The sequence below is a fragment of the Leguminivora glycinivorella genome, chromosome 24 (genome assembly GCF_023078275.1).
Source record: "Leguminivora glycinivorella isolate SPB_JAAS2020 chromosome 24, LegGlyc_1.1, whole genome shotgun sequence".
In the NCBI taxonomy this organism is placed as follows: Eukaryota; Metazoa; Arthropoda; class Insecta; order Lepidoptera; family Tortricidae; genus Leguminivora; species Leguminivora glycinivorella.
The window spans coordinates 7742387-7864275 of record NC_062994.1 but is presented as its reverse complement, the minus strand read 5'-3'; the positions used below and the strand labels follow the sequence as shown (position 1 = coordinate 7864275).

General features: G+C 41.2%; 15 protein-coding genes across 17 annotated transcripts; 6 read left to right on the top strand and 9 right to left on the bottom strand.

Annotated features, from left to right (window-relative positions):
• Positions 1–21341: 21341 nt before the first annotated feature.
• Positions 21342–24033, bottom strand: LOC125238992 (uncharacterized protein K02A2.6-like). Its single transcript, XM_048146493.1, has 3 exons — positions 22814–24033; positions 22089–22648; positions 21342–21533 (listed from the first exon to the last, which is right to left on the bottom strand). Exons 1-3 carry the CDS (start codon positions 23934–23936, stop codon positions 21342–21344), a joined length of 1875 nt encoding a protein of 624 aa, XP_048002450.1. The 5' UTR covers positions 23937–24033.
• Positions 24034–30399: 6366 nt separating this feature from the next.
• LOC125238569 (chorion class high-cysteine HCA protein 12-like) lies at positions 30400–31924 on the bottom strand. Its single transcript, XM_048145909.1, has 2 exons — positions 31805–31924; positions 30400–30734 (listed from the first exon to the last, which is right to left on the bottom strand). Exons 1-2 carry the CDS (start codon positions 31853–31855, stop codon positions 30471–30473), a joined length of 315 nt encoding a protein of 104 aa, XP_048001866.1. The 5' UTR covers positions 31856–31924; the 3' UTR covers positions 30400–30470.
• Positions 31925–32107: 183 nt separating this feature from the next.
• Positions 32108–70355, top strand: LOC125238566 (chorion class high-cysteine HCB protein 12-like). Of its 2 annotated transcripts, none has more exons than XM_048145905.1 (2): positions 32108–32231; positions 69829–70355. In XM_048145905.1, the coding sequence occupies exons 1-2, from the start codon at positions 32184–32186 to the stop codon at positions 70246–70248; spliced, it is 468 nt and encodes a 155-aa protein (XP_048001862.1). In that variant the 5' UTR covers positions 32108–32183; the 3' UTR covers positions 70249–70355. The 2 variants fall into 2 exon arrangements, with proteins under 2 accessions (XP_048001862.1, XP_048001863.1); XM_048145906.1 differs by lacking the exon at positions 69829–70355 and adding an exon at positions 33537–34043 and having other exon boundaries at positions 32127–32231.
• Positions 63606–65466, bottom strand: LOC125238564. Of its 2 annotated transcripts, none has more exons than XM_048145901.1 (2): positions 65111–65466; positions 63606–64736 (listed from the first exon to the last, which is right to left on the bottom strand). In XM_048145901.1, the coding sequence occupies exons 1-2, from the start codon at positions 65207–65209 to the stop codon at positions 64059–64061; spliced, it is 777 nt and encodes a 258-aa protein (XP_048001858.1). In that variant the 5' UTR covers positions 65210–65466; the 3' UTR covers positions 63606–64058. The 2 variants fall into 2 exon arrangements, with proteins under 2 accessions (XP_048001858.1, XP_048001859.1); XM_048145902.1 differs by lacking the exon at positions 65111–65466 and having other exon boundaries at positions 63606–63701; positions 64530–65104.
• LOC125238568 (chorion class high-cysteine HCA protein 12-like) lies at positions 66163–67647 on the bottom strand. Its single transcript, XM_048145908.1, has 2 exons — positions 67552–67647; positions 66163–66500 (listed from the first exon to the last, which is right to left on the bottom strand). The coding sequence occupies exons 1-2, from the start codon at positions 67600–67602 to the stop codon at positions 66237–66239; spliced, it is 315 nt and encodes a 104-aa protein (XP_048001865.1). The 5' UTR covers positions 67603–67647; the 3' UTR covers positions 66163–66236.
• A 2555-nt stretch (positions 70356–72910) lies between the features above and the next one.
• LOC125238570 (chorion class high-cysteine HCA protein 12-like) lies at positions 72911–74412 on the bottom strand. The gene is made up of 2 exons (XM_048145910.1): positions 74299–74412; positions 72911–73247 (listed from the first exon to the last, which is right to left on the bottom strand). Exons 1-2 carry the CDS (start codon positions 74347–74349, stop codon positions 72984–72986), a joined length of 315 nt encoding a protein of 104 aa, XP_048001867.1. The 5' UTR covers positions 74350–74412; the 3' UTR covers positions 72911–72983.
• A 204-nt stretch (positions 74413–74616) lies between these two features.
• Positions 74617–76366, top strand: LOC125238567 (chorion class high-cysteine HCB protein 12-like). The gene is made up of 2 exons (XM_048145907.1): positions 74617–74725; positions 75858–76366. Exons 1-2 carry the CDS (start codon positions 74678–74680, stop codon positions 76257–76259), a joined length of 450 nt encoding a protein of 149 aa, XP_048001864.1. The 5' UTR covers positions 74617–74677; the 3' UTR covers positions 76260–76366.
• A 4085-nt stretch (positions 76367–80451) lies between these two features.
• LOC125238572 (chorion class high-cysteine HCA protein 12-like) lies at positions 80452–81257 on the bottom strand. Its single transcript, XM_048145911.1, has 2 exons — positions 81151–81257; positions 80452–80756 (listed from the first exon to the last, which is right to left on the bottom strand). Exons 1-2 carry the CDS (start codon positions 81199–81201, stop codon positions 80514–80516), a joined length of 294 nt encoding a protein of 97 aa, XP_048001868.1. The 5' UTR covers positions 81202–81257; the 3' UTR covers positions 80452–80513.
• A 238-nt stretch (positions 81258–81495) lies between these two features.
• LOC125238565 (chorion class high-cysteine HCB protein 12-like) lies at positions 81496–82397 on the top strand. Its single transcript, XM_048145904.1, has 2 exons — positions 81496–81605; positions 81846–82397. Exons 1-2 carry the CDS (start codon positions 81558–81560, stop codon positions 82284–82286), a joined length of 489 nt encoding a protein of 162 aa, XP_048001861.1. The 5' UTR covers positions 81496–81557; the 3' UTR covers positions 82287–82397.
• A 3781-nt stretch (positions 82398–86178) lies between these two features.
• On the top strand, positions 86179–91174 carry LOC125238802 (odorant receptor 46a-like). The gene is made up of 5 exons (XM_048146245.1): positions 86179–86499; positions 87778–88220; positions 88977–89175; positions 89745–89900; positions 91084–91174. The coding sequence occupies exons 1-5, from the start codon at positions 86359–86361 to the stop codon at positions 91141–91143; spliced, it is 999 nt and encodes a 332-aa protein (XP_048002202.1). The 5' UTR covers positions 86179–86358; the 3' UTR covers positions 91144–91174.
• A 7800-nt stretch (positions 91175–98974) lies between these two features.
• LOC125238840 (chorion class high-cysteine HCB protein 12-like) lies at positions 98975–100553 on the bottom strand. Its single transcript, XM_048146296.1, has 2 exons — positions 100430–100553; positions 98975–99500 (listed from the first exon to the last, which is right to left on the bottom strand). The coding sequence occupies exons 1-2, from the start codon at positions 100475–100477 to the stop codon at positions 99081–99083; spliced, it is 468 nt and encodes a 155-aa protein (XP_048002253.1). The 5' UTR covers positions 100478–100553; the 3' UTR covers positions 98975–99080.
• Positions 100554–100805: 252 nt separating this feature from the next.
• Positions 100806–102064, top strand: LOC125238991 (chorion class high-cysteine HCA protein 12-like). The gene is made up of 2 exons (XM_048146492.1): positions 100806–100856; positions 101672–102064. The coding sequence occupies exons 1-2, from the start codon at positions 100806–100808 to the stop codon at positions 101969–101971; spliced, it is 351 nt and encodes a 116-aa protein (XP_048002449.1). The 3' UTR covers positions 101972–102064.
• Positions 102065–102165: 101 nt separating this feature from the next.
• LOC125238837 lies at positions 102166–106911 on the bottom strand. The gene is made up of 7 exons (XM_048146293.1): positions 106859–106911; positions 105811–106069; positions 105598–105705; positions 104859–105301; positions 104223–104421; positions 102876–103031; positions 102166–102225 (listed from the first exon to the last, which is right to left on the bottom strand). The coding sequence occupies exons 1-7, from the start codon at positions 106909–106911 to the stop codon at positions 102166–102168; spliced, it is 1278 nt and encodes a 425-aa protein (XP_048002250.1).
• A 3535-nt stretch (positions 106912–110446) lies between these two features.
• On the bottom strand, positions 110447–111322 carry LOC125238839 (chorion class high-cysteine HCB protein 12-like). Its single transcript, XM_048146295.1, has 2 exons — positions 111229–111322; positions 110447–110984 (listed from the first exon to the last, which is right to left on the bottom strand). The coding sequence occupies exons 1-2, from the start codon at positions 111274–111276 to the stop codon at positions 110565–110567; spliced, it is 468 nt and encodes a 155-aa protein (XP_048002252.1). The 5' UTR covers positions 111277–111322; the 3' UTR covers positions 110447–110564.
• A 265-nt stretch (positions 111323–111587) lies between these two features.
• LOC125238841 (chorion class high-cysteine HCA protein 12-like) lies at positions 111588–114288 on the top strand. Its single transcript, XM_048146297.1, has 2 exons — positions 111588–111683; positions 113964–114288. The coding sequence occupies exons 1-2, from the start codon at positions 111633–111635 to the stop codon at positions 114204–114206; spliced, it is 294 nt and encodes a 97-aa protein (XP_048002254.1). The 5' UTR covers positions 111588–111632; the 3' UTR covers positions 114207–114288.
• The last annotated feature ends 7601 nt before the right edge of the window (positions 114289–121889 follow it).

Below are 121889 nucleotides of genomic sequence, written 5' to 3'. Positions count from 1 at the left end.
AGCAAGTGGAAGCCATTTATAGCTAACCGAGTTACGAAAATTACAAAAATCATACCACCGACTTGTTGGAACTACGTCAAGTCCGAAGAAAACCCGGCCGACTGCGCTAGTCGCGGAATCACGGCCCAGCAGTTATTAAAACACCCTCTTTGGTGGAATGGACCAAACTGGCTGTCATCATACAGTGAAAATCAAGAAAGGCCCACGTTCACTACGGATCAAGAGGTTAAAATATCAAAACAAAGCCACGCGGTAACATGTCAACAAACAGACGGCGATATTATCAATGAATTAATATGTAAGCATAGCAACATGACTCATTGCACCCGCGTACTCGCCTGGATACTACGAGTGGCTTCGCGGCGTCAGCAAAGCTCGAGTTACCTAACAGCTGACGAGTTAAACACAGCTAAAAATAGAATCATCAAGTACGTGCAAGAAAGAGAGTTTTCAAATGAAATAATAAATTTGAAAACAAATCAATCAGTGCATTTAAAAAGCAATATTGTGAAATTAAGACCTTTCCTGGATCAAAATGGAATGCTACGCGTTCGAGGACGCCTTCACAACGCACACATCAGCTGGGAAATGAAGCATCCTCTTATCATTCCACATAGAGGTCGTTTGACCGAGTTGCTTATAGATCAAGCACATAAAGCTACTTTGCACGGAACTGCCAAACTCACTCACTCGAAGCTAAGAGAATCAGTCTGGATCATAGGAGGTAATAGAGCTACAAAAAATCGCCTCCGTCGTTGCATAACATGCCTCAAGCAGAAACCCCCAAAGCAATCACAACTCATGGGAGACTTACCTGAGTCGAGATCAAATCCATCAAGGCCGTTTTTTAACACCGGTGTTGACTATACGGGATACGTATCAGTGAAGGCAAGCAAAGGTCGCGGCATCAAAACGACTAAAGGCTACATTGCTGTGTTTGTTTGCATGGCGACAAAGGCAGTGCACTTAGAGCTAGTTTCAGACCTAAGCTCGGAATCATTTCTGGCCGCTCTACGGAGGATGTCCGCCCGGCGTGGAGCACCACGTCACATCTTCAGTGACAATGGCACAAATTTTACTAAAGCCAACAAAGCAATCAGAAGAGAATATGAAGGGATCACTGCTTCGCTTGATGAATCATTCTTCAACGCCATCAGCGATATGAACATCAGCTGGCACTTCAACGCTCCTTCTTGGCCCAGCGCAGGAGGCCTGTGGGAATCAGCGGTGAAGAGTCTCAAACATCATCTTCACCGAGTGCTGGGAGAACAACATCTAACCTTCGAAGAATTTTCGACTCTATTGGCACAGATAGAAGGTTGTTTAAACGCACGTCCCCTGTGCGCATTGACCGAAGACCCTGACGATTTGGATAACATCACGCCGGCACACTTTTTATCGAGCGGGCCGACTCTCCACATCGTTGAAACAGAAAGGGACGAACGCACTCGGTGGCGCCTAACACAGAAAATATTCCAAGATATATGGAAGAAATGGCAAACTGAATACCTGTGTCAGCTACAATCACGCTGTAAATGGACACAACTCAAGCCAAACATTGAGATCGGCGACGTCGTAATCATTCACGACGCAAACTTACCTGCTGGCAAGTGGGCCCTTGGCAGGGTATCAGAAGTCCACGAAGGAAAGGATGGACTTGTCCGTGTCGCCTCAGTGAAGACAAAAAATTCAATAATCAAAAGGCCCATTATCAAACTGTCTAAACTGCCAGTATCAGAAAACGAATCATCACCATCAACCAAAGAAGTACAGAAAGAAGACACGTTGCCCTCGTCTGTCGCGCCCCCAGCAAAACAAACAAAACAAAGGAAAACAAGATCAAAACTCATCAATTACATCTCTATGGCGCTTATGTTGTTTATGTTAATTATATCACCGGCACAATGCAATCATAGCGTGTCACATTTCAAAGAGGGACAAGGCATTTATTTTGATAAAATAACGAACATGAAGCTGGCCCGAGACGAGTGGAAACTTGTAGTTTATTATGATATCAATCCGTACTGGGAAGGATCAGAACTATTTTCCAAATACATCAGACACTTGGAAAATATGTGTCACGCCCTCGAAAATAAACAACAGTGCAACATCGTCCTAACTCAACTGCGCCACGCCTTTTCGGAACTAAAATACTACGACAGCATGCTACTCGGTCAACGCGTCGAGTCCCCACGACAGAGAAGGGCCTTCTTCAACGGCGTCGGTAACGTCGCTCACAGCCTGTTCGGCGTGCTCGATGAACAGTTTGCCGAACAATATCAGAAGGACATCGACCTGACCAGAGCTAATGAGAAACATTTAGCACAATTATGGAGGAATCAAACTTCGGTTATCGAGGCGGAAGCTAACTTACTGAAAAGAGTTGAAACATCAATGCAAAATCAGCACAAAACGTTCAATCAACACATAAACAACATCGAGAAGAGCCTTAACAAGCAGGCAACTGAAATGCAAGAATCAACCCACATAAATGAAATCACCGTATCATCAATCATCGCTAACAACATACTCGTGAACCTGAAGAGCATACAAGACACTTTATTGGACACCATTGCTAACGTAATTTATGGCAAATTTAACGTGCATCTCTTGACACCACAACAGTTGAAAGATGAGCTGAACATCATAGCCGGGCAGATGCCAAAGGATTTGACTCTACCCTGCGAGAACATCAACACAGATCTACCCAAACTATATCAATTAATGAAAGTACGAACAAGAATGACCCGTCAGTACCTTATCTTCGAAATCAAGATTCCCTTAGTTTTTCAAGATGTGTATGAACTCTTCAGATTAATATCAATCCCACGTCAAGTTGGAAAAAATATGATCAAAATACGACCCATAGCAAAACAAGTGGCTATAAACATCAAAAAAGAATCGTATATACCTATGTTGGATGAAACTGTACATAAATGCTCGCACTACGATTCATATACTCTCATTTGTACGCTACAAGGTCCAATTTATCAACTAAAGTCTGACTCACACCTCTGCATCGCCGATCAAATGTCGAACGAGTGTTCAGCTGACTCTGACACTTGTCGAAACATATGGACGGAACTAAGCACTATGAATACATACCTATACTTTTGTTGTGACGAATGTACTGCGAGAATCATATGCGGACAGGAGGTCAAGGCTGAGCATTTGAACAAGGCAGGAATCATAACCCTTCGAACAGAGTGCGTGTTGAATGGAGACGCCTTTACTATATTTCCCCAGAAGAAACTCTCGAACGAAATCAAAACACAATCAAACGTTGTTAAGTTCGACGTGCCTTCCATCAACAACGTTATAAACCTAACAGTACCAGTCTTGCAAGGCGAATCAACAGCTCTTGAAAACAACGACAAATATTTCAAGGTTATCAGAGATCAAATTGAACATATGAAGAACGAGGGAGCCCTATCAGACAGAATCAACTACCACGACATTCATCATTACACAGTAATCTACGTGGTCATGGGCATTGTCGCAGTGTTAGCAGCGCTGTACGTGCGCCGCTACATTCGTCGACGGCAATTCGTCGCGCGCCTCACCCCTCCGTTCGCCGCCGCCGCCGCCCCCCGGGAGAGCGGCCGCCGACCAACCTCGATGTCCATCACATCGCGCAGCTCTATCCCGTCAGCGACCGAGCACCACCACAACGGACAACCCCCGGAGAGACAAGATCATCGCGTCGCGGCGACTGCGCTTAACTCTACAAACATTTCTATGTTTAGGGGATTTACTTCTATCAAATAATTCCCTGCAACTTAAATTCTATTTCATTTGTTTGATTCTATTTCAATACATTTCGCTGTAATGATCAGATTTATATAAGAATAATGTATCAGCATCTTTTATCAATCTCTCATCTCCTGGCCGGGAATATGTAAAATGCAAGCATCGCACATTTCTCGCGTCAGCATTAAAATTAATATAATTATGACTTTATTTTAATTGCTGTATTTGCGATTACGCCATACATCGATTTATGCATTAGTTTACGTTTATACGTGCTCCTAGCTAGTACTCAATATACCTTGGTTATCAATAAATTTATAACTGTATCAAAACCAGTGTTTCTATCAAGACTACAATCAACCATCAAGAATCATATCATCTAAGGTGTACGGCTCGTACACGGGTAATAGACTCAAAACGTCCGGCCAAATATAAATGTAAGTGTTTACGCGATTAAGTCCCGTTTTGTTCTAAAATTATTATAATGTTAAGTTATCGATGAACTAAACATCGGAAGGAAGTCACTAGTGTCACTTCGTTCGTACCAGAAAAATATCTAGGTATAGTTATCTGGGTTGTTTGTTGGGTTTTTCGGGCCGATAACAGTCCAATGACAAACAAGGTGGATAAAACCTGCCTTTTTGACCCAGCCGGGATGCCGAGATAAAGCTTAATTAAAAGTCCTTCCGCCCCAAAGAAGTGAAACTACCTAACATAACCTCAAAACATTTTGTTAAGAAAAAAAAATAAGAAATCATTAAAAAATACATACGTTTAGATCCACAACGCAGGCTTCGTTATATAACAGAGTGTCCATCCACCTAAGGTTTCGTCAAAATAAAACATTACCATAACATACACTATCCGCAACACGCATCGTCAAAACCATCGTTCATCGTTTTTTTTATATTAAAGGAGCTCAATTGGTTAAGAGCCTTGCACGGATTGCAAATGATGCGGGTTCAAGTCCCGCCGGAAGCGTAAATTTTTCCATTTTTTCCTTTAGGTAATATAAAAATGTTTAGAATCGTTAGCAGACGTTTCTGCTTGTTAAAAATAAATTTAGTATGGGTTAGCACATTGTTACTGGTGAATTCTCAATATAACTTGAGACTCCAGTGCCGTTACAAGATGTAATAGTCTGCCGGTAGATGGCGCTAGACGTCACCCCAAGACGTGTGTACATAAGGAAAGGCATGGAAAGATTTGCGATGTCCGGCGTGGCTTCCGTAGCTCAATTGGTTAAGAGCCTTGCACGGATTGCAAATGATGCGGGTTCAAGTCCCGCCGGAAGCGTAAATTTTTCCATTTTTTCCTTTAATATAAAACTGTTTAGAATCGTTAGCAGACGTTTCTGCTTGTTAAAAATAAATAGTTTTTTTTGTTAAGTGGTAATCACGTTTTTGCGTTTAGTTACGTCATTCTTTTTACTGCTTTAAATATACTGTGGGTCTAGTGAAAAAGGGTATAACTCAAATTGACTCGGTGAAAAAGGGCACAAGTCCCACCTCGGACGGGTGACGGGTATCAGCCAATGGGAGCGCAGTGAGAGGGGATATGAGTAGCTGCGAGTTGGCGGAATCGTAGTCGAACAAATTAAATAACATTTCTGCTCTATTAAGGTATGTACTTGATGGGTAAGAACCAGAGTCATCATCATCATCATATCAGCCATTTATCGCCCACCGCTGAGCATAGGCCTCTCTTCTAGTACGCCACTTGTCCCGGTCCTGGGCTAGTCTCATCCCGTTGTGACGCAATTTTCCGAATGTCGTCCACCCAACGAGCTAACGGATGCCAAGCGCTTCTTACATCTGTGAGCGGCCACCATTATGTTAACATTTTATTCAATTGTTATTAAAAAAACGTCAAGACCGGACGTCAAGAGTTTTTGAACACCGGTCTAAGTATCTTTTTTTGTTCCGTCTTAATTTGTTCCGTCTATTGTCCTTTAAGTCGTCGGCAACCCGAACCCTTCTTAGAACTTGTACACTCCTTTTTGCTGTGTACTTAACACATCAAAAGGGAGTGTACAATTTTATAATCGGGTGGCAACGCGCAAGTGACACTCTTTGAGTTGCAGGCGTCTATAGGTTACGGCAACCGTTTTCCATCAGGCGGACCGTATGCTTGTTTGCCACCGACGTAGTATATATATATATATATATATATATATATAAAACTGCAAGTGTGTGTGCCTTTCAATTTCTTACTTTCTGTTTACATCCCAAGTTACCTAGCAATTTTATTGGTGCTACGAGTCAGAAAAGTGTATCAAATTGTTTGTCGTGTGAACAGACAAAACCATTTTTATCTATATTGCGGGTCAAGGGTTACAGTCCCTTATTATCTTTCACTTAGCCTCTATTTATATGTGTTATACTGAGAGACAAATTTAGTTCGATATTTAGCATCGCGTTGAAGCCACGCACCATGAACAGTCTACTGTTAGTGCTTCTGGCTGTGTCGATCTCTGCGTCACCACTCGGTGACCAGAGCTCAAGACGCGAAGACAGTGCTACATCGTTCGTCAGTATAAGCGACACTCCCTTTCTAAAAGTAATAAAAACTAATGATCTGACCAAACGTGACGCTGTATACTCAACACCAGCGCTTGTTTTCATCGGTAGGGATAGCAAGTTGCTTCGCTGTCTGTTTGAAGATCCGGACGAGTGTGAAGTCATGTTCAGCAGTGCCTCCGCTGTATATTCTTTGCTTGTAGCTGGTGAATATCTCTACGCCGGATTAAACTCAGGTCAACTATACAGATGCGACCCAAATCAAAAAGAATCCTGCAAGGTTTTTCAAGCAATAGAATCTTCAGTACAATCTATGGCTGCCGCTGGTAATTATTTTTATGCGGGACTTAGAAACGGTAAAATCGTACGTTGTCAACACGAACCAGAAAGTTGCCGGACTTTCCATACAATGGAATCCGAGGTTTATTCTTTGACTCACGTTAATGATTATCTCTACGCTGGTTTGTTAAACGGTGATGTTATGCGCTGTTCTTTGAGAAATGAGAATAGCTGCATCAAAACAAATAACATGAGCTCATATGTCATGGCCGTCATGGGCGTTACCAGAGATGGAACTGGAATTTCTACCGTGACTTGGGATGGCAAACTGTGGTCCTGTTCTTTAAAACCTAATGATGTGACCGACGACTGCGATTTTGTGGATTTAAAATTTTCGTATCCAATAGGCATAGCTCCCTTTTATGGCGCATTGTATATACCAACTAATGACAATGGTATTTACGCATGCAAAAGTACAAATAACACTGACTGTTTTAAGTTTGGACATTTTCAGGATACCCGCAGTATAGCCTTTGCATACCAAACATATCATCTACAGAGCCGTTACAAGAATGAAGATCTAACCTGTACCTGGCAGAGCGATGATATGTGTCCTCCAACTGTTATATACTACAATGCTAAGCAGAGAGCTCTTCTGGAGATCCATGTCAAAAACGGCAGACTGTTCAACGCGTTTGGTTCTCTCGTGGATACGACGAATGCTGACGAAGGCAAGTCAGGGAAAGTTGCCATCTTTGCAATGGGGCCTGATGGTCGGATACTGATGTCGAATTCTCATAAAGCCGAGCTGCTTCACACCTCTAGCCTCTTCGCCGGGAGCGCCGTTTCTGCTGCTGGAGAAGTTGTCGTCAAAAACGGTGTTGTAGAAAAAATCTTCGCATGTTCTGACCACTACCGACCTGATGTAGCCTTAAATCAGCAAGTGATCGAGTCCTTACATGCACAAGGTTACACAGATGCCATACCTTCTCTAATTTGTGGAGAAAGCGACGAGTTAGATAAATAGTTTGAAAGTGCAATGCATTTTTAAAGTAGATATCATTTTTATTAACTCCTGTTGTAAACGGTTCCCCTTGTTTTGGCATAATTTCAAAAAATCTTTTTGGCATAATCTATATTGGCATAGTTCTCCTTTCGCATAATCTGTTATGGCATAGTATAGTGTTAGTGTTAGTGCAATTATGACACCACCCTATCTAAGAGATATGCCCGGCTAGTGACATACTTATAAATGTGTGACTAAGTGCTAATCCTAAATCTAGAACTGAAATTAATAAAACTGGCAAATGTTGCAATCATGAAATAGGGTTTCAAGAATTCATTTTATGGTTATCAACTTTTGAATAGAAAGGTTTTAAATTAAGATTTTTAACTAAAAAAAACCGGTCAAGTGTGAGTCGGACTCGCTCATCGAGGGTTCCGTACAAACTTTCAATAGTTGAATCATCAAAATGTTATTCATAGAACTCTACAGATTTGACTAAATTCCTCAAGACTCAATTTCCCACATAACAAGTAATATTTTAATATACAATTTTCTTGTTAGACGACGTCCAAATAAAATCAAGACTATTCGCCTTCAATAGTTTACGACTTACGACATGTCGCAAGGACGCTCCTGAACCGACCTCATTATTTCAAGAAAAACGCGATGTAGGAAATGAGCGTTCAACGTACAGCGACATCTATCGGCAAATTGAGTAAACTAATGTGCGCGAGCTAGTATGGAAGATGATTTTTATGGAATAATTGATTATTGCGTGAACCGATTTTAACCATTTTGCCTCTATTTGAAAGCAGGTAATATTATTGTTATTTTGTTAAAAAATACAGGTACAATAAACACCGTAAGGGTATTGAAATTGAAAATGTAAATCTGAAAAGTTTTTTATAAATAAAAAAAAAGTTTTCAAGATACGTGTACGATTATATTTTTCCTGTAATATTCATTATAATAGCCATGTTTGGTGAAAATTTCATAAATTTATGTAGGTAAACCTCGGAGATAAGGAGGGGGGGGGGACGGTATTTTTTTTTAATTTTCCTTATTAATTCTTTTTTTTTCCACAACAAAAAAAATATTAAAAATTGTTTTGATATGTACAATTTGAGTTCTTTCTAACGATACCCCACTTGACCTAGTTACTTGACATTTACAATTTGCCCCCCTTTTATATTGGCCATTTTGTATAGTTAATATTACATACATACATACAATCACGCCTGTGGATAGTGTGGATACAGTTTCATGTGCTCTGCCTATCCCTTAATGGGATCATTAAGGGATAGGCAGAGCACATGAAACTACTCAAGTTTCAGTGCCACTCTTGGCATAAGTATAAGGGGTAGAAAGAAAACGAAACTGTGACTGTGAGTTAATATTAATAGATAAAAAAATAATCCTTTAATTTAGTAGAGGTTAACAATGTTCATAACTATTCCAAATTTCAAGTTGATAGCATAAGTAATTCTCGAGATATTTAGAAATGTGACAGACGGACAGACGGACAGAGTAGCACCATGAGGGTTCCTTTTGTACCTTTTTGGTACGGAACCCTAAAAACAACACAATAGGTACCTGCTACCGCTGAAGTCCCCGATGAAAAACTCCGCTCCCGGCCCCGGATTCATATTCATCAGTGAAGTATGAACTTTCTCCTCCCCTACAATAGAAATAGAATAATAAGAATCACGTTTATAAGCTAAAGAGCTTTAAGTTTAAAAAGAGCCCTACTTCTTCTAAGGATGAACAACGGTAAGACTTACCGGAAAAAACTTCGACAGACCAGCATTAAAATCATTAGGTCTTGGCACAACCACCGAGCGCCAACCCATATCAGCAACAGTTGAAGTCTGCGGAGGACCTATTGCTCCTGTTATCGATATTGGAACTAATTATTTACATTTCCATTATCACTAAATTAAAACTTTTTCTCATTAAACATCTATAAACTTCCTCGAGATGCATACACCAAGAATGATGATTATTATAAAATAAAATTAATTATTCCACAATGACGTCCAGAATTTTTCATTATTTTCCTCCCCTTTCATTTGTTCTTCCAATATTCAAAATTCAAATTCTTCACCATAGAGGTAACTAGCCAAAAAGTTCTGAATAAGCTAGATGAACAAAACCTTTATGCTGTAACTACAAAATCGACTAAAAGTATAGGAATTAAATTTTACTAACTTAACTAGAACATTTTATTCATTAGAAAAATAAAATCATAAAAGTGCAGTTCTAACCTAACCTAACCGAAATTTTTGACAAAATGTTGTATTTGTTAAGGTCGCAGTTCTAACCTAATCAATCCGACTCTTGACAGCATTTAATATGGGTGGATATTTTGATTTTTTTTAAATATGCCAAATACAACTATCATAAACAGAATTATGCGAACTTATTATTTTAGATTTTGACAAATAAGTTTTCTGCCAAATTAACATTCGGCGAAAATCGTTTTTTTTTTTATCCGAAGTCTGTTATGCAAAAATCTTTTCGGACAGTTAAAAATACGCCCCGGAACCCCTTGTAAACATACCGCTGTAGGAGCAGCAAAACTATTTAGCTTATCTTCCTTGCATCATAGATTAAATAAAAGAAGACCATACTCGTACAATCCCGTACATTAATATGCGACTGCCTAAGAACGCGCATAACTACACTGCACCACACATAGATGGCACCAGGTGGACATTTTTTTTCTCCTATAAATATATAAATATGGTTAGAGGACATTCTTACACAGATTGAATGAGGCCCACGGTAAGCTCAAGAAGGCTTGTGTTGTGGGTACTCAGACAACGAAATATAATATATGTAGTATTCGGAATTAGGGATCTAAGTAAAACCACGGAGATAGCTAGATCAAGACTGATTTATTTTTATATCGAGCCTACCCCACTTTACTTGACTACCCACATGTACAATTATGATAGGTATTCAATATATATACAACATCTTCCCCCTTATAAATAAGCACCCGAAATAAATCACTGTTAAATTGCTTACACAAATTTAAAGTACAGCGTTATCTTAATAAATGTATAAAACCGTGCGAAACCTTTTTAGGGTTCCGTAGTCAACTAGGAACCCTTATAGTTTCGCCATGTCTGTCTGTCCGTCCGTCCGTCCGTCCGTCCGTCCGTCCGTCCGTCCGTCCGTCCGTCCGCGGATAATCTCAGTAACCGTTAGCACTATAAAGCTGAAATTTGGTACCAATATGTATATCAATCACGCCAACAAAGTGCAAAAATAAAAAATGGAAAAAAATGTTTTATTAGGGTACCCCCCCTACATGTAAAGTGGGGGCTGATATTTTTTTTCAATCCAACCCCAACGTGTGATATATTGTTGGATAGGTATTTAAAAATGAATAAGGGTTTACTAAGATCGTTTTTTGATAATATTAATATTTTCGGAAATAATCGCTCCTAAAGGAAAAAAAAGTGCGTCCCCCCCCCTCTAACTTTTGAACCATATGTTTAAAAAATATGAAAAAAATCACAAAAGTAGAACTTTATAAATACTTTCTAGGAAAATTGTTTTGAACTTGATAGGTTTAGTAGTTTTTTAGAAAAATACGGAAAACTACGGAACCCTACACTGAGCGTGGCCCGACACGCACTTGGCCGGTTTTTAACACGCTTTTATTAGGTCGTCGTGTATGTAACTATGTATGTAATGGAATCTGCGGAGGCTAATTTAACCATCTTCCAGGAGTCGTAGCGTAATGAAAATTGGCAGCTATATGTAGTTCCGATGACAATACAATAATATGGTACTGTTGAGCTGATCTGATGATGGAGTCGGAAGATATGAACTGGAACTACATGATGGAACCTCGTATCATAGCCGTTTTTGGGTTTCTTAGAAAAGTCTTGTAATGAACTTTGACTACAATTAGGTTTCAAGGTCTGATGATGAAGCCGAAAGATATGAACTGGAACTACATGATGGAACATCGTATCATAGCTGTTTTTGGGTTTCTTAGAAAAGTCTTGTAATGAACTTTGACTACGATTAGGTTTCAAGGTCTGATGATGGAGCCGGAAGATATGAACTGGAACTACATGATAGAACATCGTATCATAGCTGTTTCTGGGCTTCTTAGAAAAGTCTTGTAATGAACTTTGACTACGATTAGGTTTCAAGGTCTGATGATGGAGCCGGAAGATATGAACTGGAACTACATGATGGAACATCGTAATCATCGTATCATAGCTGTTTTTGGGCTTCTTAGAAAAATCTTGTAATGAACTATGACTACGATTAGGTTACAAGGCCTGATGATGGTGCCGGAAGATAAGAACAGAAAAAAAGGGGGGGGGGGCTCGGGGGGCGAAGCCCACCGCATGAAAGAAAGATCAACGTAGTATTTAAGATAAGTTGGGTTAGCGTTTTCTTGTGACATTTAAGAGCAAACAAAGGGGGGCTCGGGGGGCGAAGCCCCCCGCATGAAAGAAAGATCAACGTTGTATTTAAAATAAGTTGGTTTAGGGTTTTCTTGTGATCCTTAAGAGTAAAGAAAAGGGGGGCTCGGGGGGCGAAGCCCCCGCATGAAAGAAAGATCAACGTTGTATTTAAAATAAGTTGAGTTAAGGTTTTCTTGTGATCCTTAAGAGTAAAGAAAAGGCCCCCGCATGAAAGAAAGATCAACGTAGTATTTAGAATAAGTTGGGTTAGCGTTTTCTAGTGACCTTTAAGAGCAAACAAAGGGGGGCTCGGGGGGCGAAGCCCCCCGCATGAAAGAAAGATCAACGTAGTATTTATAATAAGTTGGGTTAGCGTTTTCTTGTGACCTTTAAGAGCAAACAAAGGGGGGCTCGGGGGGCGAAGCCCCCGCATGAAAGAAAGATCAACGTAGTAGTTAAGATAAGTTGGGTTAGCGTTTTCTTGTGATCCTTAAGAGTAAAGAAAAGGCCCCCGCATGAAAGAAAGATCAACGTAGTATTTAGAATAAGTTGGGTTAGCGTTTTCTTGTGACCTTTAAGAGCAAACAAAGGGGGCTCGGGGGCGAAGCCCCCGCATGAAAGAAAGATCAACGTAGTAGTTAAGATAAGTTGGGTTAGCGTTTTCTTGTGATCCTTAAGAGTAAAGAAAAGGCCCCTTTAAGAGCAAACAAAAGGCATGAAAGAAAGATCAACGTAGTATTTAGAATAAGTTGGGTTAGCGTTTTCTTGTGACCTTTAAGAGCAAACAAAGTATTTAAGATAAGGGGCTCGGGGGCGAAGCCCCCATGCATGAAAGAAAGATCAACGTAGTATTTATAATAAGTTGGGTTAGCGTTTTCTTGTGACCTTTAAGAGCAAACAAAGGGGGGCTCGGGGGGCGAAGCCCCCCGCATGAAAGAAAGATCAACGTAGTAGTTAAGATAAGTTGGGTTAGCGTTTTCTTGTGACCTTTAAGAGCAAACAAAGGGGGCTCGGGGGCGAAGCCCCCGCATGAAAGAAAGATCAACGTAGTATTTAAGATAAGTTGGGTTAGCGTTTTCTTGTGACATTTAAGAGCAAACAAAGGGGGCTCGGGGGCGAAGCCCCCATGAAAGAAAGATCAACGTTGTATTTAAAATAAGTTGGTTTAGGGTTTTCTTGTGATCCTTAAGAGCAAAAAAAGGGGGCTCGGGGGCGAAGCCCCCGCATGAAAGAAAGATCAACGTAGTATTTAAGATAAGTTGGGTTAGCGTTTTCTTGTGACATTTAAGAGCAAACAAAGGGGGGGGGCGAAGCCCCTCGCATCGGGGGCGAAGCCCCCCCCGCATGAAAGAAAGATCAACGTTGTATTTAAAATAAGTTGGTTTAGGGTTTTCTTGTGATCCTTAAGAGTAAAGAAAGGGGGGGAAAGATCAACGTTGTATTTAAAATAAGTTGGGTTTTCTTGTGATCCTTAAGAAAAGCCCCCGCATGAAAGAAAGATCAACGTAGTATTTAAAATAAGTTGGGTTAGCGTTTTCTTGTGACCTTTAAGAGCAAACAAAAGGGGGCTCGGGGGCGAAGCCCCCGCATGAAAGAAAGATCAACGTAGTATTTAGAATAAGTTGGGTTAGCGTTTTCTTGTGACCTTTAAGAGCAAACAAAGGGGGCTCGGGGGCGAAGCCCCCGCATGAAAGAAAGATCAACGTAGTATTTAAGATAAGTTGGGTTAGCGTTTTCTTGTGACCTTTAAGAGCAAACAAAGGGGGCGTTTTCTCGGGGGGGGCGAAGCCCCCGCATGAAAGAAAGATCAACGTTGTATTTAAAATAAGTTGGGTTAGCGTTTTCTTGTGACCTTTAAGAGCAAACAAAGGGGGCTCGGGGGGGGCGAAGCCCCCCGCATGAAAGAAAGATCAACGTTGTATTTAAAATAAGTTGGGTTAGCGTTTTCTTGTGACCTTTAAGAGCAAACAAAGGGGGGCTCGGGGGGCGAAGCCCCCCGCATGAAAGAAAGATCAACGTAGTATTTAAGATAAGTTGGGTTAGCGTTTTCTTGTGACATTTAAGAGCAAACAAAGGGGGGCTCGGGGGCGAAGCCCCCGCATGAAAGAAAGATCAACGTTGTATTTAAAATAAGTTGGTTTAGGGTTTTCTTGTGATCCTTAAGAGTAAAGAAAAGGGGGCTCGGAGGGCGAAGCCCCCGCATGAAAGAAAGATCAACGTAGTATTTAAGATAAGTTGGGTTAGGTTTTCTTGTGACCTTTAAGAGTAAAGAAAGGGGGGGCTCGGGGGCGAAGCCCCCGCATAAAAGAAAGATCAACGTAGTATTTAGAACAAGTTGGGTTAGCGTTTTCTTGTGACCTTTAAGAGCAAACAAAGGGGGGCTCGGGGGCGAAGCCCCCGCATGAAAGAAAGATCAACGTAGTATTTATAATAAGTTGGGTTAGCGTTTTCTTGTGACCTTTAAGAGCAAACAAAGGGGGCTCGGGGGCGAAGCCCCCGCATGAAAGAAAGATCAACGTAGTAGTTAAGATAAGTTGGGTTAGCGTTTTCTTGTGACCTTTAAGAGCAAACAAAGGGGGCTCGGGGGCGAAGCCCCCGCATGAAAGAAAGATCAACGTTGTATTTAGAATAAGTTGGGTTAGCGTTTTCTTGTGACCTTTAAGAGCAAACAAAGGGGGGGCTCGGGGGCGAAGCCCCCGCATGAAAGAAAGATCAACGTAGTATTTAAGATAAGTTGGGTTAGCGTTTTCTTGTGACATTTAAGAGCAAACAAAGGGGGGCTCGGGGGGCGAAGCCCCCCGCATGAAAGAAAGATCAACGTTGTATTTAAATTAAGTTGGTTTAGGGTTTTCTTGTGATCCTTAAGAGCAAAGAAAAGGGGGGCTCGGGGGGCGAAGCCCCCGCATGAAAGAAAGATCAACGTAGTATTTAAGATAAGTTGGGTTAGCGTTTTCTTGTGACCTTTAAGAGTAAACAAAGGGGGGCTCGGGGGGCGAAGCCCCCCGCATAAAAGAAAGATTAACGTAGTATTTAAAATAAGTTGGGTTAGCGTTTTCTTGTGACCTTTCAGAGCAAACAAAGGGGGGCTCGGGGGGCGAAGCCCCCGCATAAAACAAAGATCAACGTTGTATTTAAAATAAGTTGTGTTAAGGTTTTCTTGTGATCCTTAAAAGTAAAGAAAAGGCCCCCGCATGAAAGAAAGATCAACGTAGTATTTAGAATAAGTTGGGTTAGCGTTTTCTTGTGACCTTTAAGAGCAAACAAAGGGGGCTCGGGGGCGAAGCCCCCGCATGAAAGAAAGATCAACGTAGTATTTAAGATAAGTTGGGTTAGCGTTTTCTTGTGACCTTTAAGAGCAAACAAAGGGGGGCTCGGGGGGCGAAGCCCCTCGCATGAAAGAAAGATCAACGTTGTATTTAGAATAAGGTGGGTTAGCGTTTTCTTGTGACCTTTAAGAGCAAACAAAGGGGGGCTCGGGGGGCGAAGCCCCCCGCATGAAAGAAAGATCAACGTATTATTTAAGATAAGTTGGGTTAGCGTTTTCTTGTGACATTTAAGAGCAAACAAAGGGGGGCTCGGGGGGCGAAGCCCCCGCATGAAAGAAAGATCAACGTTGTATTTAAAACAAGTTGGTTTAGGGTTTTCTTGTGATCCTTAAGAGCAAACAAAGGGGGCTCGGGGGCGAAGCCCCCGCATGAAAGAAAGATCAACGTAGTATTTAAGATAAGTTGGGTTAGCGTTTTCTTGTGACATTTAAGAGCAAACAAAGGGGGGCTCGGGGGCGAAGCCCCCGCATGAAAGAAAGATCAACGTTGTATTTAAAATAAGTTGGTTTAGGGTTTTCTTGTGTTCCTTAAGAGTAAAGAAAAGGGGGCTCGGAGGGCGAAGCCCCCGCATGAAAGAAAGATCAACGTAGTATTTAAGATAAGTTGGGTTAGCGTTTTCTTGTGACCTTTAAGAGTAAACAAAGGGGGGGCTCGGGGGGCGAAGCCCCCCGCATAAAAGAAAGATTAACGTAGTATTTAAAATAAGTTGGGTTAGCGTTTTCTTGTGACCTTTAAGAGCAAACAAAGGGGGCTCGGGGGCGAAGCCCCCGCATGAAAGAAAGATCAACTTTGTATTTAAAATAAGTTGGTTTAGGGTTTTCTTGTGTTCCTTAAGAGTAAAGAAAAGGGGGCTCGGAGGGCGAAGCCCCCGCATGAAAGAAAGATCAACGTAGTATTTAAGATAAGTTGGGTTAGCGTTTTCTTGTGACCTTTAAGAGTAAATAAAGGGGGGCTCGGGGGCGAAGCCCCCGCATAAAAGAAAGATTAACGTAGTATTTAAAATAAGTTGGGTTAGCGTTTTCTTGTGACCTTTAAGAGCAAACAAAGGGGGCTCGGGGGCGAAGCCCCCGCATGAAAGAAAGATCAACGTAGTATTTATAATAAGTTGGGTTAGCGTTTTCTTGTGACCTTTAAGAGCAAACAAAGGGGGGCTCGGGGGGCGAAGCCCCCCGCATGAAAGAAAGATCAACGTAGTAGTTAAGATAAGTTGGGTTAGCGTTTTCTTGTGACCTTTAAGAGCAAACAAAGGGGGGCTCGGGGGGCGAAGCCCCCGCATGAAAGAAAGATCAACGTTGTATTTAGAATAAGTTGGGTTAGCGTTTTCTTGTGACATTTAAGAGCAAACAAAGGGGGCTCGGGGGCGAAGCCCCCGCATGAAAGAAAGATCAACGTAGTATTTAAGATAAGTTGGGTTAGGGTTTTCTTGTGACCTTTACGAGCAAACAAAGGGGGGCTCGGGGGGCGAAGCCCCCCGCATGAAAGAAAGATCAACGTAGTATTTAAGATAAGTTGGGTTAGTGTTTTCTTGTGACCTTTAAGAGTAAACAAAGGGGGGGCTCGGGGGGCGAAGCCCCCCGCATAAAAGAAAGATTAACGTAGTATTTAAAATAAGTTGGGTTAGCGTTTTCTTGTGACCTTTAAGAGCAAACAAAGGGGGGCTCGGGGGGCGAAGCCCCCGCATGAAAGAAAGATCAACGTTGTATTTAAAATAAGTTGGTTTAGGGTTTTCTTGTGTTCCTTAAGAGTAAAGAAAAGGGGGGCTCGGAGGGCGAAGCCCCCCGCATGAAAGAAAGATCAACGTAGTATTTAAGATAAGTTGGGTTAGCGTTTTCTTGTGACCTTTAAGAGCAAACAAAGGGGGGCTCGGGGGGCGAAGCCCCTCGCATGAAAGAAAGATCAACGTTGTATTTAGAATAAGGTGGGTTAGCGTTTTCTTGTGACCTTTAAGAGCAAACAAAGGGGGGCTCGGGGGGCGAAGCCCCCCGCATGAAAGAAAGATCAACGTATTATTTAAGATAAGTTGGGTTAGCGTTTTCTTGTGACATTTAAGAGCAAACAAAGGGGGGCTCGGGGGGCGAAGCCCCCGCATGAAAGAAAGATCAACGTTGTATTTAAAACAAGTTGGTTTAGGGTTTTCTTGTGATTCTTAAGAGCAAACAAAGGGGGGCTCGGGGGGCGAAGCCCCCCGCATGAAAGAAAGATCAACGTAGTATTTAAGATAAGTTGGGTTAGCGTTTTCTTGTGACATTTAAGAGCAAACAAAGGGGGGCTCGGGGGCGAAGCCCCCGCATGAAAGAAAGATCAACGTTGTATTTAAAATAAGTTGGTTTAGGGTTTTCTTGTGTTCCTTAAGAGTAAAGAAAAGGGGGCTCGGAGGGCGAAGCCCCCATGAAAGAAAGATCAACGTAGTATTTAAGATAAGTTGGGTTAGCGTTTTCTTGTGACCTTTAAGAGTAAACAAAGGGGGGGCTCGGGGGGCGAAGCCCCCCGCATAAAAGAAAGATTAACGTAGTATTTAAAATAAGTTGGGTTAGCGTTTTCTTGTGACCTTTAAGAGCAAACAAAGGGGGGCTCGGGGGGCGAAGCCCCCCGCATGAAAGAAAGATCAACTTTGTATTTAAAATAAGTTGGTTTAGGGTTTTCTTGTGTTCCTTAAGAGTAAAGAAAAGGGGGGCTCGGAGGGCGAAGCCCCCCGCATGAAAGAAAGATCAACGTAGTATTTAAGATAAGTTGGGTTAGCGTTTTCTTGTGACCTTTAAGAGTAAATAAAGGGGGGGCTCGGGGGGCGAAGCCCCCCGCATAAAAGAAAGATTAACGTAGTATTTAAAATAAGTTGGGTTAGCGTTTTCTTGTGACCTTTAAGAGCAAACAAAGGGGGCTCGGGGGGCGAAGCCCCCCGCATGAAAGAAAGATCAACGTAGTATTTATAATAAGTTGGGTTAGCGTTTTCTTGTGACCTTTAAGAGCAAACAAAGGGGGGCTCGGGGGGCGAAGCCCCCGCATGAAAGAAAGATCAACGTAGTAGTTAAGATAAGTTGGGTTAGCGTTTTCTTGTGACCTTTAAGAGCAAACAAAGGGGGGCTCGGGGGGCGAAGCCCCCGCATGAAAGAAAGATCAACGTTGTATTTAGAATAAGTTGGGTTAGCGTTTTCTTGTGACATTTAAGAGCAAACAAAGGGGGGCTCGGGGGGCGAAGCCCCCCGCATGAAAGAAAGATCAACGTAGTATTTAAGATAAGTTGGGTTAGGGTTTTCTTGTGACCTTTACGAGCAAACAAAGGGGGGCTCGGGGGCGAAGCCCCCGCATGAAAGAAAGATCAACGTAGTATTTAAGATAAGTTGGGTTAGTGTTTTCTTGTGACCTTTAAGAGTAAACAAAGGGGGGGGGGCTCGGGGGCGAAGCCCCCGCATAAAAGAAAGATTAACGTAGTATTTAAAATAAGTTGGGTTAGCGTTTTCTTGTGACCTTTAAGAGCAAACAAAGGGGGGCTCGGGGGCGAAGCCCCCGCATGAAAGAAAGATCAACGTTGTATTTAAAATAAGTTGGTTTAGGGTTTTCTTGTGTTCCTTAAGAGTAAAGAAAAGGGGGCTCGGAGGGCGAAGCCCCCGCATGAAAGAAAGATCAACGTAGTATTTAAGATAAGTTGGGTTAGCGTTTTCTTGTGACCTTTAAGAGTAAATAAAGGGGGGCTCGGGGGCGAAGCCCCCGCATAAAAGAAAGATTAACGTAGTATTTAAAATAAGTTGGGTTAGCGTTTTCTTGTGACCTTTAAGAGCAAACAAAGGGGGCTCGGGGGCGAAGCCCCCGCATGAAAGAAAGATCAACGTAGTATTTAAGATAAGTTGGGTTAGGGTTTTCTTGTGACCTTTAAGAGCAAACAAAGGGGGGCTCGGGGGGCGAAGCCCCCCGCATGAAAGAAAGATCAACGTAGTATTTAAGATAAGTTGGGTTAGTGTTTTCTTGTGACCTTTAAGAGCAAACAAAGGGGGGGCTCGGGGGGCGAAGCCCCCCGCATAAAAGAAAGATAAACGTTGTATTTAAAATAAGTTGGGTTAGGGTTTTCTTGTTACCCTTAAGAGTAACGAAAAGGGGGGCTCGGGGGGCGAAGCCCCCCGCATAAAAGAAAGATTAACGTAGTATTTAAAATAAGTTGGGTTAGCGTTTTCTTGTGACCTTTCAGAGCAAACAAAGGGGGCTCGGGGGGCAAAGCCCCCCGCATAAAAGAAAGATCAACGTTGTATTTAAAATAAGTTGGGTAATGGTTTTCCTGTGACCCTTAAGTGCAAATAAAGGGGGCTCGGCAAAAAAGAAATACTTAAATTTTGTTTGAATTAGTTGAAATGTGACAATATTTTCTAATCGAGTCAAACAAAATCCCACTAGCTGAGAGCTTCAAAACAATGTATGGCGAAAGTATGTCTCTCTAATGTCTTCAAAAAGTCCGCGATGGCACATGTCTATATTGTCTATCTTTTACGGATAACTTACTAGGTATAAACATTTTTATGATAATACCGTAATAAGAAGGTAGCCGCTAGTTATTATTAAGTAGCAATTAGCAATAAGTACACGTTAAGCCACAAATGGCATGTAAAATCCGCCTACTTGAAATAATTTTATGTATAAATGTTAAAAGGTATTTATTTCATTATTAATGACTAAAAAGTATAAAATAAATTAATAGTTTAAAAAACACTATAAAACACGCTTTTATAAATGCACGTAAAAGCCAAAAATAAATTATGGATCGTTCAAGTTGTCTCTATTTGTGAGCTGAAGTTTAAAAACTATGTGCTTTTAATTATAATATTTGATTGTAAAAGCGTGGGGCGCTGGAACAGGAAAGACTTTCTTGTAAACAAATACTAATTCGAACTTCCTGGCGAATGAAGTTGCATAAGAACATAACGTTTACATATGCCGCCTAAGGGTTACCAAAGAGAACCAAAGATATCTCGTCCACGAACAAGAACTCTGCATCCTGTCACTGTAGACACTTTCCCCTTTTGTACTTTGATTACCGGAAAAAGCGGCGTTCTAAGTGTCGGTGACTGTCGACTCTCCTCGCTACTAGCGCATATTTTGTCTGAGTTCGACAAACTGGTACCTACTTTGAACACTGACTTTTAATTGATTTGACTGTTTAATGTAGAACCTACTAGTCATGCTGCAACTCCAGTTAGCGCGTCAATCTGTGTAACCTCCTTCCCGTAACATAGCATAATTTGATTTATCAGCAAGTTATACTTATATATTCTGTGGTTATACAAAAAGTCTTTCCTGTTCCAGCGCCCCACGCTTTTACAATCAAATATTATAATTAAAAGCACATAGTTTTTAAACTTCAGCTCACAAATAGAGACAACTTGAACGATCCATAATTTATTTTTGGCTTTTACGTGCATTTATAAAAGCGTGTTTTATAGTGTTTTTTAAACTATTAATTTATTACATTTAAATCTTAAGTTTATTATGCCTATTTTCTTAACCTAAGTTGAATGATGCCTATTTACTTAACAATCATTATAACAACAAGTCACTACTACCCAGTACATACTTACATATAAAGCAGACATATCAAACATTACCTACTTATCAACATTAACATGCGGCGACAAACTATTGCTAACGTTATTACATCGGATTAGAGTTCATTACAAACATAATTAGCTAAAGTGCGCTGAAGATAAGCAAGAAATTACTTATTATATGCATCCTTATATACTAGTTAATAGGTTTACGTGAGTGTAAAATATTATTCTATAATTGCTTACATTAATTACTTACGATAGGTTTTTTTTTTACAAGATTCACCGAAAATACTTATAGATACCTAGTTATGTGTACCTATTATACAATTAAAACCTTTCCGGCGTACGTACTCGCCGGCCTGAACGAGTGTAGCGGAAAGTGGTATGTTGAGCTGTATCCTGGGGTCCTTGTGAACTCTGTGGACCCAGCGGTTGACCTCCGCCACACTCCTCCAAGTCATCATAGTATTTAGGTATAATTAGTCCCTGAGCTGGTACTATTGGCAATAGTACCAGCCGGCGGCGCCGGCGCCGCCGGTATGATCTGCTGCCTGTTGCGGCGGTAGCGGCGGCCGTCCGGCGTGCGTACTGCGTACCCAGTAGGAGCGCGGCTCGGCGGCGGCGCGCTCCACCTGCGCGCGCACCCAGCGCCCTCTGCCGTTTATCTCGGCCGGGTCTCGAATACGCACCTGCTCATTATCCTTTAGTGGCTTTAATGCCCTAGTTCCTCTATTGTAATATTGACACATTTTATCATTTTTAATATTGCGACTGATTGTTATTTCTTTTTTTAAGGGAGTTTTAGGGTTTAATAAGCAACTTTTTACTGGTAACTTTGTGTTTAATCTTCTACCGAACAATAACTGAGCAGGTGAGTATTTCTCTCCCGATATTGGTGTGTTGCGAAAATTCAACAGTGCCACGTAAAAATCAGTTTTAGTCTCTTGTGATTTTATAATCATATTCTTTACCGTTTGCACATTTCGTTCCGAAAAGCCGTTCGAACGCGGATAATGTGGCGAACTAGTGACCTGTTCAAAATCCCAATCTTTAGCAAAGTCTCTAAACTCTTGCGACACGAATTGACAACCGTTACCTGATACTAATCTTTGCGGTATCCCATGACGCGCAAACATAGGTTTCAAAATACCTATCACTGTCGCACTTCTCAAATCTACTAAAGTGGCCACTTCCACATACTTTGAGTAATAGTCAACCACTAGCAAATAGTGTTTGTCCTTTACCTGAAAAATATCAGTAGCGAGCACCTGCCAAGGCCTGTCAGGCACGGCGTGCGGCGCGAGCGGCTCGCGCGGCGGCGCGGCGCGGCGCTGAGCGCACGCCTCGCACTCGCGCACCGCGCGCTCCACTGCGGCCGCCATGCCCGGCCACCACATCACGTCGCGCGCTCGCCTCTTGCACTTCTCGATGAGGAGGTGACCCTCATGTACCTTATTGATCATTTCGGCCCGTAAACTGTTAGGGATGATCACCAAGTTGTTCCGAAACACTACGTCCTCCACGACATGAATCTCATCTCTAACTTCCCAGTACGACTTAGCTTTCTCGGTTACCTGGCTTTTAGTATGCGGCCATCCCTTTCTGTAAAGGTCCATTACTTCGCATAAACTCTGGTCGATCCTCGTAGCCTCTCGAATCGCTTGCATTTTATTGCTACTAAATGGTAGATTAGTCACCAGAGTATTTATGTGTAAACTTACCTGTTCTTGTATTCGCTGATCGCACTTGCCTCCTAAATCCCTGGTCGCCCTTGACAACGTGTCGGCTACGTACATCAGTCGCCCTGGTACATAACAAATATTTAAGGAATATATTTGCAATTTAAGTAGCATCCGTTGTAGTCTTATCGGTGTTTCATTCAGCGGTTTTTTGAAAATAGCCTCCAATGGCTTATGATCTGTCTCCACCGTCACTTGAGAGTGTCCATAAATAAACTGATGAAACTTACTGCAGCCAAACAGGATGGCGAGGAGCTCCTTCTCTATCTGAGCCCACCTGGACTCGGTGGGCGTGAGCGTGCGCGCGGCGTAGGCCACGGGCCGGCCGGCCTGCAGCAGCACCGCGCCCAGCCCGCGCGAGCTCGCGTCCACCGACACCGTCACCGGCTCGTTGGGCGAGTAGTACCTCAGTGTGGGCGCCTGCGCCAGCTGCCGCTTCAGATCATCGAATGCTCGAGTGTGCGCCTCATGCCACTCGAAACTTACGTCCTTTTTCAATAGCTCCCTCAACGGCTCCACCTTATCTGCATAATTATGAATAAAACGAGACACATAGTTAGTCATACCTATAAACCGTTCTAACCCTTTTTTATCTTCCGGAATGGTCATATTCTCTATACATTTAATCCTGTCTGGATCAATCCGAATTCCATTTCTATCTAGTATGTGACCCAAAAACTTGACAGTTTCCTGAGCAAACACACACTTATTTTTATTAAACTTTACCCCAAACTCGGCCGCTATCCGCATTACCTCCCCCAATCTCTGGTCGTGCTCCTCTCGCGTTTTACCATGAACTAATATATCGTCAATAAACACCTCTACTCCCTGTCTTGAAAATAGTTTGTACATTATACTATGAAATACCTCTGACGCGCAATTTATCCCGAACGGTAACCTAAGGAAGCGAAAACGCCCAAAAGGGGTCGCAAATGTGCACAGTTTTGAGCTAGGTTCATCTAATACACACATATAGAACCCCTTGCTCGCATCTAAGACTGAGAAGTACATGGCACCCGAGATATTAGCCGTAATTTCATCAAGAGTGGGGAGTTGGAAATGGCTTCTCTTTATTGCCTTATTTAAATGTTGAGGATCTAGGCATAATCGAATGTTTCCATCAGCTTTTTCTACTATTACAATATTCGAGACCCAGTCAGTGGGTTCAGTAACCGGTACGATTATATTTAAATTCTGAAGCCTTTGCAACTCCTCCTGTAGTTTAGGCCGTAATTTAATTGGTATTTTCCGACAACCCCTAACAACAGGTGGCACAGTGTCATCAATCGTTAATTTATGCAACCCCGGTAACTGGCCAATCCCCTCAAAAATGTGTTTATGCAACGTAATCATTTTACTTAAACAATTCTCATTAATATTATGAACACGCTGTATCAACTTTAATTGTACGCAAGCATCTCGAGATAACAAATTGCCACACTCAATATCTAGTACATATGTAGCGCATCACTACTACGACGCGCACATCACTAGTCGGACCTGCGCGCGCATGCGCGCTCCTGCTCCGCTGGGCCGCCAGACGCAGCCTCCGTGAGCAACAGACCGCTACCAGCTGCCTACCGAGCCACACCTTTCCGTCTCTCCGCCCGAGTCTTGTTTATCCGTTGCTATGACGATTTTCTTGTAAAACAATATAATTAATATATATGAAATATTCTGTTTAAGTGGAGTTCGCATTTGATTTATCATCCGTATAGGAACACCACATTGGTGACCCGATTGTACTGATTTATTTATTTATTTTTTTCGCGTTTTTTGTTCATTATGGCGGACGAGAACGGTGGCGGTGCGATAGCGCCGGCGGCCGCGCCGGGCGCGGCGCCGCCGCGGTCGGCTGAAGATTTCGCCGACGCCCAGGAAGGCGCACCGCTGACAATCAGCCGTGTTGCAGTGCGGCTGCCACCTTTTTGGCCCGACGATCCCGAAGTTTGGTTCGGTCAAGCGGAGGCGCAATTTCATGTGTCAGGTATTAAGGACGACGCCACAAAATTTTATTGCGTCGTCGCGCAACTGGATCACAGGTACGCTAAAGAAATTAAAGGTATTATTAAAAACCCCCCAGCTACTGATAAGTACAAGAAGCTAAAAGCTGAATTAATTAAATGCCTGTGCGTTTCTCGTCAGCAACAGATTACCCAGGTGCTGTCTAATGAGGAACTGGGGGATCGCAAGCCCTCACAATTTCTACACCATTTGCAACATTTGGCTGACGGTGGCATGAATGATGACTTTATGAAAAGCATGTGGATGAAAAGGTTACCGACACACGTTCAACCTATTTTAATTTCACAGGCCTCAGCCAGTATGGAGGAGCTAGCGGACCTAGCCGATAGAATTTGCGAGGCTACGTCACCGTCGCCGCCATTACACGTTGCGGCTGCAACGTCTGATGTGACCGGTTTGTTGAAACGCATCGATGACCTGACAGTTCAGTCCGAGATGACTAAACAACTTGCGCAGATGTCCACGCATGAAGGCCGAAGGCGCTCAACATCTCGTCGAAGAGGCAACGCGAGATCGAAGAGCAGGGGTCGGAGCCATTATAGAACTGCAGGTACGTGCTGGTATCATTCTATTTTTGGTGAAAAAGCGAAGAAATGCACTACGCCCTGCAACTACTCATCGGGAAATGCCAGCGGCTCTCAGTAAATGCGGCGACTGACTGCCGCGCCACAAGCCGCCTCTTCATAACCGACAAAAGGTCAAAATTGCAGTTTTTAATTGATACCGGTTCCGACCTCTGCGTGGTGCCACGTGGAAATTGGCCCGTTGGCAAACCGACTGAGTACCGACTCACCGCTGCCAACGGCTCTCCTATTCAAACGTACGGGACCGTCACGCTGCACCTTGACCTAGGCCTACGGCGAGACTTCGTGTGGAATGTCGTGGTAGCTAGCGTTGGCAAACCAATCATCGGAGCGGATTTCCTTGCACACTATGGACTGCTTGTGGACTGTCAGGATGGTAGACTAGTAGACAAGCTTACCTCTCTTTCCACAGCGGCGATCCGAATGAAATGTGACATCTCTAGTATCAAGACGATTTCCGGCGACAGCGAGTACCACACTCTGCTTTCAAAGTATTCGCAACTTACCAAACCGTCTGGAATTACACGTCAAGTGAAGCATAATACTGTTCATTTCATTCGTACCTCACCAGGGCCTCCAGTATTTGCCAGGCCACGCCGCCTAGCTCCTGATAGACTGAAGGTGGCTAAGGAGCAGTTTGCAGAGATGTTGCGGGATGGCACCGCTCGACCTTCCGATTCACCATGGGCTTCTGCACTCCACCTCGCCCCAAAGAAGGACGGCTGGAGACCTTGTGGGGATTACCGCGCGCTCAATGCGCGAACGATCCCGGACAGGTACCCTATAAGGCATATCGAAGATTACGCTCATAGCCTGGCAGGCTGCAGTATTTTCTCCAAAATTGACTTGGTTAAAGCTTATAATCAGATTCCGGTTTTTCACGAGGATATTGCCAAGACTGCCATAACTACGCCGTTCGGACTATTTGAATTTCCTTTCATGTCTTTTGGCCTCAGGAATGCTGGGAAAACCTTCCAGCGTTTCCTCGACGAGGTTCTCCGTGACTTGGATTTCTGTTTTTCTTACATAGATGACATTTTGATATATTCCAGAAGTCACAGCGAGCACTTAGAGCACCTCGAGCAAGCTTTCAAACGCCTGGCGGAATACGGCCTGCTTATCAACGAGGGGAAGTGCGCGTTCGGTCAACGCGAGGTAACATTCCTGGGTTTTCACATATCGGAGCAAGGCACGCGTCCTTTGGATACCAAGATCGAAGTTATCCGAGATTTCCCTCCTCCGAAGACTGTAAGCGGCCTACGCAGATTCCTAGGCATTTTAAACTTTTATAGGCGTTTCATTCCGCACGCTGCTGAAGAACAAGCACGGCTGCATGACCTGCTGGCCGGTCCTAAGGTGAAGGGATCACATCCCATCAGTTGGACTCCTGAGCTTCTCGAAGTCTTCGCCAACTGCAAAGCAAGTATTATTAGATGTACCCTTCTCGCTCACCCTGTAATGAATGCACCGCTGGCTCTCGTCTGTGACGCTTCGAACTCAGCCTTGGGTTCGGTACTTCAGCAACTTGTGGACGAGGAATGGCAGCCCCTCGCATTTTTCTCAAAGAAAATGAACAAGGCTCAGTCCCGATACAGCGCTTACGACAGGGAACTACTAGCAGTGTACGAAAGCGTCAAACACTTCAGGTTCATGGTTGAAGGCAGACATTTTGTGATCTACACCGACCATAAACCAATCACATACGCTTTCCAGCAGAAGGACCGCCACTGTTCACCTCGTCAGTTAAACCAGCTCGATTTCATCTCGCAATTCACCACCGATATCAGACACATATCTGGTATGGATAACATTACAGCAGATGCCCTTTCTCGTATCGAAGCCATTTCGAAACCACCAGACGTGGAGACCCTGGCTCGCTTGCAGAAAGCAGATCCGGAGACGCGAGAACTGATGAGCTCGAACAACACCTCCATTGTCCTTCGGGAAGTTCCAGTACCAGGGACCCTCATCACGTTAGTCTGTGACGTCTCGCAGCCCAGACCTCGTCCTTTCGTGCTACAGGAACTTCGCCGTCAGATTTTCGACTCTATTCATTGCCTTAGTCATCCAGGTGTGAGGCCTACAACCAAGCTGGTCACGGAAAGGTATATCTGGCCCAACGCACGGAAGGATTGCCGTGCCTGGACCCAAGCCTGCGTCGCGTGCCAAACGTCGAAAGTACAGCGTCACACTTCTTCGCCACTCAGCCACTTCGCGCTTCCTGGCGAGAGATTTAGTCACGTGCACATCGACCTAATAGGACCTCTTCCACCTTCTAACGACTACAGATACTGTTTCACAGCAGTGGACAGGTTCACACGCTGGCCCGAAGTGCTGCCTCTTCACAACATCACCGCCGAGTCAGTGGCAAGGGTACTGTGTGAGACATGGGTTTCGAGATTTGGTTGCCCTCAGGTAGTAACAACTGATCAAGGACGCCAGTTTAACTCCGAACTTTTCCAGGCGTTGACGCGCCTCTGCGGCGTACACCTGCGCCATACAACGGCGTATCATCCGGCGGCTAACGGGATGGTCGAGCGCCTCCATCGGAGCTTGAAGACCGCCATCATGGCGCACGACGCGGAGAGCTGGACCGACGTGCTCCCCGTCGTGCTGCTGGGACTACGGACGGCCTGGAAGGAGGACCTGCGGTGCTCGGCTGCAGAAATGGTTTATGGTGAGCCTCTACGGATCCCGGGTGAGTTTTTCACTTCTAACACACACCCTCATGACATGTTGCAGCCATCTGACTTCGTGTCACGGCTTAGAGAGCACATCGCTCACCTTAAACCGCAGCCAGCATCCCATCATACACCAAAGCCTGTTTTCGTTCATGACGACCTCAAAACAGCAGCATATGTTTTCCTTCGCAAGGACGCCCTCCGCCGTTCCTTGGAAAAACCATATACTGGACCACACAAAGTACTGTCAAGAACCGAAAAAACTATTACGGTCGAGTCTAGTAGAGGGCCTTTGACAGTCTCTATAGACAGGGTGAAGCCAGCTTACACATTAGCCGAGCGAGACGCTCGCCTACAAGTTAATGTCCCATCTTCAGAAGCTAAACAGGAAGACAACGTCAAGAAAACACGTTCTGGTCGCATTGTCAGATTTCCTAATTTGTTTTCCCCAGATGGACCTTAACTCTCCCAGGGGGGTAATGTGGCGCATCACTACTACGACGCGCACATCACTAGTCGGACCTGCGCGCGCATGCGCGCTCCTGCTCCGCTGGGCCGCCAGACGCAGCCTCCGTGAGCAACAGACCGCTACCAGCTGCCTACCGAGCCACACCTTCCCGTCTCTCCGCCCGAGTCTTGTTTATCCGTTGCTATGACGATTTTCTTGTAAAACAATATAATTAATATATATGAAATATTCTGTTTAAGTGGAGTTCGCATTTGATTTATCATCCGTATAGGAACACCACACATATATTGTCTCTTTAATTGTAACATCATTAAAACTCAAATCTGCTTCAAAACAACCTACAACTGGTAAAATATGCTTACTAACCTCTTTCAATATTGAGCTCGACTTACATAATAACCGTTTATCAAATCCGGCAGCCACATAATTGTCTATAGATATAACCGTGACGTCCGCACCACAGTCCAATTTAAACTGCACTTTCGCTCCGTTTACCACTATCCACTCGTACCAGCCCTTACTGTCCACGCTCCCAACTTCAATTCCTCTTATCATAAATTCCTCCTCTTCGCTCACATCCTCCGCCGATTGACATAACTCATGCATCGTATGGTTCACAAATCCTGTAGATCTACAACATCTGGCGAAATGTCCTCGCCTGTTACACTTGAAACATATCACTTGCACAGCTGGGCACCTGTTGTTGTCATGCGCGTAGCTACAATTCCAACACCGCCGCGAGGCCCGACCGGTAGCGCGGGCGGGCGGCGCGGTGGGCGGGCGGGGGCGGGCGGCGGCGGCGCGCGCGCGCGGCGAGCGGCTCCACGGCGGCCGCGGCGCCCGGCGCCGGCGTCGGCGGCTCGGCGGCGCGCACGGCCCCGGCCTGCTCGCTCGCCACCTCGGCCGCCCTACACCACGCCGCGGCTTCTTTTAGCTCCAAATCTGACTTTCTAAGCATCCTTTCTCTCAGCTGGCCGTCTTTTATCCCCCTTATCATTTGAGTCAATATTAAGCTATCCCGTTGATCCCCAAATTTGCACGATTTACTTTTCACTTTCAATGACGCGAAGTACTTATCGAATTTATCACTTCCTTGATAACACTCGAAAAACAGATGTCTCTCGAAGTTAATGTTTTTTGTTGGGTCACACCTCGATTCAAACTTTTGGCACAACACGTCAAAATCGTCCTTTTCTTTATCTTCAAAGTCCAACTCCTCATATATTTCACGCCCACTTTTACCTATTATGTGCAAGAACAGAGCACATTTCTCCTTCCCCGATGCCTCACTGCGCCCCGAAGCTACTAAATACCAATCGAATGCCCTTTTCCAATCACGCCAACTGTCCGCCATGTTCCCGTTACCGCCATCGCATAACGGCGGCGGCTGTTGTAAACTTGCATAGCCACTATTCCGAGCGCCTAAACCTTCAACTTCTTTTCCCGTCATCACTGATAAATATCTACCACGTTCTATTTACGATTATAAACAGAATTTACACCTGACACCATGTAGTATTCGGAATTAGGGATCTAAGTAAAACCACGGAGATAGCTAGATCAAGACTGATTTATTTTTATATCGAGCCTACCCCACTTTACTTGACTACCCACATGTACAATTATGATAGGTATTCAATATATATACAACAATATATAAATGTAATTAAGGATTTATTGTAATTAAGGATTTATTGTATTAACTTTTAATTGATTGAATAAACGTATTAGCAAATTTATATATAAATACTTATATACATAGAAAACATCCAGCATGACTCGGGAACAAATATCTGTGCTCATCACACAAATAAATGCCCTTACCGGGATGCGAACCGGGGACCGCGGCGTAGCAGGCAGGGTCACTACCGACTGCGCCAAACCGGTCGTCCTATCAGGAAAGACCTCGCGATTCTGAGTATGGATCGCGTAAAAAATATACATGTTACAAAAAAACTTTGAAAAAAATGGCCAAAAAATACTATCGATCCTGAAGTAGGTATTAGGTATCCTGTTTTCTGTAGGAATGGTACTCTGCGTAGTAAAAATAACTAAAATTATTATCGAATGCTTTATTCCAAGTCAGGGGTTCAAATGAATGGGATACTAATTGTTGCGAGTAAAGAGTTTAGTTGCATCCGCATCCGCAGCACTGTCCGCAGATGGAGACGGAGCCGCAGGCGGGCGCGCAGCCGCTGAAGCAGACGGAGCCGAGCACGGGCACGCAGCCGTCGACGCAGGTGGTGCCGCACGCTTGGATGGGGCCGTTCACGCCCACCTGCCCGCAGCCCTGCCCACCGTACGAGCCGCAGCCGCCGCCGTAGGAGCCGCTGCTGATGCCGTAAGAACCGGAGCCGGAGCCGCAACAGCCGCGGCTCTGGCTTAACACGGACTGAAATTAAATAGTTTCGGTTGAATTGTATTCTAAGTTATTCGTTTATTCGTAATATCAGACTGTCCCCGTGGTCTCGGAGTAGAGATTATTCGGGGCAGTTACGTTTGCAATTTTAAGCATGCATGCATCAAGTCGTAGAGTATTTATTGTCTTTAGAAAAGATGTGAAATTAAAGTATTAAAATTATTATTGACAAATATTTTTCTTGCTAACGAGTGGTTATCAAATTCTTCATAGAAATAAATTACCTGATGGAATGGAACCGAAGTTACTTCTTCATAATATAAAAGCTAAATATACACGGCTCAGCCGTTTCCCTAATATGCCTAACGATGGCTAACCCATTAATTTTACTAAGCATTACTTTTAGGGTTTACCCTTTAGTGGTAGTGCTTAAACAAAAGGGTAACCCGTTCCTAATTCAACATGTTCACCTGTTCCGTTATCGCGAAAGTCCATTTGAATTTAAACTTTAATACTCACTTATTATATTAGTTTTATGAAGGTACAGTTGAAAAGAAAATATGCGCTTTATATCTTAAAATGAATAATCCTTCAAGGAGAAGTTGCTTCTTCGAAAAGGCATATCTATATTACGAATCAGTCAAAAGCGATTATCAAGCAACGGCTTTGGTAAGCAAGACATTACAAAATACCCCTTTAAAACTGCCGAAGTGGATGCTAGGCCGATCATACTTCTTTTTTTTTGTATGAATAGATAGACGTTTGACCACGATCACACCTGATGGTAAGTGATGATGCGGTCTATGGTGGAGCACGCTTACTTATGAAATACCTATTTACTCTTGCTTTAAAGAGACTTGGATTGTACTCATGCGGAAACACAGACTCAGGCAGGGCATTCCACTCCTTGGCGGTTCGCAAAAGAAATGTTGAACGAAACGCTTAGTGCATATTTTTGGAATACTAACTGTGAAGCGATGTTTCTATTGAGAAACATCGCATATTGGTATTTTAAACATATTCTTGAGGATGAAAAAATATTTAAAGTCAATTTATAAAACAAGCAAATAAATGACAATTTAAAACTAAATTATGATATTTACCTGGATCAGGCAGAGCTGCAGACAGAGGACGAGCACGGTGTAGGGAGACATGGCGCTGTTGCTTAGCTTTCAAACTTACTTGAAACTGTAGGTGCTCATGTAGCTAGTCCAGCTTTTATATGAAAATATTACAAAGGAATGTTAGAAAAAACTGATAAAACGAACACATGGATATAATATCATGTTTTTTTTTCTATTAGAACTACAGGGACAATGGCTCCTGATAATGCTGCACACGTGTTTAATCGAATAATGTATTAATTGTTCCTTTGTTAAAACATAAAATCGAAGGCAAATGAGTGATAAGGAAGCGTTTAAAAACCAGGTTCGTAATTCAAAGAATCATTCTAGTGAAAACTTCCACTAAGAACAAGTCGAAATGGCGTCCAAAGTTGTGGTCATCTTTGCTTTTGCTGTCCTGATTCAGGTAAGTAACTAGATAGTTAATTTTATTTAATATTTCGACATATAATACATATTTTATATTTTTTAATCACACCTAACGTAAAACGTATTGCATAAAGCATTACCCTAAATGATATTAGCTTAATATAATGTTATGGTCACAGTGTTGGCGTTTTTTACTTTCTTAAATTTCTCTGGTGACTTTAGTTGGTAATACAAGTGAAAAGATCAGCCCTCAAGCTTTACCTATTTGCATTAAGAAAGAAACAATTAATAAAATGAGTTTTTCGTTATTAATATTATGTCAAATCGTGATGCCAGGAGCTCCGTGCGCCTCGAACCCGATTGTCTAAGGCTAAAAAGTGCCTCAACTTTATCGGTCCTAAAATATATAATAAAGTGCCCGAGGACATCAAGACCGCTAAAAGTAACAGCTTGTTCGTGTCAAAATTAAAATCCCTCTTAATCTCCGAAGCGTACTATACTTTGCACGATTACTTGGGCAAGTAAAAAAGTAAATAATAGCTGAACCTACTAACCTATTACAACGAATAGACAGAACATTCATACTCGAAATTTAACTTAAAAAAAAAACATGCATGTAAAATACCTACAGACTTTGTGATATGAACAGCAAATTATAAAACTATGGTTAGTACTATTTAATACTAGATTAAGTACCTACTACCTACTATTATTATTTTTACCAATATGAACTATAAATATAATAGAAATGCAAATTGTAATATGATGATGTGACGTGTAAATTATAATTTATGAATAAATGATTGAATTGTATTGAATTGATGCAGTTGAGGCGATAAATCATTTTTTCATTTCTTAATTGCTGAAAATAATCAGCTATTTTACAAGCTGTTATTTAACTTGCAATGTAACCAGCTATGTAGGTATGTACATATGTACGGGTGAAATCCTGTGACTTAATTTTCTAGCAGATATCTCTAAGCGATTGTGCTGAAATTTTGCACACAAAATTATGTAAATGTTGTGACAATGCAATATTATGGTATCATGGAGCTGTACTGATCTGATGATGGAGCAGAAAGGTAGCCATAGGAAATCTGAGATCAAATGTCGTATCCCCATCGAGTAAAAAGTACAATATTTAGAAACGTCTCAGAGAGCAGTAGATAACTGTTGAAAGAAAAGTACAGTCGGCGATGAAAGCTTGTGCCAAAAATGATTTTTTTGCGAAAAAACGTATTACCTATCTAACTCAATATAAGCGTCAACAATCAAATAATATTCTCACCGTTTGATTCTATTAACCGATTTAATAACTTATTTGTGATTCATTTTATTGCAGGCCATCGCCGGTCAGAAGGGTTGCTGCGGGACCGGCCGCTCCGGCAGATACGGCGGCTCTGGCTGTGGCTGCTCATGCGGCGGCTCTGGAAGCTCCGGTAACGTCTACGCTAGCTCCATCAACATCCCCACCAGCGGCGGCGACTTCGTCGTCACCAGCGTCGGCCCCATCTCCCCCTCCGGCATCTACGTCTCCTCCGACCTCAGCCTGGATGGAAACTTGGACGTCTACGGAGAAATGCCCTTCCTGAGCGCCGTGGAGTTCTCTGGCCAGTACGACACCCAAGGTTCTGGCTGCGTGGACTACAGCTGTGGCACCTGCGGGAACGTGGCCATCACCAGCGTGCAGGGCAACTCCGGCTGCGGCTGCGGCTCCAGCTGCGGCTGCGGCTGTCGCTAATACAATACATTACACTCGACCACTTGATAACATTTAGTTATCTTTGGCTCTCCCTACGAACTCGTACATATGTATGAACTGATAAATAAAAGTCCATTATCAGAATAAGCATATTTTTTCTCATTGACCACAAAATGTTACTAACCAAACTAAAATCGGTACTTACTTAATGAGAAATCACAATAGCTTTTCTAAAAAGCACTGAATTCGAAAAGATTAGGTTCACCAATCTCTGGTGTCGGTTCATTATTTTTTTTTTTTTTTCTCTTTATTTTGGCACAAACAGTCATTACAGAAGAGTTACATTGAGTTGTATTACATATGAAAATAGACAAAACAGTGCCGAAATCGTTGTAGAATTATAAATACATACTTTTGTTGCAACGGACCTGAGTTGGTAACTTATCTAACTTAATGTATACGGATATTACGGATAAAGGAAAGAGAGGAAGGACGTCCTAACGCTGACCTTTTTTATCATTTTATGTAGGTATGTCAAGCACTAAGACGTTTACCTCCATGCTGGAAATACATAATGATTAAACTATTTAAACTAAGCTAAGCGTGTTACTGGTACAAATAAAAAATAAAACTAACAGTCGACACCTGTGAACTTATTTTTAACTCTGTTTTTTAAGCCTCGAAGAGTTGTGTTAAAGAGGTCTGTGTCATTAAACTCTTTATTGTAGAGGTACATAGCACGGGGAATAAAACTATTTCTAGTGTAGTTCTTTCGAAGGATGGGTGGTACGAACATATGAAGATTACGGTTGGGGCGAGCGGGAAGTCTGGCTTTAGTGATAAAGTTTAGTTTTGAAAGTAACAAAGGGCAATCAACTTCGTTATTAATAATTTTGAAGAGAAAAGATACATCGAACAGCTTACGTCGGTTTGCAAGACTTGTAATATTAAAGTGTGTCAAAGAGTGGGCATAATGGTTGTTGGGACGATTGAGTCGATAATTCAATATTTTAACAAATTTTCTCTGCACTTTTTCAATACGATCGATGTGGTGTTTATAATAAGGGTTCCAGATTACACATCCGAAGTCCAGGACAGATCTAACAAAAGAGAAATAAAGGATTTTAAGGGTAATAATTTTTTTGAATGGTTTCGTTATTCTATTTATAAATCCTAGATTTCTAAACGCTCTTTTTATTACACTATCAATATGTGATGTAAAGGTCAAACGGTCGTCAATAATAATACCTAGATCACGGATCTGATTGACACGATTTAGGAGATTCCCACAGAGCGTGTAGTTGTGTAGAATAGGAGACTTCTTTCTAGAATATGTTATCACATTACACTTTTCTGGATTAAGAAACAGTTGATTAGTCGAACAATACAAGGATAAAGCATCTAAGTCAGATTGTAATTTGTGACAGTCATCAATGCATTTAATAGTTCTGTATAATTTAGTATCGTCTGCGTACAATAGATGATGACTATACTTAAAGGTGTCTCCTATATCGTTAATATAAAGAGAAAAAAGGACAGGTCCGAGATGGGATCCTTGTGGGACGCCAGATGGAATTTTTAGGTAACTAGAGCAATAACCCTTCATACATACAGCTTGGCTACGATTTCGGATGTATGATTCAATCCACCTTAACAAACTACCATGCACACCGAGCCTGTAAAGCTTCTTGAGCAAGATATCATGGCTGATTTTGTCAAAGGCCTTTGAGAAATCTGTGTAGATAACATCAACTTGACCATTAGCGTCCATGACTTGAAGTAAATAATCAGTAAGAGTTAATAAATGAGTTTCTACACTACGAGACCTTATAAATCCATGCTGATTTTCAATTATGTGATGACGCACGACATATGAAAGTTGGTGAGTAACCATTTTTTCAAGTATTTTGCCAAGGGTACATAACTTAGAAATTGGTCTATATTGGGTTATGTGCTCTTTTTGAGCATTTTTAGGTATAGGTGTGATCAGAGCCTTTTTCCAAATGCTGGGAAAGACACCCGTATTAATAGATAAATAATATATACAGGATATGGGTTTCAGAAGCTCATCAGCACATCGTGAAATTAGCAATGGGTGGATCCCGTCGGGGCCGGCTCCCTTGTTGATGTTAACATTACGTAATTCTTTTAGTATCATATCATCGGTCAAAGTGATGGTATTTATGTCTATTTTAGAAATTTGGAATGACTCGCTAGATTCCTGATTAATACAATTAGGAGTAGGAGTCACAAAAACTGACTGAAAATGTTTATTAAATGTGTCACATATTTCAAAACCATCAGTGAAAGTTTGATCGTTATAAATCATTTTTTGCGGATAACCACCTGTATTCTTTTTTGACTTTACGTATGTCCAAAAATATTTAGGGTTTTCAGTTATTATTGCTTCCGCTTTCATATTATAGGATAAATAACAGTCATGTTCCATCTTTTTAAGTCTTGACCTAAGTTTTGAAAAAATGTGATAGTCTTTTAGGTTACCGTAAGTCTTCCATTTTTTATGATACTTACGTTTTTCGTTACTCAGCTTTATGAGAGGGCGGTTATACCAAGGTGGATACTTATGGCTGTCTATGAGATTTTGCGAAGGTACATACTTATCAATTAATTCATTGAGAATTTTGTAAAAATATGAGACCCTTGTCTCCACGTCATTCATAGAACCAAAATTTGAATCCCAGTCTATAGATTTGAGTCCTAATCGAATATTATCAAAATCAGCTTTAAAAAACATTTTTTTTAAAGACGAATTATTTTTTAAAGGTGCAGGAATACATGTTGGTAGATCGATACAAAGTGCCTTATGATGATCATCTTGTGGCACAAGTGGGTTCAAACAATCCATAACATGACAGTTTTCACTACAAAAAACTAGATCTAATATTCGATTATTAGTATTAAATTCAGCATTGTACTGTGATAATAAGGATAAACTCATGAAATCGCTAGTTAATGAGACTAAGATGTCGTTACATGCAGATAAGTTCATACAAGCAGAGTCCTTGTCATAATACCATTGGGCCCGAGTGACATTAAAGTCGCCCAGTATCAAAAAAATGTCATTAGGATTGGAATGTATAATATCGCTAGTTCTGTCATAGAACGATGACAGTAAGTTCTGATGGCGGGAACCGTGCGGAATGTAAGTACATGCTATGTAAAGATGAGATATTTCTTCAGAAGCGCTAGCGGTATTGGCCGTTAAGCGGTTCAGCGGGCGCGAGCTGGGGTCTCGACTAGGGCTCTGGATACACGTGATTCACGCCGAACCGTAGCTACGTGATCTTAACACCGGCGGTACTAAGATCACGAATTTCACGAACACGGCAAGGTACGTACCTCGTACGCACGTACGTACGTACTTGCCTTAGCGCCCGGATTCACGTGACACGCCGCGGGCCGTGACACGCCGCCGCCCGAACTAAGTTCGTGTGCAGAGTACTTATCGTACGTTTTGTAGATTTAACTCGCCCGGGAGAAAACCAAATCATGACTATTATTGAATTATCACTTAATACCTATACTTAATACTAGACGAAATTTTTTTTACATATGAATTAAACTTATATTTATGTTTTGCTTCGATTTTTATACAATACATATAACTAGCGGCCCTCCCCGGCTACGCACGGGGATTATGATAAAAATTGTTATAATAAGTTATCCGTAAAAGATAGACATATGCCATCGCGGACTTTTTTGTAGACCTATTAGAGAGACACAATTTTCCAATACATTATTTTGATATAGCTCAAACGGTTTCGGCAGCGTTTTCGATTAAAGCTCTCAGCCAGCGGGATTTTGTCCAACTCGATTAGAAAATATCGTCATATTTCAACCAATTCAAACAAAACTTTAACAAATTATATACCTGAACTTTCCTCAAGAATTACTCTATTCATAAGTGAAAACCATATGAAAACCCGTTCAGTTTTTGAGTTTATCACGAACACACAGACAGACGCGGCTCCCCGGGAGTTTATTTTATAAGAGAAGATTAAGTGATTTACGGCGTTATTCTGTTTCCGATTTTATTGAAATTAAAACTAGCAAACTGTCCGATGCCTTACACTATCTATATACCTGTATGGTAAATGTCAACCTGTGTTACGTTACGTCTTAATATTGTTTATTTTTGACATGTGCCGTCAGAATCCTCAAATACTTGACACTAACTTAAAACTGTATGTGGTGACAGTTTAGTATAGTATGGAGTAACTATTGTCCCAGAGCTGTAAGAAGTGTAAGAACCTCTTTTTCACACATGACAGCGTCCACAAAACGTAAAATCCTGTAATAATGGTTAAAAAAATCAAGTACTTAAAATAGTATTTTATACAATCGCGATATAATACAAAGCTTTTCAGTCGAGTACCATGTTTAGGCCACGAAGCTTTGCTGAGTGGCCTAACAGTACGGTACGAGAGTGAAAAACTTAATTATATCACTATTGTATACAATACTTTTTCTACGAGTCATCATCTTCATCATCAATGGACGGAAATATCATCATTCATGCAAGTTTAAATTAATGTTAATAGCGTCGTTCACCGTTGTATCAACATCGAATTACCTAGTAACCAATTGTTTGTAACAACCGTCTCTGATTGGCCGATAACGCCACAAATAAAAAATGTATTTCAGATGCAGAAAAATTTGCCAGGTATCGCAAATTAGTATATAAATTGTATGATGTTCTATTTTTGAAATTATTACAGTTAACTTAAAGTCAACTATAATGAGATTAAGTACATATATTATTATAGTTGAGTCGGAACTGCCATAGAGTATCCAACACTGAAAAGTTAGCACTTATAGTTTAGTCTGTGGTGTCCTAATTGACAGATTACAATCGACGAGTAGAAAAATAATATTTCCCTTACTTTAAACATAATCTAAAACATGTTACATTTTTGCGGATCTTCGTTAGTAAGTATTTTACGATATTAATTTATAACGCAAGATTTACTTATTAAACCATTTATCATTAATTTTTATTTTTAAACTAGTGCTGTGGCAGAGTGTAATTTCGATTCAAATGACATTTCAGTAAGTTGATAGAAATCGTATATTTGTTTAAGCGCCTCCTTGTCCATAGGGCCTAATCGATTCAACCAATTCGAAATTAATCGTTAGATTTGGCAAACGATACGCCTTAGCCACATAGCAACATATGTACTTCAAAACAAATGTGTCAAAAATGTGAACTTACGGATCCGGGACAATAGTTCTGATGAAATTCAGCAACACGACGCTTAGCCATATATTTCTGGTCAAGCATTATTATGTTATTCTTAAGGTTTTCACATTTATTCTTTCATTTATTATGTATGAAAATGAAAACCTACCAAGTGGCTTTAATTAATTAATATTTAAGCTTGCTCTTATGTAAGCATATAACGTAATCTTAAATGTAAACAAGACAAACAGGAGTGTAGGTGAACAAAAGAGCAAGTTTATGATGACTATTATACTCCAGGCAAAAAATATGCACACATGTGCGCGGGGCCACGGCTAAGACAAAAAAAATGACAGCTGCAGTTCTTATCAGTTTCGGTACATTAAATAATACTTTTAGATAGTATATTCCTTTATAGCACTGTATTGTTTGACGAACGAGCTCAGCTATCTTACTGTGGTGGTATTTTGCAAATAATAAGCGCAGTTCCACCACGTGGTAATAAAGACAGTAAAATTTACGAGCAGCCTTTTGTACGTGAAGCTGAGTGAAGTGAGCGATGTGTTATTTTTACATTTTAGGATTTTTATTTAATCTGGATGGGGCAGTTTAGAATTTTAGTTTATTTCAATTAGTCACTTGTAAGATCCCAGTTGATCAACACTTGAAGGCCTTGACATTTTACTTTAGCGGTGAATTTAAAAGTTATTGTCTTGTTGTTTTGTTAATTTTTTGTATTGTTACTGTTAATGTTTGAAACTCTTAACAACGAAGAAAAGTTTGGTGTGGAGATATGCCACCAGAGTCGGAGATTCAACTTTATGTAGTCTCTGCAAGGATCGGACAAACAATGAGTTTCCGTGTCGTCATGGTACTACAGGATCTATCGCGAGGCATTTGACGTCAGTTCATTTGAAATCTGCTGTTACTGTTACGACATCAAACGAGTAAGTCAATTTTTTAAATAGGTGTAATCCATAATAAGTAAATGAAAGCAGCAAAGGTCTAAGTTTAAATACCATGAAAAAATAATTTTAAAGTTATTGCATGTAAATAGTATAACGAAGCTCACTTTATTAAGCAGTGCCTATTTATTATTTTTGAAACAATATATCAGTCATAAAACAGTGTTTACATCTTAATAAAATGATAATCCTGCGCCTTGAACCCTCTTAAAGTAGACTTTTTTTTACTACCATCAATCTTATTACTATATAACGTAATTACACTAATTACCTAATTAAATAGTGGCTATAACAGTTAAGTAAGTTCGCGTAAAATGTATAACATAATTATTAACTAGGTATGTGTTAAAATTACGTTTCCGTGGATGTCATCCTATCGTCACATTCTTAATTTTTATACTAAATTGACAAATTTCTTACTCCTTGCATCAATAATTGAATGGTACCGTGGATACTTATCTTCCTATTAAATCTTATTAATCAGAGGGTAACTAGAGAGTTTTTGTCAACGAACATTGCAGACACATAATAAGCAGATTCAAGGGTATCACGGTGCACGGTTAAGCCCATATTACCACGTTAACGCATGGTATTTTTCAACCACAACCACTCAACAGATAAGCTTAACAAAGGATAAGGTATAGTCATGGTATAGTGCCATTTTAATAAACATAAAAGTAATATTTTAGTGAAAGTATAAGCATTTTTTGAATTTGTACTCGAAGCGTCGGTTGTAGCGTAGAGACAATGCTAACAGTGGTTATTTAATAATAAGTCGAATTTAGAATTATAACTGTTGAAAACCTTTAGATAGAGTAAAAAACTCAAATGACTGGAAGGAAACTTTATCTGAAACGGTTACCAAATCTAGCAGTTACCCTTACAAAAGGTTACCTACCCATATCGTTGGTATTTTTATAACCACTTCTAAATTAAGCCTATCGGAAACCCCGGATCGTTTATTTAGTTATATTTATTTATTACTTACATATTAATATTTGAAAAACCGCAGTATTGAATATAAATTTTAATTCAAAAGTAATTAAGATATAACCTCACGATACCTACATTTTTATTCATAACTTATAGAGACTGCATCCGATCTTATCTTCTCTCATGAAACGCCGCTGGCGGACCGAACGGGCGTGTCACGTGAATTCGTACGTACGTACGGACGGATCTACGAACGTACGTACCCTAATTTCACGTGATTTATTTTCACGTGACGAACGAACCAGAAATCCGTTGCCGTGTATCACGGCAACGTGCGTACGGCTACGTGTTCACGATACACGGTCACGACCGGGAGCCCTAGTCTCGACCGCGCAACGGCACACTTACCCACAGCTCGTCGGCCGGCGGCGGGGCGCACCAGGCCGGCCGCGCGGCCGGGCACAGCCCACGCCGCACCGCCACCAGGACTCCACCGCCCCGCGAGTGCTCGCTGGCAATCGGATCACGATCACACCTATATACCTCGAAGCGGTCATCAAAGTATTCCGAATCAAAAAAGCATTCGTTTAGCCAGGTCTCAGTAATACATATAACGTCGTAATTACTGTTTAATACGTTACATAAAAAATCGTGGGATTTTGTTCGCAAGCCCCTCGCGTTTTGATAGTAAATGGATAAGTTATTGTTACCTATTATTGAGTTTGTAATTAAAATAACAGTCATTCATAATTGTAATTGTATTCATGCCGCCATCCCTCGAAACAAGCACAATATGACAGAGATATAAACACAAGTATTTCCTGTTATAATTCAATAAACACAGACGTTTAAGCTTCATACAGACATGCATCGTAGAGTATTTTAAGTAATTTTCTAAACTAAATAAATTAATAGTTTAAAAAACACTATAAAACACGCTTTTATAAATGCACGTAAAAGCCAAAAATAAATTATGGATCGTTCAAGTTGTCTCTATTTGTGAGCTGAAGTTTAAAAACTATGTGCTTTTAATTATAATATTTGATTGTAAAAGCGTGGGGCGCTGGAACAGGAAAGACTTTTTGTATAACCACAGAATATATAAGTATAACTTGCTGATAAATCAAATTATGCTATGTTACGGGAAGGAGGTTACACAGATTGACGCGCTAACTGGAGTTGCAGCATGACTAGTAGGTTCTACATTAAACAGTCAAATCAATTAAAAGTCAGTGTTCAAAGTAGGTACCAGTTTGTCGAACTCAGACAAAATATGCGCTAGTAGCGAGGAGAGTCGACAGTCACCGACACTTAGAACGCCGCTTTTTCCGGTAATCAAAGTACAAAAGGGGAAAGTGTCTACAGTGACAGGATGCAGAGTTCTTGTTCGTGGACGAGATATCTTTGGTTCTCTTTGGTAACCCTTAGGCGGCATATGTAAACGTTATGTTCTTATGCAACTTCATTCGCCAGGAAGTTCGAATTAGTATTTGTTTACAAGAAAGTCTTTCCTGTTCCAGCGCCCCACGCTTTTACAATCAAATATTATAATTAAAAGCACATAGTTTTTAAACTTCAGCTCACAAATAGAGACAACTTGAACGATCCATAATTTATTTTTGGCTTTTACGTGCATTTATAAAAGCGTGTTTTATAGTGTTTTTTAAACTATTAATTTATTTTATACTTTTTAGTCATTAATAATGAAATAAATACCTTTTAACATTTATACATAAAATTATTTCAAGTAGGCGGATTTTACATGCCATTTGTGGCTTAACGTGTACTTATTGCTAATTGCTACTTAATAATAACTAGCGGCTACCTTCTTATTACGGTATTATCATAAAAATGTTTATACCTAGTAAGTTATCCGTAAAAGATAGACAATATAGACATGTGCCATCGCGGACTTTTTGAAGACATTAGAGAGACATACTTTCGCCATACATTGTTTTGAACCTCTCAGCTAGTGGGATTTTGTTTGACTCGATTAGAAAATATTGTCACATTTCAACTAATTCAAACAAAATTTAAGTATTTCTTTTTTGCCGAGCCCCCCTTTATTTGCACTTAAGGGTCACAGGAAAACCATTACCCAACTTATTTTAAATACAACGTTGATCTTTCTTTTATGCGGGGGGCTTTGCCCCCGAGCCCCCCCTTTGTTTGCTCTGAAAGGTCACAAGAAAACGCTAACCCAACTTATTTTAAATACTACGTTAATCTTTCTTTTATGCGGGGGGCTTCGCCCCCCGAGCCCCCCTTTTCGTTACTCTTAAGGGTAACAAGAAAACCCTAACCCAACTTATTTTAAATACAACGTTTATCTTTCTTTTATGCGGGGGGCTTCGCCCCCGAGCCCCCTTTGTTTGCTCTTAAAGGTCACAAGAAAACACTAACCCAACTTATCTTAAATACTACGTTGATCTTTCTTTCATGCGGGGGCTTCGCCCCCGAGCCCCCTTTGTTTGCTCTTAAAGGTCACAAGAAAACCCTAACCCAACTTATCTTAAATACTACGTTGATCTTTCTTTCATGCGGGGGCTTCGCCCCCGAGCCCCCTTTTGTTTGCTCTTAAAGGTCACAAGAAAACGCTAACCCAACTTATTTTAAATACTACGTTAATCTTTCTTTTATGCGGGGGCTTCGCCCCCGAGCCCCCCCTTTATTTACTCTTAAAGGTCACAAGAAAACGCTAACCCAACTTATCTTAAATACTACGTTGATCTTTCTTTCATGCGGGGGCTTCGCCCTCCGAGCCCCCTTTTCTTTACTCTTAAGGAACACAAGAAAACCCTAAACCAACTTATTTTAAATACAACGTTGATCTTTCTTTCATGCGGGGGCTTCGCCCCCGAGCCCCCCTTTGTTTGCTCTTAAAGGTCACAAGAAAACGCTAACCCAACTTATTTTAAATACTACGTTAATCTTTCTTTTATGCGGGGGCTTCGCCCCGAGCCCCCCTTTGTTTACTCTTAAAGGTCACAAGAAAACACTAACCCAACTTATCTTAAATACTACGTTGATCTTTCTTTCATGCGGGGGCTTCGCCCCCGAGCCCCCTTTGTTTGCTCGTAAAGGTCACAAGAAAACCCTAACCCAACTTATCTTAAATACTACGTTGATCTTTCTTTCATGCGGGGGGCTTCGCCCCCCGAGCCCCCCTTTGTTTGCTCTTAAATGTCACAAGAAAACGCTAACCCAACTTATTCTAAATACAACGTTGATCTTTCTTTCATGCGGGGGCTTCGCCCCCGAGCCCCCCTTTGTTTGCTCTTAAAGGTCACAAGAAAACGCTAACCCAACTTATCTTAACTACTACGTTGATCTTTCTTTCATGCGGGGGCTTCGCCCCCGAGCCCCCTTTGTTTGCTCTTAAAGGTCACAAGAAAACGCTAACCCAACTTATTATAAATACTACGTTGATCTTTCTTTCATGCGGGGGCTTCGCCCCCGAGCCCCTTTGTTTGCTCTTAAAGGTCACAAGAAAACGCTAACCCAACTTATTTTAAATACTACGTTAATCTTTCTTTTATGCGGGGGCTTCGCCCCCGAGCCCCCCCCTTTATTTACTCTTAAAGGTCACAAGAAAACGCTAACCCAACTTATCTTAAATACTACGTTGATCTTTCTTTCATGCGGGGGCTTCGCCCTCCGAGCCCCCTTTTCTTTACTCTTAAGGAACACAAGAAAACCCTAAACCAACTTATTTTAAATACAAAGTTGATCTTTCTTTCATGCGGGGGCTTCGCCCCGAGCCCCCTTTGTTTGCTCTTAAAGGTCACAAGAAAACGCTAACCCAACTTATTTTAAATACTACGTTAATCTTTCTTTTATGCGGGGGGCTTCGCCCCCCGAGCCCCCCCTTTGTTTACTCTTAAAGGTCACAAGAAAACGCTAACCCAACTTATCTTAAATACTACGTTGATCTTTCTTTCATGCGGGGGCTTCGCCCTCCGAGCCCCCTTTTCTTTACTCTTAAGGAACACAAGAAAACCCTAAACCAACTTATTTTAAATACAACGTTGATCTTTCTTTCATGCGGGGGCTTCGCCCCCGAGCCCCCTTTGTTTGCTCTTAAATGTCACAAGAAAACGCTAACCCAACTTATCTTAAATACTACGTTGATCTTTCTTTCATGCGGGGGCTTCGCCCCCGAGCCCCCTTTTTGTTTGCTCTTAAGAATCACAAGAAAACCCTAAACCAACTTGTTTTAAATACAACGTTGATCTTTCTTTCATGCGGGGGCTTCGCCCCCGAGCCCCCTTTGTTTGCTCTTAAATGTCACAAGAAAACGCTAACCCAACTTATCTTAAATAATACGTTGATCTTTCTTTCATGCGGGGGCTTCGCCCCCGAGCCCCCTTTGTTTGCTCTTAAAGGTCACAAGAAAACGCTAACCCACCTTATTCTAAATACAACGTTGATCTTTCTTTCATGCGAGGGCTTCGCCCCCGAGCCCCCTTTGTTTGCTCTTAAAGGTCACAAGAAAACGCTAACCCAACTTATCTTAAATACTACGTTGATCTTTCTTTCATGCGGGGGCTTCGCCCTCCGAGCCCCCTTTTCTTTACTCTTAAGGAACACAAGAAAACCCTAAACCAACTTATTTTAAATACAACGTTGATCTTTCTTTCATGCGGGGGCTTCGCCCCCGAGCCCCTTTGTTTGCTCTTAAAGGTCACAAGAAAACGCTAACCCAACTTATTTTAAATACTACGTTAATCTTTCTTTTATGCGGGGGCTTCGCCCCCGAGCCCCTTTGTTTACTCTTAAAGGTCACAAGAAAACACTAACCCAACTTATCTTAAATACTACGTTGATCTTTCTTTCATGCGGGGGCTTCGCCCCCGAGCCCCCTTTGTTTGCTCGTAAAGGTCACAAGAAAACCCTAACCCAACTTATCTTAAATACTACGTTGATCTTTCTTTCATGCGGGGGCTTCGCCCCCGAGCCCCCCTTTGTTTGCTCTTAAATGTCACAAGAAAACGCTAACCCAACTTATTCTAAATACAACGTTGATCTTTCTTTCATGCGGGGGGCTTCGCCCCCCGAGCCCCCCTTTGTTTGCTCTTAAAGGTCACAAGAAAACGCTAACCCAACTTATCTTAACTACTACGTTGATCTTTCTTTCATGCGGGGGCTTCGCCCCCGAGCCCCCTTTGTTTGCTCTTAAAGGTCACAAGAAAACGCTAACCCAACTTATTATAAATACTACGTTGATCTTTCTTTCATGCGGGGGGCTTCGCCCCCCGAGCCCCCCTTTGTTTGCTCTTAAAGGTCACAAGAAAACGCTAACCCAACTTATTTTAAATACTACGTTAATCTTTCTTTTATGCGGGGGGCTTCGCCCCCGAGCCCCCCCCTTTATTTACTCTTAAAGGTCACAAGAAAACGCTAACCCAACTTATCTTAAATACTACGTTGATCTTTCTTTCATGCGGGGGCTTCGCCCTCCGAGCCCCCTTTTCTTTACTCTTAAGGAACACAAGAAAACCCTAAACCAACTTATTTTAAATACAAAGTTGATCTTTCTTTCATGCGGGGGCTTCGCCCCCGAGCCCCCTTTGTTTGCTCTTAAAGGTCACAAGAAAACGCTAACCCAACTTATTTTAAATACTACGTTAATCTTTCTTTTATGCGGGGGCTTCGCCCCCGAGCCCCTTTGTTTACTCTTAAAGGTCACAAGAAAACGCTAACCCAACTTATCTTAAATACTACGTTGATCTTTCTTTCATGCGGGGGGCTTCGCCCTCCGAGCCCCCCTTTTCTTTACTCTTAAGGAACACAAGAAAACCCTAAACCAACTTATTTTAAATACAACGTTGATCTTTCTTTCATGCGGGGGCTTCGCCCCCGAGCCCCCTTTGTTTGCTCTTAAATGTCACAAGAAAACGCTAACCCAACTTATCTTAAATACTACGTTGATCTTTCTTTCATGCGGGGGGCTTCGCCCCCCGAGCCCCCCTTTGTTTGCTCTTAAGGATCACAAGAAAACCCTAAACCAACTTGTTTTAAATACAACGTTGATCTTTCTTTCATGCGGGGGGCTTCGCCCCCCGAGCCCCCCTTTGTTTGCTCTTAAATGTCACAAGAAAACGCTAACCCAACTTATCTTAAATAATACGTTGATCTTTCTTTCATGCGGGGGCTTCGCCCCCGAGCCCCCTTTGTTTGCTCTTAAAGGTCACAAGAAAACGCTAACCCACCTTATTCTAAATACAACGTTGATCTTTCTTTCATGCGAGGGGCTTCGCCCCCGAGCCCCCTTTGTTTGCTCTTAAAGGTCACAAGAAAACGCTAACCCAACTTATCTTAAATACTACGTTGATCTTTCTTTCATGCGGGGGCTTCGCCCCCGAGCCCCCTTTGTTTGCTCTTAAAGGTCACAAGAAAACGCTAACCCAACTTATTCTAAATACTACGTTGATCTTTCTTTCATGCGGGGGCCTTTTCTTTACTTTTAAGGATCACAAGAAAACCTTAACACAACTTATTTTAAATACAACGTTGATCTTTGTTTTATGCGGGGGCTTCGCCCCCGAGCCCCCTTTGTTTGCTCTGAAAGGTCACAAGAAAACGCTAACCCAACTTATTTTAAATACTACGTTAATCTTTCTTTTATGCGGGGGCTTCGCCCCCGAGCCCCCCTTTTGTTTACTCTTAAAGGTCACAAGAAAACGCTAACCCAACTTATCTTAAATACTACGTTGATCTTTCTTTCATGCGGGGGGCTTCGCCCCCCGAGCCCCCCTTTTCTTTGCTCTTAAGGATCACAAGAAAACCCTAAACCAACTTAATTTAAATACAACGTTGATCTTTCTTTCATGCGGGGGCTTCGCCCCCCGAGCCCCCCTTTGTTTGCTCTTAAATGTCACAAGAAAACGCTAACCCAACTTATCTTAAATACTACGTTGATCTTTCTTTCATGCGGGGGCTTCGCCCCCCGAGCCCCCCTTTGTTTGCTCTTAAAGGTCACAAGAAAACGCTAACCCAACTTATTCTAAATACAACGTTGATCTTTCTTTCATGCGGGGGCTTCGCCCCCGAGCCCCCTTTGTTTGCTCTTAAAGGTCACAAGAAAACGCTAACCCAACTTATCTTAACTACTACGTTGATCTTTCTTTCATGCGGGGGCTTCGCCCCCGAGCCCCCTTTGTTTGCTCTTAAAGGTCACAAGAAAACGCTAACCCAACTTATTATAAATACTACGTTGATCTTTCTTTCATGCGGGGGGCTTCGCCCCCCGAGCCCCCCTTTGTTTGCTCTTAAAGGTCACAAGAAAACGCTAACCCAACTTGTTCTAAATACTACGTTAATCTTTCTTTTATGCGGGGGCTTCGCCCCCCGAGCCCCCCCTTTATTTACTCTTAAAGGTCACAAGAAAACGCTAACCCAACTTATCTTAAATACTACGTTGATCTTTCTTTCATGCGGGGGGCTTCGCCCTCCGAGCCCCCCTTTTCTTTACTCTTAAGGAACACAAGAAAACCCTAAACCAACTTATTTTAAATACAAAGTTGATCTTTCTTTCATGCGGGGGCTTCGCCCCCCGAGCCCCCCTTTGTTTGCTCTTAAAGGTCACAAGAAAACGCTAACCCAACTTATTTTAAATACTACGTTAATCTTTCTTTTATGCGGGGGGCTTCGCCCCCCGAGCCCCCCCTTTGTTTACTCTTAAAGGTCACAAGAAAACGCTAACCCAACTTATCTTAAATACTACGTTGATCTTTCTTTCATGCGGGGGGCTTCGCCCTCCGAGCCCCCTTTTCTTTACTCTTAAGGAACACAAGAAAACCCTAAACCAACTTATTTTAAATACAACGTTGATCTTTCTTTCATGCGGGGGCTTCGCCCCCGAGCCCCCCTTTGTTTGCTCTTAAATGTCACAAGAAAACGCTAACCCAACTTATCTTAAATACTACGTTGATCTTTCTTTCATGCGGGGGGCTTCGCCCCCCGAGCCCCCCTTTGTTTGCTCTTAAGGATCACAAGAAAACCCTAAACCAACTTGTTTTAAATACAACGTTGATCTTTCTTTCATGCGGGGGCTTCGCCCCCCCAGCCCCCCTTTGTTTGCTCTTAAATGTCACAAGAAAACGCTAACCCAACTTATCTTAAATAATACGTTGATCTTTCTTTCATGCGGGGGCTTCGCCCCCGAGCCCCTTTGTTTGCTCTTAAAGGTCACAAGAAAACGCTAACCCACCTTATTCTAAATACAACGTTGATCTTTCTTTCATGCGAGGGGCTTCGCCCCCCGAGCCCCCCTTTGTTTGCTCTTAAAGGTCACAAGAAAACGCTAACCCAACTTATCTTAAATACTACGTTGATCTTTCTTTCATGCGGGGGCTTCGCCCCCCGAGCCCCCCTTTGTTTGCTCTTAAAGGTCACAAGAAAACGCTAACCCAACTTATTTTAAATACTACGTTGATCTTTCTTTCATGCGGGGGCCTTTTCTTTACTTTTAAGGATCACAAGAAAACCTTAACACAACTTATTTTAAATACAACGTTGATCTTTCTTTTATGCGGGGGGCTTCGCCCCCCGAGCCCCCCTTTGTTTGCTCTGAAAGGTCACAAGAAAACGCTAACCCAACTTATTTTAAATACTACGTTAATCTTTCTTTTATGCGGGGGGCTTCGCCCCCCGAGCCCCCCTTTGTTTACTCTTAAAGGTCACAAGAAAACGCTAACCCAACTTATCTTAAATACTACGTTGATCTTTCTTTCATGCGGGGGCTTCGCCCCCGAGCCCCCTTTTCTTTGCTCTTAAGGATCACAAGAAAACCCTAAACCAACTTATTTAAATACAACGTTGATCTTTCTTTCATGCGGGGGGCTTTGCTCCCCGAGCCCCCCTTTGTTTGCTCTTAAATGTCACAAGAAAACGCTAACCCAACTTATCTTAAATACTACGTTGATCTTTCTTTCATGCGGGGGGCTTCGCCCCCGAGCCCCCCCGAGCCCCCCCCTTTGTTTGCTCTTAAAGGTCACAAGAAAACGCTAACCCAACTTATTCTAAATACAACGTTGATCTTTCTTTCATGCGGGGGCTTCGCCCCCCTTTACCCAACTTATCTTACTACGTTGATCTTTCTTAGCCCCCCTTTGTTTGCTCTTAAAGGTCACAAGAAAACGCTAACCCAACTTATCTTAACTACTACGTTGATCTTTCTTTCATGCGGGGGCTTCGCCCCCGAGCCCCCTTTGTTTGCTCTTAAAGGTCACAAGAAAACGCTAACCCAACTTATTATAAATACTACGTTGATCTTTCTTTCATGCGGGGGCTTCGCCCCCGAGCCCCCTTTGTTTGCTCTTAAAGGTCACAAGAAAACGCTAACCCAACTTATTCTAAATACTACGTTGATCTTTCTTTCATGCGGGGGCCTTTTCTTTACTCTTAAGGATCACAAGAAAACCTTAACTCAACTTATTTTAAATACAACGTTGATCTTTCTTTTATGCGGGGGCTTTCGCCCCCGAGCCCCCTTTTCTTTACTCTTAAGGATCACAAGAAAACCCTAAACCAACTTATTTTAAATACAACGTTGATCTTTCTTTCATGCGGGGGCTTCGCCCCCGAGCCCCCTTTGTTTGCTCTTAAATGTCACAAGAAAACGCTAACCCAACTTATCTTAAATACTACGTTGATCTTTCTTTCATGCGGGGGGCTTCGCCCCCGAGCCCCCTTTTCTTTGCTCTTAAGGATCACAAGAAAACCCTAAACCAACTTATTTTAAATACAACGTTGATCTTTCTTTCATGCGGGGGCTTCGCCCCCGAGCCCCCCTTTTGTTTGCTCTTAAATGTCACAAGAAAACGCTAACCCAACTTATCTTAAATACTACGTTGATCTTTCTTTCATGCGGGGGCTTCGCCCCCGAGCCCCCTTTGTTTGCTCTTAAAGGTCACAAGAAAACGCTAACCCAACTTATCTTAACTACTACGTTGATCTTTCTTTCATGCGGGGGCTTCGCCCCCGAGCCCCCCTCTTTTATTTGCTCTTAAAGGTCACAAGAAAACGCTAACCCAACTTATTATAAATACTACGTTGATCTTTCTTTCATGCGGGGGGCTTCGCCCCCCGAGCCCCCTTTTGTTTGCTCTTAAAGGTCACAAGAAAACGCTAACCCAACTTATTCTAAATACTACGTTGATCTTTCTTTCATGCGGGGGCCTTTTCTTTACTCTTAAGGATCACAAGAAAACGCTAACCCAACTTATCTTAACTACTACGTTGATCTTTCTTTCATGCGGGGGCTTCGCCCCCGAGCCCCCTTGTTTGCTCTTAAAGGTCACAAGAAAACGCTAACCCAACTTATTCTAAATACTACGTTGATCTTTCTTTCATGCGGGGGCCTTTTCTTTACTCTTAAGGATCACAAGAAAACGCTAACCCAACTTATCTTAACTACTACGTTGATCTTTCTTTCATGCGGGGGGCTTCGCCCCCCGAGCCCCCCTTTGTTTGCTCTTAAAGGTCACAAGAAAACGCTAACCCAACTTATTATAAATACTACGTTGATCTTTCTTTCATGCGGGGGCTTCGCCCCCGAGCCCCCTTTGTTTGCTCTTAAAGGTCACTAGAAAACGCTAACCCAACTTATTCTAAATACTACGTTGATCTTTCTTTCATGCGGGGCCTTTTCTTTACTCTTAAGGATCACAAGAAAACCTTAACTCAACTTATTTTAAATACAACGTTGATCTTTCTTTCATGCGGGGGCTTCGCCCCCGAGCCCCCTTTTCTTTACTCTTAAGGATCACAAGAAAACCCTAAACCAACTTATTTTAAATACAACGTTGATCTTTCTTTCATGCGGGGCTTCGCCCCCGAGCCCCCTTTGTTTGCTCTTAAATGTCACAAGAAAACGCTAACCCAACTTATCTTAAATACTACGTTGATCTTTCTTTCATGCGGTGGGCTTCGCCCCGAGCCCCCCCCTTTTTTTTCTGTTCTTATCTTCCGGCACCATCATCAGGCCTTGTAACCTAATCGTAGTCATAGTTCATTACAAGATTTTTCTAAGAAGCCCAAAAACAGCTATGATACGATGATTACGATGTTCCATCATGTAGTTCCAGTTCATATCTTCCGGCTCCATCATCAGACCTTGAAACCTAATCGTAGTCAAAGTTCATTACAAGACTTTTCTAAGAAGCCCAGAAACAGCTATGATACGATGTTCTATCATGTAGTTCCAGTTCATATCTTCCGGCTCCATCATCAGACCTTGAAACCTAATCGTAGTCAAAGTTCATTACAAGACTTTTCTAAGAAACCCAAAAACAGCTATGATACGATGTTCCATCATGTAGTTCCAGTTCATATCTTTCGGCTTCATCATCAGACCTTGAAACCTAATTGTAGTCAAAGTTCATTACAAGACTTTTCTAAGAAACCCAAAAACGGCTATGATACGAGGTTCCATCATGTAGTTCCAGTTCATATCTTCCGACTCCATCATCAGATCAGCTCAACAGTACCATATTATTGTATTGTCATCGGAACTACATATAGCTGCCAATTTTCATTACGCTACGACTCCTGGAAGATGGTTAAATTAGCCTCCGCAGATTCCATTACATACATAGTTACATACACGACGACCTAATAAAAGCGTGTTAAAAATCGGTATATTATTTTAATACATCTACAAATTAAGTCGTTTTCAGAAATTAATTTAGTTACACAATAATAATATAATCGGTTGGCAACAGTGTTATTATTTTGAAAACAGGTAGGAGTAGAATTATGAGAGTAACACATTAAGTACATCAACAAAAAACGCGATAAGAGTATTAAATAACCATCAACCTTTCGTAAATGATTAATCTTATTTACTGTAGAACGTAATTCAAATTGTCATTTTATTTTTGATATGTCGTCTACGCGGGATATGTGTAATACCTTAGAGTTATCATTTTTGCGTAAAAATATTTTGCAATCGTTAAGCCAAATATATTTGTAACCCATTTCACGACCCATCTTGCGAGCTTGGCTGTATAATATTTTGTTTTGAGGTGCTAGGTGGTCGTTGACGAACACCGGCCGGGCGGGGCCGTCCAGGCCCAGGTCGGCGGTGGTGAGGCCGCGGCGGGCCCGCACGCTCGCCAGAAGGTCGTTCTTGCGCTTTCGTTGGGTGAACCTAACAATGATATTTGGGGTGTCGGAGGATAGTTTCGATGCATCGTTGCTGTCCGGATTTTGGTTTTGCTGCGGGTACCGCCGGACGCGATGTATGTAGTCGACATCGTTCGGGGACAGGGAAAAGTTTACTTTTGACGCGATAGCATTCAGTATGTTGTACAGATTTTCACCTTTATTGAAAGTTGTATTGATTATTCCGAATGAAACATGTTTTTTCTATTACTTTAATGAAAATGTTAATAGCGAAATAAAAAAAAAAACAATCAGGGTATCAGGCGTTACCTCGTGGAAACCCATGATATGATACTTAAAATTTTGCCTCTACTTTTTAATACGTTCACTCTCTATCCATAAGCAAAATAGGTTATGTAATGGCTGACCACCTTGAGCTTCAATTCAGTGTCTGATCTGACTGGCTACGATAAGTCTGCGCATGCAGATATACATCAGCTCTTCGAACAGTTCCGTCAAAACGAATTAAGGCCTTCTAGGAAGTCTGCAGCTTCAAGTGCATAAGTATGATTATCTAAGAACTATAAATGCTCCCAAAACAACTGCGAACGGGAGTAAAGGCTCGCGTAATGCCCCAAACTCCTTGGATCTAAACAAACTCCATGACACACAATTGAATGTTGTGAACTATTTAACTTTTACTAGATCAGCTGATACATATAATGCCTGCGTCATCTGATCTTTGAATAAAAAACCAGCCTAGAGCATGTCGGGCCATGCTCAGTGTAGGGTTCCGTAGTTTTCCGTATTTTTCTCAAAAACTACTGAACCTATCAAGTTCAAAATAATTTTCTTAAGAAAGTCTTTATAAAGTTCTACTTTTGTGATTTTTTTTCATATTTTTTAAACATATGGTTCAAAAGTTAGAGGGTGGGAGGACGCACTTTTTTTCTTTTGGGAGCGATTATTTCCGAAAATATTAATATTATCAAAAAACGATCTTTGTAAACCCTTATTCATTTTATATTTAAATACCTATCCAACAATATATCACACGTTGGGGTTGGAATGTAAAAAAATATCAGCCCCCACTTTATATGGGGGGGTACCCTAATAAAACATTTTTTCAGTTTTTTTTATTTTTGCACTTTGTGGCGTGATTGATATGAAGTGATGGAAGGCACCCGACGTGGTAAACACTTAAAAATGCAAAGCGAACTCACCGGGGGATGCGATAGATACGTAGACAGGCGGAGCGCCAAGCGACGTGCGTTCAGCGTGGGATCGAGATCTGCACTGCGCGGCGGGGAGCGCCGGCGCATCGGGCGGCGTCCAAGGCCGCGACTATCCAGGACCGGTTGAAGCGGCGCGCGGTGATAGCTGACTGCAGCCGACACGGCCGGTGCCGGCGGGCCGGCCGGGCACTCGAACGAGTAGGTATTTGGTAGGTATTGATGTTTATGTTATTTATAGGATTAAGTATGTATTTTATCTATCCACATTAATGCGTATGTATGTATGTATATGTGTAAATTATTATGTATGTGTCTATTATGAATTTAGTGTTATATTTAATTATGTAATTATGTTTATGTGATGTATTTATTAGGTATCGTGTACTATATAAGTATATATGTAATTTATATGTGATATTTATGTATATAAGTAAATAATACGTATTTATAAGTATATACATATAGGTGGCATCGCCACATCAGTCCCCCCAGAGACCGTCTCACGGGCGATAATAATCTGGGAAGGTAACACGGCGGCCTGATCTAGTATTTCTTACTATGTTTTCCTTCTGTGGTTCTTTTTCTATTTCTTTCTTACTAACTGTTCTTTTTCTTCTCACAGGTTTCAGCGTGTTTTCTTTTTCAGGCTCTTTTTCTTTTCCAGGTGTCGACTCGTCTAACAGGTATGCTGGTTTCAAGCGATCAATGGTTACGGTGATGATCTTCCCGTTGACCCGTATTTTAAAAATCTTCTCTCCTCTTTCCAGCACTGCATGTGGGCCTGTGTATGCTGGCTTTAGCGCTCCACGCACAGCGTCTTCCCTCAAGAAGACGTGGGTGGATGATGCCAAGTCCTTGAATATGAACGTCTTCTTCTGACCATGCCTTGAGGTAGGCACAGGTTGAAGTTTGGTAGTTATATTCTTCAGGCGTGCTGTGAAGTCGGTGAGGTCATTTGTGGTGTCAGTGCTGGGCTGGAAAAATTCCCCAGGCAGTCGGAGCGGTTCACCATAAACCAATTCTGCAGAGGATGTTTGCAGCTCTTCCTTAAAAGCGCTCCTTACATGGGATGAGCACCAACGGTAAGGCTTCTGTCCAGCTGTCATGCGCATGGCATATGATCGCCGCTTTCAGCTGTCTGTGGAACCTCTCGATCAATCCGTTGCAGGCTGGATGGTAAGCAGTTGTGCGTCGATGCTTGAACCCGATGACCTTCGCCAGGTAACTAAACAGAGCCGATTCGAATTGTGCCCCTCGATCGGTCACTATATCTATAGGGCAACCAAATCTTGAGATCCACGTAGAGAGTAGTGCTTTCGCCACCGTTTCAGCAGTTATATCCATGATTGGTATCGCCTCAGGCCATCGCGTAAAGCGGTCTATGGCTGTGAGGCAGTACCGGTATCCTTGAGAAGGAGGCAGAGGCCCTACTAGGTCAATATGCACGTGGGTAAACCTAGCTTTTGGCAACTGGTACGTACCCAAAGGTGCTTGAACGTGCCTCGTTACCTTCGCCTTCTGACAGGCTAAGCAACCTCGAGCCCATTCACGACAATCTTTATTTAAACCGGGCCATATGAATCGCTCGGCCACTAATTTTGCGGAGGCCTTAGTGCCCGGATGGCTGAGTGAGTGTAGGCTGTTGAATACCTGCCGTCTATACTCTGGAGTCACATAGGGTCTGATGGTCGTGGTGCTGTCGTCACAGTAGAGCGCTGTCGATGAACCTGGTATTGTCAGCTTCTTCAGGCTGATGCTGTACCCGGTGTCTCCTTCCAAGATCTGTTTAAGCTCCTGGTCGGTTTCTTGCGCCTTGGCGAGGATCGTTAAATCTACTGGTTGCTGGAGCTCCTCGATTCTGGACAAGGTGTCTGCTACGACGTTATTCTTCCCGGAAATGTGTCTAATGTCCGTGGTAAATTGAGAGATGTAGTCGAGGTGTCGGAACTGCCTTGGAGAACAATTTGCTTTGTTGTTTGCGAACGCAAAGCACAGCGGCTTGTGGTCTGTGAAGACAGTAAATACTCGCGCCTCCAGCATGTGCCTAAAATACCTGATAGAATTGTAGATTGATAGCAGTTCGCGGTCATAGGGCGAGTATTTCTGTTGAGCCGAGCTGAGCTTCTTTGAGTAGAACGCTAGTGGTTGCCATGCATCACCTTTCCATTGCTGCAGTACTCCACCAACAGCTGTGTCGGAAGCATCACAGACGAGCGCGAGATGGGCTTCAGGATCTGGGTGCGCTAACATTGCCGCCTGGCAGAGGCTGTCCTTGCAGTCGAGGAAGGCTTTAGTCTGACGGTCTGCCAGGTTGATTGGCTCTGATCCTCTGACTGAGCCAGTGAGCAACTCGTGCAATGGAGCTTGAAGCTGGGCGGCTTGAGGTATGAACCGACGATAAAAATTAATCATCCCTAGAAACCTCCTCAGTTCTTTTACGGTTTTGGGCGTAGGGAATGATTGGATAGCTTCTACCTTCGTCTCCAGGGGCTTGGTGCCGTCGGCTGAGATGTGGTATCCCAAGAATTTGACATCTGGAACTCCGAAGACACACTTCGATGGGTTGATGACCATACCGTATTCTCTCAACTTTGTGAAGAGCTGTCGCAAGTGGTCTTCGTGCGTTGCTTCATCAGGTGAAAAGATAAGAAAGTCGTCTAGATATGCGTAAACGAAGTCCATGCCCCTCGTGACCTCGTCGACAAAGCGCTGGAACGTTTGTCCTGCGTTCCTGAGGCCGAAGGTCATGAACGGGAATTCATATAACCCGAACGGAGTTGAAATCGCTGTCTTAGGGATGTCCTGCTCGTGCACTGGAATTTGGTTGTAGGCCTTAACCAAGTCTATTGTCGAGAAGACCTTACATCCGGCGAGCTGGTGAGAAAAGTCATGGATGTGACGAATCGGGTAGCGATCTGGAACTGTGCAAGACTGCACAAACTTTTTATATTATTTTACCTTTTTATAGTTTATTGTCTATGATTTTTCATATAGTCCTTTTGTCTATTTTTATTGATTGACTTCATTACATTTTGTTTTCTCAACGATACCAGTGCCTATTATTTAATTTCCTTAAAATTTGGTCTTTCCACCGTTCGTATTGAAAGTTATTTAATGATAACAAGATCTAAAAGTGCGAAAATGAGTGTAACTCATAAGGGAGACGGTGAGGCCGCCGTGAGGGATACTGCTCCGCCCTTGCAAGGAGGCGAGGGCGCCGCCGCCGCCCCTCCCGGAGCGCCGCCGACACCTTCCCGCGTGGCGAGCGCCGTCTCGTCACGCTCCTCTTCTACAATCGTGGCGCGCCAGCTGGAGGCGAGGGCGCAACATGCGCGCCGTCTGGCTGAGATGGAAAGGGAACGAGAGCGACAGGCCGCGGAGCGCGAGCGCCAAGTGGCAGAGCGTGCCGCGGAGCGCGAGCGCCAAGTTGCCGAGCTCGAGCTGAAAGCCAGTCTCGCCGCCATAGAGGCGGGCGCTAGCCGACGTGGAAGTCATGGCACGCGTAGTCGTGCAAGTGTACAGGAATGGGTAAATAATATGATTCCTAATACCTTTGAACAAAATTTATTAAGCGCCAACCCACCTTTCAGGTCTGTCGATGTTGCGGCCCAGCGCGAGCCACTGGGACCGAGAGAGCCGCACGGCATGAGTGCCGCGGCAAATAAAAACTCTCACGAGCAATATTGCCCTGAAGACGGAGGAGTGACTCGTTTAGTAAATTCGCTCGACAAGCTAATAAATAAAGTAAACCAAACGAAGACGGATTTACCTAACTTTGACGGCAAGTCGTACCTGGATTGGTTAGCTTTAAAACGTATCTACGAAAATAAAGCCGATAGTTTTTCCCCTAGTGAAAATTTAGCTCGCTTGTCACGCGCCCTGAAAGGGACGGCGCGCGAGGCCGTGGCGGGCCTGCTGGCGGCGGCGCGCGACCCCGGCGCCGTGGTGGCCGCGCTCGACGCGCGCTTCGGTCGCCCCGAGCTCGTCGTCATGCATGAAGTGGCAGCGGTGCGTAACCTGCCTAAGGTAAGCTACGACGGTAAGGATTTAGTGATTTTTGCAAGCCGTGTGCGTAATTGCGTTGAAGTTATCCGCATGTTAAATAAGCCCGACCATTTACGCTCGCCTGAGCTGTTTCAAGCACTATGGAGCAAACTGCCAGCGCTGTTGCGTCCACGGTGGCTGGATTATGCTCATTCGTGCAATGGTAGCGCTTCAAAAATAGAAATGTTTGCGGATTTCCTGTCGCGCGAGGTTGACTTGCAGTGTAGATTTGGAGGCAATATTGACCAGGCGTCGGCCTTAATTCCTCGGCCGATAGGTAATAGGGATAAAGTTAACAATATTGCTGAAAATGATCATTCCTCTAGTAGCATTGAAAATTCAAATAATAATTCTGACTACAATTGTTCATTATGTCAACATAAACATGATTTATCGGATTGTGACAAGTTTGTCAAAATGTCAATAAATGATAGGTGGCAATTCATAAAGAAAAATAAAATATGCCATAGGTGTCTGAAAAAAGGTTTTCATAAGAATAAAACTTCATGTATGAAAAAAGTATGTAGCGTAGTAGGTTGTGAAATGCGTCATCATAATTTGTTACACGGGTCTAAATTTGAACGTGTCGTCACCACGCACGTCGACGCGGAGGACAACGACGATGCCGCCGACGACGACTCCGACGACGACGACGACGACGAGCAAGTGCCAGCGACGTCCGGCGTGAGCGCGCCCGCCGTCTGCGCCGCTACCGCAGCAGCCGCGACTACTCCGCTGCCTGACGACTCGGAACATGACATTCTGACGCATGCCACCTCTCCATCGCCCAAGATGCCCTCCGCGCGGCCGTTGTTGAAAATTGTCGCTGTTACCGTGTCCGGTCCGTCCGGTAGCGTTGACACATTTGCTTTATTAGACGACGGATCGTCAGGAACATACATAGACTCAGAAATATCTTCTCAAATTGGAGCCAAGACGTCTGAAAGGCTTATCCACGTAGATTGCGTACTCGGTTTAGGCAAGGACGTTAAAGTCCAGTATGTCAATTTTAATATACAGGGTCGTCATTCAACTGAAGTTCACTCCATTAAGAAGGCTAGGTCAGTTAATGGTTTAGGCGCCGCGCGTGAGTTTGCGTATCAAGATAGTGTACGCAAATACCCTCATCTAGTAGATATAGCCGACGAGTTTTGCTACGGAGACGTAAAACCAATGCTGATAATAGGTCTTGACAATTGGCATCTCTCTATTCCCACAGACGTGCGCAAAGGAACCAAAACACAACCTGCAGCTATTTTGACTGCCCTTGGCTGGGTTTTGTTTGGTTTCGGTTGCAGTAAGACTAAGCGGGTTGACGTTGTCAACCATATCTCATTAAGTGAACCTGACGTCGAAAGTGATCGTTTTATGTTAGAACAACTTATCAGGGAACAATTTAAGATCGACGCAATCGGTATATCTAAAAAGGAGGCCCGCAATGCTGACGATGAGCGTGCCATACAAGTTTTAGAGAACACTGCTCACCGTCTGCCGAGCGGCCGGTATGAGGTTGGCTTGTTGTGGAAGGCTGATAATCTGGATATTCCCGATAGCTATAAGTTAGCAATGTCCAGATTCGTAAGCTTAGAAAAGAAAATGATTAAAGACCCCTGCTACGCGGAACGTTATCGTCGCAATATTCATGACATGTTATCTAAAGAATACGCTGAACCATGTTCATCACGTGCTGGCCCTGGACGTCCTCTTTGGTATCTACCTCATTTTGGTGTGATTAATCCCAATAAACCTAATAAGTTGCGAACGGTGCACGATGCAGCTGCAAAATCTCACGGCGTGTCATTAAACTCTTTGTTATTGACTGGCCCTGATCTTTTGCAACCTTTGCTAGGCATTCTAATGCGTTTTCGTGAGGGCGCCGTCGCTTTAAACGCTGATATCCGTGAAATGTTTCCGCAAGTCAAAATTATTGAAACTGATAGAGACGCGCAAAGATTTTTGTGGCGAGATACCCCCGGTGAACCGATTAGAACATATCGCATGTCATCCATGATTTTTGGCGCCGCGTCGAGTCCATTCACTGCCATACACATAAAAAATAAAAACGCTTTAGAATGGCAGGAAACTTACCCCGACGCGGCTCGAGTAATCATCGACGATCATTACATGGACGATTGCATTACTAGCTTAGACGACGTCAACAAAGCTGCTAGGCTGGCAGCTGATATTTATTCCGTACATGCGCATGCCGGCTTCGAGATGCGCGGCTGGACGTCGAATAATCCTAGTGCGCTTTCGTTGTTGCCTAAAGAGTCTTTGCTAGAGGTATTACCTCACGCCAATAATGGAGACGTTGAATTGGGCCGCCTGTCTACGCCCGTTCGCACGCTGGGCCTTATATGGCAGCCCTTCAATGACCTGATTGGTTTTAATACAGGTGTAAAAAAAGATACGGTGTTACCTGAAAAGTTAACGAAACGAGAGGTTCTAGTACACGTGATGAAAATTTACGATCCGCTTGGGATCCTTGCCCCAATCGTCGTTCGTGGCCGTATAATGTTTCAAGACGCTTGGCGCAAGGGTTTAGACTGGGATCAAGAGCTCTCTCAATGTGACAGCGCCGCGTGGAAGTTATGGTTTCAAGACCTGATCTCCACTTCCAGTTTGCGAATACCACGCCGCTACAACTTGAGCGAGCTCGAGGTAGAGGGATGCGAGTTACATGTGTTTTCGGATGCGAGTGAGTCTGCCTATGCTGCTGTGGCCTATTGGCGCTTTCTATATGTAAATGGTGACGTGAGACTCTCCCTCATCTGTAGTAAAATGCGCGTGTCCCCAATTAAACCTGTCTCCATTCCTCGTTTAGAACTTCAAGGTGCACTAATGGCCGCGCGCCTTGCTACGACAATATGCGACGCCCATCGGTTGAAGCCAATGAGACGTGTTTTCTGGTGCGACTCAATGACTGCGCTAGGTTGGCTTCGTAGTGATGCGCGTACCCTTAAACCCTTTGTGTCCCACAGAGTTGGTGAGATACTGGAGCTTACAAATATCAGTGAGTGGCGTTGGGTACCGAGTGACCTAAACGTAGCCGATGACGCTACACGCGTCAAACGTTTTGTGCTCTCTCCAGAATCTCGCTGGATCTCAGGGCCTATCTTTCTCCTGTCCTCGTCCTGGCCCGCTGAACCTCAAATTGATGTTAGTGGATTAGGACGTGAAGAGTTTAAAAATGTCATTCATCTGATCACTGAAATTGAACTGCCCGCACCAATCTCTGCAGATCCATATCGTTTCAGCTCATGGCTGAGAATGGTGCGAGCAACGGCAAAGGCGCATCAATTCATATCATTATTGCGATTGCGTAGTATGAGAAGACGAGACGCGAACTTCAACCTCCCTCGTCTTGAAGGACACTTATGTACCTTCCATCCACCTTGCACATCCTCTCCTGGTACCGCGAACCTCCCTAATAACCAACCAAGAATAACTGCGAACGATATCCGTCTAGCCGAAACCCATATTTTCCGTCAGAGTCAACTTGATTCCTTCAAAGAGGACATCTTGAGAGTAAAGAACGGAGACCCGTTGCCTCGAAGCAGCCGCCTTTTTAAACTATCCCCATTCATAGATAACAATGACCAACTCAGAATGTTCAGTCGTATAGCAGCTGCAACAGGCGTCACTGATGAAGTTAAACGACCCCTGATCTTGGACGGAAAGCACCCAGCAGTACGCCTCCTTATAGCAAGATACCACCAAAAGGCTGGCCACGCAAACAAAGAAAAAGTCCTGTACGAACTCCACCAAAGATTTTGGATATTGGGCCTCAGAAATGCTGTCCGATCAGTAACCCACGCATGTCAGTTTTGCAAACTTCACCGCGCCAGAGCATTCACGCCACCAATGGGAGATCTACCGGAGTCCCGATTGGCTCATCATCAAAGACCATTTTCCTTCGTCGGTCTTGACTACTTTGGGCCTGTGCTCGTTTCAGTTGGTCGAAGAAGAGAGAAACGCTACGTTGCTCTATTTACGTGCCTCGTCATCCGCGCCGTACATCTTGAAGTGGTACATAGTTTATCGACAGACGCGGCCATAATGTGTCTACGCCGTTTTATTGCTCGTCGAGGCACACCGCAAGAGATCTGGTCAGACCACGGAACAGCCTTTGTTGGGGCAAGCAGGGAGTTACAAGCTCTTTACGGCAACTCAGTTGAAAATTATGCAGCTAATGAATCAATCAATTGGCGTTTCATTCCTCCGGCAGCACCTTTTATGGGCGGAGCATGGGAGCGTTTAATTCGCAGCGTTAAAGAAGCCCTGAAGACAACCCTAAGAGAACAGGCTCCCTCAGATGAAGTTCTGAGCACACTATTGGCGGAGGCTGAAGCCATTGTTAATACACGACCACTCACGCACGTTTCACTTGATTCTGATGCTGACGAAGCGTTGACCCCGTCGCATTTCATACTCACATCTCCGTCTGGGCCCCCTATTCCCGCTACTTTGACCGAAGCCGACCTCTTGAGCAGAAATAAGTGGCGCAGGGCGGTAAGGCTAGCCGACCACTTCTGGCAGCGCTGGGTCAGGGAATACCTTCCCTCCTTATCACCACGGACAGGAGGAGGATCTCCGCCTAATATCGCGATTGGGGACATCGTAATAATTTGTGATTCAAACCTGCCTCGAGGCTCTTGGCCCAAGGGTCGTGTCACCGCCGTATACCCCGGCAGAGACGGGATAATCAGAGTGGCAGATGTCGCCACTGCTGCTGGGGTGTTTCGCAGACCCCTCAAGAAGCTCGCGAAAATACACGTTGCTCTTTAAAAAAGGGGAGAATGTGCAAGACTGCACAAACTTTTTATATTATTTTACCTTTTTATAGTTTATTGTCTATGATTTTTCATATAGTCCTTTTGTCTATTTTTATTGATTGACTTCATTACATTTTGTTTTCTCAACGATACCAGTGCCTATTATTTAATTTCCTTAAAAGGAACAGTTCTCGCGTTCAGTTGCCTATAGTCGCCGCATGGTCTCCAGCCATTATCTTTCTTGGGCGCTAGATGTAGTGGCGAAGACCAAGGGCTCAGTGATGGTCTGGCTGTTCCACATTTGAGCATGGACTCAAACTCCTGCTTGGCTATCTTAAGCTTGTCAGGTGCTAACCTTCTAGGTGTGCAGTGGACTGGAGGACCATCCGTCGTCTTTATGTAGTGAACCGTGCTGTGTTTGATCTCACGATGAACTCCTGGCGGCCGCGTGATGTCTGGGAACTCTTGTACTATGCTATCATACCTCGATTCTCCGATTGACGTCTTGATGGATGCTATGTTGCTTGTGTTTTCAGCTGACATGGCTGCCACAGACAGAGAGGTCGTATTATCAATTAGGCGTTTGTTACGGCTGTCGACGAGTAAATAGTAGAAAGACAGAAAGTCGACGCCTATGATTGGCTTGGTGACGTCGGCTACAGTAAATTGCCAGCCGTACTCACGACGAAGACCTAAATCCAGGTGTAGCTGTACATATCCGTAAGTATTGATTACAGATCCATTCGCGGCGAACAGTTCATACTTGCTTTTGGGTCGATGTTCACGAAGAGCCGAGTGCGGAAAAACACAGAGATCGCTTCCTGTATCCACGAGAAACTGCATTTTGGTACGTCGGTCTGTAACGAACAGGCGACCTGGTCTCGAGCAATTGTTGGCCGCCATCACAGATTGCCCTGACCGTTTCCCGACACAAAATCGCAAGGCTTCAAGCACTTCGTTGCTTGAGACTGGAATTTGGAATGGTACCAACACACAGGCCATCTACGGTAGCTGGACTGCGAACGACCTTGACTGGTTCCACGGCTACGGCTGCGACCATACCTCTGCGATCCCTTACCCCTGGTTCTTGGTCGCGATCTGGTGTTCCTTTCTGCGCGCATTTCATGGATTTCCTTGGTTAATTCCGCTATCTGCTGAGCTAAGTAGTCCATTGAAGCGGTTTGCGGCCCCGGCGCAGAACAAGTTTGTGACGTACTTGCTACCTGGGGGTTGGGGGGTGCGAGGTCCCATACTCGATCCGCGGTGTTTGCCAACGTGTCCAACGTCTGTGGGGTCGGCTGCGACGCTATTGCTGCCTGGATGTTCATTGGTAAACGATTAATCCAAATAGACCTTAAAAGTTCCTCATGTACCTGCGGGCCTGCTAGATGCTGAAGATGACGCAAGAATTGGGATGGCTTGCGATCACCTAACTCCTCATGCACCAACAGCCTCTTCAGTTCCTTTTCTCGGGACGCTGACAGCCTTGAGATCAGCTCTGCCTTCAGCTTCTCATATTTGCCCTCCGCCGGCGGGTTGACAATGACGTCCTTCACCTCAGCGGCGTACTCGTGATCTAGCTGTGACAGTATATAATAATATTTGGTAGCATCGGATGTTATTTTAGATAAAATGAAGTGGCCTTCTACTTGCGCAAACCAAACCGCCGGATCTTGACGATAAAATGGCGGTAATCGTACTCCGACGCGGAATGTGTCGGCGCCAGTGGATAACGGGTCAGTGGAAAATTCCAGAGACGGCTGCGCGGCCGGTTGCATGACTTGCACATTCGCTTGTGGTACTGCGTTTGCACTCTCCCCGCTTGGACCGCCTTTGCCATCACCCATATCTGTTTCTCAGACAGGTTGCGATCAATATTCAAACAAGGGGTCACCAGTGAAGTGATGGAAGGCACCCGACGTGGTAAACACTTAAAAATGCAAAGCGAACTCACCGGGGGATGCGATAGATACGTAGACAGGCGGAGCGCCAAGCGACGTGCGTTCAGCGTGGGATCGAGATCTGCACTGCGCGGCGGGGAGCGCCGGCGCATCGGGCGGCGTCCAAGGCCGCGACTATCCAGGACCGGTTGAAGCGGCGCGCGGTGATAGCTGACTGCAGCCGACACGGCCGGTGCCGGCGGGCCGGCCGGGCACTCGAACGAGTAGGTATTTGGTAGGTATTGATGTTTATGTTATTTATAGGATTAAGTATGTATTTTATCTATCCACATTAATGCGTATGTATGTATGTATATGTGTAAATTATTATGTATGTGTCTATTATGAATTTAGTGTTATATTTAATTATGTAATTATGTTTATGTGATGTATTTATTAGGTATCGTGTACTATATAAGTATATATGTAATTTATATGTGATATTTATGTATATAAGTAAATAATACGTATTTATAAGTATATACATATAGGTGGCATCGCCACAGATATACATATTGGTACCAAATTTCAGCTTTCTAGTGCTAACGGTTACTGAGATTATCCGCGGACGGACGGACGGACGGATCGACAGACAGACATGGCGAAACTATAAGGGTTCCTAGTTGACTACGGAATCCTAAAAATTGAGCAAACACTAGTAAGTTTCGCAATACATGAGTGTCAGTGATGTGCCAGTCACTAAGATTGTATTTAAGGGTGACTAACTAGTAACTCAGTAAAATCCCTAATAAGTAAACCACAAATATAATTAAAGCAAACAGAGAAAAATCTGCGTAAAAGAGAGTTTCAAGAAAATAGGAAAATACACGGATTGGAAGAAAGAAGCAATGGATCATACCAAGTGGCAAACTCGGCGAACAGAAGGCAGAGATCCACAAAAGATTGTAGTGCTACAGGAAATAAGTAAGTACTCTCTGGGTCCTGAAATAAGTATCCAGTTTTGTCTATAAGTAGCAAGTATAACTATGCGATGTTATGAAAGTTGTAGGTTGTACAGAACGTTAAGAAAATCCAAGAAGGTTTCTCAGTCAAAAAAATTCACTAATTATTTTTGGTTGATTGCTTTATTACAAGACACAGGTTCGAATGGATGGATACTGATTGTTACGAGTGAAGAGTTTAGTTGCATCCGCATCCGCAGCACTCTCCGCAGATGGAGACGCAGCCGCAGGCGGGCGCGCAGCCGCCGAAGCAGACAGAGCCGAGAACGGGCACGCAGCCGTCGACGCAGGTGTTGCCGCACGCTTGGATGGGGCCGGTCACGCCCACCTGCCCGCAGCCCTGCCCGCCGTACGAGCCGCAGCTGCTGCCGTAAGAGCCGGAGCTGATGCCGTAAGAACCGGAGCTGGAGCCACAACAGCCGCAGCTCTGGCTGAACACGGACTGAAATTAAATAGTTTCGGTTGAATTGTATTCTAAGTTTATTCGTAATATCAGACTGTCCCCGTGGTCTCGGAGTAGAGATTCTTCGAGGCAGTTACGTTTGCAATTTTAATCATACATGCATCAAGTCGTAGAGTATTTACTGTCTTTAGAAAAGATGTGAAATTAAAGTATTAAAATTATTATTGACAAATATTTTTCTTGCTAACAAGTGGTTATCAAATTCTTCATAGAACTAAATTACCTGATGGAATGGAACCGAAGTTACTTCTTCATAATATAAAAGCTAAATATACACGGCTCAGCCGTTTCCCTAATATGCCTAACGATGGCTAACCCATTAATTTTACTAAGCATTACTTTTAGGGTTTACCCTTTAGTGGTAGTGCTTAAACAAAAGGGTAACCTGTTCCTAATTCAACATGTTCACCTGTTCCGTTATCGCGAAAGTCCATTTGAATTTAAACTTTAATACTCACTTATTATATTAGTTTTATGAAGGTACAGTTGAAAAGAAAATATGCGCTTTATATCTTAAAATGAATAATCCTTCAAGGAGAAGTTGCTTCTTCGAAAAGGCATATCTATATTACGAATCAGTCAAAAGCGATTATATAAAATACCCCTTTAAAACTGCCGAAGTGGATGCTAGGCCGATCATACTTCTTTTTTTTGTTGTATGTATAGATAGACGTTTGACCACGCGATCACACCTGATGGTAAGTGATGATGCGGTCTACGGTGGAGCACGCTTACTTATGAGATACCTATTTACTCTTGCTTTAAAGAGACCTGGATTGTACTCATGCGGAAACACAGACTCAGGCAGGGCATTCCACTCCTTGGCGGTTCGCAGAAGAGATGTTGAAGTGAAACGCTTAGTGCGTATTTTTGGAATACTAACTGTGAAGCGATGTTTCTATTGAGAAACATCGCATTGGTATCGCATATACATTGGTATAAACATATTCTTGAGGATGAAAAAATATTTAAAGTCAATTTATAAAACAAGCAAATAAATGACAATTTAAAATTAAATTATGATATTTACCTGGATCAGGCAGAGCTGCAGACAGAGGACGAGCACGGTGTAGGAAGACATGGCGCTGTTGCTTAGCTTTCAAACTTACTTGAAACTGTAGGTGCTCATGTAGCTAGTCCAGCTTTTATATTAAAATATTACAAAGGAATGTTAGAAAAAACTGATAAAACGAACACATGGATATAATATCATGTTTTTTTTTCTATTAGAACTACAGGGACAATGGCTCCTGATAATGCTGCACACGTGTTTAATCGAATAATGTATTAATTGTTCCTTTGTTAAAACATAAAATCGAAGGCAAATGAGTGATAAGGAAGCGTTTAAAAACCAGGTTCGTAATTCGAATAATCATTCTAGTGAAAACTTCCACTAAGAACAAGTCGAAATGGCGTGAGCGTCAGAATGGCGGGTGTACATCAAGCAATCCTGGTGTCGTATACGTCAGGAGTTAGTGCTAGCAATGTGCCAAATGTGCGCCAAAATTTGAGCAATGTGCTCTTTGAACTCCAGAGATATTTAAGAAATTAATGACACCCGCCATTCTGACGTCAGGTTGGCGGGTGTACTTCCAGTTCTAGCTAATGGCTGCTTACTCGAGGGTGAAAGTACTGCCTAAGGTTAGTGCTCGCAATGTGCTTCCACATGTATGAAACACACACTAATTCAGAGAGCCGTTGAAGAGTAATATGGGATTGAATAAATATATCTATAAGTATCACTTTTTTGTGAAAAGCGCCTGAATGTTAATGCTGCATTTCAGGTAATGAACATTGCTATTTTATTTCAGCAGGCGTTATAGACATCTTTATTCAATCCCATATTACTCTTCAACGGCTCTCTGAATTAGTGTGTGTTTCATACATGTGGAAGCACATTGCGAGCACTAACCTTAGGCAGTACTTTCACCCTCAAGTTAACAGCCATTAGCTAGAACTGGAAGTACACCCGCCAACCTGACGTCAGAATGGCGGGTGTCATTAATTTCTTAAATATCTCTGGAGTTCAAAGAGCACATTGCTCGAATTTTGGCGCACATTTGGCACATTGCTAGCACTAACTCCTGACGTATACCACACCAGGATTGCTTGATGTACACCCGCCATTCTGACGCTCACGAAATGGCGTCCAAAGTTGTGGTCATCTTCGCTTTTGCTGTCCTGATTCAGGTAAGTAACTAGATAGTTAATTTTATTTAATATTTCGACATATAATACATATTTTATAATTATTTTTTAATCTCACCTAACCTAAAACGTATTCAGTTCAGTTCTTTATTTGCCAATATAGACACGAAAGCCATGCAAATACAATTATACATTATAAATAATCAACAATAAAAAGGTACGTAACAAAACAATAACAACAATCAACGAGATAATGAAATAATAAGTGAATTAATAAATAAATTAAATTTTTTAGTCAATTGTAATTAATAAATAAATTAATTTTTTTAGTATTTTAGTCAACAAGTAATAATAGTAATAAATGTCAGTTTCACTTACCATTTGACCCATAAAATAAATGCAATATTAAATGTCAACAATTGCATAAAGCATTACCCTAAATGATATTAGCTTAATATAATGTATGTATATGGTCACAGTGTTGACATTTTTTAATTTCTTAATTTTCTATGGTGACTTTAGTTGGTAATACAAGTGAAAATATCAGCCCTCAAGCTTTACCTATTTGCATTAAGAAAGAAAAATTTAATAAAATGAGTTTTTCGTTATTAATATTTTGTCAATTCGTGATGCAGTTCAGGCGATAAATCATTTTTTCATTTCTTTATTGCTAAAAATCATCAGCTATTTTACAAGCTGTTATTTAACTTGCAATGTAGCCAGGTATGTAGGTATGTACATATTATGTTCGGATGAAATCCTGTGACTTAATTTTCTAGCAGACATCTCTAACCGATTGTGCTGAAATTTTGCACACATAATTATGTAAATCACGTGACAATGCAATATTATGGTATCATGGAGCTGATCTGATGATGGAGCAGAAAGGTGGCCATAGGAAATCTGAAATCAAATGTCGTATCCCCATCGAGTAAAAAGTACAATATTTAGAAACGTCTCGGAGAGCAGTAGATAACTGTTGAAAGAAAAGTACAGTCGGCGATGAAAGCTTGTGCCAAAAATGTTTTTTTTTTTTTTGCGAAAAAACTTATTACCTATCCAACTCAATATAAGCGTCAGCTATCAAATAATATGCTCACCGTTTGATTCTATGAACCGATTTAATAACTTATTTTATTTGTGATTCATTTTATTGCAGGCCATCGCCGGTCAGAAGGGCGGTTGCTGCGGGTCCGGCCGCTCCGGCAGATACGGCAGCTCCGGCTGTGGCTGCTCATGTGGTGGCTCTGGAAGCTCTAATGCCGTCTACGGTAACTCCATCAACATCCCCACAAGCGGCGGCGACTTCGTCGTCACCAGCGTCGGCCCCATCTCCCCCTCCGGCATCTACGTCTCCTCCGACCTGGACCTGAGAGGAGACTTGGACGTCTACGGAGAAATGCCCTTCCTGAGCGCCGTGGAGTTCTCTGGCGAATACGACACTCAAGGTTCTGGCTGCGTGGACTACAGCTGCGGCACCTGCGGGAACGTGGCCATCACCAGCGTGCAGGGCAGCTCCGGCTGCGGCTGCGGCTCCAGCTGCGGCTGCGGCTCCAGCTGCGGCTGCGGCTGTCGTTAAGACAATACACTACACTCGACCAAGTGATAACATTTAGTTATCTTTGGCTCTCCCTACGAACTCGTACATATGTCGTATATATTGATAAATAAAAGTGCATTATCAGAATAAGCATATTTTTTTCTTATAGTTTACATCTAATTTGTAAAATATGTATATTGAAGTTATGTCTAGGTTTTTAACCACCGCACCCAAATCTCAAGGAAGGTGGTTTTCAATTCGTATGTATTTTTTTTATTTTTTTATATTTGTTCCACGATATCTCCGTCGTTACTGGACCGATTTTCAAAAATATTTTTTGATCGAATGTATACAGATTGGTCCCATTTTATCAGAACCCAGTTGTGATGATGGGATCCTGGAGAAATATACATATGGTGATTTTTTTGTTTTCATACGAACAGCATGCTTTTACGTACGGAACAGTGATATTTGGTGCAGTGGAACTGCTGATGAAGATCAGAACGGAACTCCTCAAATCTGAACGGCACGCTTATAATGACTTTCGTATTTTATAATAACAGCAAACAGCATGCATTTAAGTTCAGAATAGTGACATTTATTTGTTAGGAGATTTGTTCTCTTTGTTATGCATGCATATTGAGTTTTCAAGTCAAATTCTGTCAAGCTCGATTTCTTGATCGTAATCGGATATCGGAAACATGAGGAATTGAGGAAACTCCTCAAACCTAAACCGTATACGTATATTCATTAGATTTGTGTTTCCATCAAATAATCAAAGATTATTGAAAGCAGTTTTAAAAATTATCTACACATTTCTACATAATCCAACATTCGCGAGAACCTTTCACCAGAACCCCAAAAGTGGCGGTATTTTTTTCTTAAAAATTAAGAAAGAAAGAAAGAAACGTTTATTTGGTGTATAAAAAAACATAAATTAAAACTTAACCTATTACATCTTAGTCTAATAAAATTTTATACACCAAAATGGTTGCCACTTAGCATATGCCGATGACTAAGTTAGCCATTACGTTGGTTTATTACGATTTATGGTTAATTATGAATTGAGTATCTATATTGATCACAAAATGTTACTAACCATACTAATATTCTGTAACATATCGGTACTTACTTAATGAGAAATCACAATAGCTTTTCTAAAAAGCACTGAATTCGAAAAGATTAGGTTCACCAATCTCTGGTGTCGGTTCATTATTCCGAATGAAACATGTTTTTTCTATTACTTTAATGAAAATGTTAATAGCGAAATAAAAAAAAAAACAATCAGGGTATCAGGCGTTACCTCGTGGAAACCCATGATATGATACTTAAAATTTTGCCTCTACTTTTTAATACGTTCACTCTCTATCCATAAGCTAAATAGGTTATGTAATGGCTGACCACCTTGAGCTTCAATTCAGTGTCTGATCTGACTGGCTACGATAAGTCTGCGCATGCAGATATACATCAGCTCGTCGAACAGTTCCGTCAAAACGAATTAAGGACTTCTAGGAAGTCTGCAGCTTCAAGTGCATAAGTATGATTATTTAAGAACTATAAATGCTCCCAAAACAACTGCGAACGGGAGTAAAGGCTCGCGTAATGCCCCAAACTCCTTGGATCTAAACAAACTCCATGACACACAATTGAATGTTGTGAACTATTTAACTTTTACTAGATCAGCTGATACATATAATGCCTGCGTCATCTGATCTTTGAATAAAAAACCAGCCTAGAGCATGTCGGGCCATGCTCAGTGTAGGGTTCCGTAGTTTTCCGTATTTTTCTCAAAAACTACTGAACCTATCAAGTTCAAAATAATTTTCTTAAGAAAGTCTATATAAAGTTCTACTTTTGTGATATTTTTTCATATTTTTTAAACATATGGTTCAAAAGTTAGAGGGTGGGAGGACGCACTTTTTTTCTTTTGGGAGCGATTATTTCCGAAAATATTAATATTATCAAAAAACGATCTTTGTAAACCCTTATTCATTTTATATTTAAATACCTATCCAACAATATATCACACGTTGGGGTTGGAATGTAAAAAAATATCAGCCCCCACTTTACATGTAGGGGGGGTACCCTAATAAAACATTTTTTCAGTTTTTTTTATTTTTGCACTTTGTGGCGTGATTGATATACATATTGGTACCAAATTTCAGCTTTCTAGTGCTAACGGTTACTGAGATTATCCGCGGACGGACGGACGGACGGACCGACAGACAGACATGGCGAAACTATAAGGGTTCCTAGTTGACTACGGAATCCTAAAAATTGAGCAAACACTAGTAAGTTTCGCAATACATGAGTGTCAGTGATGTGCCAGTCACTAAGATTGTATTTAAGGGTGACTAACTAGTAACTCAGTAAAATCCCTAATAAGTAAACCACAAATATAATTAAAGCAAACAGAGAAAAATCTGCGTAAAAGAGAGTTTCAAGAAAATAGGAAAATACACGGATTGGAAGAAAGAAGCAATGGATCATACCAAGTGGCAAACTCGTCGAACAGAAGGCAGAGATCCACAAAAGATTGTAGTGCTACAGGAAATAAGTAAGTACTCTCTGGGTCCTGAAATAAGTATCCAGTTTTGTCTATAAGTAGCAAGTATAACTATGCGATGTTATGAAAGTTGTAGGTTGTACAGAATTTTAAGAAAATCCAAGAAGGTTTCTCAGTTAAAAAAAATTCACTAAATATTTTTGGGTGATTGCTTTATTACAAGACACAGATTCGAATGGATGGATACTGATAGTTGCGAGTGAAGAGTTTAGTTGCATCCGCATCCGCAGCACTCTCCGCAGATGGAGACGCAGCCGCAGGCGGGCGCGCAGCCGCCGAAGCAGACAGAGCCGAGAACGGGCACGCAGCCGTCGACGCAGGTGGTGCCGCACGCTTGGATGGGGCCGGTCACGCCCACCTGCCCGCAGCCCTGCCCGCCGTACGAGCCGCAGCCGCCGCCGTAAGAGCCGGAGCTGATGCCGTAAGAACCGGAGCTGGAGCTACAACAGCCGCAGCTCTGGCTGAACACGGACTGAAATTAAATAGTTTCGGTTGAATTGTATTCTAAGTTTATTCGTAATATCAGACTGTCCCCGTGGTCTCGGAGTAGAGATTCTTCGAGGCAGTTACGTTTGCAATTTTAATCATATATGCATCATGTCGTAGAGTATTTACTGTCTTTAGAAAAGATGTGAAATTAAAGTATTAAAATTATTATTGACAAATATTTTTCTTGCTAACAAGTGGTAATCAAATTCTTCATAGAACTAAATTACCTGATGGAATGGAACCGAAGTTACTTCTTCATAATATAAAAGCTAAATATACACGGCTCAGCCGTTTCCCTAATATGCCTAACGATGGCTAACCCATTAATTTTACTAAGCATTACTTTTAGGGTTTACCCTTTAGTGGTAGTGCTTAAACAAAAGGGTAACCTGTTCCTAATTCAACATGTTCACCTGTTCCGTTATCGCGAAAGTCCATTTGAATTTAAACTTTAATACTCACTTATTATATTAGTTTTATGAAGGTACAGTTGAAAAGAAAATATGCGCTTTATATCTTAAAATGAATAATCCTTCAAGGAGAAGTTGCTTCTTCGAAAAGGCATATCTATATTACGAATCAGTCAAAAGCGATTATATAAAATACCCCTTTAAAACTGCCGAAGTGGATGCTAGGCCGATCATACTTCTTTTTTTTGTTGTATGAATAGATAGACGTTTGACCACGCGACCACACCTGATGGTAAGTGATGATGCGGTCTACGGTGGAGCACGCTTACTTATGAGATACCTATTTACTCTTGCTTTAAAGAGACCTGGATTGTACTCATGCGGAAACACAGACTCAGGCAGGGCATTCCACTCCTTGGCGGTTCGCAGAAGAGATGTTGAAGTGAAACGCTTAGTGCGTATTTTTGGAATACTAACTGTGAAGCGATGTTTCTATTGAGAAACATCGCATTGGTATCGCATATACATTGGTATAAACATATTCTTGAGGATGAAAAAATATTTAAAGTCAATTTATAAAACAAGCAAATAAATGACAATTTAAAACTAAATTATGATATTTACCTGGATCAGGCAGAGCTGCAGACAGAGGACGAGCACGGTGTAGGGAGACATGGCGCTGTTGCTTAGCTTTCAAACTTACTTGAAACTGTAGGTGCTCATGTAGCTAGTCCAGCTTTTATATTAAAATATTACAAAGGAATGTTAGAAAAAACTGATAAAACGAACACATGGATATAATATCATGTTTTTTTTTCTATTAGAACTACAGGGACAATGGCTCCTGATAATGCTGCACACGTGTTTAATCGAATAATGTATTAATTGTTCCTTTGTTAAAACATAAAATCGAAGGCAAATGAGTGATAAGGAAGCGTTTAAAAACCAGGTTCGTAATTCGAATAATCATTCTAGTGAAAACTTCCACTAAGAACAAGTCGAAATGGCGTCCAAAGTTGTGGTCATCTTCGCTTTTGCTGTCCTGATTCAGGTAAGTAACTAGATAGTTAATTTTATTTAATATTTCGACATATAATACATATTTTATAATTATTTTTTAATCTCACCTAACCTAAAACGTATTCAGTTCAGTTCAGTTCAGTTCTTTATTTGCCAATATAGACACGAAAGCCATGCAAATACAATTATACATTATAAATAATCAACAATAAAAAGGTACGTAACAAAACAATAACAACAATCAACGAGATAATGAAATAATAAGTGAATTAATAAATAAATTAAATTTTTTAGTCAATTGTAATTAATAAATAAATTATTTTTTTTAGTATTTTAGTCAACAAGTAATAATAGTAATAAATGTCAGTTTCACTTACCATTTGACCCATAAAATAAATGCAATATTAAATGTCAACAATTGCATAAAGCATTACCCTAAATGATATTAGCTTAATATAATGTATGTATATGGTCACAGTGTTGACATTTTTTGATTTCTTAATTTTCTATGGTGACTTTAGTTGGTAATATAAGTGAAAATATCAGCCCTCAAGCTTTACCTATTTGCATTAAGAAAGAAAAATTTAATAAAATGAGTTTTTCGTTATTAATATTTTGTCAATTCGTGATGCAGTTCAGGCGATAAATCATTTTTTCATTTCTTTATTGCTAAAAATCATCAGCTATTTTACAAGCTGTTATTTAACTTGCAATGTAGCCAGGTATGTACGTATGTACATATTATGTTCGGATGAAATCCTGTGACTTAATTTTCTAGCAGACATCTCTAACCGATTGTGCTGAAATTTTGCACACATAATAATGTAAATCACGTGACAATGCAATATTATGGTATCATGGAGCTGATCTGATGATGGAGCAGAAAGGTGGCCATAGGAAATCTGAAATCAAATGTCGTATCCCCATCGAGTAAAAAGTACAATATTTACAAACGTCTCGGAGAGCAGTAGATAACTGTTGAAAGAAAAGTACAGTCGGCGATGAAAGCTTGTGCCAAAAATGTTTTTTTTTTTTTTTTTTTGCGAAAAAACTTATTACCTATCCAACTCAATATAAGCGTCAGCTATCAAATAATATGCTCACCGTTTGATTCTATGAACCGATTTAATAACTTATTTTATTTGTGATTCATTTTATTGCAGGCCATCGCCGGTCAGAAGGGCGGTTGCTGCGGGTCCGGCCGCTCCGGCAGATACGGCAGCTCCGGCTGTGGCTGCTCATGTGGCGGCTCTGGAAGCTCTAATGCCGTCTACGGTAACTCCATCAACATCCCCACAAGCGGCGGCGACTTCGTCGTCACCAGCGTCGGCCCCATCTCCCCCTCCGGCATCTACGTCTCCTCCGACCTGGACCTGAGAGGAGACTTGGACGTCTACGGAGAAATGCCCTTCCTGAGTGCCGTGGAGTTCTCTGGCCAGTACGACACTCAAGGTTCTGGCTGCGTGGACTACAGCTGCGGCACCTGCGGGAACGTGGCCATCACCAGCGTGCAGGGCAGCTCCGGCTGCGGCTGCGGCTCCAGCTGCGGCTGCGGCTGTCGCTAAGAAATACACTACACTCGACCACTTGATAACATTTAGTTATCTTTGGCTCTCCCTACGAACTCGTACATATGTATGAATTGATAAATAAAAGTGCATTATCAGAATAAGCATATTTTTTTCTTATAGTCTACATCTACTTTGTAAAATATGTATATTGAAGTTCTGTCTAGGTTTTTAACCGCCGCACCCAAATCTCAAGGAAGGTTGTTCTCAATTCGTCTGTATTTTTTTTATATTTTTATGTTTGTTCCACGATATCTCCGTCGTTTCTGGACCGATTTTCAAAAATATTTTTTGATCGAATGTATAGGCATACATATTGGTCCCATTTTTATCAGAACCCAGTTCTGATGATGGGATCCTGGAGAAATATACATATGGTGATTTTTTTGTTTTCATAAGAACAGCATGCTTTTACGTACGGAACAGTGATATTTGGTGCAGTGGAACTGCTGATGATGGTCAGAATCAGAACGGAACTCCTCAAATTTGAAAGGCACACTTATTATATATTTATTATTTTTATAAGAACAGCATGCACTGCTGATGAAGATCAGAACGGAACTCCTCAAATCTGAACGGCACGCTTTTAATGGCTTTCGTATTTTTATAATAACAGCATGCATTTAAGTTCAGAATAGTGACATTTATTTTTTAGGAGATATTGTTCTCTTTGATAAGCATGCATATTGAGTTCAACTCAAATTCTGTCAAGCTCGATTTCTTATTCGTAATCGGATATCGGAAACATGAGGAATTGAGGAAACTCCTCAAACCTAAACCGTATACGTATATTCATTAATAAATATACAAATAAATACAAATTTTATTGACATGAACATAAGATTTTAGGTTTACACGTATAATATTTAACTATTTAATACTAGGTTTAAAACATAATACTAATAAAATAAAAAAAAACCTTAACAATAAAGAACCTTAACAAACTACCTAAATTAGTCAAACAACCCACCCCGCATCGTTCCCGACGCAAAAGTGCCCATCACACTTGCCGCGTTTCCACGTTTCATTAAATTCGTGTTTCCATCAATTAATCAAAGATAATAATCTTTATCGTTTAAATGCAGTTTTAAAATTTATTTACACATTTCTACATAATCCAACATTCGCGAGTACCTACCTTTCACCAGAACCCCAATGGTGGCGGTTTTTTTTTTCTTAAAAATTAAGAAAGAAAGAAAGAAACGTTTATTTGGTGTATAAAAAAACATAAATTAAAACTTAACCTATTACATCTTTGTCTTATAAAATTTTATACACCAAAATGGTTGCCACTCAGCATATGCCGATGACTAAGTTAGCCATTACGCTGGTTTATTACGATTTATGGTTAATTATGAATTGAGTATCTATATTGACCACAAAATGTTACTAACGATACTAATATTCTGTAACATATCGGTACTTAATTAATAAGAAATTACAATGACTTTTCTAAAAAGCACTGAATTCGACAAGGTTAGGTTCACCAATCTCTAGCGTCGGTTCATTATTCCGAATGAAACATGTTTTTTTCTCTTTTTTTAATACATACATACATACATACAATCACGCCTGTATCCCATAAAGGGGTAGGCAGAGCACATGAAACTACTAAAGCTTCAGTGCCGCTCTTGGCAAATAAGGGGTTGAAAGAAAACGAAACTGTGACATTGTAGTGACAGGTTGCCAGCCTCTCGCCTACGCCACAATTTACCCCATATCCCACAGTCGCCTTCTACGACACCCACGGGAAGAAAGGGGGGTGGTGAAATTCTTAACCCGTCACCACACAGGCTTTAATGAAAATGTTAATAGCGAAATAAAAAAAATATCAATCAGGGAATCAGGCGTTACCTTGTGGAAACCCATGTTACCTACTTAAAATGTATTATATAATACTTATGTATATTAATTGTGTTTACCATTGAATAAATTATTGAATCTGAATCTGAATATTGAAAAATGACCTTGCTAATACGCTAACAGATAATGTGCTTAGTACATCAGTGCTAATCCGTTATACTTACTGGCGTCTTTCTTTACATGCAATTGATGTTTCTACCCTACCTACCTACTGCAAAAATAAATACGCAAATAAATATAACAAACCGCAACCAAAAATACAAAACCCACCATGTATTTTGCCTCTCGACGAGGCACAAGAAATTGATTTCGCTTTTCATTTACTTTTCAAAACGTTCACTCTCCATCCAAAAGCATAATAGGTTAATGTAATGGCTGACCACCTCGAGCTTCAATTCAGTGTTTGATCTGACTGGCTACGATAAGTCTGCGCATGAAGATATACATCAGCTCGTCGAACAGTTCCGTCAAAACGAATTAAGGCCTTCTAGGTGTCTCCAGCTTCAAGTTCATCATCATCATCATCATTCCCTTGCCCTTTTCCCATTATTTGGGGTCGGCGCAGCAGATCATCTTCCTCCATTTCTCTCTATCAGCCGTCATTTCCATACTAATACCTTTCACTCTCATATCGTTGTTCACACATTCCATCCATCTTTTCTTAGGCCTTCCACTACCATTGTATCCATCCACTTTCATATTTACCACTCGTTTTATAACATTGCTTTCATCCCTCCGCATTACATGCCCATACCATGCTAATCTACTTCCTCTCAATTTCTCTGTCACTGGCGCTACTTTCAGGCTTCCTCTTATATACTCATTCCGAATCCTATCCAGTCTTGTCACACCACACATCCATCGCAACATTCTCATTTCATTCACATGCAGTCTTCTCTCATCATTCGTCTTGGTGGCCCAGCACTCACTACCATACAGGACGACAGGTCGGATAACTGATTTATAAATTTTCCCCTTCAGCCTGAGAGGCATTCGGGGATCGCAGGTTGTGCCTGTAACCTGTCGCCATTTCATCCATCCTGCGTTAATCCTGTGCTGAACTGCTCTGTCGATCTCGCCATCTCCCTGAATGAGGGAACCCAGGTACTTGAAATCCGAGCAGGTAGGCAATATTTCGCCATCTAGTGTCATGGCAACAGGGGCGGAAAGACCGCCGAAGTCACAGTAAAGATACTCTGTTTTGGATCTACTGATCTTCAAGCCAACATTTTCCAGCCTCTGTTGCCACTTCGCTAACCTGCCTTGTACCTCGAGTCCCTCTTCTCCGACAATCACGAGGTCGTCGGCAAAGAGCATGCACCAGGGTGCCTCTTCCTGCATGTCCGACGTCAGAGCGTCCATTATAAGCACGAAGAGGTATGGGCTCAATGCCGAGCCCTGGTGCAAACCCACAGTCACACCGATGCTGTCAGTAGTTCCAGCAGCGGATCGAACACGCGTACAAGACGATCTGTACATAGCACGGATTAGCTCTACATACTTCCCAGGCATACCTTTCTCTTTCAAGGCCCACCACAAAACCTCACGGGGAACCCGATCGTAAGCCTTTTCCAGGTCGACAAAAACCATGTGCAGATTTTTATGCGCGCGCCTGTACTTTTCGCACAGCTGGCGTAAGGCGAAAATGGCATCTGTCGTACCTCGACCGGGCATAAATCCGAATTGATTTTGCGTTATCCAGCTTCAAGTTCATAAGTATGATTATCTAAGAACTATAAATGCTCCCAAAACAACTGCGAACGGGAGTAAAGGCTCGCATAATGCCCCAAACTCCTTGGATCTAAACTCCATGACACACAATTGAATGTTGTGAACTATTTAACTTGTGGGAGCCCTAATTATAATAGAAACTCTTTACTAGATCAGCTGATACATATAATGCCTGCGTCATCTGATCTTTGAATAAAAAATTGAAAAAACACTAGTAAGTTTCGCAATCTCATGTATGTCAGTGATGTGCCAGTCACTAAGATTGTATTTAAGGGTGACTACCTAGTAACTCAGTAAAATCCCTAGCAAGTAGACCACAAATATAATTAAAGCAAACAGAGAAAAATGTGCGTAAAAGAGGATTTCAGGAAAATAGGAAAGTACATGGATTGGAAGAAAGAAGCAATGGATCATACCAAGTGGCAAACCCGTCGAACAGAAGGCCGAGATCCACAAAGGATTGTAGCGCTACAGGAAGTAAGTAAGTAGTCTCTGGGTCCTGAAATAAGTATCCAGTTTTCTCTATAAGTATTAGCAAGTAACTATACGATATTATAAAAGTTGCGGTTCAAAAATTACACAATTTTTTTTGGGTGATTGCTTTATTACAAGACACAGGTTCGAATGGAAGGATACTAATTGTTGCGAGTGAAGAGTTTAGTTGCATCCGCATCCGCAGCACTCTCCGCAGATGGAGACGCAGCCGCAGGCGGGAGCGCAGCCGTCGAAGCAGACGGATCCGAGCACGGGCACGCATCCTTGAACGCAGGTGTTGCCGCACGCTTGGATGTCGCCGTTCACGCCCACCTGCCCGCAGCCCTGCCCACCGTACGAGCCGCAGCCGCAGCCGCTGCCAGAGCTGTAGCCTCTGGAGCCGCAGCAGCCCTGGCTCAGCACGGACTGTAAAAGAATCAACTTGTTAAAAATCTATGCTGATATGTCCATACTAAAGAGGATATTAGACAATATTAGGAATCTTCTGGGCGAGCTCACTCCATCGTAGGCCACGTCTTTGCCTTTGGCTGGTCTGTGGCCGAGAGTAAGAACATTTTCACTAGACTCAGAGAATTGTACCAAAACTATACGAACTTTTTTCCTCGGTTGCCGATATTCTGGTGGATGTGAAATGTTATTTTTAAATATGTTGAATATACAATAATGGTTGGCAGGAATAACAAACATTTTTCGAAAGCAGCACATAAATCGATCATAAATCGGTACATAAATGTTCTGATGAAATTAGTAACAAAGAAGTTCACGTGATATTGTTATGTAAACTGAACAATGTTTTTACCTGGATCAGGCAGAGCTGCAGGCAGAGGACGAGCACGGTGTAGGGAGACATGGCGCTGTTGCTTAGCTTTCAAACTTACTTGAAACTGTAGGTGCTTATACACCTGGTCCAGCTTTTATACTGAAGCGGGTTCAATGGAATTTTGAACACATTGATAACTAGAACACCTGCAAGCAATCAGTAGGAAGCGGATTCAATTGTATATTTTCTAAAACAATAAGGTACAAGCTGATATTGACTTAAAACGTGATTAATCAGAAGCTGTTGACTTAATTGTTGTATTGTATTTAATTAGTCTTTTGTTCATAATCTGAGGAATTTTAGAATAGTGATAAAATTTCATTTATAAACAAGTCTGCAGAGCGAAGAATCATTCTAGTGAGAAGATACACTACGAACAAGTCAAAATGGTGTCCAAGGTTGTGATCCTCTGCGCTTTCGCCCTTCTGGTTCAGGTAATTACTTGTACAAATTTTATCCACAAATTATATACTTCATACTGCCTAATACTTTTTTCCGTTTCTTTAGTTTTTTTATTTATATTTTATTTTAGCAATCATATGAAAATCAATCCTACAGGATCACTCTATAATGGTACATAAACTAAAACTAAAAATAAGGAATATCTTCGTGCGTTCAATACAACGTAATCAATTTGATCCACCCGCGATTGCTTAAAGTTATTTTGTGTTTAGTCCATCTCCGGACAGAGGAGCGGTTGTTGCGGGTCCGGCCGCTCCGGCAGATACGGCGGCTCCGGCTGTGGCTGCTCATGCGGCGGCTCTCGAAGCTCCGGTAACGTCTACGCTAGCTCCATCAACATCCCCACCAGCGGCGGCGACTTCGTCGTCACTAGCGTCGGCCCCAACTCCCCCTCCGGCATCTCCGTCTCCTCCGACCTCAGCCTGGATGGAGACTTGGATGTCTACGGAGTACTGCCCTTCCTGAGCGCCGTGGAGTTCTCTGGCCAGTACGATACTCAAGGTTCTGGCTGCGTGGACTACAGCTGCGGCACCTGCGGGAACGTGGCCATCACCAGTGTGCAGGGCAGCTCCGGCTGCGGTTGCGGCTCCAGCTGCGGCTGCGGCTCCAGCTGCGGCTGCGGCTCCAGCTGCGGCTGCGGTTGCGGACGCTAAGATGTCAACTTATAAATTCCACTTCTTCAAGTTGTTTTCTTGGGTGAATTACTGCTTATTCAGACCTTTGTGCAATTACATTTGAGCTGATTGATTAAAATTTATTACCCATTTCAGCATTTTTTTATGTACTACCTAATTTGAAGATCTGATCGCTAATGTCACATTACGGATTTCTAATCAGATCTCATAGCTTCATATCCGGGCTCATGTATAATTGAATATGTTTTATCAAATTTCTCATGTTATTTAAAACTCAAAGAAATAATTCGTTTAGAAAAAAATCGACTACATTTTCTTAAATGATAAGAGACACGTCTTTTTAATTGACCCCAAGGGCGCCGTAAGAAACTCCCAGAAGATTCCGGTACCATAAAACGTGATCAACAACCAGTTTGCCAACGCTGCATGCGTATTTCGGTTCCAATTTTGTCGTTTATCTATGTGGGTAAAGTATCCGTCACGCTTTGGAAAGTAAGTCAGTGTGAGAGTGACAGATTCTTATCCACGTGAATAAGTGATAAAATGGGAAGCATTATACGCCGGCTGATTGGCTCCCAATTATCTTATTAGTCCATTGCCAAGGCTCGATCACAGGAAATCTAGTTATAATCAATTAATGACGATGGTGATGGTACTTACCGACTAAAAGCTTAACAATCAATATATCGGCGAGCGAAGGAATATGTATGAGTTTCCATTATTTTTGACGTTAGTTGTGAAACGGGTATGGTAGTGGATTAAGATTTTAAACATATTCTTCCCCTCATAGCTGTCGTAGAATGTGAGATATGGGGTCAATTTTGGTATGAGCAGTGGGCTACAATCGTGTTATTTGACTCTTAGTCGGTTCTAAGAGCGCAGTCTAAATAATATTTATATATTATATAACGGATCGACAGAAAACGATATTGTGATAATTGCAGTGACAGGTTGCTAGCCCATCGCTCAAATCGCAATTGAACCTGTATCCTTCAGTCGACTCCTACGCCACCCGCGAGAGGAGAGGGAGTGGTAAACAATTTTATCGGTCACTACTCGGGGCATCTACATCTCTATGACATTTAAAATAACCTAACCACAAAATTTTGAGAAACCGCCGACCGCCACATAGTGCACCTATTTTCATGAAACATGGCTAAGAACACTCCCGACTAACTCAGCTTTCAAACAAAAAAAAACTAAATCGAAATTGGTTCATCCGTTCGGGAGCTACGATGCCACAGACAGACACACACACAGACAGACAGACAAACAGACAGACAGACAGACAGACAGACACGTCAAACCTATAACACCCCGTCGTTTTTGCGTCGGGGGTTAAAAATAACATTTTTCAATGTAACTTTTTTATACCACGTCAGTGGCACATAGTCCGCCTGATGGAAAGCGGTCACCGTAACCTATGGACGTCTTCAACTCGAGGGGTGTCACATGCGAGTTGCCGACCCATTAGAAACTTGTACGCTCCTTTGTTTGAAGAACCTCATTCTGTAGTTCATCGGGAATACCTCAGCAGTAGCACAGAATATATAATAGTACAAGTACAGAAGGCCCACTGCTTTGATGTTCACGAAATGCCGCCTTTTTAAATGCCTACAAAATTCTCACAAAGAAACGAGCCGCACGTGCGCGGCGTCCGGCGATAGGGTTACCTATGGATTCAAACGAATTAATACTCACATAAAATGTTATACCTACTATTATATTCAAGTCTTGGTTACTTTCTAGGTATATATACTGTATTTATATATTTTTGTTCAAGTTCCAACATCACAAGCCTTATTGAACTTTTCTGTGAGACTTAATCAGTAGTAGATCTGTGTAAGAATGTCCTATGGCATTTATTTTATTCAATATGTCTATTTATCTAAGTATTCCCATTCCACACGCGGATATCTCTTAAAAAAACCTCGCGACCTAAAGTAACAATAGATAGTGCGAACGTGCGTTCCGTGAGAACGCGCGCCACCCCTGAATAGGCCGCGAACTCGCGGCCGCCAGCATGTACTTGTAGCGCGGCGATGAATCGCGGAGTGAGCCGCCCCTGGCAGTAGGCTCATTCCACAGCCAGAGCATACGCGGGAGGAAATTCCTCTGAAACCGCACGGTGGCACGGTGCGCGACCATTTCGAACAAGGTTGCAAGGTGTGTGGCGAGCGGTACGATGATGAAAAGCGGACGTTGGCATAATCTCAAAAAATTCCTCAGAACACAGCCCATCACTTTTTCCCAGCACTATTTTCACTGCGAATCGTATCATCGAATGGCTAATTAAGGATTATTCTAGACTTAATAGGTATAGCTTTTATCGGCCACGTAGCGTAAATTATGAGAACGAAGCAAACTCATCAGAATCGTGGTGGAAACAGGAAGAATTCTTCTGTCTTTATAAAATTGTACGTACGTATGGGTATTATAGTTACAGAGATATTAGCCACGGTGCCATATCACTTTTCATTGCACCTTAATTCGGTCGGACCCACAGATTCATATATGCCCACAGATATATGCTCTGAGGTCCGACACCTCAACTGGGGATTTTAAGACGATACGGTAGGGGTCAATTCTCCATACAAACGCTCTCGACAATTTCCTCCCTGATTTTTGAAGATAGAGCAATGATTTTTTCAACACAGATTGTTATTATTTTTATCTGTGTCGGACAGTTTTGATTTTTTTGATATTCTGCTTGTTAAAGACTCTAGAGCCAATCAAATATTTCCAAAAACGGCCTTTTTCACTGTGGCGCAAAAAAAGGTGTGATACTCAAGATTGGTAACAATTAACCAAAAAAGCTAAACGGTCCGACATACATTATTTCATTGTTATTCAGATTCTCAAATTTCGTTCCGATTGATTAAGTTTTGAAGGAGGAAAGAGTCGAGAGCGGAACCTCGGTTTAAAAGATTTTTTTGAAATATCTTTTGACTGAGTTGTTCTAAATGGACTATTTTTTTTTCTATAAATCTAGTTAATAACATAATTAGAAGAAAAATATGGACAGTAGTTATGTTTATACATAATTTCTATTTAATAATTCAAAGAGAAAGATATAAAGTCAATGAATTGACCGTGACGTCACTCCTCAGTATTTCATAGTAATTCCATGTTAGCAAATCGTTTTGACAGTTCTTATAAAGAAGCTGATTTGACTAGTAGGAAACTAGCCTATTGTAAATGAAATGAATGATGTATTGTTGGTATTATACGCGATATAATCCGTCTCCATAATTTTACTTCATTTTGTAGGGGCTTACTTAAAAGTATTTTTCTCTGGTGGAGGCAAGTTCTAATCAAGACGTTTAACATGTATAATAACTGTTAATCACGATTTATTTCGGTTTTTTTTTAGTAGGATTGTATTTGTGCCATGAATTTTATTACTACGTTACAATTGTAAACAAGCAATTTCATAAGAAAAAAAATAATTTCAAAATTTTATTTAGCACCTGCAACTGCATGCTTGAATTAGTAGAAACTCTGTCATTCTCACGTTTAGAGACTTTGATTATTTCTATGCAGAGATAATAGCTTTTTTAACGTCATTATTGTAAATTATCTTTAAATTAGCTATATTAAAATAATTTCATGTTTTAGGGCGACATGACGTTATATAAAGTTTTACGCGCTCTGAAAAGATGGTTTGATGATAGGTAAGACCACTTAAATTTTAAGTATATGAACATATTTACATATAAGACCAGTTAAATTAATTTTGGAAAATAAATTGCGACCAGATGGAAGTGTAATCTGTAAACTGTAGTGTGTACCTAAGTACGTATGAAATAATATACCTTAAATGAACTTAAGACTCAAAATTAAAATTATTTCAAAACAAAAACATGCTCTTCAACTCTGCACCTTGCTTTGTGTCAATTTTATCTCAATTGTACTCATTATTAAAATATATTAAATCTACAACGGCTTCAGGCATAAGGTTTTGTTTTTCAGTGATGCAAAATCTCCCCTGGATTTGAAGTACATCGGCATACTGCGTTTTCTTTTGAGTTCCGTTGGCTCCTGGCCGCACAAGCAGTTCGGACGGGGCCGGCTGGATACTATACTGTCCATGTACAATGTGCTCTTGGTACTTGTTGCTATAGCGTTACCGAGTTTGGGCGCCACATACATCTGGTATAAGAGAGACACGATTTCTTTCTTCGATGTTGGACACGTGCTTTTATGCATGTTTTTAGAATTCTTGTTTCTGGTAAGTGTTAAAGAATAAACTTCTAAGAATATAAAGTTATCGTACCTACAAGAAAATAAGACGGATTGTTCACTGTTGTCAATCGTAATTTCAGCAAAGGTTATTAATGATTTGGACAACCAAATATCAAACAGTAATAAAGGACTACTTGATGGAATTCCACCTGTTTCACTTCAGAAATCGAACACCATATGCTTCGAAGGTTTGTTTCTATATCAAATTAAATAAAATACCTAAGTATTTCCATATACAAACAATAATTATATAATTATATTGTTCATAAGGAAGCAACATAAGCAACGCTGTTGCTTTTAATATTTTTTTTCTACTTGTTGACTGTAATCTGTCAATTAGGGCACCACAGACTAAACTATAAGTGCTAACTTTTCAGTGTTGGATACTCTATGGCAGTTTCGACTCAATTATAATAAGTTCATTATAGTTGACTTTAGTTAACTGTAATAATTTCAAAAATAGAACTTCATACAATTTCTATACTAATTTGCGATACCTGGCAAATTTTCCTGCATCTGAAACACATTTTTTTTTATCTGTCGCGTTATCGGCCAATCAGAGACGGTTATTACAAACAATTGGTTGCTAGGTAATTCGATGTTGATACAACGGTGAACGACTCTATTAACATTAATTTTAACTTGCATGAATGATGATATTTCCGTCCATTGATGATGAAGATGATGACTCTTAGAAAAAGTATTGTATACAATAGTGATATAATTAAGCTTTTAACTCTCGTACTGTACTATTAGGCCACTCAGCAAGCTTCGTGGCCTAAACATGGTACTCGACTGAAAAGCTTTGTATTATAATACAATCGTGATATATATATATATATCACGATTGTATAAAATACTATTTTTCTTAAATTGTTAGCACTATAGATAGATAAAGTAAAATTTTATATGTATAAAAAACATATTGAAAAGGTCCTCTTAAATTAAGTTATTATTAAAATTTTGGAAAAACCCCCAACCGCGACATAGAGGACGGATTTTTATGAAACATGCTAAGCACACTCCCGATTAACTCAGCTTTCAAACAAAAAAAACGAAATCGAAATCGGTTCATCCGTTCGGGAGCTACGATGCCACAGACAGACACACAAACAGATAGACAGAAAGACAGGCAGACAGACAGACACGTCAAACTTATAACACCCCGTCGTTTTTGCGTCGGGGGTTAAAAACAAAACTCCTACGCAAACCAGCAGAGCACCGATTTTCCGCAAATTATTGCAGCTTACTGGTATTATTTTAGATTCATACGCAGATCCACAACATATCAGTGACATTCACATTGTACATGGCGTCTCTATTAGTCTGTGGCATGCTCTTGTTTAACTTCATGCCGTGGTTCAACAACTACAGCTACGGGATGTTCGGTCCGGAGCGACCCACCAACCGCACGTTCGAGCACGCCGTCTACTTCCACTGCTTCACCGAAGACGTCTACACCACCATAAAGGGCTATTGGATTCTCTTTGCATTCAATATTCCTACTAGCTACAACACTTCAACTGGCGTCATCGCCTTCGACCTTCTGATCTCCCTTATCGTCTTTCAAATTTGGGGCCATCTCAGAATTTTGAAACACAATTTGCTGAGCATAATGCCGAAGGAAGGCATGTATTCTCCAGAAGAGAATATGAGAGTCCGAGAGATGTTGAAAGAAATCATCGAACACCACAAACTAGTCATAAAGTAAGTTTCAAGATATTAGTATTAACGGAGATCGGAATTTTCCGATATTTCACATTATAAAAACATCTGGTAGTCCTGATGCAGAAAGGTTTAGGCCAAAATAATAAAAATTTGAATAGTACACTCTAAAAAAAAATTGGTTGCTCCTATCAATATTTTGATAGTTGTAGTCAAGCATCTTGATTCCATACGAGCCTGATAAGATCTTAGACAAATCAAATAAGGTAATTTTGATTGCTCTTACTTTTGTAACGTAACTGAGCCGATTAAGATCTTGTTCAATAATTCCATGAAAAATAATTATGCGAACTAAATTACCTTAGTAAGTTCAACTAAGGATTGAATCAACCTATGTTACATAGTTATGCCTAACAAGTTAATAATTGATTCAAGGCGTACAATGGTTAGGAATAACAAAACACCTAAGTTATTAGTTCAATCATACATTTCCTAGTTGTTTTTAGTAATCAGCTTTAATTGAATTATATAAGATCGTAATTGTAGTGATTAACTTCACGTCAACTAAAAGAAAACTGCTCTTAGTTGGTCTTAATTTTTTAGAGTGTAAGTAGGTACTTCAATAAAAATCATTTCAAACAAAAGTCAATGAGTCTTAGGGCCACTTGCACCAACGAAAATGGAGGGTTCATTTTATATGGAATTTGACAGTTGACAGCCCACTAACCCTGAGTTAAGTGATTGGTGCAAGTGGGCCTTAGTAGCGTCCGCGTTCTACTTTACGGTTTTCTGTTCCAGCTTTGTAGACAAGTGCTCCGCCGCATTTAGCGAAGAATTGTTTGTATTCTACATGATGATGCAGCTCCTCACCTGCACGACTTTGCTTGAAGTTTCCGCTCTGACGGCAGAAGCGCTGGCTAAATATGGACCATTAACTCTCGCGGTGCACCAACAACTGATTCAAATCTCTATACTTTTCGAAATGGTGAACAGTAAGGTAAATTTTGTTGTGCTTGGCAAATATACTTGTAAGGCCGTTTTCACATTATCCGATCCGATATCGGATGTCGGAAGGATTTCGATGGAAAAAGTCCAAGGTGGCGCCTGTAATGTATGGGATATCGGTCCGACATCCAATATCGGATCGGATAATGTGAAAACGCACTAATGTACGTATCCATGAGCCAAAACTCTACGACCGGTCAGGTCGTAGGCGCACCTCGGTCACTGGCGATCAAATAAATGAAAGGGACGCGTTCCTAGCACAGTCTAAGCTCGAGTAGGTGAACGCGTACTATGCATGCTATGAGTGAAATATGACAGGTCGACTATTCCCGTTTTTGACAGGCGGTAACTGTGAGGTAACCGAGAGGGGGTGGGCGGCACTTTCAGCGGTGAGCGGGAGTGGCCATACTGTACGATAGTACTCTTTATTATACTGTACCGTGGGACTCAAGAGTCAATCTGTGTAAGAATGTCCAATAATATTTCTTTTTTTATTTATTTATTTATTTAAAACATGCATTACGAATTGGGCGTAATCCGTAACCGTGCACTCGTCGGCAGAGCAAGGAGCTGACGGACGCCGTGTACGGCACGCCGTGGGAGTGCATGGACGCCGGGAACCGCAAGATGGTGCTGCTGCTGCTGCAGCGCGCGCAGACTCCCATCGCGCTCAAGGCCGCCAAGATGGTGCCCGTGGGTCTACAGACTATGGCCGCGGTATGCTTTCACAAACTTTTCATCATCAATCATTTAAGAGTTGGACTCTTGTCGGTGGAGCAACTTCCATGCGTGCCGGTCTTCTGCCTTCCTTTTGACTTCCTGATACGACACTACGTTGATTTTTTCCTTTATTTGGGTCATATACGCTCTCCTTGGTCTCCCCCTTTGCCTTCTTGCCTCAATTCTCCCTTCTATTATGTTTTTAATGAATTCGTCGTGTCGTATCAGGTGCCCAAGCATTTTCCCTCTTCTGTTATCTATAGTTCTCAGAAAACTTCTTTTTTCTCCTATTATATTTAAAACCTCTTCGTTAGTTTTCATTTGAGTCCAACTGATCCTTGCCATTCGACGCCAGCACCACATTTCAAAAGCTTCCAGCCTCTTCCTATCACGCTGTGTCATTGTCCACGTTTCGCTACCGTATAGTGCTATGCTCCAGATGTACACTTTTATTAGCCTTTTATTAGCCAAACTTTTACTGTTTGAAAAATCGTTCGACTCAAATCTTTCAAGGTAAATTAGACCATAGCTGGGCCCTGTAACCGAATGGCATTTCTACGACGCGAAACGAAAACGAAACGCCACGAAAGGTAATCTAGCTCTGTCGCGCTAATACGCAAGTGCGATGGAGATAGATATCTACGAGCATTTCGTTTTGTGAGCGTTGTGCCATTCGGCTACGCAGCCTGGCCTGAAACTTTACATAAACTAGTATCTACTCGTATGTTGGGCGTATGTACTCGTATGAATATAATAAAATTATACTGTAGGTACAGTCCACCAATTGGAACCAGATTGTAAGAAATCTCTTACTGCTTGTCATTTTGACATGGCTGTAGAGTGGCCCAAGGTTCCAATTGGTTGACTGTACTTACCATCGAGCTGATGGTCTCACAAAAAGGGATACAGAAGACCGTGCGAAGTGGAGGAGAAAAGCAGGAAAGCGGACCCTGGGCTCCGAAGCACCAAAGCTGAGGATGCAACTGGGAAACCGTTAAGATGAAAGAGAGAGAGCCTTACCATCGAGCTGATCTGGTGATGGACACGGAGGTTACAATTTTTTACTTCTTGGTATCTCTGGCTACCGCTAGTATTGCTCTGTTTTTCCATTCGTCTTTACCTATCCATCAATGTTCAGTAATTGGTTTATTGATCCATTAAATACTTAATTTATTTTCAGGTCCTGAAGACAACATTTACCTATTACATAATGCTGAACGCCGTGGCTGCAGAACGTTAGACCAAGTAAACCCTGTATTTTGAAATAAAATTGTAACAAAACAAATTTCCTTTCCTTAAATATAGCATTAACTATTGGATTGCCCGGCCTAAGTTATGACTTCTACTGCCCTCTCTTGGAAATAGGCGGGAAGTCTTCGACCGGAGGATACCTGATCGGTTTCTTGTGCCATCTAGCGTGGGATAGCTGCACTCTTGTATTCCTCTATGGACTTACGTGGATCATAGTTGCCATTTTGAAAAGTAGAAGTAAATCGTCATCGGTCGTCATTTGCCTTCCTTCCTTTTATTCGTAACCAGACTTAATTATGGGTTTTTTTAAGCTTCGCGTTAATCGCGAAGAGTTTAGTATTATATTTTATTGTTGACTTAATTTCCATTGAACGTCCGGAGCCGGCTGTTCACGGGCGAGCCGATTTCGGCTAGCAACACTAATTGTCTGTCAAAATGGCGATGATGAGACGAGTTTTCGGTGCCGCAGAAAGAATTTGGACATCTTTGGCCCTAGTCAAAATCGGGCGCAATCGCCCATTTGACCCCGGAATCGGACGTTGAACGAATTATGTTCCCTTGATACGAGGCGGCGCCAAGCGTGCCCGGATGTCGAAATAGGTGCAATTTTGCCCTCTGCTGGCCCTTTCTCCATCAACGGGTTCACGCCGCGTCGCCTAAACCTCGCGCCGGCCGCGAGAGATCCCCCTGGTGTTCCGGTAACTTGTGGGCAGCAGATTGCTGCTGTTCTACCTACTCCCGACGTTTCACCCCAAGGCTGCTGACGTGGCAGTTGTGGTGTTTCGAGGTCAGATCTTTCCACGTTTACTTATTGACTGAATGAACCGGCCTTTCGGTTCTGGCGCCCTTCCGTGTAACTACCTTAATATATATTGACGGCTGTATCCGTTTCTACCAGTAATAATAATTTAGAGCTCGCTGACCCACATTTGTTCCCTTAAAAATAAAATACGACATCATTGTTCTCGTGTAGCTAGCCCTCGGCCAACAATTGTTACCGGTATCTAGGATAACAAATTAGCATAACCAATTTAGATTTTTTTTTCCTGAATTCAATAAATACCTGGTTCCTCTTCAACTGTTGTTTGATTTTTTTTTATTTTGGCGTTAGCTAAAGGAAACCCCCCATAAAATTAAATATCCTAACAAAATAAATATAGTTTCTTATAATTCCTTTATGGCAGCCCACTCCATGTAAGAGCGCGCTTGAATTTCTGGCTGCGCCCAACCCTACAAGGTCTAGTCTATTGGTGAATAAAATTTTAAATATAACGTTTGACTGTGCACTGCTAAATGTAAAAGCACGCTTCGTATGGAAAAACCCAAGGTGTCTTCTTGTCGCACCTAAGACTTGTTGATGTCATTGTATTGTATGTGCCAAGACCTTGAAACTAAACTCTTTAAAGAAGGAGGGTAAAGGTTCATACTTACCATGTTACACGTTACCATGCTTCTTTGAAGATGGGTCTTAATATGAATAAATAAATATATGTACAAGGTAATAGTTATTTGTTATACAAGGGGGCAAAGTTGTATTTTAACGCCGAGTGTGGAATTGAAAAACGAGCAAGTAAAAGGAGTAAAAGGATAGGAATAGAATCCTGAACTTGTGAGTTTTTTAACACACGAGAAGTAAAATACATTTGCACCCGAGTGTAACACAAAACTTTTCCCCTCACTATAGCGAGGAAACTACAACGCAAAAAATGTGTTTATCACTGCTTCCAGTAGTTCCACAGGTGGTAAATCATCTTTATTACTAGATTCACCTACTTTTATAAATTTTAAAGCAGTTAATTTGACTTTATTCAAGGTCAAATTACTTTACCCACTAGTGGATAAAATGCGTTTGTAAATTGTATAGGTATGGTTGTTCATGTCTACCTTGAGCTTACCGTGGGACTCAGTCAACCTGTGTAGAAATGTCATGTAATATTTAAATGTATTTAATTTGTATTTTCTGAGGACTTCAACTATCTTCAGCTTTTAACTATCTCTTTAGTTACACCGGTGATTCCCTACAAATGTTTATCTCTTGGGCACCATAGGGGTAATTGGTGTTGACTGTTGACCCATTGTTGAATTTTAATCCAAAAATGTGTCTCGTTGGTACTATTTTACATAGTCTATCCCTGTTAAGTATGTAAGTCATGGTTTAGTTTGAGATTTTTTCCCGTAAGTTACACGTATGATACCCAGCTTAGACGTGTGCGCCGCGCCGGCGCGCCGCTGCCGCCGGTAATTTTGGCCACGCCGCCGCCGCCGATTGTAAATCGGCGTGAAATCGGCGTGACCTTGGTGGTTATTAAATTGCTCAAACTTAGTACCTATTTGATAACATTTTTGGACTTTTTATGCAATTTCCAATACATATAATTTACTTTTATTAAAATATTATGTATTAAGCACTAAGAAAGATGCGAAAAACCGGATATGGGGGAAGATCTATGATCGTGACGAATTTGACCTGGCATACGACTTGACAAAATTGTTTACAGCACTACGAAAATACCACATCAGGAGAGCCTAGAACTTTCCCTGTTGGATCTTCTGTTATCTTTTCATCTAGATCACCATTGAATCCATTCAAGATTTCATGGCTCCTCGAAATATTGTCCGTTCCAAAATACCCACGTGCCCACCACCGCGTCGGCAAATTGCTTATAGCCGCTGTGTGTAAGACTGTAAATCAGCAGATTAAATAGGAGACGATTGTTTTTTTGCGCCTTACGCCCTCAGGTAACCCAGGTTTGCTTCAATTTACATGATCCTAATTTCGTTGCTGATCTGGTTCTGCAGGAAATGAAGCTTTTCATTCCATTCTCTGTGGTTCCAATCACTGGTAAGTGTCAAACTTCATTTGATGGAATCGTGTTTTTTTAAGTAGCCTAATATGTGTCCCAAGTACGCGCACGGAAGTGGCGATGGATAGGGCACGTGCTACGCAGAGCAGACAACCACCTGTCCAAACAGGGTCTCTGCTGGCAACTACCTGGCAGTAGACGGTCGGGGCGGCCTTGTGCCACGTGGAGGCGGTCAGTGGAGAAGGAGGCTAGCGCAAGTGGACTAGGCTGGAAGGATTTGGAAGCAGACGCCCCCCAGCAAACATTCTAAGTGCTTTTACCCATGCTCTAGAATATATTACTAATTTAGGTAAAAATTACATCATACGCACCACATAAATTCACATCTCGTACATTTATACTTCTGGGTAAAAATATAGAGCCATTGAAACGTAAATTTCCCTTCATCAAAGCACCATAAGGTCACAAACTTAAAGGTTGATTATGAGCAAAATATAAGGTAAAATTAACTTCGAAACTCGACCAATTGTTCATATTTACTTGTACGTCCATATTAGGTGTATATGCGACGTAATTTTTTCTTAAACTGGGGACCTTTAGGTCATCGATTTAAGTCGCTTTTGCTACCAATTTCGTAGTAAATATTACCTTCTTGAGAGACCAAATTTAGACCATAAAGTTATAAATACTTGTAAGGTACTAATATTACCATAAGGTTTCATTTAGATTTACCTAATAGTCAAATTAACCCTAAAAAATAACCAATAAGTCGACGTTTGCGAGGCGACCTCAGATCAAGTTATTTTTACTCACAAATAAGTCATATCTCGGTGAAATAGGACGTATATACTCAATAGTTATTTCGGTTTTTTAAATCAAAAGTTGTGTTGTGTTAACAATGGCCAAAGAGAAAAAAAAATATAGACATTCCAGTACTTATTATAGGAAGATTAAGAAGGCTAAGGCTAAGGCTAATTATAAGGACGTTCAGAGTGAAACATCAGAAGAAATAAATTGTGAATTGGCTTCTACATCCGGTTTTCAAGGAGTATTTACTTTTTGTGTTTCTTCTGATCCTGATACCACACACACAAGCAAGGATTTTTTGCCATCTGATAATATAGATGAGAAGAGCGACGATGAAGAAATCTGTTCAAACAAGGAATCAGAAAATGAAGATTCTGGAGATAAGTATGTGACAAATAAAGATTATTTAAATATGAAACTTGTGGAAGACCTAAGAGAATGGACAGTACAGCACAAACCCACCAAGTCATCTTTAAACGATTTGTTAGCTGTACTGAGTAAATATGGTTTTAAATTGCCTAAAGACGGGCGAGCTCTACTGAAGACTGACGATGTCTTTATAGAGCCAATGGGCCAAGGAAAGTTTTGGTACCAAGGCGTAAGCAATTGCTTAAAGAAATCTTTATCGGATATGGATTTAAATGCAATATCCAGTATTGAACTAATGTTCAACGTAGACGGCATGTCGCTATTTAACAGTACCTCTTTCTGTAGCCGGCTCACCATCGTAGGAGGCCACGACAGAACGCCGTTCTCCTCCCACGCTGAAGGGCAAAGCGTTATTTCCAGTCCCCTTCGGGACGGGGTGGCCACTATCTTATATGACATATTGCAATAATAAAAACCTAAAACCAAAATTGGAGTCAATTAACAATAAATATTTATGTAATTTTATTACATACACGCGTGAAGCACGTTGATATGTTTTAAACTAAGCAAACATTCATCAAATCAGGTATTATGTTGATCCCTAAAAATACCCGAAAACGTTTCAAAATCAATTGTCACATATAACTTACCTATTGGGAAACCACTATGCGTAATATTTATCTTTGGCACGTCTAATCGTTAGCACGCAACCTACGTCCGCGCTGTCAAACAAAATACTGTCTTGCGATACGAGGTCGAAGCATAGTCATGATGGCGGTCGTTTTGACCTTGTATGGTTACTCGACACCATGAGGTCGTAGAATTAAGTGTATATTACGTAAAATTTACTTAAATACCATTACGTCGTATTTTTAGGTATATTTAACTTCTTAGTCGAGCCGACATTTTGTTTTCTTACAATCAGACGGTGTTATTGTAAATTGCATATTATAGGTATGTTGTAATACTAAAACGATAACATTTAACGGTGTTTTTATTGTCATTTATATGATAAAAATATATATAGTTAAGTTAATATAATTACAAACACCGAACACAAAATTACGAAACCTATTTACAAGCAATACATACTATTTATGAGCTTTAAAATAATTAATACTTAAGTATTTCGAAAGCCCATCAGTACTTTTGAATAAAAACCTAACATACTGCACGAGAAATTTTTCAGCGCACAAGATTTCATCGTATAATTCCTGCGTAATCGACCTAGATAATTAGTTTACGTAAAGTAATGGCCGCCATTCTCGTTGCAAAACTCAAGTTAGATTTTTAGCCAGACATTTTTTGTGAGCGAAAAGAAAATACTCTCGTAATATGTTTGTCTCTTTCTTTGCATGATACCTCGTAAAAAATAACCTTTTTTAGTAATTTAATGGTAAAAACCACGTTGAAATAACGTTGAAAAATGGTAAGTCTTACCAATTTAGTACATTACAACCCATGGCACGTCGTGTCGACGTCGATTCCACGTCGCAAGAATCACCTAAGTGGCGACCATTAGGTCGCAATTACTTAAATTACGTGGAGTCGACGTAGCCGGCACGTGCTTTTTTTCCCCACTTTGGTCGACTCCACGTGGATTCGAGGTCGATTCGAGGTAACTCATTTTGGTCACTGTCAGATTTGCGACCTATAATAGGTAGTTTTATCGATATTTTTACCTAAAATGTTTGCTGGGCCAGGATCGTGAAAACTGGAAGATTCTTCTAAGAGCCCTATGTCCCTAGTGAGGGATAACAGGAATACATTATCATCATCATCATCATCATCATCATCATTATCAATAATATGTGTCCCACTGATGAGTAAATGCCTCTTCTTCCTTCATCCACTCATGACGGTTTGATGCTTGCTCCCGCCGTCCGAGTGATATCTCTATTTTTGGTCTGCGTATCCCCGGCGAAGCTACGGTAACCATTCAGTTGCTACTTTAGCCCACCGATCAGGTACAAACATGTCCTGCACGTATCGTTTAGCACATGGACAATTATTCAGTGGTTCCAAGACGCAAAAAACAGCACCGCATTTTCTAATAAACTGTCCATCCAACTCAGAATGCTGAGACCTATATGCCGGACGTTCGTTTCCAGCATAGTTCAGCGTGTAAAGCTTTTTTCCTCGACACAGGTAACGACGGTATCATTCGAATTTTGCTGAAGTTGTATGCTTTTGAGAGGTGACCGATGTAAATTCAGCTTTACCCTTATGGCGTAGACCCGATCTACAAACAAGTCCGTTATCATCACCATCATCATATCATCCTTTTTACACCCACTGCTGAGCATAGGCCTCTTTCTAGTACGCTACTTGTCCCGATCCTGAGCTACTCTTATCCAGTTATGACCCGCAACTTTCCGGATGTCGTCCACCCAGCCAGCCAACGGATGTCAAGCGCTTCTTAAATTTGTAAGCCGATACCATTCTGTTAAAATAATAGTCCACCTGCCATCGCTTTGCCTAGCAACATGGGCCCCACTCCCAACTCCATTTTAGTTTCGTTTTATGACGAAACCCACGTCTTACATCTTCGCCTGCCCGGAAGGTTGGCATTCATTAATTCAAGTCCGTTTTATACGTACTACTCCTTCTGTACTGTACCAAAAAGACTACGAATTAAAAATAAAGTAACCAACAAAACGATTTCTAGTTTATTAGTTTACATTGCACATCTTTGAGCACTGGCGGGCAAGTCAAAGGGTGGCCAAATAAGCAAAAGGCATTTCAAAATGAGTTTGATACAGCTGCCGACGATCGCGTTTGGCACAAAGTTCTTCTTTAATTTCATCACTAAGGTCATCATAAAGAAAGAGATGGTTGTAGATTCATGATCACTTAGAAAAGGAATCCTTTGATGGCAGCCAACATTGATCAAAAAAGGTTTTGTGTAGAGATGGGTGAATATTCGGTAAATATTCGGTATTCGGCATATTCGGCAAGTTTTTCAATGTTCGTATTCGGCCGAATAACTCGGTAGCGTTGCCGAATATTTACCGAATAAACAAAGTAAATAACTAATGAAGATTTTACGTATTCTATTGGATACGAAGCTCCTATTTTAGTAGCTTTCTAAGGTACTACTAAAAGAGATAATTATAATTACCAATGCGTCAAATAATAAATACAATTGTTTTGTAAAAAGTTAAGAAACCGTAGTTTCAGAGTTGAAAAGAGTACCTACACAGTTGTTTTAACTAAGTTTTAGTTATTCACAAAATCATAAGAACATAATATAGTTGTAGTAACACAATATATGTATTGACCATTATCAATCATTTAATAATATTACATAGTTTTAATCTTAACATCCGCCTTCAAAATATGGCGTAACCGAATATTCGGCCGAATGTTCGGTTCGGTAAGAGCTGTACCGAATGGTCGGCCGAATATTCGTATTCGGCAAAATCCGTATTCGGCCCATCTCTAGTTTGTGCCAACTATTTGGGTATACTCAAAAGTGTTTTTTTCCTATCCCGTGTTCACTTATATATGTTATTTAACTCATATTTTATGTAAAAGTGTACGTAGTACACCTGTATTGATCAAATTATCAAAAATAAAGACAAATAAATGATTTTTATATAAGAAATATGAAATCAACGTCACGCCGAATTCACGCCGAAAATACGCCGCCGCCGCCGATTTTTTGACAAACGCCGCCGCCGATCATTTTTTGATCGGCGCACACGTCTAAGTCCCAGCTACATACCCAGTTTGTTTATAACGGGATACCGGGAATGAAATTTTGCTCAAAATAAGTGTATGAGGTAACCAGGTCTTGACAATAGCCGTGGGTAACCTATTTGTCAAAAATAATGCTTATTTTGATAATGCACTTTATTCGTCAATTCATACAAATGTACGAGTTCGTAGGGAGACAGCCAAAGATAACTAAATGTTATCAAGTGGTCGAGTGTAGCGTATTGTCTTAGCGACAGCCGCAGCCGCAGCTGGAGCCGCAGCCGCAGCTGGAGCCGCAGCCGCAGCCAGAGCTGCCCTGCACGCTGGTGATGGCCACGTTCCCGCAGGTGCCGCAGCTGTAGTCCACGCAGCCAGAACCTTGAGTGTCGTACTGGCCAGAGAACTCCACGGCGCTCAGGAAGGGCAGTTCTCCGTAGACGTCCAAGTCTCCATCCAGGCTGAGGTCGGAGGAGACGAAGATGCCGGAGGGGGAGATGGGGCCGACGCTGGTGACGACGAAGTCGCCGCCACTGGTGGGGATGTTGATGGAGTTACCGTAGACGGCGTTAGAGCTTCCAGAGCCGCCGCATGAGCAGCCACAGCCGGAGCCGCCGTATCTGCCGGAGCGGCCGGACCCGCAGCAACCGCTCCTCTGACCGGCGATGGCCTGCAACAAAATTAATCATAAATGAATTATTAACAATAATAAACTTACTATACCAATAATTAATTTCCATAAATGCAATCAAATCTAAATTAAAGCTTTAAACGGTATCTAATTATTGGAAATTTAAAGTTTCAGACAATAGCACATTGATGAAATAAATATGATCAAACTTATATATTTTAGGGTGATAAAAAAAACTGAATTAGAATATTAAGAAGGATGAAATGGCGACAGGTCACGGGACTAATTTGAGACGCGCAGATGCCTTTTCTATTGAAGGGTACAATTTATAAATCCAACACCAGTCCAGCCGGCGTATCATGGTTCCAATTTTATCACATCCACGTGGATAAGACATCTGTCACTCTCAAACTGACATACTTGCTAGAACGTGACGGATGCTTTATCCACATAGATAAATGATAAAATTGCAAGCGTAATTGGCAGGCTGTCGTCCTGTATTGTATGAAGAAGTGACGGAAGAAAACTGATTGCATGTAGTGAATACGAGAATGTTAAAATGGATTGGTGGTGTGACAAGAGTGGATTTGATAAAAAAATAGTTTTTAAGTGGACTCCTGGAAATTGCACCAATAGTAGAGAAAGTAAGAGCGAATCGCCTAGAAAGGTTTGGGCATGTAAAGCGAATAGATGTAAGTCATATCACGAATAAAGGAAGGAAGTAACGGGAGAGGAAAAGGTTATTTGATTAGGTGACGGATGATAGAGATGTATGGAAGTGGAAGACATGCTGTGCCTACCCTAAGTAACTGGGATATAGACAAGCGAACGAACGGTATTTAGGGTTGAAAGTATAAGTTTTATGTTTAGTATGATTTTCAGAAATCACCTCTTTCGAAAACAATTGGAAGAAATTATGTTATAAAGAAAAATTATGACCGAATAATAAAAGTTATCTTGGTACTCACCTGAACGAGGACAGCAAGAGCGAAGATGACCACAACTTTGGACGCCATTTCAACTTGTTCTTAGTGGGAGTATTCACTAGAATGATTATTCGAATTACGAACCTGGTTTTTAAATGCTTCCTTATCACTCATTTGCCTTTGATTTTATGTTTTTACAAAGGAACAATTAATACAATATTCGATTAAACACGTGTGCAGCATTATCAGGAGCCATTGTCCCTGAAGTTCTAATAGAAAAAAAAACATGATATTATATCCATGTGTTCGTTTTATCAGTGTTTTCTAACATTCCTTTGTAATATTTCCATATAAAAGCTGGACAAGCTACATGAGCACCTACAGTTTCAAGTAAGCTTGAAAGCTAAGCAACAGCGCCATGTCTCCCTACACCGTGCTCATCCTCTGCCTGCAGCTGTGCCTCATCCAGGTAAATATCATAATTCAGTTTCAAATTTTCATTAATTGCTTGTTTTATAAATTGACTTAAAATATTTTCTTATAAAATTTTCGTCGCCATTTTGGAAAGCCTCAAGGATGTGTTTATACGATGAGGAAGTATGATCGGCCTAACATCCACTTCGACGGGTTTAAAGGGGTATTTTGTAATGTCTTGCTTACCAAAGCCGTTGCTAGATAATCACTTTTGAGTGATTAATAATATCGATATGTTTTCGAAGACGCAACTTCTTCAAGAATTATTTATTTTAAGATATAAAGGGCATATTTTCTTCTCAACTGTACCTTCATAAAACCAAAATCTGGTAGTGAGAATTGAAGTTTAAATTCAAATGGACCTTCGCGTTAACGGAACAGGTGTCATACATGTTTAATTAAGAACGGGTTACCCTTATCCTTTTGTTCAAGTGTTATCCCTAAAGGGTAAACCCTAACAGTAATGCTTAGTCAAATTAATGGGAAAGGACTTCAAAGAGTTAGCCATCGTTACGGCTATTCGAGATACGGCAGAGTAATTAAAAGCTTTTATTTCATGAAAAAGTACTTCGGTTCAATTAGGTAATGACAGTTCTATGAACAGTATTATTAAATGATTAAATTTCACCTAAAGACAGTAAATATTCTACTACTTGATGCTTTAAATTGCAAACGGGACTGAATCGCAAATAACTATATTTTACGTGTACCTATCCTCCGACATTTCGAGAACGGCATTGATGCAATGGTCTCGAAATTCTCTACTCCGAGACCACGGGGACTATCGGATAATATGAATATACGAATAAATTAGAGTACAATTCAACCGAAACTATTTATTTTCAGTCCGTGTTAAGCCAGAACTACGGCTGTTGCGGCTCCAGCTCCGGTTCTTACGGCATCAGCTCCGGCTCTTACGGCGGCGGCTGCGGCTCGTACGGCGGGCAGGGCTGCGGGCAGGTGGGCGTGAACGGCCCCATCCAAGCGTGCGGCACCACCTGCGTCGACGGCTGCGTGCCCGTGCTCGGATCCGTCTGCTTCGGCGGCTGCGCGCCCGCCTGCGGCTCCGTCTCCATCTGCGGACAGTGCTGCGGATGCGGATGCAACTAAACTCTTCACTCGCAACAAATATCTCATCTATTCATTGGAAACCAAGTCACGAAAAATTTATCAGTCATGAAATAAACAACAAATTATGATAAAGTTTTTATTCTTCATAACACTAAAACCTAGTAGGATAACCAGGTAGAAATTTTTTAAAATTTGTCTTTTAAGTTTAGTAAAATTGAATCCAGTTGGTGGTTTCAACGTTCTCCTGCAACGGCGTTGAGCATCATGTAATAGGAGAATGTTGTCTTCAAGACCTGAAAGCAAATAAAATGTCTATCGAATTCGTTTAACTTTACAGCGTCCAGAGTTAATCGGTGTATGAATATTTGTGCCATTATCTGTTGTCGGTGGCGCTTACGGCGTTATGAGCGATGTTCGTGTACAAACACGACGCCGCGGAACGTAAGCGCCATCGACAATAAGGTCCTTTACCCAGATAACGTCACATAAACTCTTGTCCATCTAACAGTCACCTTCTGTGTCCATCATTAGATTAGGTCGTGATAATGATAATATTGCTTTGTAAATGCAGTATAATTTGACTTGAATTATTAAACTTGGAAAATTTTGCAATACCTACACAAGAGCTTGTGCCTTGTGTGGTGGTAAAAAGCGCTGGTGGCCTAGCGGTAAGAGCGTGCGAATTTCAATCCGGAGGTCGCTGGTTCGAACCCCGGCTCGTACCAATGAGTTTTTCGGGACTTATGTGCGAAATGTCATTTGATATTTGGCAGTCGCTTTTCGGTGAAGCAAAACATCGCAGTTGCTTTCGTAAAACTATTGTCGTCGCCAAATCTTGGGGTTAGTTGTCAAAGCGGACCCCAGGCTCCCATGAGTGGTGGCAAATGCCGGGATAACGCAAGGAGGATGATGATGACCTACATAAGAGCTTGTGAAAGCATACCGCGGCCATAGTCTGTAGACCCACGGGCACCATCTTGGCGGCCTTGAGCGCGATGGGAGTCTGCGCGCGCTGCAGCAGCAGCAGCACCATCTTGCGGTTCCCGGCGTCCATGCACTCCCACGGCGTGCCGTACACGGCGTCCGTCAGCTCCTCGCTCTGCCGACAAGTTACACCACGGACTGACCGCGAGCACTGCGCGGGGCGGATTATGCGACGTTCTTGCCGATGTCACTTCTTCCTATTCCCAGTTCTGGACAATCTGCATTCTACGCAATTAGTATTTCACCTCATTCGCTATTGTGCACATTTATTACTTGTGAACAGTGACGATTCTTCATGTTCGCAATTCTGCACATTCCGAATTGCCGATGCGGCGTCAGGCCCCGTAGCCGAATGGCATTTCTCCGACGCCAAACGAAAGCGATACGCCGCTGGCTCTGTCGCGCCAATACGCAAGCGCGATAGAGATAGATATCTACTAGCGCTTCGTTTCGTGAGCGTTTCGGGAGCGATTGTGCCATTCGGCTAGCCACCCAGGTATTGCAATAAAGTTGGCCCGACGCTACGCTCGCGAGACTAGATGTGAGGGACCCTTAGTGTCTGCATATGTGCCATTATCTGGGTCGTATGTGCCATTACCTTATTGTCGATGGCGCTTACGGCATTATGAGCGATATTCGTGAACAAACACGACACCGTGGGACGTAAGCGCCGTGGACAATAAGGTCCTTTACTCAGTTAACTTCACATATTACCACCTAATCCAGCCCAGCGTCGGCCATTTTATTGCTATAAGTTTTTTTTAACACTAACTTTCCTTAAACTCTCAAGGCTACTTTTTATGTACTTATGTAATATAAAAGACTGTAAGGATTTGATAATCATTTTCCGATCATTTCAAAAATTGCCGACGGGCCGAACTATGTAATAAAACTATAAGACGACCGGTCTGGCGCTGTCGGTAGTGACCCTGCCTGCTGCGCCGCGAATCGAATCCCGGTAAGGGCATTTATTTATGTGATGAGCACAAATATTTGTTCCTGAGTCATGGATGTTATTTATGTATACAAGTATTTGTATATTATATATATCGTTGTCTGAGTACCCACAACACAAGCCTTCTTGAGCTTACCGTGGGCCTCAGTCAATCTGTGTATTAAGAGTGTCCTATAAATTAAACGTCGATACAAACTCTACATTATACCAAAGTTTCATCCTTGAGAAAATGAGGAAGACCTGGCTTCTTTGGGCTCGAAGTCCATAGCAAAACTATGTTCCCAAGTCATAATCATATAATAAACTAATGTAATATATACATATATCTGCCAAACACAGCAAGAATTTTACCTTAGTACGTATCATTTCGAAAAGTATAGAGACTTGAATCAACTGTTGGTGCACCGCGAGAGTTATGGGTCCGTATGTAGCCAGCGCTTCTGCCGTCAGCACAGAAGCTTCGAGCAAGCTCGTGCAGGTGAGGAGTTGCATCATCATGTAAAACACAAACAATTCTTCGCTAAACGCCTCGGAGCACTTGTCTACAAAGCTGTAATGGAAAATATACAGGTAATTATTATATTGTACTTGTCACTTTTAGGTATATATTGTATATTAACGAAGTCTGGAAGAAATCTAGGGTAATTCTGATTATTATCTGTATGGTAGGTCGGGTAGTTCGGCTGTTTGGTAGCTGGCCGAAGACCATAAGAAATGAGGATTTGTGGAGTATGTGCCAACAACCTCCGATTGGCCAGGAAGTGGTTCTGCGGAAATGGATATGGATCGGTCATGCCTTTCGAAGAGGAGCTACCAATAGCGCCAGGAGCGCGTTTGAGTGGCGGCCTCAAGGAGGAAAGCGAGCCCGCAAACGTTATGTGGCACATTTCTGGAGAGTTCTATCCAGACAGATCTGCTTTGATCTGACCTTAAACCTAAGATACCAGGAACCTATTACGTGTAAAGTAACATTTTGTTGAAACTTACTTTATGACTAGTTTGTGGTGTTCGATGATTTCCTTTAAAATCTCTCGGACTCTCATATTCTCTTCTGGAGAATACATGCCTTCCTTCGGCATTATGTTCAGCAAATTGTGTTTCAAAATTCTGAGATGGCCCCAAATTTGAAAGACAATAAGGGAGATCAGAAGGTCAAAGGCGACGAAGCCGGTTGCTGTGTTGTAGCAAGTAGGGATATTGAAGGCAAATAGAATCCAATAGCCCTTTATGGTGGTGTAGACGTCTTCGGTGAAGCAGTGGAAGTAGACGGCGTGCTCGAACGTGCGGTTGGCGGGACGCTCCGGACCAAGCATCCCGGAGCTGTAGTTGTTGTACCACGGCATGAAGTTAAACAGCATCATGGAACTAACTATCTGTGAAGCCATGTACAGTGTGAATATCACTGATATGTTATGGATCTGAGTATGTATCTGGAAAAAATACCAAAACAACTGAAAACAGTTTTATGCATGTTTATCTTGTCGCTATTCACGACTTGTTGGTGATTTTTGAGGGAAAATAGAATCAATGCTATGGATAAAGTGAACACGTACGTTTATACTTGAGTCCGTTTACGTAAATCATTTCCCTTAGTCTGCAGGATAAAACTATAGTTATAAATTTATAACAATAGAAGGAAAAATATTAAAAACAAAAAAAGTTTCCTGAAACTATATTTTCAATACGAAATGTTTGAACTCTTTAACTAGATGTGGAAATTACAAACCTTCGAAGCATACTGTGTTCGATTCCTGAAGTAAAACAGGTGGAATTCCATTAAGTAGTCCTTTATTATTGTTCGATATTTAGTTGTCCAGATCATTAATAACCTTTGCTGAAATTATGATGGACAACAGTGAACAATCTGTCTCATTTTCTTGAAGGTACCATAATTTTATTTTATGCAAATATTCTTTAAAATATATTCTTAAACACTTACCAGAAATAAGAATTCTAAAAATATACATAAAAGCACGTGTCCAACATCGAAGAAAGAAATCGTGTCTCTCTTATACCAGATGTATGTGGCGCCCAAACTCGGTAACGCTATAGCAACAAGTACCAACAGCACATTGTACATGGACAGTATAGTATCCAGCCTGCCCCGCCCGAACTGCTTATGCGGCCAGGAGCCAACGGAACTCAAAAAGAAACGCAGTATGCCGATGTACTTAAAATCCAGGGGAGAATTTGCATCACTGAAAACAAACCTTATGCTTGAGATCATTGTAAATATAAGTACCCAATGAATGAGTGTTTATTGCTATTCTTTTATTATGGACATAATTAAAGATATAGTCAATATCGGTATATGGAAAGTATTAGCGTTTAGCGCGTTTATAGGCTTCCTATATGTGTATGTTTTACATCAATCGTAGCGTCCACGACCTTAACTGTATTTAATTGGTGATTGGAAAGTGCCGATTGAAAATCTAAACAATCGATATCCATAAAATTATTCATAAATTAATCGACGATTTAAAAATTTATACGTCAGCTTTGAGGTCCAGTAGAGTTACTAAAATAAACAGTATTATAACAAATATACTACTATTTTTTTTTTATTAGCCTACTGTAGTGTCCCACTGCTGGGAAAAGGCCTCCCCTCGCTTCTTCCACTCAACCCTGTCATGTGCGTAATTTTGCCAGCTTGGATAAAATGCGTTCAAGTTGTCCCGCCATCTCTTTTTCGGTCTGCCTGAACCCCGGCCTGCTTCACGGTGTTCCGTGGGTCCTACTCGGTAACCATTTTGGCCCACCGTTCAGGGTGCATGCGGCAGACATGTCCAGCCCAGTTCCACTTAAGCGTAGCGGTCTTGACACCTACATCTGCAACTCGAGTTCTGGAGCGCAGATACTACTAATATATAGAAAAAAAATTTAAACTAATCTCGGCAAGCCCCGGCATTGTTCCATATCTGGCCCAACTGTTCCAAATATGCCGGCTGCGTTGCATAAAATACCCGTTTTAATTTAATTGGTCTTACCTGTCATCAAATCGTCTTTTCAGAGCCTGGTAACCGTCCATTAGTAACGTCATATCGCACTAAAACATCAAATTTGTAATTATCTATAATATCACAAGTTAATAGTTATTTGTTATACAAGGGGGCAAAGTTGTTTTTTAACGCCGAGTGTGAAATTGAAAAACGAGCAAGGGAAAGGATTCCTTTCTGTCTTGTTGTTATTATGTGCATTTTGTCTTGTGTAGTGTAGTGGAACTGCTGATGATGGTCAGAACGGAACTCCTCAAATCTGAACAGCACACATATAGTGACTTTGGTATTTTTATAAGAACAGCATGTACTTACGTCCAGAACAGTGACATTTGGTGCAGTGGAACTGCTGATGAAGAGTGAGCCGCCCTGGTTAGAGTTCCTTTCTGATAATCATTCTCATCTGTAAGTACTTCAGAATCATCCAGATTTCAAAATTGGTTCAAAAATGACGGAGATATCGAATAACAAACATTAAAAAATATACAGACGAATTGATAACATAATCCAACATTTGAAAGTATTTATCGCCAGAACTCCAAAGGAAGGCGGTTTTTTTTTCTTAAATTTTTTTTTGTAGAATATAAGTCCTACCAAATTTTGCTATGGCATGATTCTTAGATACTTTGTATAAACAAAACAACGATAGCAAAAAGGATATTAAATACAGTCCCAGAGGCACCGTTAGGTACGACGACGAGCGAAGCGAGGAGGAGTATTAGGTATCTTGCATCCCCAACACACATGACTCGCTATCAAAACAGAAATAGGAAAAAGATGGACAACTTTATACCGCCTAAATATTATGCAAACAAAAATCTACGGAAGTACTCTTAATTTAGAAGATTATTTTGCTCATGAACATCATGCCAGCATAAGATTCGATATTTTAAAATCTGCGGAACGATTTATGCCAAAGCATATTCTGAGTAAGATTTTCCTGACAAAAAAATAAATCTTTCAGAGTGATGTTAAGACTGCGTAAGGCCGGCCTTAGATTCGATAGAGTTCATAGAGTAAACGTCATGAAAAGTTAAATTCATTGTATAGAGACGAAGTTGCCAGCACCCCCAAACACCTAATTTCTTACCCATAAGTATAATATTTTGTCGACCATTATATTTTTTCATTAAAATGAAAGCTCAGGTGAAGAGTGCCGATGTATAAATTTTAAATGTACTTTTTATGTTAATTTGCTATATGTATAAATATATTAAAAGAAATGTATATTATATATTAATAGACAGCCGTTTTCCTATTAAATTGTATCTCTTAAATTGTTTCCAATATAATAATTCAGTTGCGAAATAAATAGTTGGTACTCGCGTCTGGATAAACCGTAGCCGTAATGACATTAAAATTATACCTCATATTTAAATAATTTGAGGCCACATTTTAGTCGCCAAACTATTATTTTTGATACCCATTTCTATGGTTATTTAGTCGCCCGGTTAAATACGTGCCGTTGTTATTTTTACTAAATAAATTTGTCTGATGACAAAATATAATTATTCTTTATTCTTTATTTATTTTCTTTTATTTATTTATTCCTTAAATTAACATAAACAGACTTACTAAACTTGTCAATCGTACAGGAGGGTATAGTTATAATAAGTAGTTTAGCGTAGAAGGCAAAACAATCCTTCCAGTTTTGAGCACGAGTCTCAAGCGTTTGCTTTTTTCACATTACGCAGACGTGATTGATAAATTATGCTATGCCAATTATTTGTAGCCTATTACATAATTAGCAATCCGCTGACGTTTAGTAATAATAGGAGTGTTGGAAAAAAGTAACATTGAAAGGTTCGTTAAAGAGAATTTTTTCTTGAAACATGGCTAAAAACACTCCCGACTAATTCAGCTTTCAAACAAAAAACTAAATCAATATCGGTTTATCCGTTCGGGAGCTACGATGCCACATACAAACACAAACAGACAAACAGACAGACAGACACGTCAAACTTATAACACCTTTTCTGGAGTATGTTTTTTTTAAAGTACGAAATCTCAAAATTTGCAAAGCAGTTAATACTTTTATACGGTTTTTTTAGTCTTAATGTTAACTATTAAACGAATTTAATTAAATAACTTTAATTTCTGGTCTTTTAATAAAAGTAACATTTATGAAATCTATACATATACTCTGTCAAACAAGTCTGTCAGTAAATAAGAACTAAGAAAACTATAGGTATCCTTTTCTCTAGCACCCTAAAGAAAAGGATGCATATAGTTTTCTTTGTTCGTATTTACTGACAAACTTGTTTGACAGAGTTTAGTTGGTAGTTATCACTATTTACTGTTGGCAACACCACTGCCTCTCCACGCTGCACGCCGCATCGGGGATTGCTCAATATACGTCTGTAATACTGAATGTTAATTGAGTTAAAATGTAGGTACGTTATTGTTATTGAAACACGTTACAACTTACGAAAAACCGTTATTGTCGAATTATTTGTTCACCTGAAAAAAAAAAACATTTGTTTTTTTCTATTTGCTACCCTATTGCTACCCACAGTCGACTTTTACGAAACCCACGGAAAGGAAGGGAATGGTGAATTTTTTATCCCGTCACTGCACGCGACCGCAGAAACAAATCACTGGCCGATATGTCGATGTCTGTTCACTGTTGTCTAGCTTTACTCGGCACCATCACCAATTGATTAATTGATTATGACTAGATTTTCTGTAATTGAGCCTTGGCAATGACTTAATGCGATAATTGTTAGGGAAATCAATCAGCAGAGGCAGTACCTAATGCTTGTCGTGTCGCATTTCAACGTTCCGTAGTCATATAAAATCTGGACATTTGTGTACTTTTTTTGTGCGCGAGGGTTCAGTTAATACATACATTCTGTACGCCTGTATTCCATAAAGGGATAGGCAGAGCACATGAACTACTAAGTTTCAGTGCCACTCTTGGCAAAAAAGGGGTTTAAAGAAATTCAAATTGTGACATTTCACTGACAGGTTGCCAGCCTCTCACCTACAAAAACTAAAACGGTGACATTTCCTCCCGCGGACGCTCCGGCTGTGGAATGAGCTCCCTGCCGAGGTATTTCCGATGAACTACAGTATCGGGTTCTTCAAAAAAGTTGTGTACAAGTTTCTAATGTGACACCCCTTGAGTTGCAGGCGTCCATAGGCGGATCTTATACCTGTTTGCCTCCGACGTGGTATGAAAACAAAAAAGTGACTAGACATGAGATCTGATCAAATTTTTTAATCTTAACAAGAGTAGCACAGCGATCATAATACCTCTAAAATACATATTAGAATATGGATTCTCTTCATCTTCAACCTACTGTTTTCCCGGTCTAGCGCCAGGATCTGCTTTCCTGATCAATCTTCTCCATTTCGCCCGGACTTCGTCATCCTCAGTAGGCCTAAGAGGCGCTAGTATAGCTAGCGTCTCTTAGGCCTACTGGGGCACCGTGACCTAGGGCCTTGGACAGTAATGAGGCATCTGTTTCCGACGTAGTCTACCGGCCTGCGGCGTATATGGCCATACCATTGGAGGTAATTTTCCTGCTCCTTATCCTCTACTAAAATACATAGGTATTGTAAATTAAAAATTCTAAATTAGCCAATAAGTTTTATTCAATTTGCTCAAGTGTTCCATTGTACGTACACAGGTCAAGTTCCGCAGCTAGACATTCAAACACGACATGAAGATGTGAAGTTGTAAACTTCAATTGTCTTAGCGACAGCCACAGCCGCAGCTGGAGCCGCAGCCGCAGCTGGAGCCGCAGCCGCAGCCGGAGCTGCCCTGCACGCTGGTGATGGCCACGTTCCCGCAGGTGCCGCAGCTGTAGTCCACGCAGCCAGAACCTTGAGTGTCGTATTCGCCAGAGAACTGTACGGCGCTCAGGTACGGCAGTTCTCCGTAGACGTCCAAGTCTCCTCTCAGGTCCAGGTCGGAGGAGACGGAGATGCCGGAGGGGGAGATGGGGCCGACGCTGGTGACGACGAAGTCGCCGCCGCTGGTGGGGATGTTGATGGAGTTACCGTAGACGGCATTAGAGCTTCCAGAGCTGCCGCATGAGCAGCCACAACCGGAGCCGCCGTATCTGCCGGAGCGGCCGGACCCGCAGCAACCGCTCCTCTGTCCGGAGATGGACTAAACACAAAATAACTTTAAGCCATCGCGGGTTGATCAAATTTTATTGCGTTGTATTGAACGCACGAATATATTATTTAGTTTTAGTTCATTCATCATTATTTAGGTAATGAGAATGATCCTGTAGCAACTATTATCGTATATTTTTTGCTAAAATAAAATATCAATAAAAACCAGAAGAGGACAAAACTGTTAGATAAAATTATAATTTGTTAACATGGGTAAAAAATTTAAAAGTATTTACCTGAACCAGAATGGCGAAAGCGCAGAGGATCACAACCTTGGACACCATTTTGACTTGTTCGTAGTGTATCTTCTCACTAGAATGATTCGTCGCTCTGCAGACTTGTTTATAAATGAAATTTTATCACTATTCTAAAGTTCCTCTGATTATAAACAATAGACTAATTAAATACAATACAACAATTAAGTCAACAGCTTCTGATTAATCACGTTTTAATTCACTATCAGCTTGTACCTTATTGTTTTAGAAAATATACAATTGAATCGGCTTCCTACTGATTGTTTGCAGGTGTTGGAATTATCAATGTGTTCAAAATTCCATTGAACCCGCTTCAGTATAAAAGCTGGACCAGGTGTATAAGTACCTACAGTTTCAAGTAAGTTTGAAAGCTAAGCAACAGCGCCATGTCTCCCTACACCGTGCTCGTCCTCTGCCTGCAGCTCTGCCTGATCCAGGTAAAAATTTTGTCCAGTTTAAATATCACTTGTAATATTCTTAGTAAATTGTTAATAACTTCATCATAACATTGTAGCGTTCGCTTGACGGATTTTTATGTGCTTTTTCGAAAACTAACAAATGCTTATATTTTTCCGTGGTAACCATGACTATATTCAAAATATTTATATATGTATAACCTTGTCAAATGAAGTAGAATATGGGAAACTAGGGAAAATAATCCCTGTAATTTTGGTACAATCAATACAATCATTGTGTCGATGTAAACATTACCAAGTCGTTTTTAACGTTCCTTTGAAACATTGCTTGTATTATCTAATATTCGTAATTATGAAGGAACATCATCCTGTCTCCTTTGACTATTTTGAGATATTGAAGTTCACACTGACTCTACTAAGTAAGTAAGTAAGTAGTAAGTACTCTACTGGCAGACTTACCTTCTTAGAAGTGATATTCCACAGCATGCTTTTCTAGCGTTCCCATCTGTAGCAAGTGGATACATTTATTTATTTATGTATATGTGTATTTTATTCATATATATGTATTATACTAATATATATTTATGTAGGTTTACTTATTGTATTTGTGTATGTTTATTTTATAATAGTAGGTATCGATTGGATTTAATCGTTAAAATCTCATACTGGCTTTATAATCTTGTGCACCAAACTATCTCTGTTTTGCCCAATGGTTGACTGGTAGAGAATGCCTTTCTATTTGCTACCCTATTGCTACCCACAGTCGACTTTTACGAAACCCACGGAAAGGAAGGGAATGGTGAATTTTTTATCCCGTCACTGCACGCGACCGCAGAAACAAATCACTGGCCGATATGTCGATGTCTGTTCACTGTTGTCTAGCTTTACTCGGCACCATCACCAATTGATTAATTGATTATGACTAGATTTTCTGTAATTGAGCCTTGGCAATGACTTAATGCGATAATTGTTAGGGAAATCAATCAGCAGAGGCAGTACCTAATGCTTGTCGTGTCGCATTTCAACGTTCCGTAGTCATATAAAATCTGGACATTTGTGTACTTTTTTTGTGCGCGAGGGTTCAGTTAATACATACATTCTGTACGCCTGTATTCCATAAAGGGATAGGCAGAGCACATGAACTACTAAGTTTCAGTGCCACTCTTGGCAAAAAAGGGGTTTAAAGAAATTCAAATTGTGACATTTCACTGACAGGTTGCCAGCCTCTCACCTACAAAAACTAAAACGGTGACATTTCCTCCCGCGGACGCTCCGGCTGTGGAATGAGCTCCCTGCCGAGGTATTTCCGATGAACTACAGTATCGGGTTCTTCAAAAAAGTTGTGTACAAGTTTCTAATGTGACACCCCTTGAGTTGCAGGCGTCCATAGGCGGATCTTATACCTGTTTGCCTCCGACGTGGTATGAAAACAAAAAAGTGACTAGACATGAGATCTGATCCAGGTAAAAATTTTGTCCAGTTTAAATATCACTTGTAATATTCTTAGTAAATTGTTAATAACTTCATCATAACATTGTAGCGTTCGCTTGACGGATTTTTATGTGCTTTTTCGAAAACTAACAAATGCTTATATTTTTCCGTGGTAACCATGACTATATTCAAAATATTTATATATGTATAACCTTGTCAAATGAAGTAGAATATGGGAAACTAGGGAAAATAATCCCTGTAATTTTGGTACAATCAATACAATCATTGTGTCGATGTAAACATTACCAAGTCGTTTTTAACGTTCCTTTGAAACATTGCTTGTATTATCTAATATTCGTAATTATGAAGGAACATCATCCTGTCTCCTTTGACTATTTTGAGATATTGAAGTTCACACTGACTCTACTAAGTAAGTAAGTAAGTAGTAAGTACTCTACTGGCAGACTTACCTTCTTAGAAGTGATATTCCACAGCATGCTTTTCTAGCGTTCCCATCTGTAGCAAGTGGATACATTTATTTATTTATGTATATGTGTATTTTATTCATATATATGTATTATACTAATATATATTTATGTAGGTTTACTTATTGTATTTGTGTATGTTTATTTTATAATAGTAGGTATCGATTGGATTTAATCGTTAAAATCTCATACTGGCTTTATAATCTTGTGCACCAAACTATCTCTGTTTTGCCCAATGGTTGACTGGTAGAGAATGCCTTAATGCGTTATGTCCGCCATTTGTACTTTTTATTGATAACTTGTGCAATAAAGTTGAAATAAATAAATAAATAAATATATCAAATAAATTAGGGTATAGATTTTTAACAAGTTAAATCTTTTACAGTCCGTGCTGAGCCAGGGCTGCTGCGGCTCCAGAGGCTACAGCTCCAGCAGCGGCTGCGGCTGCGGCTCGTACGGCGGGCAGGGCTGCGGGCAGGTGGGCGTGACCGGCCCCATCCAAGCGTGCGGCACCACCTGCGTTCAGGGATGCGTGCCCGTGCTCGGATCCGTCTGCTTCGACGGCTGCGCGCCCGCCTGCGGCTGCGTCTCCATCTGCGGAGAGTGCTGCGGATGCGGATGCAACTAATCTCTTCACTCGCAACAATTAGTATCGATTCATTCGAACTTGTGTCTTGTAATAAAGCAATCACCTAAAAAAATTGTGTAATTTTTGAACTGAAAAACCTTCTTGAATTTTCTTAACATTCTAACAATACCCACAATTTTTATAATATCGCATAGTTACTTGCTACTTATAGAGAAAACTGGAAATTTATTTCAGGACCGAGAGGGTACTTAATTACTTCCTGTAGTACTACAATCCTTTGTGGATCTCGGCCTTCTGTTCAAAGAGTTTGCCACTTGGTTTGATCCTTTGCTTCTTTCTTTCAATCTGTGTTCTTTTCTATTTTCCTGAAATCTTCTGTCACGCAAATTTTTCTCTGTTCTTTTTTTTTATTGATAATGGAAAACAAACAGCGAAAATAACACATATAAAAGAAATACAATTTAGATATAGATAGGCCGAAAACAGTTTCCACTACTGAATTTAAACAATTATGGTTTAACTTACAATGTGGTTTTTTGTAAGGAATTCCACTTAGTTACTACTAAGTCACCCTCAAATGTGCGTTCTTAGTGACTCGCACATCGCTGACACTCGTGTCTTGCGAAACTTACTAGTGTTTAATAAATTTTTACTCAAAGATCAGGTGACGCAAGCTTTATACAAACAGCTGGTGTAGTAAAAGTTAGATAGTGGACGACATTCAATTGTGTGTCCTAGTGTTTAGATCCGAGGAGTTTGTGGCATTATGCGAGCCTTTACTCCCTTTCGCGGTTGTTCTGGGAGCATTTATAGTTCTTACTTAAGAGCGCTTTTAAAAAATCTGCTTGCTCGCATTTCGACGCTGGCGGCGCTCGCGTGCGCCTGTGTGCAGACGCACACTATAACCAGAAGCATAACGATTGTAGCCTGCGGTACAGACATAGCGTGCCATCCTCTTCGAACCAACCTTACGTGCGGCTAGAGCGAAAGGGATAGCATTCATGGTCGGTACCGCCACGCCGTCAGTAGCGTTGCGGACTAACCATTATTGATACTTGCGTAAAAACACCACCATATATATTACATATTTGCATACATGATTTCGTGCATAAATACTTGACCTTTTAGTTTAATTATTAAACTTATCACAGTTTTTTTTATTAAAACGTGTGTAGCCTTGGAAGAAATAAATTAAAAAACTTTTATAATATAATAAATTGTGTATATAATATTGTCTTCTGTCACCGCGATAGTTACTCATGAAATAAATTTATGGAATCAGATTATATCGCGTATAATGAATATAATCCGTTTTCTTAGTTTTATTTTATTTTGTATATGATATGTTTTCTAGGTTCTTTTCGGTGAAGGAAAACATCGTGAGGAAACCGGACTTATTCCAATAAGGTCTAGTTTACCCTTTGGGTTGAAAGGTCAGATGGCAGTCGCTTTCGTAAAAACTAGTGCCTACGCCAAATCTTGGGATTAGTTGTCAAAGTGGACCGCAGGCTCCCATGAGCCGTGGCAAATGCCGGGATAACGCAAGGAAGATGATGATGTTTTCTAGGTATATATACAGAGTGGGGCCTGTAACAAAGGCGAAGAATTGAACTCTAGGCCATTCTCCTTAAGCCGTTTTCACACTATCCGATCCGATATCGGATGTCGGAAGCATTTCAATAGAAAAAATCCAAGATGGCGCCTGTAATGAATGGGATATCGGTCCGACATCCGATATCGGATCGGATAATGTGAAAACGCACTTATACTGATCAACATTTGTTCGGTGACTTTTAAAAATAACTTGTATTTTGATTTTTATCACCCTTAAAAGTTTTTTCTAAGAGGTAATGTATTGCGAATTCTGTTAAGTCTAAAGTGTGACAGACAACGTCAATGACAACAATAATGGCGTACATTGAAGCTAATATTTATTTTGTATGAAAAATTAAAAATTTAAAGACTTCATAATTTTTAAAAGTCACTGAATAAATGTTGATCAGTATAAGGAGAATAGCCTACAGTTAGGGATTGCAATTGCTGGATCCAGCATCCAGCAATCCAGCTGGATCCAGCGCATTTTTCGGTCTGCTGGATCCAGCAGCCAGCGCTGGATCCAGCGCTGCGGATCCGCAAATAAAAAAATCTGCAATAAAATTCGTAATTAACTTTAATCAACTTATTTTACGTCATGTTTAAAACGGTTCCGCGTTCTCGCACGAAGCCCGTGGCCGCTTAGCACAAAATAATTCTATTTCGCTACAATTGTGTGTTTTTTTCAAAAACGTAACTATTGCCTGTCAACCAAATTTTGGCAGTAGCAATGTACATCAAACTAAAGTATGGCATCCCTATGAAACGAACAAAAACCAGCAATGTACGTCGAACAGCCACAGATATTTTTTTTTCAAGGGGCTCCCTCCTTCCTTACGAATTAGATAATGTATTAAAAACCGGCCAAGAGCGTGTCGGGCCACGCTCAGTGTAGGGTTCCGTAGTTTTCCGTATTTTTCTCAAAAACTACTGAACCTATCAAGTTCAAAACAATTTTCCTAGAAAGTCTTTATAAAGTTCTACTTTTGTGATTTTTTTCATATTTTTTAGACGTAAGGTTCAAAAGTTAGAGGGGGGGGGGACGCACTTTTTTTTTTCCTTTAGGAGCGATTATTTCCTAAAATATTAATATTATCAAAAAACGATCTTAGTAAACCCTTATTAATTTTTAAATACCTATCCAACAATTTATCACACGTTGGGGTTGGAATGAAAAAAAAAAATCAGCCCCCACTTTACATGTAGGGGGAGTACCCTAATAAAACATTTTTTTCCATTTTTTATTTTTGCACTTTGTTGGCGTGATTGATATACATATTGGTACCAAATTTCAGCTTTCTAGTACTAGCGGTTACTGAGATTATCCGCGGACGGACGGACGGACGGACGGACAGACAGACATGGCGAAACTATAAGGGTTCCTAGTTGACTACGGAACCCTAAAAAGGGACGGATATATGCTAGTTATTTCTCTTTTTGGTAGGGTGGAGATTTCCACAGATAAGATACAAATGACAAGTGAATTTCCACCGATTTTCAAAACTATTAGTGTTGCTAGCCCGCGATTTTTCAAATTTACCGCCTTTTTCTAGTGACAAGATTTGGTTGACGGTCTGTAGTTTGAAACTGTACTATAACTGTATATTTATAGTCACATGCGGGTCGAACGCGATTAATTAACATTATTTTACCTTTTTTTCCAACGTTGTACAAAGCGCGAGAACTTAAAGTGTTGTAGTATACTGAAGATTTCAAAATGTATTTAAAGTATTTAATTATTTACTGTTACCGCAAAATTTCTTTTAAGTTTCAACTCATGTTTAGATCAGAATATTGATTGTCTACGTATAATATACCTACTTAGAGGTTTATTTTTTCATAAATATTAAGTAAGTTAAACTAAGTACTAGTAAGTAAATTAGTAATTTTCAATGTGAACTAGTGAATGCCCAAATGTTATGCCAAAAAAGCAGGCCATGTCTGGTTGATAGCATTATTTATGTACCTAATTAATTGTAGTACCTTCGCTTCATCGTTGTTACTAGCACACACTTTTAATGACCATTTTTTATTTATGTAAGGATAAGGATTAAAAATGGTTACAAAAAGTAATGCCAACTTTTTACAGATACATTTTAACTTTTCTTCCCTGTTAAGAGGGAGCAAAGTAGCAGTTCTCTGTTCATGGACTATGTTGGCAGTATAATATGTATATATGACAGAGTCCAGTTAAGGGCGACGACGAGCGAAACGAGGAGGAGCGTGTTAGGTTGACCGTGAGCAAACCGGAAAAAAGCTTTGAAATGTAATAACAATAAATTAAACAATATTCTTGTAAAAAAAGTAAGTAGATAACTATTAAAAATATATATATATATATATATATATATATATACGTAAGTAAAATACGTAATTGCATCCCTGTCAATAAATTTAGAAGTTCATAGGAGACTCAGTATTGCATATTTTTCGAAATACGCCATAGATATTGTCGGTGTTCAATAAAACATTTTGTATGTCGTCACTACTTTAAAAAAATCTCGTATCTCACGCTGTTCCTCAAAGTTAAAATGCAGTAAGTCTATAAATATGCATTTCATACATACTTACTGCAATTTTCTTTTCATTGACAGACGAAGATACAAGTTTTTTTAAAAGTAGTGACGATATACAATAAACAACTAGTTGTATATTACGTCAAGTAAAACATAGGATAACATGAAAGTTTGGTTTTTTAAAAAAGGCCTTTTGAAAAACCCTAATAACGGCCAAACTTTAAGTTGGTAGGTAAATGCAAGGTTGGCAAATGAAAAAATAAAAAAAACAATATGATAATTTGGGAAATGAACATTCGGCGGATTAAAATTCCGCGAAACGTGCGTTGGGAAGTGATATTCGGTCATACAATTTTCGGAGATAAATAAGAGAACCGTTTTAAGTTTTTTTTTATGAATTATGATTACAAATTGCGCGTTTTCACCCTTCCTTTCACTATTTCAAATAATTTTAGTAATAACAGCCCCATAGTAGCGCAAAATGTAATTTTTTTTTGGCATTTTTTCTACCTGCTGGATCCGCGCTGGATCCAGCTGGATTGGCGCCGATCCAGCAAAAATCCAGCTGGATTGATAACACTGCTGGATTGCAATCCCTACCTACAGTTCAATTCTTCGCCTTTGTTACAGGCCCCACTCTGTATATAATGGAACTAAGATCGGTTTTCTTTAATTTTAAGTAGTTTTTTTTTTATATTTAAAATGTAAGAGTTTTGAATGATTCACGGTTATTTTCATTGGACTTATATTCACGGTCTATATCCCGGTCAATATAAGTTTAATATTTAAAATGTGTTTTTAGGGTTTCGTAGTCAACTAGGAACCCTTATAGTTTCGCCATGTCTGTCTGTCTGTCCCTCCGTCCGTCCGTCCGTCCGCGGATAATCTCAGTGACCGTTAGAACTAGAGAGCTGAAATTTGGTACCAATATGTATATCAGTCACGCCGACAAAGTGCAAAAATAAAAAGCGGAAAAAATGTTTTATTAGGGTACCCCCTACACGTAAAGTAGGGAGTGATTTTTTTTTTCATTTCAACCCTAACGTATGATTTATTGTTGGATAGGTATTTAAAAATGAATTACTGAAATCGTTTTTTGATAATATTAATATTTTCGCGAATAATCGCTCCTAAAGAAAAAAAAGTGTCCCCCCCCTCTAACTTTTTAACCATATATTAAAAAAAATATTTAAAAATCACAAAAGTAGAACTTTATAAACTTTCTAGGAAAACTGTTTTGAACTTGATAGGTTCTATAGTTTTTGAAAAATATGGAAAACTACGGAAGAGCCGAGCGGCTATTTACCAACGCGGCTTTAAAAACCGGCCGAGAGCGTGTCGGGCCACGCTCAGTGTAGGCACTGAGCGTGACCCGACACGCTCTCGGCCGGTTTTTAAATATTATGTTGTTTTAATTGCATGGAGCACAGGAAGTTTATAGTTTGACATGCATGCTCTCAAATTTGTATGCCGTAAGGCGCCACATAGTGAAACTGAACTGAAATGTAATGTAACAACTTATGTACACCTATGTTGGACAAATAAATAATTCTGTATTCTGTATTCTGTATTCTGAAGGTCCACATCTATGTATTGGTTTTTTGTAAGGAAATACAACTCTACGCTACGCCTACCTGCTTTAGTTGACTGTTGACACACTGATACAGTGGATGCGCCAGAGTATAAAAGAGTGATTACCATCTCTTGTCAAAGATCTTGTTGAGACGAATCAAACGAACCCAAACACGAAGTGGTTTCAAGACCTGGTCGTGGAATACTCTTGACTACCTTCCAGCTTCATCATCAGATCCTGGGTACCATCTCTTGTCAAAGATCTTGTTGAGACGAATCAAACGAGCCCAAACACAGAAGAGTTTCAAGACCTGGTTGTTGAATACTCTTGACTACCTTCCGGCTTCACCATCAGATCCTGGGTACCATCTCTTGTCAAAGATCTTGTTGAGACGAACCAAACGAGCCCAAACACGGAGTGGTTTCAAGACCTGGTTGATGAATTCTCTTGACTACCTTCCAGCTTCATCATCAGATCCTGGGTACCATCTCTTGTCAAAGATCTTGTTGAGACGAACCAAACGAGCCCAAACACGAAATGGTATCAAGACCTGGTTGATGAGAACTCATGACTACCTTCCGGCTTCATCATCAGATTCTGGGTACCATCACCTCTTGTCAAAGATCTTGTTGAGGCAAATCAAACGAGCCCAAACACGAAATGGTTTCAAGACCTGGTTGATGAGAACTCATGACTACCTTCCGGCTTCATCATCAGATCCTGGGTACCATCACCTCTCGTCAAAGATCTTGTTGAGGCGAATCAAACGAGCCCAAACACGAAATGGTTTCAAGACCTGGTTGATGAGAACTCATGACTACCATCTGACTTCATCATCAGATCCTGAGTACCATCTATTGTCAAAGATTTTGTTGAGACGAGTCAGTAACCTCAAATGATATTCAATAATAAATAATACTTACTAAAAATATTAGTCAAGTTAATTAGTTAGTTACCAAAGTCGTCAACCCAAGGATCAAAGTTTTCGGTCGCAGTATACATGCAACAGTACAGCCAAACACGCACACAAGTGCGGTTTTGGACACGGCGGGTGCCGCACACAATGACAAAATAACTTCGCGATCGTCGAGCCGCGTGCGGAGCGGACTAACATACGTCCTGCCTCTACAAGCTCTGCCGCGGTACTGACATCGCAAGCGCGTGTAACCGGTAATAAGGAGGCATTTTTAAAAAATCGTCAAAAATATTAAATTGCAATTAATAGAAAACTTTTGCATAAAATCTGTTTGAGTAAGCGTTGCAGATTATTTTTATATTAAAACTACTTCAAAAACACGTAAGTTTTCGAAGAAATTGACACTTATTCTGAGGTGATTTCTGAAACAAATTGGATTCATCATATCCTCATTTACTCTATTCTAAAGCCTTATAACAAAGAAGTAGTCTCAGATGATTGTAGTACAGGATATACATAATACAAATTTACCACTTGAAGCATTCAAAACTATCCAAATTTTACAAATTAGACGGACTAAGTCAGCACTTTTCGCGGGTTTTCCTAAACATGCACCAGAAAAAAAATCATAATTAATTAAGTGAGTTAGTTTTCAAAAATCCAGTCTCACAACATGTAAGTTAAGAAGATGTCCTAATCGAATCTTGAACTTAATAAGTCTGTTAGATGACGGAAAGTATAGCATTTTGCCGACTAAAACTATCAATTTTACATTATTACGACGTTTTCGTTGAATGGCCTCTTAATCATATGAACTTGAAGCTGCAAACTTTCTAGAAAATCGTAGTTTTGACGGAACTGTTCGACGAGCTGACGTATATCCGCATGCGCAGACCTAACGTATAGCCAGTCGGATCAGACACAGAGTTGAAGCTCGAGGCGGTCAGCCATTACATAACCTTTTATGCTTTTGGATCGAGATCGAACGTTCTGAAAAGTAAATGAAAAGCGAAATAAATTTCTTGTGCCTCGTTTAGACGCAAAATACAAGGTCCGTTTTGTATTTTTGGTTGCGGTTTGTTATATATTAATTTGTGCGGTACGTAGGTAGGGTATTATCATCA

Bases quoted from the DNA above. Each gene is read 5' to 3' on its own strand.
- LOC125238565 (XM_048145904.1), top strand. From the start codon at position 81,558: ATGGTGTCCAAGGTTGTGATCCTCTGCGCTTTCGCCCTTCTGGTTCAG. The intron at 81,606-81,845 runs GTAATTACTTGT...TTTTGTGTTTAG, and splicing joins CTTTCGCCCTTCTGGTTCAG to TCCATCTCCGGACAGAGGAG.
- LOC125238569 (XM_048145909.1), bottom strand. From the start codon at position 31,855: ATGTCTCCCTACACCGTGCTCGTCCTCTGTCTGCAGCTCTGCCTGATC. The intron at 30,735-31,804 runs GTAAATATCATA...ATTTAATTTCAG, and splicing joins TGCAGCTCTGCCTGATCCAG to TCCGTGTTAAGCCAGAGCCG.
- LOC125238992 (XM_048146493.1), bottom strand. From the start codon at position 23,936: ATGATTACGTTGCATAAACACATTTTTGAGGGGATTGGCCAGTTACCG. The intron at 22,649-22,813 runs GTAAGTTTCATC...GTTATGTACCAG, and splicing joins CGCCATCCTGTTTGGCTGCA to GGCGACTGATGTACGTAGCC. The intron at 21,534-22,088 runs GTAAAGGACAAA...GATAATGAGCAG, and splicing joins TCGCTACTGATATTTTTCAG to GTGCGTATTCGAGACCCGGC.
- LOC125238837 (XM_048146293.1), bottom strand. From the start codon at position 106,911: ATGACGTTACTAATGGACGGTTACCAGGCTCTGAAAAGACGATTTGAT. The intron at 105,302-105,597 runs GTTTGTAATTTC...TATTTTTTCCAG, and splicing joins GAACACAGTATGCTTCGAAG to ATACATACTCAGATCCATAA. The intron at 104,422-104,858 runs GTAAGTTTCAAC...TTTCCATTACAG, and splicing joins CACCACAAACTAGTCATAAA to CTTTGTAGACAAGTGCTCCG.
- LOC125238572 (XM_048145911.1), bottom strand. From the start codon at position 81,201: ATGTCTCCCTACACCGTGCTCGTCCTCTGCCTGCAGCTCTGCCTGATC. The intron at 80,757-81,150 runs GTAAAAACATTG...ATTCTTTTACAG, and splicing joins TGCAGCTCTGCCTGATCCAG to TCCGTGCTGAGCCAGGGCTG.
- LOC125238841 (XM_048146297.1), top strand. From the start codon at position 111,633: ATGTCTCCCTACACCGTGCTCGTCCTCTGCCTGCAGCTCTGCCTGATC. The intron at 111,684-113,963 runs GTAAAAATTTTG...AATCTTTTACAG, and splicing joins TGCAGCTCTGCCTGATCCAG to TCCGTGCTGAGCCAGGGCTG.
- LOC125238839 (XM_048146295.1), bottom strand. From the start codon at position 111,276: ATGGTGTCCAAGGTTGTGATCCTCTGCGCTTTCGCCATTCTGGTTCAG. The intron at 110,985-111,228 runs GTAAATACTTTT...TTTTGTGTTTAG, and splicing joins CTTTCGCCATTCTGGTTCAG to TCCATCTCCGGACAGAGGAG.
- LOC125238991 (XM_048146492.1), top strand. From the start codon at position 100,806: ATGTCTCCCTACACCGTGCTCATCCTCTGCCTGCAGCTGTGCCTCATC. The intron at 100,857-101,671 runs GTAAATATCATA...TATACGAATAAA, and splicing joins TGCAGCTGTGCCTCATCCAG to TTAGAGTACAATTCAACCGA.
- LOC125238567 (XM_048145907.1), top strand. From the start codon at position 74,678: ATGGCGTCCAAAGTTGTGGTCATCTTCGCTTTTGCTGTCCTGATTCAG. The intron at 74,726-75,857 runs GTAAGTAACTAG...ATTTTATTGCAG, and splicing joins CTTTTGCTGTCCTGATTCAG to GCCATCGCCGGTCAGAAGGG.
- LOC125238568 (XM_048145908.1), bottom strand. From the start codon at position 67,602: ATGTCTTCCTACACCGTGCTCGTCCTCTGTCTGCAGCTCTGCCTGATC. The intron at 66,501-67,551 runs GTAAATATCATA...ATTTAATTTCAG, and splicing joins TGCAGCTCTGCCTGATCCAG to TCCGTGTTCAGCCAGAGCTG.
- LOC125238840 (XM_048146296.1), bottom strand. From the start codon at position 100,477: ATGGCGTCCAAAGTTGTGGTCATCTTCGCTCTTGCTGTCCTCGTTCAG. The intron at 99,501-100,429 runs GTGAGTACCAAG...ATTTTGTTGCAG, and splicing joins CTCTTGCTGTCCTCGTTCAG to GCCATCGCCGGTCAGAGGAG.
- LOC125238564 (XM_048145901.1), bottom strand. From the start codon at position 65,209: ATGCGCCGGCGCTCCCCGCCGCGCAGTGCAGATCTCGATCCCACGCTG. The intron at 64,737-65,110 runs GTGAGTTCGCTT...ATACTGTCACAG, and splicing joins CGTATCTATCGCATCCCCCG to CTAGATCACGAGTACGCCGC.
- LOC125238802 (XM_048146245.1), top strand. From the start codon at position 86,359: ATGTACAATGTGCTCTTGGTACTTGTTGCTATAGCGTTACCGAGTTTG. The intron at 86,500-87,777 runs GTAAGTGTTAAA...GTATTATTTTAG, and splicing joins TTTTAGAATTCTTGTTTCTG to ATTCATACGCAGATCCACAA. The intron at 88,221-88,976 runs GTAAGTTTCAAG...TTTCTGTTCCAG, and splicing joins CACCACAAACTAGTCATAAA to CTTTGTAGACAAGTGCTCCG.
- LOC125238570 (XM_048145910.1), bottom strand. From the start codon at position 74,349: ATGTCTCCCTACACCGTGCTCGTCCTCTGTCTGCAGCTCTGCCTGATC. The intron at 73,248-74,298 runs GTAAATATCATA...ATTTAATTTCAG, and splicing joins TGCAGCTCTGCCTGATCCAG to TCCGTGTTCAGCCAGAGCTG.
- LOC125238566 (XM_048145905.1), top strand. From the start codon at position 32,184: ATGGCGTCCAAAGTTGTGGTCATCTTTGCTTTTGCTGTCCTGATTCAG. The intron at 32,232-69,828 runs GTAAGTAACTAG...ATTTTATTGCAG, and splicing joins CTTTTGCTGTCCTGATTCAG to GCCATCGCCGGTCAGAAGGG.